This window comes from Malus domestica, chromosome 02, assembly GCF_042453785.1.
Source record: "Malus domestica chromosome 02, GDT2T_hap1".
In the NCBI taxonomy this organism is placed as follows: Eukaryota; Viridiplantae; Streptophyta; class Magnoliopsida; order Rosales; family Rosaceae; genus Malus; species Malus domestica.
In genome coordinates this window covers 511,528-633,849 of record NC_091662.1, presented here as the reverse complement: position 1 = coordinate 633,849, position 122,322 = coordinate 511,528, and the positions used below count along the sequence as shown (strand labels likewise).

The following is a 122,322-nucleotide window of genomic DNA, read 5'->3' as shown; positions in this document are numbered from 1 at the left end:
TACTACAATATTATATTTTTTAATTCATATCTAATAATATTATATTAATTAATTCTACCTTTTTTATTCTAATTATACTTTCCCTCTCTCTGGAAGCCTCCATCTTTTTCTCCCTCCTTATCCCCCTTGTTCTCTCTGTCCCACGCTTTCCTTCCATCCCCTATTTTTTCCGATTAAATGCCAAATTTTTTTCTGCAAAACGAAGAATCAAGCTTGGTTTTTTAGGTTTTTATTCGGTGCAAGATTCGAACTGGAGAGAGCTTTCCGAGTCTGTGGATTCAATCAGAGCCGCAAGTCTGTGGAGCGGCGGAATCGGCCTGCAGCGATGTCTGGCGAGCTGACCGGCGACGAGTTGGGGTTTGTGGAGTCAGGGAAGTGAGAGACGACGGTGGCTTGGATTTCTTGGATCCGTTTCTGTCAAACCCAATATTGCAGACTTGGAGATCCTCTGAGATGGAGAAGAGGGAGGAGGAGAGAAGCGAAGCAAGCAACATGAAGTGAAGCCTGAGGCGAAGAACAGAAACGGAGGTGAAGCGAAGAACAGAAACACGAGGTGAAGCAATAACATAAACGGGATTACGAATCCCCTCGTTTTTGGTGGCTCTCGCTAAGCCCACCTAGCGAAGGATTTAGTCGACACAAGTCCGGCTTAATCCCATTAAACAAAATCCCAATTTACGCCAAACACATGACTACTAATTCTAGCTAAGTTGTCCAGTCCAGTGAAACTTAATCCTGCCAAACAAATGCGGCCTAAATAGCTAGGGTTGGTTTCATGTATGTATAAGAGCAATTCCACCCCTAAAAAAATACGTCAGCACCCATCCCATTTAATCCACTCAGTGAACAATGATATACCACAATGAACAGTAATAGACCAAATGCATCTTCACCCATAAAACTAAATAACCTAGTCAATTTTATTAAAATATTATTAATTTTTATTATAAAATAATAATTTGATTTTTAATTTCTGACATGATCCTTTCTTTTTCTTCTTCCCCTTTTCTCAAAAGGGTCTCTCTGGATTGCCAAAATCCCATGTGATTGTCTTTAAAGTGTGTTCTTCCTTACCACGATACAAAAGGCTCACCAAATTTTCCAATCAAATCATCCCAAAAAATCCAAACTTTCAATTCGATCCCCCACACTCTAACCCTAAATTTCACTTTTCCAGATCAAATGGAAAATCCCCAATCCAATTAGCTTCGAAATTCAGTAAAATTGAAAAATATGTTGAGCTCAAACCAGTATCAAGCCTTTCCCTCCGACAACATCGTTCGGAGCTGGAGACTCATACGTCGGCTGGTTCTTGCAACGCGCGAGCAGCCGCCGGATGATGTTACGAGAGTCGTCGGAGTGCAAGCGGCAGTGGAAGAGGCGCGGTATCGCATGGTGTCATGTAGGCCGGGCAAGGGCTCAACACATTCTGAGCCAGCCTAGAGACCAATTTGGGCTAGGTGCCAGTCTATCTGCTCAGCTGGAATGGATTGGTTGAGTGCCGGCCTAAAGGTTCCCCGATGTAACTGCTCTAAGTGTATTCAAAGGTCAAATGTATGTCTAGAACCTACCCATTTATTGAGAGACACGTGTTCCCATAATTGCCACTTGATTCTTACGTTGCCAGTTCGTGTGTTATTTGGTTAGTGAAAACTTAGAAAACAACCTCATGCATGCATGATTCTGACAATTTTTTACACGATGCACCTAGGAAACGATACTAAAATAACAAATTTCGAGTTAATACATTAACTAATCGGGTTATTATCGGGTAACTCGTTAAGGACCCGTTAACGTTTTGAGTCATTATTGGGTCACCTGTTAAGAATCCGATAAGATATCGTTTGCAAGATCTAGACAGTAGGCATGATAATTTATTGCATGATGCGTTAACCCAACACGAAACGACACAATCCGTTATCAAATTGAGTCTTTATTGGGTCACCTGTAAAAAACTCATTAAGATAACGGGTTTGATACGACACGTTAAGATAACGGGTATGACACGAAAACGACACGGGTACAACAAAACAGGACCCGTTTGCCTAGTTTCGACTCTATATGATGGACTGTGCCCCGACATACACCTAACCTTTCATTTCATAATCAGCTTGTGGTAAACTTCATGAGCAAATACTGACATGTTTACTTAGGTGTTCATATTACTTCGGTTTTCCTTGTTTTATTATTAATTTTTTAAACAAAAAATTGTATAAAGTTAACATCTATTGGATTCCACATGAGATCATATTATGGATATTACAAAATGAGAAAATAATATATTTACGTTTTTTTTTTATAATTTTGTGGGCCAAATGCGTTTGATAAGGCTTCTCCGAATAATGTGGGTGATGATATGGGATGTGTAACTATCGTATGAGATAAGAGCTGTAATTTCATTTTTATCAAAGTATGATTTTGGTCCTCGTATTGTTTGGAAAGTTTCATTCTGTTAATTTTATTGCCTAAGATGGTAATAAAGAAAGTTAAAAGAACGAGTGGTGATTGCGTATATCCCTCTTTTATTCCTTAAATAGCTAGGGTTGGTTTCATGTATGTATATAAGTGTATTCAAAGGTCAAATGCATTTCTAGAAACTACCCATTTATTGAGAGACACGTGTTCCCATAATTGGAGGTGGACCCCACTCGATTCTTTCGTTGCTGGTTGGTGTGTTATTTGGTAAGCGAAAACTCAGAAAACAACCTATTGCAGGCATGATTCTGACAATCTTTTTCACGATGCACTAACTCGGTACAAAATGACACTAAAATAGAGAATTTTGAGTTAACATGTTAACTAGTCGGGTTATTTTTGGGTAACTTGTGAATGATTCGTTAACGTTTCAAGTCGTTATCGAATCACCTGTTAAGTATTCGATGATATTGTTTGTAAAATCTAGATATTATGCATGACAATTTCTTACATGATACATTAACCCAGCACGAAACGACACAATCCATTAACAAATCGAGTTTTTATTGGGTTACTTGTCAAAAACTCATTAAGATAACGAGTTTGATACGACACATTAAAATAACGGGTATAACATAAAAACGACATGAACAAAACAAAACAGAACCCGTTTGCCTGGCCTAGTTTCGACTCTATATGATGGACGACATACGCCTAACCTTTCATTTCATAATCAGCTTGTGGTAAACTTCATGAGCAAATACTGACATGTTTCCTTAGGTGTTCATATTACTTCGGTTTGCGATGTTTTATTATTAATTTCAAAAACAACAAATTGTATAAAGTTAACATCTATTGGATTCCACATGAGATTATATTATGGATATTATTGATGCGGATTTATAATGGATTGTTGGACTGATTCTAAAACTTTAGCATGCTACTCGAGCATAATAAAATGAAAATTCAACTTGAAAAACTTAAATCAAATCCTGACACGATCATGTTAGAGTGATTTTCTAAAGCGGTGCAACAAGAGAAAATGAAACTGTAAAAATCACTAGTATTAAGTGAATACGTGCCATAAATTATTTTCTGTATTTGGAATTTGAAGTTTGCTTAGGGTCGATTAATTCTATCTCTAACTTGAGCCGGCCTTCATAATATATCAGCATGGATTATCAGAGCCACAAAATTGAGAGAGGTGGTTGTATTGGTGGTGGTGACTTGTAGCCGCAGTTTGAATCCATAAAAAACATGAGTGGACCGAGGACTGGAGAAAGCTTACTCTTGAAGTTTAACCACTCGATATTTATGGATTGGAATGCTAAAAACCAAGATAGCTTATGCGTGTAATAGTGGATCCATCTGCTATTGTTTCTTTGTCAATATTTTCTAACAAATATCTTCGATTAATGTAGTAATATTTAACTTGAAGACCCACCGATATATAGTACGCCACTATTATCTCCACTCATAAACTTTTTTCCAACTCTAATTGAGTAGTAATACACTTTTTGTTGTTTCAAAAAGGATGATGATGTGATATTATTTTACTATATGTGTGTTATAATTTAAATTTTTTATTTTTTTATTATATAGATATATCTTTTAAATTTTTTATTTAATTTAATAATTTTTTAGTTATTTATGAATTAAACAAATTAACGGTTTCATCGTACTTGCTTCAAATAAAATAAGTAGAAGTATTTATTACCTTCCAAGCACAAGCACTGCTATTATTGTTAGAGAATAAAATTTCACATCAATCACATAATAAAATAAACAAATTAATATATGAGAGTTTACACTTCTGCAATTACTGAGACATCTTTATAATAAAACACCGAATAATTAATAAATGATTTACTCATAATAATATCGATAATGTTAATAGCAGACGTCGGATAAAGTATCAATGCGGACATGAAATTCATATGCAGCTTGTGTGCAAAGAGTGTCAGTCAATTAAGTTTCTGTTTGTGTTGAGTCTTGTGTGGCGTGCAAATAGCAGACCGCAGGGTTAGCTAAAGAGAAATTGCCAGGAACCGCAAATTTTTGGGTGGCTGCATGCATGCATGCTCTGGTTTGAACAAAAATTAAGTGAGGAAGGGCGGGAGTACATAGCTGTGACAGAGAAACATATGATCAGTTGTGCCCATCTTCTTGCTTATGGCGGCCATGCTATTTTGACACACACTCTACCCGCCCACCAACAGTTATGATTATTCTCTCTCTCTGTTTTTTTTTCTTTTTAATTATTAATTTTTTTGGCACCCACAGTTTGAAAAGTTCTCTCTTAAAAATTATAGTAATTGTTTTAATTTTATTTTTTGAACAAATGATATTATCTACACTGTGCCATAGTAATATTCCTCTTTACTTATAAGTGAAAGATCTTAAGTTCGATTTTCGTCAAAGATGAACTTGAACTACATTATTGCTAGTTTATTGTGAAACTATACCCATTCCCTTTAGTGTAGATAATATTATTTGTTAAAAAAAAATATCAATTATTCTTAAATTGTCATACGCACACTCACTAATCATGGCCTTGATTAATTCGGTCTCGTGATTAATGTTAATAATACAGTTTACGTATGGAATGGAGCAAACATAAACATTAAAAAAAGAAAATGGAGGATGTGGGGGCCTTTTTTTTCCTGGTTCAGGTCACTCAACTCAAAAACATACATGCTTTGTGCAGCTGTGCTTGTTTTTCTGTACCCTACTGTTTATCAATTTGAGCCCACATCATGCCAGTTTTCTTAGTTCTTGGAAGAGACGCATAAACCCTAAATATTGTTAGAAATATACATATATATATTGATGTGAAAGTTTTGGTATTTATGGTTGTTATGCCTAAAATTTTTTAAATTTTTAAAAGGTCCCCAACAATAGGGGTAGGTTTGAAAAACTAAAAACGGAAAAAAAATGAAGCGAAACCGAAAAAATGGAACAAATTTTGACAAAGCGAATCGAACCGAAAACTATTTGTTCGGTTTTCAATTTTGGTGATTCAGCAATGCTATTTATTGGGTTATCTATTGCAAATTTACAATTATCATAGTTTCAGCCACTACAGTTATACACACTATGCATGAACACCACCGTTGCTTAGAAGTCTGGGATTTCCATTTCATCGTGTCGCAGTTCAGTCGTGGTCCTCTCTACTTGGTCGGTCAAAATAACATAATGACATCGCCACAACATTATTTCTCATTGTATGAGCTTGACTTAATCTGCATACGTCATGGATCTCGGAAATTAAATCCAATGAATAGTATATTCTGCGCTGGTAAGCAAAATTTTCTCTTTCAGAATTTGAGTGTGTATACATAGCTAGGAAATGCTCATATGCAGGTCTATTGAAACAGATTCTAGAGACAATTTCACATGATATTGGTGCACTCATTATTGACAAGATTCCTTTCGTTGTGTTTGTTTGCAGGTGCATGTAATAATATATATATATATATATATATATATATATATATATATATATTATATGTGTAGATATATAAATTGATTGATCTGATCTCATGAACACTGAATAGCTATAGCGCATCTACATCCGCATGCAGATGTAGGTGTTTCAGGCCGATTCTTGGCACAATTTAGTGAATATAGAGGTATACATGCTAATGTCGAATTCACCTTTAATAAAAAAATTTAAAATCTCCCACTTACGAAGAGAGAAATACTATTGACAAAATATCACATATATTAAATAATTGAATCATTGGTACTGAAATACTTTCTATATATATACACACATAAGATAAGATACAACTGCAAAGCTAATAAAGAAAAGATAATATTGTTATTTGCAAGATCATGATGTATAATTCTTCTTCTTACTTCAACCAGATTTTTATTATAAGGTTTAAAAGAGTAATTTACGTACGAAAAAATAGATTTCTGATTTTTATTTTAATTTATCGGAGGACTGTAACCATTCATATGTTTGTTTTTTTGTTTTTGTTTTTTTAAGAAGAGTACGATATTCATTGAAGATTGAAATACATACAAATTGAGGATAGGGTGCTTACAATGGGCCTTGATAAAAACCTTGCCGGGGTTTTCAACCAATCGAAGGGAAAAAGAGCGTCCCACACCAAATTAACTACTAGTACTATCCTCTAATAATAAATGAGAAATTACATCAGGAGGTTCTTCAAACCAAGAAACTAGGTGATCAACAGTAAGACTAAACCTTGCAAGGCGATGAGCCACCTTATTCGTCTCTCTTCGACCAAAGATGATTTTCCGTTGTTTGAAGTCCTGCAGAGGTCGTCTTGTATCGTCGAACATATGACCATAATGACCACTAAATGCAGCACCTGCATTTTGAATGGCATAAATCACCAACAATGCATCCTATGTTTTAAACTATTTAATCTATGAGTGAGCCATCATAATCATCATCTATATTATTAGGCTGGCTGAAAACGATGGACCACTTAAAGGGGACAAACAAACAAACAAAATTTACTGAGCCACAAATTTGCGATCCAAAAGATGAAAGAGGTTATAAAAACCAAACCGCAGATACAGATCACAACAACCACCTCTTTTTTCCATCAAAATAACATAAAATACAAAATGTCACCTTCTTTTGCCATTTTTTCAGTGGACAGACAAATATAATACTAATTAGCTATAGTCTGGGAACTTCCTCTTTTTTTTTTTTTGTCGAAGTAAATAATTAGTTTGGAATATATAGCTTCGATAGGATCGATAGGAAATTTGGAATTTGCTTCTTAACTTTTTACTCTTAATTTCAAAACGAAATGTTTTATGTTCAGATTGCATTCTCTCTTGTGTTGATATCTCGAGTTCAAATTCTCTACTTAATATTATTTGTATTAAAGAAATCGATCCTTTGCTTCACGGAAAACTCATGTCAAAGTATGACCAAGTATTTGCAAAGTCATGCATCCGATCATATTTTAATGTGCTAGATTGGATCACTGCAACTTATTAATTAATTAAGACTACAATTTGTTGTCCATGCTTAGCTTTGTCAACAAATAAACCGCTTTGATTATTTTTAAGTGAAATGCTAGGGAAACAAATTTGTAGACAATTTTGTAAACTAAATAACATGAAAGTTAATGAGAAGTGAAGATCGACATGTTGTACGTCACCTAATAACTATTTTCCACATTTTTTACTTAAGTGTCACCATTTGTGAGTGAGTAGTGTTGTTTTATATTTAATAGTTGAAAAAATTATATGTGCTCCTATAAGAAGTTAGACCACTCTCCTACCTTTAAAATTTTTAAAATTCACGTCATTGCTTAGTGAAATTAATATTGAGAAAATGATTATCAATAACGCGTAGAGTTTATAAATTATTATTATATTAATTAAAGTCATGTGATAAATTGGGATTTGATGCATGACCCTACTTAAAATTAAAGAGCAAATTAAGGATCATAAAATGTGCTAGTCGACAAATTAGTCAGCAGCCAGCTACATACTTTGCTGCAACTCTGCGTCCAAGTTGCAATATGTTATCAGATCTTTTGAATCTTTAAGCTGTATATGTATGCCAATTACCCAGAAATACAATGCCTTTTGTATGATTAATTAATTGCTGCTTGTCTTATTTGATCCATGGTTCGATCTGGAATCTTTGATCATGAGCCAAATTTATTTAATTAATTGCTTCTTGCTTTCTTCCAAATTGTAAGGCTGAAGGACATCCCTTTTTTATTCTTTTATTTGAAATATAAGAAGGAAGATTCGAACCCAGATGAAAGAGTGTTCATTTATTCGGAACTCATAAAATAACGAGCAAAAATATGTATGTGTATATAAAACCCTAATACGTTTATATCTATAATATACACACATGGCCGTCTCTGAGATTTCGGGGGCCTGTGCGAAATTCATAAAAGGGGTCATTCTTATAAGACATCTTAAAAAAAATTGAACAACAATATCGAAATAAACTTTAAAACTAACTAACCATCTATTTCTAAATATTATTAAATGTAAAGAAAGATACAAAGTAACCATAGTACTAATAACTAACAATAGCTCATTTTTGAGATTGAGTCAATTGTTCTACTTTTATTTTTCTTTGACGCTTCAAGTAGTCAGATGTATATTTTCTAATAGGTGCCATCTTTTATATCTCAAACAATATCACAACAAAATTATAGTAAAAGTATGAACAATGAAACCTGATAGTCCGTAATACGTGTGCATCTAGTAATTTTTTTGTGACTGCTTTTCTCTTTATTTTGCCCTGAAAAGTACAAAAGAAAAAAAAATCATTATAGATGAGAAATACCCAAATCTTCAAATTTCAAGTCAATATACTTAAATTAGTAAATATCTTACTTTGATCGAAGTCTACAACACTCTAATCAGTTGAATTGCCTTCATGATTCGGGAATTTCTCTTCAATTTCATAAATTTATAAATTAGGGTTTAATAATTTGTGGGAAATATAACAATGGGACGAAGAGAGAAGGGAAGTAAACTGGGACACTGGTGACAGGCATATTGGATTATGACTTCTGGTGCTCTGGTAATCTGATGTGAAAGAAGAAAAGTGGGAAGTAGCGATGGGACTTTGGCATGAGAGAAGAAATTTGAGTTTTTGAATTGATTGCCTCAGTCACTGGGGTTCTCCACTTTTGATTGATTAGCTTTTCCCTTTATTAATTATTATTTTATATAATTTCGTACATTTTAGGTAGTAGTCTGATGGGTTTTGGGCCCATCAGATTTATATATATATTGATTTGATTAGTATTTCTATATATTATTATTATTATATTTAATAAAAAATATTTTTGGGGCTCCCAAAATTTTGGGGCCATATACAATAAAACCGGTCGCACTCTCCAAAAGCCGGCTCTGTATACACACACACCCATTATAAACACAAATTATATGATTTGATGAAGTTAGCATTACAATATTGCCTTCATCTTATTATTGTTGGACAATCGAAGTCACAAGATGTGACACTCCTAGCACGAGAGAAAGATATATGCGATATTTCAAAAATTATTGCTACTATTATTTTTAATTTCATATTGACCCCAGATTTGCAGGATTGATGCAACTGGCTACATGACTGAAGCTCTCACTGTTTCGTTGCAGTTTTATTCCACGCATTCTTTCTGTACGCACTACACATGTAATATTGAAGATCTGATCTGAAGATAAACTACAATAATCACATCAATTGTTATATGTTATCTTTACACCAAGCATCACCAGAAGATTAGCTACATTAATTCAGTTTTCAAGTCATTTTTTTTCCCAAGCTCTCTTAAAAATAAGTACATCTCGAACACACTAGCTACTTAAATTGATTTAAACTACGGAAGAGGAAGATTCAAATTTGAATACAAAAAAAGCACCACACACACTACTTTAGCCAACTTAATTAAGTCAAGAACTCCAAGTTTATTGACTTTAGCTAGCAATGCTCGATATGCTAACATGCAAAGAAATAAATAAATCTAAGTCCAAGTGAAATAGCCAATGGCTTTGGTGATCCATTTGATGTATTTTATCGATCGGCCGGCCAGTTGTTTTAACTGTCACATGCAACAAAATTATAAATTAAACTGATATTCCTGGAAATTTCTTTAGTTTTCTACTGTATAGAGCCTGATTAATTAGAATTAGAAGTATAATTAAGTAGCTTCTTCTGATCTGTTTATTTTTCCTGGCAATTTTTAAACAGAAGTTGCATCACGTACGAACTAACACTTATGGATTTGAATGTCTTACTGGAATATAAATAACTAGTAACAGCATCGGTATATCAAGTGTCATAATATAATTGGTTAATTTTTTTTTACATCATTTGGTATACCGCAAGCGGTTCCCGACATACTGACTCATGTGAGAAGAAAGATATGTCACCAACCACTTTGTTTGAAAAGGAATAAGAGAATAATTAATTACCCTGCATTATCATGATGATTAAGGATAATGAACGAAGTCATATAGATTTACTTCCTATTCATCGATGATAACCATGAGTTTTTATCACACTACAATTTGACATTTTTCTTTAATCTAATTGGCAAACAATTAAAGGTGTAAGTAAGTTGGCATGACAAGGGCAAAACGCTAGGTGCTAGTCAAGTTGGCGGGTTAAGGCTTAGCGCTTAGGCGGACTAGATGAATTTAAGTAAATTTATTATATATTTTATAAATAAGTGTCTATTTATACTTTTAAAAAATACATAATTGTATTGGATGCATAAATTGCAAAATAAATAGATTATCAAAGTATTAGGACATATTGAAAACATGGGAAACAAGCATATAATGAGTGTTCATCCAAGTATTCAACAAATCTCTTACATTTTATTGACAAAAATAAAAGGCAAAATAAAAGTTATTGATTTTCTGTTTAGGTGTGAGAGTCGCGACTTAGGTGGTGCATAGGCAAGTTTAGGCGGGCTAAGTATGCGTCTAGGCGGGTTAGGCAGATGCCTAAGCAGATCTTGGTGCACTTTCATAATTTTGAAATGCCTAGGGACTAGTCAGAGTGGTGGCCAACCGGCTAACGCCTGGACAGAGGCCTAGACGGCGCTAGGTGGGATTTTTAGAACAATGGGCTTGATTAACGTGCTCCTTCCTCTGCACCTAAATTTGAATCTCATTCCTCGCAATTTAAAATATATTTAATACAATAAAACACCGTAAACTTTGGTCCACTTGGTAAATACAGTGACATTACAGTGTGAACAAATTTTTAAAATTATGTAATTGATCAATTAGGGTGCGTAATATCATTTACAAAGCAAAGAAGTGGTTTGCGATCTTAGGGTGTTATCATTAATCTACATAATTAGTCTTAATCGATCGACCTATCAAAACTTATAATAAATTAAACCATTGTTTAACACAAAGGTTGGCCCTCATGGGGAAATAAGAGAGAATGATCCACAATTCGATCAATATATATAAAACGTCACACTCTTTTGTTGGTTAAGAATCAACAATCAATCCCAAAACTATATATATATATATATATATATATATATATATATATATATATATATATTGTACAGGAATAATATATATACAAGATTATATGCTAATAAATAAATAAATTGTGTATAATGACAGAATTCGAATAAACAAATGTCCTATAAGCATAAATTTACCACTACTTTGTGCTTGTAGTTCTGTAAGCGTATGTGTCAACATGATTCAATAATGCAAACTAAGATTTCAGCACTAAAAAACTTAGTTGTTGATGAAATTATTTGCGATTCTCTCAGTATGATTGGTATTGGTAAGAATTGTAGGCAGAATGATTTTCTGTGATCTTGAATGAGATGCATATACATGTATTTATACTATGCATATACCTGTTCTCTACAGGTATGAAGTTGGGAATCGACTGTTCAAACAAAGGGGTGTGTGTCTTCATCGTTTCCTCAGACTTCATGCGATCATTTCAGTTGTGAATAAAACTATACGACAACGAATTTTCCGTTGCTTCAGGAAATTTTTTTTCTTGAAGACTTCCATGCATGTTATATAATTCGGAGGTCAAGATTGAAAAAACACTGTTCGTCACTCATCAGAGAGCATGCATGAAGCAATTAGGGTTTGGTGGTCCAAATAATTATTATTTTTCCTAAAACAAATTAGGGTTTTACATGTTATATCAATTAGGGAAAACACAACTACAAATCATCCATCGATGTGTACTATTTTTATTGTAAACGTAATTAAATCACTTAGTCATGAAAGTTCTGAATCACAATGAAAGAGAAAGTTTGTCTGTCATATGCATGCATGGTGTTATATCCTCCTCATTGTTCACTCTTTTGAAGATTGTTCACTCTTTTGAAGATAAGCTATCAAAAGAAATTGGCTACTCAATTTTCCAACTAGGGTTTTCTCAACCAAGAGAAAAAAAGGACCAATAATTCAACTCAGGCTCTCATACATTGTATTAAATTTTGATGATAAAACAATCCACTTATTACCACCTCAATCAACTGATCCAAAAGTTGAAACAATCCACTTAGTAAATATTGAGAGATTTTTTGGTGTGCCAGAAAGAATGCACGATACATCAAGTGTCATAATACAAGTGGTCGAATCAACGTATTTGGGTATCTACTTTCAAATACAAAATCGTTGCCACCATTTTGTGAGTTGGTCGAATAGTTCATCTAAACCGACTATCAAACACAGGAATTTTCCTTACATCTTAATGCAGGGATGATGATGTTTCAAATCTATCATGCACGATATGGCTACGGTCACCTTGCTCAAAATTGTAGATCCATTCCAACGGAAGGTGGGCTCAAACTCGTAGTTAACTCAACTCTTTCTACTGAGTTGAGCCTCTCTTATGTCATGTTTGGTGGGCTGACTTGAATTATAGCTTGGACTAGGGTTTTGGTAGTGGCATGGCCCGGTTGGAGTTGCTTGAAAACCCATGTCTAAAGTTGGATATTTGCATCTCCCTTGTTTTTTTTATATGAATGCGAGATTCATATTTGATTTGTAATACACTTAACTTCACCAAACAACGAACAAAATTTATATTCAATTTAATTGGACTTATCCTATTCAATTACGCCCGCCGAAACAAGAGCTTACAACATAACACAAATTAACGTAAGGTTTGACGTTGGATAAGACTTTAGAACTTCCCAGAGTTGTAAAATGATTATCGACAACTAAAGGTAAATCTAGCTCAATCCTAGCTAGTAACTTTACAAGGGCATTTTTAGTAATTTACATTATTTAAGTACATTATGATGAATTTAGAAAGCTTTTCATTTTGGTCCTTGTAATTATTAATAATAAGTGACAGTCGCATATGTAATATTGAGGCATACAGATTTAAAACTTCTCATTTTATATTGTGTTGATGCACAAAACCGGATGGTCTTGGAACAACGTAAATCCGACCGTGAATCTGCACAAACGCTCAAGAACACGAAGAACACAAAGAACACAAGGATTTTATCGTGGTTCACCCCAAGGTTTGGGCTACGTCCACACTGATTGTATTATATTTCTCTGAGAAGTGAGGGGGAGAGAGAGCTCTGGAAGTGAGAGCGTTGAAAGGGCTGAGAAGGCTCCAGAAATGGCCTTTGAGAGTGAGAGTGAGGCCTCCTCCAATTGTGAGGGTGAGGGGTCCTTTTATAGAATAAGGACTCCTCACTTATTACATATTTGCCCCTTCCTTTATCCCATAATTACATTTAAGTCCCCTGAGTATTTGTACGAGATCTAAATACGAGGCCCTAAATATGGTATAAACAGTAGTCCCCCAAGTCTTCAGTCAAGAGAGTCTTTTGGCTGGAGACTTGAAATTCAGTCCATGTGTGGGCCGAAGTAACTAGATGTCGTCTAGAACTAATGCTTGATATGAGGCGGTGCCCAATCTGAAATGATGCTCAACTAGAAGTAGCACATGTTGCGAGGCCGCTCTGCTTGTAGCTTGTGTTGCCTTGGTTGGCTCGGCTTGTGGCGTTTGAAGGTGAGGGAGTCCCTTTTATAGAATAAGGGCTCTCTCCTCAATACATAAGTGATGAGTTAGAGTTGATGCTCGCAGTGAGACAGTTGCTCAGTAGGCGGCGATGCTCTCTAATGGTGGTGAGGGAGTCCCTTTTATAGAATAAGGGTTCGCTCCTCAATACATAAATCATGGGTGATCTTTCAATAAAAGTGAGGGAGTCCCTTTTATAGAATAAGGGTTCGCTCCTTAATACATAAATCATGGGCTAGAGTCCCCCAAGTATTTTTCATGAGGCCCAGTTGAGGCCCAATATATGGTACATAATGTAGTCCCCCAAGTCTTCGGTCAATAGAGTCTGTTGGCTGGAGACTTCAAATTGAATCCATGTATGGGCCGAAGTGGCGGTTGTTCTAAGGCGGTATTTGTATACCTTGCACTGAAGCTTTGTAGGTGAAGCTTTGCAAATGAAGCTTTCGAAGCTGGAGCTCTGTAAATGAAGCTTTTGAAGCTAGAGCTCTGTAAATGAAGCTTTCGAAGCTGGAGCTTTTGTAAATGAAGCTTTTGAAGCTGATTGACATGAGTGATGCTCATGAATGTTTATGTTGATTGACATGAGTGATGCTCATGGATGTTGTCATGAGTAATGCTCATGAATGTTAACATGAGTGATGCTCATGAATGTTGACATGAATGATGGTCATGAATGTTTATGTATGATTGTCATGAGTGATGCTCATGAATGTTTATGTATGAATGACATGAGTAGTGCTCATGTATAATTTGGAGTACTGGGCGTACTTTTGATGACCTGGTTGGTGCTATTTCAGGCCTATGGGCCTTTGCCCTCCATAACATGTCAGCCCATTTGTTTTGGGCTTTTCCTTTTCTTTTTTTTTTTTTTTTTTTTTTTTTTTTTTTTTTTTTTTTTTGACCCTCTGATGGGGTTTATGTATATATTACCCTCTGATGGGGTTTATACAGATGTCTCCGAAAGATAATAAAAATAAATTACATCATTCGGGTGGGGTATTTATTCCTTGTTTTGGCAGTGTCTCCATGTGCATCCTTTTTGCCTTCCTCTTTTCTGCTTTCTGAAATATTCTCCCAACAACATGATCTTTTTTCTTTTCTGTTCCCTCTTTGATCTCTCCACTTCCAGACACACTGACTTGCTTTTGCTTTTACTTTCCCTTTTCTTTCTCTTTTCCTTTTGCTTTGTCCGCCACTGCCTTTGAACACTAGCTAGTGTACTCCAGTTGTAAAATCTGTGAGATCTGGAGAAAGATGTCTGGAGAAATGCATGCACAAATGTTGATGGACCATTTTTCGGGATTTCGAGGGACCACCATGTTTCGAGGTTCAGTTGGTGGAGATGAGGGGCTGGTGGTTGAACTCGATGAGGAGGGGGGTCGACCCAGGTGGCGAGGTCGGAGGGATTGTAGAGGACGACGTCGGAGGCGAGGAGAGGTCGCAGTAGGAGTTGAGACCGCCGAGGTTTTTCGACGTAGCCGGAGTTGCTGGACGGGTTCAGGGCCAGGAAGTGCTCTAGTCTTTCTCTTAAAATCCTCTTGGAAAGGCACTGGGCCGAGACGGACGGATAGATCGACTGCAAGAAGGTGAGGGATTGTTCAAAGACTTCATTGTGAGCTCCTGCTTCAACTGTATCACCATGTCTCGCTTTGAACACAATCCAGATAGGCTTGGTCTAGATGACAGCGTGGCGAAGAGTACCAGGCCTGGGGTTAACAGGATCATTTGCTGCTGCTGCTAGCAAAGGTGGTCTCGGAATAGTTGCTGCCCAAGACACTGCTTTGTCAAACTTGGCGGACTGTTCAACTCCAAATCGCTGTCATGAAGATGGTGATGGTGGATCGATCCGTCAATCTATCCACCTCTGGGCCTCATCTCCAGATTACCAAATGAACGGTTGTTATTCCGTTCTTTGCTTGCTTTAACGACGCCGTTCAGTTCCTCTTTGCAATCCTTGTTCTTCACAGCGCCTTGAGAAGGCCTTTGCCCCCAACGAACATTGAGCTTGCACGGGAAGAAATAATATCCTGAGTCCTGAGAAGCCGTGTCTGCTGCGCGGTGCCACAAATAGACAGCAACGACAGCAAGCTAGCCCTTTTGATCCGAACCGGCTGACCCTTCCGGAGTCCATCCAGCGCGAAATTGACCTCGTCCACGGGCTCCATCATTTCCCCAAACCCCTGCGCCTCCATCAAGGTCGACGTCGCAAGAATAGACGGCGTCGGCGGCGGCCTGTAGGCCCCCTCCCTTGCTACGGCCGTACATTCTCACGATCATCCTGGGTAAACGACGGCGTTTTGGGTGTGGCTGGGTTCCTTCCTCAACGTTATCGGTTTGGGACAGGCATGTCTGAACTGAAGGGCGAAATTGGAAAATTGTAGGTCTGGAAGACTGGTACTTCAGGTGAAGAAGAAGGAGAATGAGGTCTTGTGTCCAATTTGAGGAGAGAAATTCGGTCGAGGAGGACAGAGAGAGAGATGGGGGTTTTTGGTTCGGGTTTCGATTTGATTTTGGTTTTGCAGATCCACAGCGGAGGTGAGAAATTGAGAGAGAACCGACATAACTTTTTGTGTCGATTCCCACAGACGGCGCCAAATGTTGATGCACAAAACCGGATGGTCTTGGAATAACGTAAATCCGACCGTGAATCTGCACAAACGCTCAAGAACACGAAGAACACAAAGAACACAAGGATTTTATCGTGGTTCACCCCAAGGTTTGGGCTACGTCCACACTGATTGTATTATATTTCTCTGAGAAGTGAGGGGGAGAGAGAGCTCTGGAAGTGAGAGCGTTGAAAGGGCTGAGAAGGCTCCAGAAATGGCCTTTGAGAGTGAGAGTGAGGCCTCCTCCAATTGTGAGGGTGAGGGGTCCTTTTATAGAATAAGGACTCCTCACTTATTACATATTTGCCCCTTCCTTTATCCCATAATTACATTTAAGTCCCCTGAGTATTTGTACGAGATCTAAATACGAGGCCCTAAATATGGTATAAACATATTGAATTATGATTAATCTGAAATACCGTGACAATCGCAATCCACATATCATAAGTTTAAAGTAGGAAATGCCAAAATGGCTTATGATCGAGGTGTGGAACCCAAAAGAGAATAAAGTCTTGTCGTCAAACCCTGATTAGTAATTTCATCAAGCAATTTCCAATTAGGTATTTTCCTTGTTTTGTATGTGTCCTCGTCCAATGAAAGGGATCATCTCCGAATCCGTTTAACTAAATTCACCAAATCAATCAATTTGGACATTTGAAAGTTGATTCAACAACTAAAAACAGAGGTTCATTTTAAAAGTTATAATAATATTAATCGTTGAATAAATTTCAAAAATCCAAATTAGTTGATTAGGTTAATTTGATGGAAGATATCCGAATAGAATCCCTTCCCTCATCCAATTGTCCAACTTAAACATGATCACGGCACGAGGACATAATCACCTACATCACCCCCACGGTTGTTCGGTGTAGGCGGCGGCCACCTGGTGCCAAAAATCTGGGGGGGTTCTGTGTAGGGTTTAATACTGCCTCCATCGCCTCCATTGTCTCTTCTCTTTCGCAGAAGCCTTCAGAAAGCTCTCTGCTTCTCCCAAATCGCCAAAAAACAATTCCGCCACTAAAACCTTGAGTCCCAATTCTAGCGAGAGAGAAATTCAAAGCGCATTGAAGACAAGTCTCAACTTTCTCTGCAAAATCTCAACTTTTTGGGCTCCGGAAATGGCGGAGCTCCAAAGACAATCGGATGGGTTTGCGGATCTAATGGCCGAATCGGAAACTGGGTCAAATCCGCTTCAGAGGCGTATTGAGTTCCACCGAGCGAGGAAGCCCTTCAATGGGTTTAACACTGGCGGCGGTGACTTCCGGCTCGAGACCTTGAATCACGGAAGCAGCGGCGGAAGCAGCTCTAGTCAGGGTCAGTCGGGTTTGAGTGCCAAAAAAAGGGATGGGTCCGAGTTTTTGGAGAACGGGTTCGATCCGGAGCTCAGCTTTGGCATCACCTTCCGGAGAATTGTGAGTCAAAGTGTTGCCTTTGATCGCTTTCTTCTCTAACTCCCCATCCAATATTGTTGAATTGAATCTTTTCGCATTTGCATTGAACCATTTTGGATTTTTTTGATTTGGGCTTGTTATATGTTCTGTGTAGCTGAATTCAAAGTTTGTTGCTTGGCTTCTTGTGTCGAATCAATTTTCAGTTGATATAGTTTATCCAATTTCAATTATTTCATAGTCGATACTCTGTTATGTGATGTTTTGGTGGTAATGCTATTGCTGCATTTGATTGTTCTCCGATTATTGTTTCGGTTCCTAGTTGCTTGACAGTGAAAATGGTGTGTGTAATTTTCAGGGTGCCGGTTTGAGGAATATGGGAAACACTTGTTATCTCAATTCAGTGTTGCAGTGTCTGACATATACTGAGCCTTTAGCTGCATACTTGCAAAGTGGAAAGCATCGAAATTCATGTATGGACTCCTCCGACAATCCTCCACTTCCCCTTTCTTAGGATGTGCTTGCAACAAGTTAATATAGACAAATAAATATGACATTTTTTTGTCTGTGTGTTTGCATCGAAGGAATTAACATGAACAAAAAAAACTTTCATAGTGTACCATTTGTAAAGTGGGGTAAGCATGCACTCATATATGCTTACATGTGCATGTATGAAATTTTGAATTTATGTGCATAGCTAATTTGATTGATTTTGTTCTTTTTACAGGCCATATTGCTGGGTTTTGTGCTTTATGTGCTATCCAGAAGCATGTTAGTCTTGCTCTACAATCCACTGGGAGAATTTTGGTGCCAAAGGATCTAGTCATTAACTTACAATGTATCCTTGAAATGTTTCTGGTGATATACTTCTGCCATACATAGATGGGCGTAATCATTGGACTCCACGTTTGTCCATAGAACCTTTTCTTTGTTGATCAAGTTCTTATTTATTCGACAAGCTAGACTACCAAGTGTGTCAAAAGAGAAGTAAAATAAAAATAAAAATCAATTTAAAAAAAAAAAATCTTCTATGAATATTTTTTATAGTTTACAGTCAAAATTGTTGTTTTATAAGCAAGAAAACAAATTTCTTTGGGATAACTATACTCAAATGATCTGATTGGAGCAATTCCCTTACTAAAGATTCATAACTAGTGTCTTTGCTATTATTCATTTTTAACTTCCTATTTCTTTTCTTCTGTTAATTTTTGTGTAGTAACTAGTAACTAGTAACAAGTTTAAGGAGTGTTTATCAAGAAGTTTCTTGTGTTCACCATTCCAATTTTACATTTTCGTAAGGTTAAGAATAGTGGTCAGTTTTTAAGTGTGGTATCGGGTCTATTTTATTGCTTCTATGCTTTGGAAGTTGGAATCCTTGACACATGATAAGGCATATCTCGAACTTTCACTAAGTCTAGACAGGAGGATGCACATGAATACATGGTAAACTTGCTGGAGTCCATGCATAAATGCTGTTTACCGTCTGGTGTGCCAAGCGAATCCCCAAGTGCCTATGAGAAGAGCTTGGTACACAAGATCTTTGGCGGTCGCCTTCGAAGCCAGGTAAGACTTTATGGTTTTTGCGATACTGTAGTGTGTGGGAGTTTATCTTTTTTGTAAACAGGTAAAGATTTTAAATATTTGCTGATGTTTCATGATCCTTTTTATTATTATTCAGGTCAAGTGTATGCAGTGCTCCTATTGCTCCAACAAGTTTGACCCATTCTTAGATTTAAGTCTTGAAATATTCAACGCAGATTCCTTGCAAAAAGCACTTGGAAACTTTACTGCAGCAGAACAGTTAGATGGAGGGGAAAGGCAATATCAGTGCCAACGATGCAACCAGAAAGTTCGGGCTCTCAAACAAATGACTGTTCAAAAGCCTCCTTATGTACTTACCATCCATTTGAAACGATTTCGTGCACATGATCCTGGGCGAAAAATTGACAGACATGTAAAATTTGGCCCCACATTGGATTTAAAGCCCTTTGTTAGTGGTTCCTATGTAAGTGTTCAAGCTTTTTAGCCATGCAAGCTTTACTTCTAAATTTCTTTATTTTACAAATGAAGCAATCTAAAAGAAGCACAGATTGTGGTATTAGATTGTTCAAGTCACTCATTCTGTTTACTTATTATTTTATTTCATATTTCATAATCTTGCCCAATGCTTGTTGAAAACTGTATCTTAATTTTGGTTTTTTTTTTTTTTGCTGAAAAAAGGTTAAATTAGGAATTAGAATCTGGACCATTAGGTTTATGATCAGGACAACGCATTAGAGGAAGCCAAGAGTCATATGTTGGTGATTTGATTATGTTTCGTGCTTTTCACATCATGGTTTTGTATTTTAACTTAATTTTACGTTCTACTTGACAGGAAGGAGATTTGAAATATACACTTTATGGGGTTCTTGTTCATTGTGGGGCTACCACCTATTCTGGCCATTATTATTGCTATGTTCGCACATCAAGTGGCATGTGGTACTCCCTTGACGACAACCAGGTGCGTTGATAACTTGAGATTTCACTAGCCAGTAGCTGGCCTTGATGTATAGTGCTTCCAGATTTGCATTGGTTGCCTCATAATGCTTCACAATTTGGATTTTCTACAGTTGGTGTAACCAAACTTTATGGATCTTAAATGTGCCATGTTTAGCAAACAGATTATGATCATTTTCTGCTAAAAGTTTCCCTTTGGATGAGATATTTAGAAGGAACAAAGAAAAAAAATGGTGGAATTTGAAAAGATGAGATTGAGCCCTGAAATTTACTTGTTTGGTTAATCTATCCAGTGTGGTGGGATTCATTTAAGGAACCTATACAACATGTTTAGCCTGTGCCCTCGGCCAGGGTCTTGGGTCCTGAACCTTGGTCCAGTGTTCTGACTACTTGGTCTGGGTCTTGGATCTGTGGTCCTGGTTTTCAGGTTTGTTCCCAGGTCTTAGGTCTCAGGTCACGAGTCTCACATTTCGGTCACCAGGTTTGGAATCCCGGGTCTTGAGTGTCCAGGGTCTTGGATCCTGAATTATGGGTCCATGGTTCAGTGTTGGACTAAGTTCTCGTCTAATGGATTTTTGAAGCCACTTATATTTTTGTCTACCTTGAAGTGGGGTTCCGGGCTTTAAAATCTCTTTCAAGTCCCACCCAAAATTGACAAATTCCTTTTCTATGGTTTCCGACCACTTTTGACTCTTCAAAATGGGAATGCAAATCCCTCGTATAAGTCCCTCATCCAAAGATATGCTGTGTTTTTATCTTTGAATAACCCCACTTGGATGGGTATACTTGCTATATGATAAAGAAAAGCTACTACCATTGATAGGATGCCACTTGGCATCACCAGATTGTGACACTTGTTTGTGATGAGTGGTACTAGTTTGTAACTAATTGTGGTTTAGTATATATTTGAGGGATAGAGCAGCGGTAAATCCACAAAATTTAAATTGCATATGAAATGAAAAAAAAAAGAAGCAATCAAGGTTTCTTACATGTTTGCACAACTATGATGGAACAGGTATACCAAGTTAGTGAGAGGACTGTTTTAGAACAGAGGGCTTACATGTTGTTTTATGTCCGCGATAGAAGAAATATAATACCGAGGAAGCCTGTTGAAGTTGCTCGGAAGGAGAATTTCAATGCAAATGGTGCTGGATTAAAAACTCCTTCCACTAACAACCAAGGTTCCAAAGTACCCGTTCAGAATGTTTCTGTTGAGGGCAGATCAAGTGGTCCATCCTCATCTATTGTTGTGACACAAAAGTCAACTATAGTTCCACCTATGGTGCCCCTTTTGAAGGAAGCATCAGTTAATTGCCAGACAATGACAGAAAATATGGTGCCTATGAAGGAACCTGCTTCAGAGTTGTCTCCATCATTATCTCCCTTTCCAAGCAGCAATGGTGGTGCTTCTGAGTCTAAAAATGCGGCAGAAAATACAGTGCCTATGAAGGAACCTGTTTCAGAATCTTCATCATCAGTACCAAAGGATTCCTTGAAAGGGATTTCCATTCCAATTCCTAAATTGGGAAAAGATATGCTACCATCATCTCCAACCAGCAATGGTGGCACTTCGGGTCCTGAAAATGCCACAGCTGCAAAAGCTGATGCCAATAAAACTGAACTTAATGAGAGAGGAAGGTCAATTGAAAATGGTGTTTCCAGTGTCATATCACCCAATGTGAAGGACCCTGAAAGCCTTGAGGCTAAACCCATACAAGATGAGACCCCTTATAATGTAAGTCGGCAACATCTTCTATGCACTTTGATGTCTCTAGTTTTACCTACTTGATATATAATTTTACTTTTGTTTTGTGCTTGAGTTTTTAACTTGTTAATGCATCCAGAATAATGTAGTTTCCTCGAAGGGAGACTTGAGTATGTCATCCGGAGTTCCTAGCAGTACGAAAAAGGAGGGAATTCACACTGTCAGATCATCAGATGAACCAAGCTCTAAAATTAGTCAGGTATTTTTTTTTTCCTATTTTTGTTGTTTGTATCATTTGTGAATTTTATGATAGGTTGTGTTGTCATGATTTAACTTCTTTTTTTTTTTAGGTTGGAAGTTTTACCAGTGGAAGTGCTGCTTGTAATGTTTTGGGTGAGAAGATTAGTGATTCTGGCCAAAAAGTGGTAATTGACGAGTCAGCAAATTTGCCAGGCTCATCAATTGTGGCAAATGGATCGTTGCTTGTAAAATCTCCTGATTGCAAACGCCATAGAAAATTGAAAAAGAAGCAGCTGAAGTCTAAGGCTGCATGCATGCAGTTACGACCTAGCTTACTTTCCCGGGTGGTCTTAAGTGTACAGAAGAAAAAGAAACACAAAAGGAGTAAGCACCCCTCTTCAGATACCAAGAGCCTTCTTAAGGAACATTTTATGGACAATTCTTGCTTATATGGCATGGGGCCGTCTACATCTGAGCAAACCCGGTCAATTCCCTTGGTAAACCCTTCTAAGCGAAATTCTAAGAGAAAGGGGACCAAATCTGGCTTAAAAAACGATGCAGACAGAACTGATAAAAAGTGGGAAGTGAAATCTCATCGTGATTCTTTAATGGCTGTTCAAAAGGGAGTGTTTAGAGAAACTCTCGGTCAGAATGGTACAGTTCTTGCAACTGATAAAAGACTACAAAATGGTAATGTCTCTAGCTTGTGCTCAAAAGAAAACCTGCGGGAGATGGGGGAAAATGATACCCCACTCAACCATAAAAGAGACAGAACACAAAATGGAGGGATTGGTGTGCTAACCCGTGGCCTTGATGAGACAGTCGGTGAGTACATTATCTAGAACTCTGCCCTCCTGGCCATATATCCATGGTTGCTGGTAGTTTTTAGTATTCGCATATATGTTGTCCCGTTATCTAGTCATGCATGTGTTGCCTTCACAATTGCAATGCCTTTTGCATTTGTATTTCTTCTGATTGGCAAGTTGAGCTTCACTTCTACCAATTTATCTGTTAGTTGTGAATGCTGGATAAACCTTGTAGTTTCCCATATCTGGATTACTTTTTTGTTTTGTTCTTTCTTATGTCTTAGAAAGTATGGACAAGAAGCCCATTGAATCTGGCGTTACCTAATGTTATTGTGGTCATAATTTCTTATTGCGTCTCTCAAAAAAAAGATGTTGATTGCAGTTGCTCGGTGGGACGGAATAGAACTGCCTCGTTCTCATATTGTAGAATCAAGCCGTGCAGAGAGCGTCAGCATCGGTTATATACCCGATGAATGGTGAGTTTGGAATCCCTTTTATCTCACATTACTTTAGATCAGCATGATTTTTCACCAGTTAAAGCATTGCCTATAAAAACTTCTCATGAGTTGTGGAATGTCAATTGATGCAGGGATGAAGAATATGATCGCGGAAAGAGAAAGAAGATAAGGCAACCCAAAGAAACGTTTGGCGGACCAAATCCATTCCAAAGGATTGCAACCCAGAGATCAAAGGTGAAAAAGGAAAAGCTAGACAGGTACGGTTCTGGAAATCACCCGCTCAGGATATGACGGAAGAAGGCGAATTTCGACGAACAGATTGTTGGTCTGCTGTTTTGTTTTCTTTAAGCTTTTGAGAGAGATTGTAACAAGGGGTGATTATTTATGTGTTGCATTTGGAGTGTGGAGAGGAAGAGAGCTCTGAGCAGGCGAACTGTATCTTACTGCTTTGGGAGATTTCTCATGGACGGATAATTGTATTAGCTCGGTCCTTTGGAGATGCATTAAGATTTTTGTATTACTATATATCTATTTTTGGTCGCCTACAATCAATCACTAGAACTTTTGATGGTTGTGTTCTATTGTGGTGTGATATTTTAGGTGCTGCTTTACGTTTTGAGCCCCGTGTCTCACCACCCGTTGGGTCGTCGGGAATGAGAAATTTTTCATTGTGACCGAAATATAGGTAGTATATCACGTATTTTTATATAAGTGGTGGAAAATATTTTTTTTTTAAGTTATTAACTTTTTAACACACATATTCCATCATTTGTATAGTGACACGTGGTGCATCATTCATTGTACTGATCGGTCACACTGAAAAATCTCTTATCTAGCAAGGCCTAGGAAAATGGTAGAGGGACCTATTCATTGGAGTATTTGTGATTTCTGGGCTTGGACACCCTCTCTACGTCTCCCAATTAGGGATGGGCAATGGTTATAGTGGACGGGTAACCACGGTTATTTATCCATAACCGTTTATTCTCATACCCGTATAACCGTTTACCAGTTGGGTAATTGCTTAAACTGTTATACATATACCCATAACAGTTTATAAATGATTAACTATACCCATAACCGTGTACCCATTTAACTGTAACCGTTTAGTATCTGTTTACCCATTTATCATTTTTAACCCGTTTATCCTTTCTTTTTTACCATTTACTCATTTTTCATCCGTCTACGTGTTTTTTTAACAACTTGAAAATTAAAAAAGAAAAATTTGTCATAATTTTCTTTTTCTAACAATTAAGCACCGTTATAGATACATTCATCATACATTTTCGTATTTTAATTTTTTAAGTCTTTATATCATTTCAATAATTGAAATCATAGTTTACAGACGATATTTTTAACTGTTAACAATGAAGGTAATATAAAATTTGCTAAGCATTTTTGGGTTACGAAAACTGTTAAAAGACAATATTTTTAGGTTATTTAACTCGGAATGTAAAGTATTAACATAATATATATAATGGACCATGAAATTTAAAGTGGTTAAGGAAAACTATATTATATTAGCTACATAAATCATGCACTATAGTCAATAGCATTGATCAAAGTTTTGTCTGATAGGGAACATAATTTGTGTTAATTTTACATATATAAAATAAATAGGTAAACGGTTACCCGTTTATAACCGCAGTTAATACCCATAACCGCCCATTTAAATTTCACGGGTAAACAATTATACCCATAATCGTTTATTTATCTAAACGGTTACCCATAACCGTAACTGTGAAATTTAAATGGCCAGGTAACCGCAGTTACACATAACCGATGGGTATTTGCCCTTCCCTACTCCCAATCGATCCCAGACGCTTTTCATTTGCTCGCCCATGACCTCTATTAAGGAGTCGAGGCGGTCAGATTTTAATTTTTCCATTTTTCAGTGACGATCATAAGATTTTAACGACGCATCCATCCTTTGCATGGGTGCAACTTTTAGGAGAGTTTCTTAGCGTGTAACCAGGGTATATCCTCCTCCCGTGATGAGAAAGCTGGCGAAAGTTGGAGAGAGGGTAAATACCTCCTGTTACACCCGAAAATTTGCCTACTCTTTAAACGTCATGCGCGAGGCTTCGCTGGGAAACAACCAGAAAAGTGGCTGGGGTTATGTGTTCACTAATATAGATTTGGATTTTTTTATTTTTTATTTTTTTTTGAGAAACAGGGATCAGTCGGTGGTTTTGTCAATGTAGTCAAATCTTTTAGAAGCCGAAAAAACTCATACAGACATTTCAATCTTCCCTGCCCACTATCGTATGATTCGCTAGTGCTAAAAAGGAAATTCATAATTGTCTCAGGAATAATAAGTTTGCAGCTGGCAAATTGGCAACGTCATGAAACCAAATGTTATCATTAGTCCTTGTGTGGGTCGGTGGATCTTTTTATTACTCCTCTCCTTAATCCCTCAATTGGTGCAAATTATCACCACTTGATGCAATCTTCCTCCATTTTCTTTCTTGTCGGGTCTTGGCGTGCTCCCTTTCTGCTCAATTCCCTCTTTCTATACAATGATAAAAAGCAATCTAGGCGGATTGGAAATGCATCCACACAAATACAACCTAAAAACATTCTTTGTTACATATGATCTCAAACCTTTTTATGATTATTCCCATCAAATACAATCATAAGCAATTCTAGTTATTTGAAAGCGCTTTTAACCATCCTAAAAACAGTTTCGGATATCGCCTAAGGTTTTGACAAAGAGGACCCTTTACCATGTACAAATAATTTGGGGTTTTCTTAATCCACTAGGACAAGGGTCGTCGTATAAACTTGTCAAGGCCCTCATGTGCCTTGAGTTTAATTAAGGGGAAGGTGTCTTAATCAGCATGAAAACATTAATTATGTGCTATTAACTTTCATTATGCAGTCACACCCCAAACCAAATCCTCAAAAGAAAGCAGAGTACATGGAATGGAAGATATGGAGAAATATAATATTATATATATGTTTTTTTTTTAATTCTAATCATGTGACTAACCCGCTATGAGAGAGACTTATGTCGGTATTCCGCCGTTATAATATTTCAGATCAATAACATGTTGTATGATGTTGCGTTATTATTTTGGGATATTACTAAAGTGAAATAGCTAATGTAAGTAAGTTTTTCTTCAACAAACAGTCGAGATGATTGATTGTAGGCGAGAGTAATCATAATCCCTTAAATCTTACTATGAAGACTAGACCCACCATTAAGTATACTTAAATGGTGATCATGGGTTAGGAGGGGGTATATCACTTGTTTAAGCAAATGGGTGGGACTCATAATCCATTGGGAGAACCTTTTTGAAATGTACAAGTCAACAAAAGGGTACCTCACACCAAACATTTCTAGCTAATCCATTGAAATATATGCCCCATCACATTACTTTACTTCCTAATTTAGCAAATATAATGTTGCAAACTTTATAATTTACCAAAATGAGAACCATGAACTTGTTTTGATTGCAGGGCTGGCCCTGAAACAGTGTGGGCATGATGATTGTCCCAGGCCCAAAAAAAATCAGGCGCCAAAAATATTAAGGTACTTTATATGAACTTATGTTATATTTGTATAAATAGTAAACAATTTGATTCATTATCAAAGTGTTTAGTGGTATTTGTTGCATTTAGTATGTATGAGTTTGCTTTTTCTTTTCTTTTTTTTTTTTAATTTTTTATAGGGATACCCACAGAGGTGATCCCCTCCAAAAATAGACGTATGTCACTTAAAGCGATGAACACCCGATATTCTTTAGTAAAAGACAAAAGAATAGTTCGCTATGTGCTCAACGCATGGCTCCATAAGTATGAGTTTGCTTTTCAATCCATTATAATATTTATTAATCAATCTACAAAGAACACCATTTGAAATTTTATCCCGGATATTTGAAAACTCATAACCGGTCTTGCTTGATTGTAATACTTCCCTTCATGTGATCAACTTATAACATTGTTAAGGGCATATCATGAGTTCATATTTAAGTATTTAAAGTGAAAATTGGTACATTTAAATAGCAAAAGAAATGAATGTAGGAATTGATTGGCCATCATGCTTTACGAAAAGTTGAGGAGAAGGTCATAATTTCTCTTTTGCTAAAACAAAACTAGAAATTTTGTTTTCTAAAGGTTGATACTTTTGAAAATAAAAAATAACGTCAATATGATAGATATTTTGATATGGCTTTCCGATTAGGCTAATTCTTATATTAGGTAAAATTAGCATAAAAATGAATGAGACAATATATACGTGTTCATATATTTATAAGAAGTGTTTTACAAATAATGTGGTCAGACATCCCTACTCAAATTTTTAGACGTAAAACCAATTGTTATTACATAATACATAGGAACACACTATTAATTGGCAGTATTCTAATCAAAACACCATTGAAAGATGGTGATTAGCATTTTGAATGGCAAAATTGGCAATTTCCAATTGGACTTGAATCAGATAAAGAAATCAACCTACTTCCAATTAGAGAAGAAGAATCTAGTGGTCAGAAAACAACACTCCATGAAGAACATCACTAAATTCCCACCAACCCAAATGGAAGACACTTACTTCCCTCCATTAAGCCTTTCTCATTTATGAAGCTCAACTTCTGTCTACCCGTTCTTCTTCCGGACAAGGATTGTCTGCCTCCCTCCTTTCGTGCCCTTCTGTTTATGTGGTCACGGTTAAGCCACTCAACATTTTATATTACTATTTATTTTTGTCTTATTATCTCTATAAAAAACAATATAAAATGTTGACGTGGTTTAACTGTGACCACACAAAACAGGAGGGCACGAGAGAACATAAAAAATGGGAGGGCAGACAATCCTTGTCCTCTACTTCTTTCCCAATATACCCTCCCTCCCTCTCTCTCTCCCCCCTCAGTCCTCACAGTCTCCTTGTTTTCATTTCATTTAAAAACACATGACAGTCTTGTTTTTTTGTTATAAAAAATATATATGCAGCAAAAACTAGAGCCTTCTCCTCCTTCTCCTTCTCCTCACACAGAGAGAAAATTGCTTCCTCTTCTTTTGTTGTTTGTTTCTGCAGGATTTCATGGTCGTGGACCTGCAAAACCACCAAAAGGTGAGCTCACATTCCCCCACTCTCAAAGGTCAAAACCCCAGAAAACCCTTAGCTCTTTGAGAACGCAATAAGTTTGTTATTTGCATGAACTGTTTCAACCATTGGCTTATTTTCCCAGAGCTTTTTTTTGGGTTTTTCTTAGGGAGGATAACAAGGACCACCAACCCAATAAAGTCCTGCATGTAAATTCTTGTTTTTGGGGGGAGTTTTAGCCTAACAGCCTTCTCTTCTCCAAAAACGATAACCCACTTTACACTGTGCGTTGGATTTAATGGGGCTGCAGAGTCCCCAAGCAATTACTTCTGAAATGGGACCAGAACCATTTATGCTACTGCAATGCTGCTTCTGAAGTTCTAGTGAGAGAAAGTGATAGAGAAAGAAAGGTTTAAACTTTCTCACACCCTTTTCTCTGCTGCACTATTTTCCCAATGGGTGTTCATTTCTTTGCTTCTCTACTGGTTTTTTCACTGTTCCTGAATCCATTGGCTTCCCAACAACCCAATACAGATGGGTTCTTTGTCTCTGAGTTTTTGAAAAAAATGGGTTCGTTTTCTTCATCTTCTTCTTCCAGTCTCTACGACTTCTCTGCACCTGTTTGTTCATGGAAAGGAGTTTCTTGTGAATCCAACGATGTTATCGGCTTTGAGGCTTCCGGGTTGGAGCTCTCCGGTCCGGTTCCCGACACCACCATCGGAAAGCTCACAAAGCTTCAAACTTTGAACCTCAGCCGCAACAAAATCACCGGTCTTCCTTCGGATTTGTGGAGCATAAGTTCTCTCAAGCACCTTATTCTCTCCAACAACCAGATTTCCGGGTCGTTGCCGAACAACATTGGCAACTTCGGTCTGCTCGAAACCCTCGACGTTTCCAGCAATAATTTCTCTGGGGAGATTCCTGCTGGTATAAGCTCACTTGCCAGCCTGCGAGTTCTTAAGCTCAATGGAAATTCGTTTGAGAAGAGCATCCCATCAGGAATTCTGAGCTGTCAATCTTTGGTTTGGATTGACCTTTCGTCGAATCGGTTAAACGGTTCTCTTCCAGCTGGTTTTGGTGCTGCATTGCCTAAGCTGCAAGTATTGAACCTTGCTGGGAATGGGATTCATGGCCGGGGCTCCGATTTTTCGGAGATGAATTCCATTACTACTCTGAACATTTCAGGGAATGTGTTTCAGGGTTCAGTGATGGGAGTGTTTAAGGAGCTGTTGGAGGTGGCTGACCTTAGCAGGAACCGGTTTGAAGGCCACATTTCGAAGGTACAATTCAATGCTAGTTACAATTGGTCTCGTTTGGTTTATTTAGATTTGTCCGAAAATCAGCTTAATGGAGAAATTTTACATCATTGGAATCAATCCCAGAATCTCAAACACCTTAATCTAGCACACAATAGATTTACTAGGCAAGAATTCCCGAGAAGTGTGGAAACTTTTTCTGGTTTGGAGTACCTTAACTTGTCGAAATCTAGTCTTACCAGTCGCATTCCTGCTGAAATTTCTCGGCTGAGTAACTTGAACACACTTGATCTTTCTGAAAACCATCTTATAGGCAAAATCCCATTGCTTAATTTGAGAAATCTCCAAGTTTTCGATGTTTCTCACAACAATTTGAGCGGAGAAATCCCTGTGTCTCTCTTGGAGAAACTCCCTTGGATGGAGAGCTTCAACTTCTCTTACAATAACTTGACACTATGTACTTCTGGAATTTCCAATGCAACCCTTCAAGCATCTTTCTTTGGTTCAACAAACAGCTGCCCCATTGCAGCAAACCCGGGCCCTTTTGGAGCACGAGCTAATAAGGCTAAGGAGCACAAGGTACTAAAGCTTGCCTTGGTTTTGACCTTCTCAATGGTATTCTTGCTAGCTGGTCTGCTGTTTCTAGCAGTTTGTTGCAGAAGGAAAACCAGAAGGTGGGAGGTAAAACAAACCTCGCACAAGGAAGAGCAAAGCGTATCAGGCCCCTTTTCCTTCCACACTGATTCAACAACATGGGTTGCAGATGTTAAGCAAGCAAATTCAGTACCTGTAGTGATTTTCGAGAAGCCATTGCTGAATTTCACATTCGCAGATCTCTTATCTGCAACTTCGAACTTTGATCGAGGAACCCTTTTGGCTGAAGGGAAATTCGGGCCTGTTTATAGAGGATTTCTACCGGGTGGAATTCATGTAGCGGTGAAAGTTTTGGTCCACGGTTCTACACTGACAGACCAGGAAGCTGCAAGAGAGTTTGAGTATCTCGGACGAATCAAACACCCTAATCTTGCTCCATTGACGGGATATTGTTTAGCTGGGGACCAAAGGATTGCTATCTATGACTACATGGAGAATGGGAATATACAGAATTTGCTACATGACTTGCCGCTTGGGGTACTGCAAACAACAGAGGATTGGAGCACAGATACCTGGGAAGAAGACAATAACAATGGCATTCAAAATGTTGGCTCTGAAGGGTTGTTAACATCATGGGGGTTCCGTCACAAGATTGCACTTGGCACTGCCAGAGCACTGGCATTTCTACACCACGGTTGCTCTCCTCCAATTATTCATAGAGATGTTAAAGCTAGTAGTGTTTATCTGGACTATAACTTAGAGCCAAGATTATCTGATTTTGGACTGGCAAAGATATTTGGCAGCGGTATGGATGAGGAGATCTCTCGAGGGTCACCTGGCTACATGCCGCCAGAGTTTTCTCAGTCCGAGTATGATTCTCCAACGCCAAAATCTGATGTGTATTGCTTTGGAGTTGTTCTTTTTGAGCTGATTACTTCCAAGAAGCCATTTGGCGATGACTATCCCGAGGAGAAAGATGCAACCTTGGTGAGCTGGGTTAGAGGACTGATTAGGAAGAACAAAGGGACGAGCGCTATTGATCCAAAAGTTCGTGACACAGGACCAGATGACCAAATGGAGGAGGCCCTGAAGATTGGATATCTGTGCACAGCTGACCTTCCCTCAAAACGACCAAGCATGCATCAGATAGTCGGACTTCTTAAAGATATCGAGCAAACAGGTAACAGATGAAGAACAAATTGAGCTGAAAAAAAAAAGGAAAATGTGGGAGTTTCGGGTTTAGCTTTTGTTTTCCTAATTATTAATTTGTTCTTGTTGCCCCATATGATCGGTTCTGTTTTGCCTCCATGATTGTACAGCAGCCCTGGAAATTCTGTTCGGAATTTTTTATGTCGCTTGCTCGCTCTTTCCTTTTTGTTTCTTATTGTTGGTGGCATGAAATGAAAGTTTGATTTATATATACAAAGGAGTTTGATTTGACCACATATTGCAGTATCTTTCTCAGAATTTCATGAACTTGTTATCAATTTAGTTCTTTGAGAAGCCTTCTTTCTTGTCTAAAGCAAAACTAGTTCGATATGAAATCTTTTGTTCGTAGTTAGGATTCATGTTTTGCTGTTTCGCTTGTCTGCCTCGGGCATTGATGGTAAGTTCATTCCTTTGCCCGTTCTGATATGCTAAATTATCTGTCAGATAGTGTCCTATGCATACGATGCATGTGGAGCGGTAGGGGACCTAGTGGTGGTGAGTCAGACTCACATAAGAGCCTCGAGAACTAGCTAGCTCTGGCATTTGCAGTAATGTCCTGGACCACCTTTTGCACCGTCGGCCATCGATGGTGTTAAATGTCCCCCATCGGTGGTTCAAAGAAATCCAATGGGTTTAAATATAATTACCCTACTCAAACCAATACCGAGGCCTTTTATGGTAAAATCTTACACCTGAAGGATTGGGTAGGTGGTAAAGTTGAGAATAGTAACGGTATCGTTAGAGTGGGGTGGGTCCGGTGATCCAAAAATCCAACATGGTATCAGAGTCAAGGTTCGGGCCCGCCGCCCGTGCAAGCTAAAGCCTTGTTGACCTAAAGGCTTGTCAACAGGAAGGGCTTGGAAATGAGCTTGGACTCTTAACATAGAGTCGGCCTCTAAGTTCCGAAAAAGACACTTCCTGAAAAAGATTGAAAACAAGTTTGAACTCCATTGGAGCCGACCTCTGAGTTTTAATTACCGATGTGTGGATCTCCACGTGTGAACCAATAAATGAGGTTACACGTGAGGCGGAGTGTACTGATGTATGGATCTCCACGTGTGAACCACTAAATGAGGTTACACGTGAGGGGGAGTGTTAAATGTCCCACATCGGTAGGTTCAAAGAAACCCAATGAGTTTAAATAGAATTACCCTACCCTAACTAATACTGAGGTTTTTTTGTGTAAAACCTCACACCTGACAGATTGAGCGGATGATAAAGTTGGGGATAATATCGGTGTTGCTAGAGTGGAGCGAGCCCGACAATCCAAAAATCCAACAGATGGTTCCACCGGAAGCAAAATGTACAAAATGAGTGGCTGTGTATTTATGTATATGTGGCCGGAGACATTAAAAACACACGTGATTCCTAACACGGGATGTACATATACAAAATCGCGTACTTTTCGTTGGTGCCAAACTGCAACTTAATGTGTAGAGTCTGGCATCCTTATTCTATACATGATGCAGCAGAAATATTGTCCTCTGAGAGCTTCCTGCATAATTGAAAATTAACATATAGGCCTAATATTGTTGGTAACTTGGTCACCACGTTGATTTTGCCGTTAAACGAGTTTAAATTTTGAGATCCGTATAGTAAATAGATTAAACTACACTTATTAAAGGGGCAATGTAAAAAATGCACTCATTATTTACAAACAGATGCTTCGGACTAGGAAGAATTGGAAGTGTTTAGAACATGCTTAGCCAAATCCTCTTCATGTAAAACCTACTTTATTTAGATCGGAAACATCATACGGTTTTCTAAAACCATTTGCTATGGCTCGAATCCATAGTCAATTCTATTTTTCGATAGGAACAATTAACAATTTAATTTAATTTTTCCCATTATTTTTGTATCCATAATGGTGCAAGAAGAAGGCCCGACTCCAAGTTGTTCAAGAATAGTGATGTTGAGTTTCTTGACCCTTTGCCTTAGGATCAGTCAGTTCTATTTCTTGATGAAACATGTCTCACATTTGAAATTTCATGAAGTTAAATCCCTCCTATATTAAATTATTATACTATTAATTGTATCGTGATTTTTTATAAAAATGTCGCACCTATTTGGATTACACGAGTGATTACGTCAAAAACTATTGATGTTTGGTTAGCAGTGAATCTGAAACTTTGACACGAAGTAACATGCATGTCAAGTTGCCAACAATCAAAAGTAACAAGAAGATGTGGCAACTTGGGCATGTTTCTGCAAAATATCAATGGTCATCATAAGTAACAAGAAGATGTAGCAACTTGGGCATGCTTCTGCAAAATATCAATAGTTTATGCATGCTTTCGTATCTATCTTTTACCATGCGCAGAACAAAAGTGCTCTGCAGACTGCAGCTTAATTATCAAAGACTAATTAATACAGAAGATAATTAGAGGAGGAATTAGAAAAAGTACTCAATTAATCTTTCCTTGACTGCATTATTAGTGCACAATCTGCAGATAATCAACCTCTCTATTTGCAACATGCACGCATGCGAAAAATTCCTGCACCACTTCGAATTATAAAATGCAAAGCATGCGACCCATTTCAATTATTTAACGAGGTGGTCCAAGATTAACCATCCATTAAGCACTTAATTTTCATATATTATGGCTTGTTTAGAAGTGCTTCTACTAAAAACATTTTTATAATTGCTTTTAAAGAAGTTAAAATACTGATGTGCTTCTACTAAAAAATGCTTTTGGGCAGAAGTGTTTTTTTAAAAAGTATTTCCGAAAACGGGATGAGGGTAAGTATATGGATCTTTTATAGGGTTTGTATGTGTATGGACCATTCTTCTACATGTGTGCCTCTTCCCCTTTCTCAGCAAGGGAAATGGTCCTCACAATCACTCCACATGAAGATGCAGCATCAAATATAACTAAGTGGTCCTCCCCCACAGTAGACAGGACACCAAATAAATACGTGGAGATAAATACTAAGGAGACTCTCAAAATCGAACTCGAACTCTCTGTCACCCACCTCATGCTTTTGACACAATGTTTTATAATGTTAACACAGTAATCAACGTCATACTGTGATGTGTCATAGAGTCCACGAAAAATTTCATCCTTAGAAAGAGTTTCCTTAGCATTTTTCATAGGCGGAATGTTTTTTCTTGCTTTTAGGGACTAACTAGTGATTACCATAACTTGCAAAATAATATTTTGATAAATCACAATAATATTCATGATTGATATAATCTTCGAAATCGAAAGGAAATGTGATGTTATCATTTGAATTCTGTAAGTAATTAATTCAGTTTAGATTTTTTAGCAATCAAGCATGATTGCCTTGGGGCTTTTGGGACATACTTAATTACAGATATAATCCGTATCACTAGAATTAATCAAAAGGTTCAAAGTATAATCTTGCTTCACTATTAATTGATGAAGCTGAAGATTATCTGTAACCCCCACATAATAGCATGATTATCTTCATTCATCATCTTCAACTTTATGTCACTATTTTCTCTTTCTCGATAATAACAACTTACATGACACGTGTATACAATTACTGTGATGTCTCGTTTTATGATAAAATGTCACTGTGACTAACAAGGTACATCACATTGCATGCGAGCCATATGATTATATGTTGACCTTCATTTTACACATTTTTGCACAACTCTTCCATTGGTTTCCCTCCCCTCCAGTCCTCTCATATTTGTACAATTACGATTAAGTCACGTTAATATCTGGTGTTGACTTATTTATAGCAGAGAAAAAGAAAAAGACAAAGTGAAAAAGGAGGGGACTGGAGGGGGAAGATTTGGACGGAAGAGAATCCTAATCTTGATATAGGAATGGAATACAGGATGATGGTGAAATATACTCGTCAAATTTGTGTTTAACTTACAACGGTTCTCCGTTTCTTTAACATGTTCGAATTCATTGTGAAAGTTATGTCGGAATTGATTACTAAACAAGGTTTTTATTTCAATGTCTTTTGAAATCAGATTGAATAACAATTTTTTTTTCAAATTATATTGCAAAAGATATTTAAGTATTTAAAAATTTTTGTTCAGCCAAAGAAAAATAAAATATTTTCGAATAGGATGGGATATTTGTATGCTAAGAAATTGGTTTTGTTGGCGGAATAATGGTTGGGCCCATCAAGAGTTGTAATGAGGATAGGATTCTTTGGTTCGGTCCAAGTCGGAAAGGATCCTCTCCCGATTCCTTTTTACCTAATTCACTTTGTTCAGGATTCGGACCGTTGATGTCACATCCTGGTCCGGGTCTTCACCACATCTCGGACTCGACTCATCATAGCACGATATTGTCCGCTTTGGACCTCGACCACGCCCTCACGGTTTTGTTTCTGAGGGTGGATCACCCATTATAGGATTGCTCTCGTGCAAACTCGCTTAACTTTGGAGTTTCAATGGAACCCGAAGCAGCTTCCAAAAGGCTTCGTGCTAGGTAGAGATGATAATATACATATAATGTTTAAAGGATCTACTCCACTGGGCGATGTGAGATGTTACAGTTGAAATTTGATCAAACGGCTACAAACAGGGTGTCATTTTAAAAATGATAATAACTGTAACTGTTTGATCAAATTTCAACAGCCCGAATCCCGAACTAGTTGGATTAGTTAAAAAATGATCTAGAGATGATCACTTTCCGTCCAAGTCCAACACGGCGTCCTTATTTGTACCTTTTTTTAATTTTCCAAGATTTATCTTTGCTTTGGAACCATGAATTTTGGAATAAGAAAATTTAAAAGTAAGAAAAATAAATAAAATAAGAGTCATATGGTGAATTTGTTTACTGACAGTGATCAAATATTCCACCACTATTGGGTATATTCTGTTATCTTGCAACAATTTTTGTGTGATAAGATCATGGTGGGCGAGTGAAATTATATTTATGTAAATAAAATTTTACTTGTGCTTAGCTATTCTCATGTATAGTTAACTGCACCTTCAGCAAAAAATTTATCGATTCCAAATCGAGACAATATCGAAAATACATACAATTTTTTTTTCAAACAAAAATACACACAATTCATTTTTCGTAAACACGCATGTAAAAAATGTGCAATTAACCGCACTAGAAATTATAAATATTAGGCTGTACATTGATTTAGTTTATTTTATTAGTATTAAAAATATAATTTTTTAGTTTATTAGAAAATTGATAGGAATAAATAAATAAAATAATAAAAATGGGATGGATAATTCCCTTGCTTCTCCTATTCGTATTGGATAAGTTTTTGAAGGCATTGAGTTTAGGGGAGACAAACGCTAACCACAGATCCAACGGTGGAGATTCAATCAGATTAACCAGGGTTGTATTTGACCTAGAAGGGATCGAATATAGTGCCCGTCACACCATCAGAACCAGAAGTCGCCTTCTTTCGGTGTTTTAGCAGGAAAAAAAAAAAAAAAAAAACTCAAGAGGGACAGAGAAGCTCATCAAGTTGGGAGAAGGAGAGATGTCGGACGAGGAGCACCAGTTCGAATCCAAGGCCGACGCCGGAGCATCCAAGACCTACCCCCAGCAGGCTGGTACCATCCGCAAGAATGGCTACATCGTCATCAAGGCCAGGCCTTGCAAGGTTTGTTCTTCCCTAATTTTTCGAATTCAAGATGCAATTTTTAGGGGTTTTAGGTCGAAATCCATCTGGGTTTTGTGAGATCTTTATTGGGTTTTGTTGTTTTGATTGAAATATGTTGATTCACTGTTTTTTTTGTTTGTTTGTTTATGGTGTAAGATTGACTTATTCGTGATTTCCTATGTTTATTGTGGGGGATAATTATTTGTTTGTGATGTTAATGATGTCGATGTTGTTGAAAGATTTGTCATGTGGGTTTGTTTGATGGATTACGTTTTCTTTGTTGAAAATTTAGGGTTTTTAAGGTTGTAGTAGTTCTTGTTACAAAGTACTTATGTTCGGCTTTGCGGATGAAGATTGCCTCTCATGTGTAGCACGCATACAGTCATACACTAATAATACTTGGTATTCGACATTCGTTTGCTACAATTATTAGTGCTAGCAATTAAATGCACGGCATCTTTGTGTATGTCTAGATTTGTCGTGTTAAAGTGTGGGGGTTAGCACGAACGTACACACTCGTACACGAATACAACTGGTTCTTATTGAGATCTAAAGTTTTTGTGCTGTAAATCGAATGGTTTAACTATAAATCCCAATTTTTCATGTCTGTCATACTGATTGAACTGTGACGTTATTGCTCGTCTTCCTTGTAAACCATTGTGATGTGAATGATTTATTTGTTTAATCCATTATCATTTATTATCCTGTTTGCCCTCATTGCAGGTTGTTGAAGTCTCCACTTCCAAAACCGGAAAGCACGGTCACGCTAAGTGTCACTTTGTGGCAATTGATATTTTCAATGGAAAGAAGCTTGAAGATATTGTTCCTTCGTCCCACAATTGTGATGTAATGCTATCGCAAAACTTGACTTTCATGTATTTATGTATATGTGTGTTGTATTTCTTGGTTTCAAGTTGGATCATTCATTCTCCCATTGTTTTGCAGGTTCCCCATGTCAACCGTACTGACTATCAGCTGATTGATATCTCTGAGGATGGCTTTGTAAGTTTTCTTAACAATTTGTTCCGAACATGTCATCAGAAATTTTGTTTGTTATGTGAAGTATGTGCACGTCGATGATAATCATGACACCAAGGGAAACAAACTTGTGCACATTAAGACAATAGAACCATCTATTATTTGACTTTATTGATAATTTTCTTCCCTGTTTGTGTTATGCTCACAGAAGTTGTATATTTCTAGTGACATGCCTTTCATCCATTTTATCTGAACTAACTGGAGTTCAACATGTTGTAGGTGAGTCTCTTGACTGAAAATGGAAACACCAAGGATGATCTGAGGCTGCCCACTGATGACAGTCTGCTTACCCAGGTATCTATCTATCTCATCAAGCAAATAAAACTCATTTACCTCAAGTTGCTTTATTGCATCTATTTTCTTCGTATTCGACTAAATCTTTTCATATCTGTTTTGATAGATCAAGGACGGGTTTAATGATGGAAAGGATCTTGTGGTGACTGTCATGTCTGCCATGGGAGAGGAGCAGATCTGTGCCCTTAAGGACATTGGTCCGAAGAATTAAGTATGATGCTGTAGCAGTAGCTGTAGCTGATGGCAAGACGTTTATCCGTTTTACTTTTTTTGGTGGAACCGTTGCTAACAGGGAGGTTTATGAAACCATACTATCTGTGCAATGAACCTTTATTTTAAATGGTGTTTTATCTTGCCAAGCTTGTAAAAGTGACGACGCGAAGAAGATTTAAAGCTGCCGGATCCCTTGGCAAAGGGAACTTGCTGCATATCTATGAAAACTATTTCCGGTTTTTTTTTTTCGGATAAAAGAAAGATGTTCTTATGTATGATTTTTGTTAAGGTTTATCTTGCGATGTTTCGGATGTTCTTGTGATGTTTGATGATTCTACACTTATTGAATATTTGTTACCCTCCGCTTTTTCCTCGAGTTCTGTATTGCCTAAATGCGTTCATGAAGTATTAAACTCATCATCCCGTGTTTACGATGGACCTCTAGGTTCATGGTGTCGTAAACACGGACCTTTGGGTGTGTGGTGACGGTTATTGGTAAGGGATATGGAGCGATGATGGTATTACCATTCCTCAACCGAACCCGACCTGGAGGTTTCGATGCTATTACAATACATGGAACGATAAAAATTCAATGGTCCGTGGTTTTTATGATGTTAGCTTAAGAAACTCCCTTTAAACTTTAATCTTTTATGAAAGCAGTTTTAATTGGAAACTGTTAATCAATATTTTGGTAAAGTGAAAGTGTGTTTTTACCATAACCAGAAACACTTCAAACAAATAAATATTCTCAACAAGATGATGGAATAAGAGAAGAGATCCTCTCTGGATTTCTTTCACCAAAGTTATCGGATCAAGTGATCTGGGTCTTTTAAATTCCATCCGACGGTTCGTCTGTTTTGATCCCTTAAAAATTGTAATAATTTTGTACTGTCGAATGAAATTTGAAAGATCCGGATCATTTGATTCAGTAATCTTAATGAAAAAGATCCGGAGGAGATCTCCTCTCACGGAATAAAACACTTTGCCATTCACTTTTTACTTTTTTGACTTTTACTTAACCACACCTTTTTATTCACAATATAAAATATTTAAATTATTAAATCTTTTACTACAAGGCCTACACATACAACCCTTTATTTATCTAATAAATATCTTACACTAAAACATAATAAAATTGCTTACGTACTTACTAACAACTATTGTTTTAATAGAAGTGAGAATGAAATCTTTTAAGATTAATGCAAAAATAGAAATACTAAGGACTCTCTTAAGATTAGATATTCAATAGGTTATCTGTCACTTTATTATTTATCATTAATTTTCATATTAATATTATCAACATCGTAGCAAAAATAAGATATGTCATAGAATTTATGAAAAATTTCACTTCGAGAGTTGAGTACGTGTTGGGACTTGGAAGTATGCGTCACATTTGCATGAGAAATGCTAAGAGGACTATGTCCGAGACCAAACGGCAGCCTAAGGAAACCGTCAAGTCAACAAAACCCACGGCAATCCCTGCACCTGATTTAACGGAGATATTAACGGCTTCGGATACACCGTCAAAAAAAGTTAAAAACCACCTGAGTCAACTTTAGTCAAAGACACACACATACATCCCCCACTATTTAAAGCAACCCCTTCTCTCCGCCTTTCTCTCTCTCGCCTAATCTAAACCGGTACACAAAATCCGGAACTTTTCACGGTTCCGGTCTAAATTTCGGCTCGATTTCGGACACCAACAGTTTCGACGAACTTTACTCTCTCAGAGTGACAAATCGGCCATGGCGGAGCACCGCGAGAGCTCCCATGCTCTCCCAGCAGAGAAACTACAGCCAAGGAAACAAGAACAAAAAGAAGGCGGCGACGGAGACGAAAAAGAAAAACAACGACTCGGTAAATTTCAATCCGGCGAGTTAGAGAGTTCTGTATCCGAGTTGAGACAGACGCGATTAGAAACCCCAACGGCGCCTTCGACGCTGGAAGTTTCAGGGAATGATCAGTTTGCAGGTAAAGCTTTGTTTTTTTTCGGAAAACGGTGCTTTTTTTGGGTGGGATTATAGTGAAGGGTGGTGATCATGTGTGGTTGATCCTACAGGTTTGCAGCTTGAGTCCGTGTCACAGTCGATTGATGGAGCTGGATTGCAGGTTAGAAGTTCAATCCTTTGAAATTTTTGAGCTTTTGATCATTGGCTAAGTGAATCGCGAGCATTTTTGTATGTGTGCAGTTACTGATTGTTTTGTAAATTTCTGCGTTAGGATAGAGCAGATTAGGACTAGAAATTTGATTTTTTTTTTCCGGTAGGATATCGAAATTATGAATGCGTTTTATGTGGGGGAAGGGCAAAAATGTTTGTTTAAGTTCTTGTTTGAGGGTTGGAATCATGAATCTGAAATCTTTGTGATTACGACGTCGCAGTTAACGTTGATTTGCAAGTGTTACGCGCTCTTAGGTACCAAGTAGGGAAAGGTTTGTATTCTGCTTGCGTTTTGGAGAGGCGAGTGAAGCGATGTTTGAGTAATTGGAAGAGAATCATCGAAGAGACAATAACAAGCAAAAATTTGCATCACTGAAAGTTATTAGCCTGGTATCAACTATTAATGGCTCAAAAGAACAACAAGTTTCACCTTAATACAACACCCCTGGTACCCCACATCATATCGGGAATGAGGTTTTACGGAAGGATGTATTAAACTCAAATGCAAACATTCAAAAGTAGGAAATTTGGTCACTCGGTGATCTGATAATATCAGAAGTATGACTAAGATAGATCCACTAGAAGGCAAATTCAGTTGACTCAAGATGGAATATTAGTTGCTTCACTGTATTTGTTTTCCTCTTGTTCTCACTTTGATGTTAGAGTATTTTAGATGCATCTTGTATAACATCGTTTGAATTACGTGCAACTTCAGAATATTACACCTCTTGTTATCAAAAGTCAAATACATTGTGGTTGTATAATCATTTTCTTTGTTATTTTCTCAGGAGCAACTTGGGCTGAGCCACCAGGAAAATTTGGCAAGTGTAGCGAACCATAAGACTCCGAAGCAAAGTCAGACTCAGTTGACTGTTTATCCAACTCCGTTTTCAGAACTATCTCCAACTTCTGTCACTCAATCCATTTCATCTGCTCCAAGCCCAATTCCACTAGAACGAAGAGTTCCTCATGGGAAGACATCTGCTTCTGATGGTTACAACTGGCGGAAATATGGTCAGAAGCAAGTAAAGAGCCCTCAAGGTTCTCGAAGCTATTATAGGTGCACATTTTCTGAGTGTTATGCCAAGAAGATAGAACGCTGTGATCACTCAGGCCATGTAACAGAGATTGTTTACAAAAGCCAACATACTCATGATCCCCCTCGGAAAAGTATCTGCATAAAGGAAAGTAAACTTGCACTCTCTGCTGAGTGTGTAAGATATAGAGTTGCTGCTGCAGAACATTCCTGCAGAATAGTTAATGACTCAGAGTTGTCCACATCTTCAAAAGAACCTATTGAAGAAACACCCTCAATTCCTGAAAGAAAACGGCAGAGCTCAAGTGACTCTGATGATAATGGCGATGTTAAAATCAAGGAGGAACATGGTGATGGTGATGAGCCAGAACCCAAACGAAGGCAAGTTTACGTGTAGATTTTGTTTCCTTTCGCCCCCCTCTATTTTGTACTATACTTGCTGAAAGGAGTATGTCACCTGGTTCTAATATACTTTCCTCATTGATAACCAGAATGAAGAAAAGCAATTCAAAATATTCCGCTTCTCTCTCAAAACCTGGCAAGAAACCTAAATTAGTTGTGCATGCGGCTGGGGATGTTGGAATATCAGGCGACGGATACAGATGGCGCAAATATGGACAGAAGATGGTGAAAGGAAATCCTCATCCCAGGTGCATTCCAATTTCCTAGTTTTTTTTCCTTGGTAGTTTGATGTTAGCCTAATTAATCAGCATCTGGGATTTAAATTCATTTTTGTATGTGGGTTAAATGATGTCCAGTAGGCGTTATTTTTACATAAACTTCATCTTTCCTTTGTACAAGATGTTTACTTTATAACTTCACACCGCAGTTAACTTGTGAAAGATACAATTGGAACAACTCAAAAATGCAGTGATCCAATTAGTGATTGACTCTTAAGCAATCTTAGCTGAATTCACTTTCGTTTATTTGCATTTCTAACATGTAAGCTGTATTCATTTTCGTTTATTTTATTTGCATTTCGAAGAGGTAAGCAGATCATAGATGATACTCATCAAAGAAATCTTTTAACGCATTTTGTGGTATCTTTAATCGAAACTTTTGTTATAAAGGAGATCTGCCACTTTTCTAGAGTGTGTATGTACAAGTAAAAATAGTGAACGGTATATATTCAGAGCTGGCATTCGGAGCTTTATGATAAATACGACATGTATTCGTTCCTTTGATTTTGATCAATTGTTGTATTCTTGTTTTTTTCAGGAACTACTACAGATGTACTTCTGCTGGGTGTCCAGTCCGGAAGCAGATTGAAACAGCCGTAGATAACTCAAGTGCTGTAATTATAACATACAAGGGGGTACATGACCATGAAATGCCTGTCCCTAAGAAGCGACATGGCCCTCCAAGCGCTCCTCTTGTTGCTGCTGCCGCTCCTGCTTCCATGAACAATTTGCATATCAAGAAAACCGATACAGACCCAAAGCCAATTTCGCCAACCCAGTGGTCGGTAGACACTGGTGGAGAATTGACAAGGGAGGCCTTGGACCTCGGAGGAGAGAAGGCAATGGAATCGGCTCGAACTCTTCTGAGCATTGGATTTGAAATAAAGCCTTGCTGAAAGCTCCTTTGCCGGCCCAAGGACTAATAAGGAACATCATAATCGTCGGGCCTCTCTCTCCCTCTCATAAAAGCTGCAGTGTATTTATATAGCATTACAAAATTATCAGATTGGCAGGTTTGATTATTTTCCCCCTTTTCCTTGGTGTTTTTCACCTTTCAGATGTAGTTTAATAGTGCTTAGACGTGAGATTTGGTATTGTACACCCTTGCATCTTGTTTTAACTAGGCTGATGGCAGTGAAACAATATAGAAATGGATGTCATTCGTTTAAAAATTCAATTCCGAGCATGCGCGTGGTATCAAACGAGAAAAACTTGAGTAGGGCAGCTTGACCAGCTCGACGGCTAGACTCGTCTCACCCTTTGGTCAAGTCCTTGAGGTAAAAAGATGGGATGTGGGTTGCCCTCGGATGCCATTCTTTCTTTTTCTTTTTATATTATCCACCAGTCATTATCTCAATTTGCTCAATTTGGTGGGATTGCATAAAATAAAAAAGAAAACAGGGGCAGGAGGCAGAATCGTTTCCTAATTAGTCTGCATCCAACAACACGACTCGAAATTTGTAAGGGTTGGTATAGTGAAAAACGAGCAAAGGTTTGAAATCTTCAATTTGGGTCGAAACTTGTACTGATGCATCGAACTTGTACGGATACATTATTTGGAGACACCAATTTTGTTTTGGCATACCGTTTGATTCAGAGATAAAAATAAGATGCTGCCTCATGTGCTGCTGAAGTTGCATAAGGACGAGGATCAGTCTGTCATCAATGTGTGAGTTACTATATTATATTACTATCCTCACATCGTTTTGCATGTTAATCTACCATATGTATATATAAATAAGTAAAACCGAACACGACCCGTCGACACTCCCTACTTGAAATAAAAAGAGTGGGGCCGCACATTTTAGGTGATGTTGGCGAGCCACCAAATTCAACGCAGACTTGTCTATCAATAAGGAGTTCCCCCGTCAGGCTGTCCTATTGGAGACAAGGAGACATCGTGCTACAGATCCTTCATTGTCAATTTGTCACCACCACCAGCTGTCAACCACAACTTTTAGGTCAAACCTCGATTAATTTCTAGTATACTCCAACGTATCTTATATATCTCAAGATTTGCGGTTGGTTATCCAACACTCAAATTTTCAGTGTATAAAATACCTCAGAGCATAGTAAAATTTTTGAAATGATAAATTGTAGAGGGCGACCTTGATGTAACGAAAATGTTTCTTCATTGTGACTGAAGGTCCGGATTCAAGTTGTGGAGTCAACAACCGTCGCAAAGCAGGAAGCCAACAAGCCTTGTTAGCTTGAAGTCACCCTTTAATTCAGATTGTGAAGCATTGTAGTGGTTTTTTTTTTTTCAGTTTCTTTTTCCTTCTTTTTAATTAATTAGTACCCTAATCCGGTTTTAAAGAGATCTAATTACCAATATCTTAACTGTACACAAAATTGCATTGTAGTGTTTTTGAAGGCTCTCTCAAGCAACAGCAAAATCACCAGTTTAATTTTAATCCACTTCAGTAATCCACATTGCCAGAATCCATATTTTGCTTCAGAATTTCATTAATTACAACACAAAACCCTCTTCACTACTACTCAATACAAAGAGTAGCTCCGAATCGGTCAATGCGGCTTAACTGATGATTAAACCCTGCTGAGCTGACCAAAGGCATTGCCTTTCACAAGTCCGACGAGAAACTCAACTCGTCTATGGCAACCGATAACTCCGATTCTATCCCGTTCTCCGTTTTCTTTCCAGCCTCATCCTTGGTGCCGTTCTCTCCCTTCCCTTCCGCGGCGTTTACGCACTCCTGGAATCTGAAGCAACCAATGAGGTGGTCGTTGGTGATTCCGGCGACCTGCATGAAAGAGTAAACGACAGTGGGCCCCACACTCCGGAACCCTCTTCTTACAAGGTCTTTGCTTATGACGTCTGCTTTTGGAGTTTTTGCCGGAACCTGCCGAGGATACCGGAATCGGCTGACGATGGGCTTGTTATTCACAAAGCTCCAGATATACTTGTCAAATGACCCAAATTCCTCTATGACCTGGCATCAGCAAAACCTGCAAAAAGTTAGCTGCAATGATAGAGATTAAAGAAATGTGCAATCTGCAATCATGGCCTTCCGTAAAAAGGGTTTTCGGATATTTTGATTGAACGGCTGGAAAACTATCGAGTTGGATAAGGATAAGTGAATTCAGGACTAGTAATGAAGCGAGCTGGCATGCCGAAGAAAGGGAATAATTAGGTTGGTTGAGCAATTGTTGAGGTATGATGGAAGGTTAGGCTCCTACAAAGGATGATAGAACTATGATTTGTCCTCTATTGTGATACAAATAACAAAGATGTTCAGGACCACAATGCAACTACTTTTTTGACCTAACCTACTTGACCAAATGATCACTAACTACTCATTATATGCCACTTAATTGCTTGCACAAACAACAGAAAACATGTGGGTCCCCGGGTCTATACTGGAGAAAACTCCGCGAATGAGGCTATTTGGCTTGTAAAGAGAGAATTTTTCTGGGTGTGACGCTGACACGGCCTCCTGGTGTTACTAATCCACGTGTTATAGCAATATGGTTGATAGCATTAACAAACAGATCCATATGTTCCAACATGAGTGGATCATTGGTGTTAGCGTCACCCGAAAAAATTACTCATAGATTGATGCATAAATAAAACTAGTAAAAGTATACTAAAACTTGCCAAGTTTGCTTTTATTGGGTATCATTGAAAAGGTAAGTTTGCGATGGAAAAGCATACAAGCATATGATTTCTAGTACTTTCCCTATATGAGTTAGTAGTGGTTTACTAAGCTGGAATGAGTGTGCATCTTCTGCAATTCAATCTCAAACAATTGGAGAGGGAAATGAACGTATACCTTGGTTGTTTGACGTGCATTCTCAATGACAGCACGCAACTTCGGTTCAGACAATAGGGAACTCGCAGCACTTCCTGGTGCTATTAGCTTCTTCTCATTCAATTTTGAAACGGCAATGGGATCAAAATGTGCAAAAACTTCCCTGAAAGCAAAAAAAAAAAAATACCCATTCAACAAGGAAGGGACCATCACTGAAAAGGCCCCAACAGTTTGTACCGAAAATAATTCAGGGTAAGTAGGTTGGTAAATAGAAAAGAAAACTTTCACAGAGACAATACCTAAAGATGTGTTTTTTGCTTAAAATGGCAGGCCATGAAAGCTCAGCCAAAGCACCTGATAGGACCAGAAGCTCAAACAGTTTCCTGCATGTGATCAAGAAGATAAAGAAATGATGGTGAAGTATATTTTTATAAAGTAATAGTCATTACTGTCAACATATATGCAAATAGTGTTGCTATGACTTACTTATCATCGTGTACTGGAAGCCCCCATTCTTCATCATGAAAAGCAGCATAACATGGATCTGCTTCAACATACCAGGCTCTATCAGAATATAAATATCCGGAAGAAGAATTCCAAGCCATGTAGAAAATCCTATTTGTTTCAACTATACAAAGTGAGTGTCTAAGCTAACATTAACGTAATTCTACCTCCACAATGCTTGGCAAGGTTAAGCTTACCCCTCCTCTTTGGTTGGATTCATTTGACAAGCACACAATAAGCAGAAATGCACAACTTTCGCAAATTGTTTACTTCTGCAGTTATATATCTGTTTTCTATCATTCATGCACCAATAACGTGAAATGTGAATTATTCATAAAAAAGGAGACAAAATCAAAATAATAGCCGCTGAGTGACTACAATTGTTTGGCTTGGACATCAGAACAGTGTAATATACTCATTGGATCTCTCATACAAGAGCTGAAGAGAGTAATCCAAATTAAGCCTTGAACATAATTACTTCCATCAACCAAATTTATTTAAAATCGCCTATTCACAAACTTTATGCTCCCTTAACTTGAAGCTCTTCGTTCTAAGGTACAAACTGCTTTTATCTTGTTGGAATACGAACTGCATCCTAGTCATTTTGGTTTTGAACTGATGCTAACTCGTATCTACATCGCCAAGTCTAATCTTAAATCAGAGGGGGCATGGGGCGTGAAGAATAAATTGCCTACGCTTTGCTGAATTATGAACTAAATCATGACAGTCCTACTGCTAGTCTAAACCGTGCCCCAAATTAGCATTTTGGTCAGTAAATTCCCTCAAATTTTCCAAAAGCAAAGCTCAAGATGGTAGAAAACAATAGGGGATGTGATATATACTCTAGAAATTCTAATGGTATGCTTTACCAGATAAGAATATATCCAGAGAAGATTTACATTTCTAACTAGAAAACCATAAACAATTACCAACGCAAACAGTTTGACTAGAATCAAAGAAATGAAAACGAACCAGTATTTGGCGTCACCCAAGCGCATCTCTTCTTAGACTGTGAACCATCATGAGGAGAGTCCAATCCACCATCAGAAACAACACTTCTCGGCTTTGAAACATACTGCTTCCTCCCACTCCCTACACTATTTGATCGAATCAGCCTACCCGTGGATGATCTACTATGAAACGAATCCGTAGAGGCATCCGATGAACAAGATGCATTTAGCGAAAGATTAGAGTGCAATAGCTGCTCGTGCCGACGAAGCACTGAATGAACCTTGGGAGAATGCGGTTGAGGAGAGGTAGTATGCATTGAAGATTGACGGGTTTTCTTCTCTTCAGCTGATTTAACCTCCTTACCCAATTTCTCAGCCTTTCTCAGTGGCTTTGAAGCCGGTTTTCTCGAACTGAACGTCCCTGCCTTGTTCCCAGCAGGTCCAAGCACTGGCCTTGACTCTGAATCAGCCACATTGATAGACCTTACTCTTGGAGCTCCTGACATCGATATCACTCCTTTGGTTGAACACCAAATTCTCTAAAGATCTCAGCTTTATTACCCCAATAAAAAACTACAAAACCAACCCGACTATGAATTTGCCTGAGCCGCCTCAAATCATCGAAACCCCATCTTCGAAATTCACTGAAACCCACTTTCTCTTTCACTTTCAAAAGCTCAAATCACCAGAAAAACTCTGAAAGTATATAAGATTTGACACTTGCAGTAGCTACATTCATTGACTTTGCTCTTCAAGTTCCCAAAACAGATCTCAACTTTTCAGCCACACGATCCCCCAGCCCCAAAGTTACACTCCTACCCCTTTTGGTCCATTCACATTCAAATCATCAAAATTTCACCAATCCAATATCTCAAACCCCTCTCACAGAAACCAACTAAAGCCCCCATTTTTCCAAAACCCCAGATTCCAGATGCCCAAAATCCCTAGAAATTCAAAACCCACTTACAATTTCACAGAAAATAATTGAAAGAACAATAGCTTCACCTTCTGGTGCCAAAGCAAGGGCTTTATATATGAGCTTCCAAATAGCCTCCAAACCCAGATATTCCCACTCTTAACTTCTGTGGAAAATCAACTATCTGAAAGAAATGAGGCAGTAAAGCACAGGTTTTTCAAACGAAAACGATGTGGTTTGGTCCCTGCAACACCTGGAAAGAGTAAAGCTGACACAAAAGACATGGTCTCTTTGCAATTCCCATGCTTTCTTCACTTTCCGGGAAAAAAAAGAAAGTCTCCGGGAAAATGCGGGAAAGTGGGTTTTTGTGAGGACTGAGGAGCAAAATGGCTTCGATCTCCAGAAATTGAAATTTTCCTCTCCCTGAATTTGGACACAGAGAGAGAGAGAGAGAGAGACAGAATGAGAGCAAAAGACAGAGAGATAGAGAGTGAAAGATTGTCCTGTTTTGTTTTCTCGTCGGGTGACCTAAAGAGCCGGTGTGCCCGGTAAAATTGATCGCCTGCCGCGCTGCTCAAATTTCCACTCATTCTACTCACTAAAAGTTAATATACAAAGATATTTCTCCTTTTTAGTTAATTTTTTTTTTCTCCAAAAGTTAATACAAAACGTAAAATTAAATTAGAACTCGTTTGAACGTGTTTTTAAATTGATTGAAAGTGTTTTTAGTGATCTTAAAAAAATACCTCGAAATGCTTTCAGTAAGAAGCACTAGATATGCACTTATTCCAACAAGCATTTGATGTGATTTTGAAATGCAGAATCAATCTTACCAAAAGCACATCCAGTCAATTAAAAGTATTTCCAAACGAGTTATTAGTTCATTGAAAAGTTTGAACTACTTATCATTAGAGTTAAGCTTTTCAACGTAAACTTGTAAATAAGTATGTTATTAAAGTGATTAGATAAAACGAAATAAGACCCGTAGATGATGAGGGGGTCGTAGTCTGTTAACCCTTTTTTTATGTAAAGATAATGTTTCTAATTCCTTTGATGTTCAGGAGGAGAAAATTTTGTTTATCCATTTTGTGTCCTCCGGATGTTACTCAATAAATTATATAAGAATTCATAGCCAACTAAAAAATGGAATTAAACTATTTATTATATAAAAAAGAACTCAAATACCTTATTTAATAACACACTTCTTGGTGTTTTAAGATGGTTTGCTACCCAAATATTTAAATAGCACACTTCACCTTCACAACTTATTACTAAATATATAATTCAAATAGTTTCTAATTTTTTTAGTGGAAACGGTAGAAGCAACCATTGAGTTTTGAGCTCAATGAATATATATATATAATCTACAAAATACCATACAAAAGGTAGAATATTTTGTAAACAAAACGATAATCTACATTAAATTAATTTAAACTTCGAAAAAAGAAATTTAAACTCGAGTAAATAGATTTTATATACTCTCCCCATTCAGTTCGACTAAACCATAAATTACAAACATGCAATATCTTGCCTCATCTGCCCTTTGAAGATGGGCTAAGCTACAGGTGAGAGTGACAGCCATCATATTGGCATGACCTTAATTGGAGTTTGACAATTTGGAAAGACACAAATATTTCAGTCACAAGGGCATTATTAATAACATATAACGGTGTGACAATCACGCCGAAAAACTTTTCATTTGTCAATGCAACACGGTTCACAAATGAGCTTGATGCAGCTGCAATGAAGCTGTAGAAAGACTTTAGGAAACCACACATGATGTAATAAAAAGGGCTATTTCTGAAAGCTACCATTAACTTAAACGTGTTTTTTTTTTTTTCGCGGCAGAGAAAGAAGTCGAAGAGAAGATGTAGCACCATCTTAACCAACGTTCATTAAACTGTCTTTGAGTCCTCTGGCTTGTGAAGAACCGGAAAACAGAACGCTCACAAGATCCGGAAATGGCAGCTGCAAGTACCGACAAAACAACAAATAGTAAGTGAATCAAAATACTACATATTTCTTGCAAAAATAGAAAAACGGACCAGGTTGGTTAAGGATGTGTTGTTTTGTTTAGCAAAGCAAGCTTTAGGTTGGGCACAACGTTCCAAATAGCACCCGCCTACGTAATAATGGTAGGCAATTTGTGACCAAAGGGTTCATAATCTCACCATCCAAACTGAGTTGGCAATATAACAATTTCCTGACCAAAGGTTTTCTACGATATCGTTCTTAGATTGGATGTTAGACTCAGAAGAAAGATTAACAATAATTCAATGTTACTTGATGAACATCGGAAATTTACTGAAAAAGTTGTCAATTATATATTCTTTGGAGAACTTTTATGAACCTCAATAGCACTAACACGAAATGTTAACCAGTGCCCTCCCTAACAAAGAAGTTATGACAAGTAATCAAATCATGAATGCATTTAACAAAAGAAAAATGAAACGAAATGAAACGACACTTACCCGAGTAGACCCCTGCCTTGCCATGTTCTAGGTGTCATGGTTAAGTTGACTTGAGCACCTTGCCTTACAAGTATTACAGGTATCCCACGGCCCTGATTAGCTTGAGCCTCGGAAGCAAGTTTCTGCAACAAATTATCGCCATTTTCTACACTACCAAATTTAACAATCTGATCTCCAAGCTGCAAACCATCCTCTGCTGCTGGTGATTCATCAGCTATCTCATCCACCAACGCAAAGGGTACACTCACAATCACATCCACATCCATGGTATTGGTAGAACCAGTATGAACATTGGTTGAGGATGCAGATACAACCACGTTGACAACTGATGCGCTTTGGCCATCTGACATCCATCATCACAGAAACATTAGACAAAAATGCAGGTGTCACATATCTTGATAGATACACAGTACAATTTATATTTAGCTCCTATCTGGAAAGGCCAATAAATCTCAGAATTCTCACAATGCACAGGCACTCACTACTCACATACACACAATACATATCAAAACACGAAACAGATTAAACCGCAGAAAATATAACTTTCCTACCAAAACGATAATATGCATGCCGGGTTTCAAAAACCTACCTGAATCTTTGAGTGATGATTGTTTCGGAGTAAGCCTTGCCGAATGCAGAACTTCTATATTTCGGTTCAATTTCTCGGTAACCTCTTTGTGATCATTTCGCAATTCTGCAATTACAAGCAAGAACACAAAGAAATAACAAATACCAACATCAGAACCTCCATTAGAAGCAATAAACAAAGCTCCCCAATTTATTGCGATTAATTTAATATGCAATTTGTTCAAATACAACACTAAAATATCCTTTTTTTACCCGCAAGACGACGCCTTTCCGCTCGCACAGCTGGGATGTCAATGTCTTCGCGAGGAAAACCCTACACATTCGAAGAGGACGGAACACCAAAAACCCTAAATCCCCAAATATTGTAAATTAAAAAAAAAAGAAAAAAAAAGATTGACCTCGGAGTCAAGGAGGTTGCCGGAGATTCCAGGGCCGCCGGGCTGAGTAAGACGCTCGATGATGGCGTTGATCTCCGCCTCCAGGGCAGTCCTCTTCTCCATCAGGCCCATCGTCTCCCCCTTCAGATTCGTTCGCACCATTTTACTTCTCTTCCTCTTTTTTCTTTTCTTTTCTGTACTCTGAGTTGAGACTGAGAGAACCAGAGAGAATAAAACCGGTGGCGGTCAGTCAAGGGTAATTTTGGCAAAATCAAATAAAGGTTTCACGTGCTTGACACGTGCATCATTCTTCATTAGAAGATGAAAATTTGGGAGTCACAAGAGTTTTATGATCTTCGATCCTTTGTAAATTGATATGCAACACCATCGAATTTCAAACTGCAAACGCCGAGAAACATTACACACTCTATTACCACCACGCCAGGTACACATTTGTTAAATTTGGCTTACTTTTATTGATTTATATTATCTACAGTATATATAGAATAAAAATTTGAACCTATCTAAGCAATTGCCTTATCCGACTACCTCAAGGTCGGCCTGCCAATCCAAACAAAATGTTGTCACGTCATTGTTTATTTTTTTATTTTAAGTTTCTATATGACAGGCATATAAAAAGCTACATACTTAAATTATCGATAATTTGTACTTATTAGTAACTAATTATGTTTTGGCTTGGTTAGGGCATGATCTAGGTTTGGGTGAAATAACATTTTTTTTTATTCAATCGCTACAAGATCAACAATTTCATGAGCTTGAATTCCGGTTGATATACAAACTTTTACAACGAATGAGACCAATGTAGAGTAAGATAGGTCCCAAAATACATAGAATATTACTTTCTTATGAAAGAAGTTATGTGAATAATGTCATCTGAAATAAATTTTTTTGTGTTAATTAATATATTACAGTCTTCTGATTTCTAATCATATAGGTTTTGGTTAAATATAATATCAGATTTTTATTACCAGGTCCAATATTACTGTGAGAATATAAGTTATGTTACTTAGAATTTGGGTGAGGATGTTTTTATAGCCGCACAAATTAAAATTGTTGCAACAAGGACAGCAGCATTGATTCTTTCTTATTGGATCCAAGCTTATTGAGGCGACTGACAGTTTCAAACCAGTGATGTATGGGTAAAAACTCAAAACTCTATCTATTAAGAAAGTGAAACAAATTTGCATTTGCATTGGAGAATAAAGATGGTTTTTTTTTTTTTACCAATATTAATAGTACGATTATTCTTGTCTTTAGAAAAATGAAAACCTTTTAGGATGGCTTAAACCTCCAAAAGTGGGGGAATTTCGTTCTTGATAGGAAGGACAAGACATTGTTTTACGGAGTTTGATTCTCTCTCCTCCCATTTCATCTTTTCTTCGGTGTCCTCCTCTCTCTCTATAGAGAAGGCTAAACTTGACATGCTATAATCTTGAGCGTTCAAGTAGGAGAGCATTATAAAAGAGGGAAAATGGGAGAATCTGTTGTACAACAAGTGATATATGTATTTTTGGTCATAACGAAAGATTCTAATATAAGAGTGAAATATACAAGAGAAATACTAATACGGCGATAAACTCTTGTCGTAGTAGAGAAATGACTATTTGAACTCTGGGTCACATAACCTAAAGTTTTTAGTTAAAAATGATTTTCCTTGGTTTGTAAAGACGTTTTCATAACATTACTAATATAAATGACACATTAATAATCGATAACATATCAATATGCTTATTTGATGGTCGAACATGTCTCGTGATTAGATAATCGGACCATTTGGAAAATATGATTCTCTTAATTAGAAAAAGAGAAACCGGGCCTGGAGTCGAGCCCAACCATTTGGATGATCTCCATGGACTGCATGCCGGATGTTGGAATTAAACCTAAGCCCAAAACATAAAATAAATAATAAAAATGAAAAAAAAATCCTCAAAATAAAAAGACATTTGAAAATTCAGAACATGGTTTTAATTTTAAGGAAAACTAATGAAAAATGCTTGAAAACTTTGAGTTTAATGATAAGGACAAAATAAAGGGTAAAGTGAATAGTACAAGGATTGATTTTTTAGTGTAAAAATGTGGTTTTTCGTTAAAGTGAACAGTACCGGGTGCTTTTTGTTAAAGTTCCCTTTATTTTATCATCTAAAAGGAAAAGAATTCATATTTTTTGAAAAAAAATGGGATAGTTGTGGGATCACTCTACACTGAACTTCAACGATCCGAAATTGTTTATTTTTAAATCTCCATTCATAGATCAATTTTGCAAAAAAAAAAAAAAAAATCAATATGAAACGATTTGACCATTTAATTATCACAATGAAATTTCATTATTTATTGTAAAAAAAGTGTTCGTCAAATTTTTTAAATTCAACTATATGTCTCAAATATTTTCAATTTGACTAATATTTTGCAAAAAATATTTATGGAGTGCAACTTGAAAAATAAACAGTTCGAATCGTTAAAGTTCGATATAATGTGAACTCAACAACCACCCATTTTTTTCTTTATTTATTTTTAGTACATAAATATTTTTACACTAAATCATCCGTTTAAAAAAGAATGAAAATTCCTTCCTGTAAAGGCCTCGATCGTCTATAGGCTGGCTCATTATAAATACAGAGGACTAGGCAACACTTAGACCATCTCCAACCCTTGGGCTAAAAGCCAAATTTTTTAGCCCAGAAACATCTTTTCTGCTCCAACCATTCTACCCTAAAATTTTAGCCCGGAATTATTAAAGAATGAAATTAGCCTAAATTTTTTTCTTAAATCAATTTTTTTTTTTAAATAAATATGTAGATTATTGTAAATTAATTTTATAAACATTTTAATCTAAAAAAATTTAAATTCCGATAAACATTTCGCATTTAGCCCGGGGGGAAAGCTGGGGGGTATTTGGCCCAGAAATAGCATTTGACATTTAGCCTAAAATTTTAGCATGGGTTGGAGAGTGTTTGGGGGTAATTTGGCTTTTAGCCCAGGGTTGGAGATGGTCTTAAAAATGGTGACTGCCGTAGTAGTGTCCTTGGCGTCTACGCTTATTGCCGTCACTTCACCTTCGTACTCTTCCTCCTTTTTGACGAAATTACGGTCTGCCCACAGTCTCCGACTTTCTTTTGCAGTTACACACCTGTGCTCTCGCAGAGGGAAGCTCATGGCTCACACTCTCGCTCAGGCCAATCTCGGCCTCACTCACCCATCCTGCATCGACGCCCCTAAGGTATATTTCTCTCATCGCTTTCCCAATCCAGTGTATCTATGTTCGTCGATGGAAGGTTGTAATTTCGATCATTTTTTGGGGTTGGTTTGTGAAAAATGATTTTTTGGTAGGTGGGTTTGCGATTGTTTAGAGGTGTTGAGTGTTGTAATTGTTAGTTTTTCATGTAATTTGATGGATTTGGTGGGTTTATATCTGTAAAGATTCGATCTTTGTATGTGGGGTGATTGTATTTTTTTTTTTGTTTATATACAATCAAAACGATATAAACAAAAAATATATGGATCATGTTGACTTTGATTGATTATATTGGATTCAGTTGTGGAAGGACTTGAATATGTTGAACTGACATGTGTGTTAATTCCTGGAAGATCTCTTTTGCTGCGAAAGAGCTCGATGCAGCAGAATGGAAAGGAGACCTACTTGCAGTGGGTGTCACAGAGAAAGATTTGGCGAAAGATGAGAACTCCAAGTTTCAAAATTCAGTATTGAAGAAGCTAGATTCCCATTTGGGTGGTCTATTGGCTGAAGCATCTTCTGAGGAAGACTTCACCGGAAAGTCTGGCCAGTCAACAGTTGTTAGGCTTCCAGGTCTTGGCTCGAAGAGGGTCGGCTTGTTTGGGCTTGGCCAATCTGCTTCGTCTACAGAGGCTTTCCAAGGTCTTGGTGAGGCTGTAGCAGCAGCAGCAAAGGCTGTTCAAGCCGGTGACATTGCTATTGTGCTTGCCTCTTCAGAGGGGATTTCTGCGAAATCTAATACTGCTTCTGCAATAGCTTCTGGTACTTTGGCCCAATATTTTCTTTATTCTAATTTGGTATTTGGTATTCTGATATGGTAATATATTAATAGTTGTGGTAAACATGTTGGAATGACTTGAATTACTGCAGGAACTGTGCTGGGGATATATGAAGATAATAGGTACAAATCAGAGTCAAAGAAATCAGTTCTAAAATCTGTGGACATTCTTGGTCTCGGAACTGGACCTGAAGTAGAGAAAAAGCTCCAGTATGCTGAAGATGTTACTTCTGGAATAATTTTTGGGAAAGAGCTAGTAAATTCACCTGCCAATGTTCTTACACCTGGTTCGTAGGAGCTAATTTCTCGCAGTTGTTATCCTTTAATGTCGATGTTATTTAGCGGCACTTTCTTCATTTAGTTCGTTGACCAGTAATGAAAATCTGGATTCTCCGTAGTGTTTCCATTTAGCTGGCCTATACTGGTAGTTCCCAATTTTTCGTTCGTCAGTCCCTGTTCATTGAGATATTTCCTATTATTGACTGTCTGCAATGTTTATTATGTCTCAGGGAAACTAGCTGAAGAGGCCTCAAAGATTGCTTCCACATACAGTGATGTTCTGTCTGCAAATGTATTAAATGAAGAGCAATGCAAAGAACTGAAAATGGGTTCTTATTTGGCTGTTGCCGCAGCCTCAGCAAATCCTCCACATTTTATTCACTTGATTTACAAACCCCCTGGTGGACCTGCTAAGGTCAAATTAGGGTTGGTTGGTAAAGGACTGACCTTTGACAGGTAATTGCAAATTATTTAGAATGAACTTTTTGCTCCTAGTTCTTTTAGCTCTTGCAAAATAGAACAGTTTGGTTTAGCTGCCTGTAAATTTTGTGATATTACAATGTGTCTGTGGTAAAGGGGTTAGTTACTGAGTTTCATGGTGGCATGAAGTCTATATAGTACTATAGTAGTAAGTGTTGTTCATTTACTCTCATACTGTGTACACCATTTTTTCTCTTTATCAATGAGCTGACTCTGTGTTGTTTGGTTTATCTTTTTATGTTATCAGCGGTGGCTACAACATCAAGACAGGGCCTGGCTGTTCAGTTGAACTCATGAAATTTGATATGGGAGGTTCAGCAGCCATATTAGGTGCAGCAAAAGCCATTGCTCAAATCAAACCGCCTGGTGTAGAAGTAAGTCATCGTGTTTTCCATGTTTCTATCGTTGGGATAGTGTATGATTGATCTGTTGCAGTTTTTAGTGATGTACACGAGTATGGATCAATAATGGGTATTGTGTGTGCAGGTTCATTTCATTGTTGCAGCTTGTGAGAATATGATAAGTGGAACAGGTATGAGGCCTGGAGACATTGTGACAGCATCAAATGGAAAGACAATTGAGGTATGTTTTCTGACTAATTGTTAAAATGTGCTTAACATAACGTGAAGAATTATTTTACGCATTATCTTTGATTTGAGCAGATGTTTTCTAGCTGATGAGAGGTTTAACCGTCTAATTGATTCACTATATGCAAATCCATGTTTTTATGAACTAACGGTCTATTTGCTTCAATTTCTGCTGCAGGTCAATAACACTGATGCTGAGGGTAGACTTACTCTGGCAGACGCATTGGTATATGCTTGTAACCAAGGTGTTGATAAGGTATTCATGTGGTGATGCATCATGGCTATGCATTTTGTATCTGTAATATCGGTGCTAGTTTTGTAACTATTAACTGGTCTTTCTTTCATCAGAATTGAGTTCTAGAACTGTGCAATTGTTGAAAAGTTTATTTGTTTGTACTTTCTTGATGTATGGTACATAACGATTTCTATTAATGCTAACACTATCATATTATGCAGATTGTTGACCTGGCAACCTTAACGGGTGCTTGTGTAGTTGCTCTTGGACCCTCAATAGCAGGTATAAACATATTCTTACAAGCATTTAGTAAATGGTTAGTAATGCAAAGTCTCGTTTCTGCTGGGATAGGATTTCTGAAAGCTGTCATATCTGTTTACGTGATGTTAAAACTTTTCCTTTCAGGCGTCTTCACACCAAGTGATGACCTGGCGAAGGAGGTATTTGCAGCTTCAGAAATCAGTGGGGAGAAATTTTGGAGGTTGCCATTGGAGGAGAGTTATTGGGAGACAATGAAATCCGGAATAGCTGATATGCTCAACACCGGTGGTCGTGCAGGTGGTTCAATCAATGCTGCTCTCTTCTTGAAGCAGGTATATGATTGTATATTTTTATTCTTGGTGTCTTCTGTGCTTCTTGCTTCATCACCGAAATAACTTGACATCCGTTTCACCTTTTCTTTTTCCGGTTAAGTGGAGGGCTAAAGCCCAAGAAACTACACTACGACGAATCTAGGACTACTGTCTTCTCCTTTGTTCCCATTGATGACAAAACCTGCCTTATTGTGTCCTGTTGTCTCACTTACTAATGACAATGTTTACAACTATGCTTTTGCAGTTTGTGGACGAAAAGGTTCAGTGGATGCACATTGACATGGCCGGGCCTGTTTGGAATGACAAGAAACGCACTGCTACAGGGTTCGGTGTTTCCACTCTGGTGGAGTGGGTTCAGAAGAACTCTTCTTAGGTGGCTGAAGCATCCGTCGACATAAGCATCACCAGCCGAGGCAACAGAAGCATCTTGATGTGCCGCGAGTCGACTTTAGTTAATGAATAAAATGTGCAGGAAAAGAAATGGAAAGGGTTAATGGACCTAGCCTCCTAGGCATGGTCTTGTTCAAGTTTTTACCTTTTATCATGTCGTTAGAACGTTAAAAGTTTAAATAAAAAGAGAGAGCTTATGAGTAAAGTAGTCGTTTTCTCGGTGCCCTATCGGAAGAAAATTGAAAAAGTAAAGTCGTATTCAACAAGCCTGTGGTTCTGGGCTCGTTTTGACGTGCTTTTAAAATGACTGAATACGTTTTTAGATAAATTATTTTTGGGTTTCAAAAGCATTTAAAGTGCTTTATGCAAGAATCATCAATTATGTGCTTATTCCAAGAAGCACAATAAGTGTGTTTTTCAGGATTTATTTGCTTCTATACTAATGATTGGTTTTAAAAACTTTTTCACCAAAAACGTTTTCAGTCGTTTAAAAAATACATCCAAACGAGCTCTTAGACGGTAAAGAATGTTTATCCACCTTTAAGCTTTTCGATAATAAGTGTTGATATGAGTGGTTTGGATTTTTGAGCCCGCCAACTCTAGATGCAATAAGGACAAAAATGGGATTGGAATTTCCACTCACAATGAAGGTTGTATTTTGGTATGGTGTTCAAACTCTCGAATGCAGCCTAGATAGCGGGATGTGGAGAGGATCTCAATTCCTCTTAACCAATAAAGAATTTTTTTTATAACTTGTATCAAATTAGGTTCATATTTCTTCAAATATAATTGTAAACACGTGATAGAGAAACTTTGGTAAGATTGTAGGTCTCCGCTAATTTTCAGGTATGATTGTCTTAACCAATAAAGAATTTTTTTTTATAACTTGTATCAAATTAGGTTCATATTTCTTCAAATATAATTGTAAACACGTGATAGAGAAACTTTGGTAAGATTGTAGGTCTCCGCTAATTTTCAGGTATGATTGTCTAATTACAACAACTTTCATACTGAATAAAAACAAAAACACATGAATTTTTTTATGGTTAAAAAAATACAAAAATCAAGATTTTATGATTAAAAAGCTAAACATATCCTATACTCGAAACATTCTAATCACCATAGAATTTGTGTGGAAAATATTTTTGTGAGTACTTTTAAATGAAAACTAATGAAAATGGCTTGAACTTTGAGTTTTAACAATAAAGACAAAATAAAGGGTACACTAAATAGTATTGGGATTGTAACATCCCACGTCGACCAACGTAGAGAGGATGATGTGTCTTATATGTACATGCCCACCTCCATATAGCACTAGGCTTTTTGGGGACTCACTGGTTTCGGATTCCATCGGAACTCCGAAGTTAAGTGAGTTTGGAATAGAGCATTCCCAGAATGAGTTACCCCTGGGAAGTTCTCGTCTGAGTTCTCAGAAACAAAACCATGAGGGCGTGGCCGGGACCCAAAGCAAACAATATCATACTACGGCGGAGTCGTTAGGATGTGATATAATGATATTAGAGTCACTCTGTCGTGTGGTATGAATGTGTCGACGAGAACATTGGGCCCCTAAGGGGGGGTGGATTGTAACATCCTACATTGACCAACAGAGATGGAGTGATATACCTTCTGGGATGTGACAAGGATTAACTTTTTAACGTAAAAATATGATTTTTCGTTAAGGTAAATAGTACTGGGAGCATTTCGTTAAATTTCATTACACTATGTTTAGATAAAGAAATTTAAGATTACTAAGAAATTTTAAAATGACAGAAATTGAAATGAATGGATTTTATTTTCTAGAATTTGTGAATTTTGTTGTTTGGTTAACTTAAAAAATAATGGAATTGAAAACGGAATTTGTTAATTTTAAACTCCCAATCATAGAAATTGGGAAATGACACTTATTTACATGGAATTTAAACTTGGAAATTGGAGGCCCCAAATTCCAAATTTTTTTTCCACACAAAAATTCTAAATTTCTATGTTATAAATCCAAACAAGAAAATTCGTGTACGTAAATTTATAAATTCTAACTTTTAAAACATTTGACAAAATCCTCTCACGCTTCAGACATAATTGACTCTCTCTCCCTCTCTCTCCCCTCTTCTTTTAATATTGGAGCATCGTCATCTCTGAGAATCTGCTCCCCTGAGCTTAAAAGAATGGAGTAAGCAAAGGAAATCTCATCTGCTCCTTTCTTTTTCGTGGAGCATGATGCAGCAACAAATATTGATCATGTAACAAATAAAAGAGCAGGCAGAGATTTGCACCTGAAGAACCAAAAAATGAGTGTTTCTTTGACAGTGATGGCCTTCAATCTTCACGAAGATCAGACGGAAGACAGTCCCAACTCGTGGGATAAGAGAAAGGATTTATGCATAAGCGTCATAACTAGCTATTCTCCTATGATTCTGTGTACCCAGCAAGGTAAATATTTTCTTCTGCTTTCCTTTACTTTGCTGTGATTTTCACATGGATCTTGCACTTTTGGGATATGGGTTTTTGTTACCTTTTGATTTTTGGAGCTGGGTTTTTGTTCTTTTGGGACTTGGATTTGGTTTCACTGTTGAAATCTGTTGGGGGTGAGCTGGGTTTGCGGTGAGTGAGTTATCTGGGGTGAAGCTTGATTGGATAGGGCAATATTATTGGTGTGCTGGGTTTACATTTTTATGTTCAAAATGCTTGATTGTGTACTTAAGTTGAAATGTTAATGGTTGGTGTCTTTCTTGTTTCTGGAATTTGATTCTTTTATGTTCATTTTCTGCTTCAGGAGTTAAATCACAGTTGGATTATCTTCAGCAGTGCTTGCCAGGTAACTTTCTCTCCAAAACGTTAAATTTTTCGATTCTTCGAATTACAGCATCGGTATTTTGTCATATGGTTGAGGAAAGGCGCATCTTTGTGCTCGCTTTCTTGAGTACATGTTTCGATTGTTTGTTTCTTATGAAGAAGGGCTTCGATACTATGTTCTCTTTCTTGACAGTTTGACAAGAGGCATTATTATGCATCATTCGCAAGATGCAATTACGGTGTCTGCCCCTTCCCCGCTTTAATTGATTTTGTTTACCTACGACTTTCCATGTATAAAATGAAAGATACATGTCACTGTTTTTTCTATATTGAGATATTCTTGAAGAACGGTTTGCTGGCAAGCCTCGCATCGATCTTCATTATATAGAATGCAATGGTCTTATGTCAATGCAATCTCCTTTCTCTCCTCTTATTTATTTCCACTTATGATTGGACTGGTATTATCATATTTGTTAGGTTATGATCAATTTGGAATATCAAGAAAAGGGCCTGAAGACACTGCTGATGAACATTGCACCATCTTCTATGACAAGGAGAAGGTGAAGTTCCCTTCTGTTTTTCGTTCCAGATACCTTTTTTTGTCTGAGAACTTGCGAACTTTGACCTTCTTTGTGCCATTTTTTCATAAAATTAGGTGGAGATGCTTGAAGGTGGAACATTTTGGTTGTCAGAGTCACCTTCTGTTCCCGGAAGCATGTCATGGGGTTCTGAAGTTCCATGTATAGCAACATGGGTGATATCCTTATCAGTTTACTTTCTCAAACTTACATAATCTTCAACAACTGCTTTAACATTTCCATGAAAGAGTGCCGTATCATTTGTTATCTTGACATGATGTCCACACATTTCAACTGAAAGGAGCTGAGCCACCTGGATTTTCCTTCCAGATAGTAAATACAAACATGGATGAGTTCAGTGCTCGTGCTCGTCGACGAAGTGCTTTGCTCACATGGCAGCACATAGCGTCCTTACCACCTGGCTTGCCAGTTGTATATTGTGGAGGTTTCAACACACAAAAGGAATCAACTACTGGCCGGTTTCTTTTGGGGAGATCAAGGTTCAGTTAACGTGTGGATATTCAATTGTTTTTACATGTTGCAATTTTTCCATATTTATTACCAGTCTCCATATATGCAATAGCCCATAAGGTTGGGACTTGGGAATTATGGAATAGACAGGAAACTGTGATGCTTTTGTGAGCTGACAGATTTTTGTAAGGAGCATCCTTCATTTGTGCCTCTAGATATGGTACTACTCCATCGGTGCAGAAATCTCGGACACCTCCTTCCTCTTGTCCTCGTTTTGATCCCCTTCCACTTTTGTAAACCCACCAGATCCCTTTTTCCTTTATCCACCGGATATTTGTTTGGTGGATAGGATTTCAATTTAAAATTGGCAGTATCGAAATCATTCTCCGTTAGATATAGTGTGAGACGAATTTACATGCTAGTCTCTCTCTGCTAGGAAGCTCACCAGATAGGTGTTGGATTTTCTCTAACAGCTTGTTCTTTTTAGTAAATCTTCTCCCTTGGCTTCCCTGCAGAGAGCACGGTGCAGTGGGGGATATGAGGGATGCATGGCCTAATGCTCGTGTGAGGAAAAATGCCTCTCTCATTCGCACTTTCCATGGATTTAAAGGTACCTGCTATACCACTACTGCTGTTAATGCTGCTCGTTGAGCATGATTTAATTTCATAGTACATGACGCTTTCAGGTGACAAACAAGGAGCTCTTGAATTCCTCAAGTTGATTTTCAGAGCGCTCTGCCTCTGCTGGGATCGACAAACACAGGATCTACATGTAGATTGGATTCTTTTTAGAGGTAGATCTCTTATCCCTGTCTTGTGTGAAGTGGTGAGTGATAACATTGATGGATATTACCCATCCTCGCACTATCCCATATTTGCCGAGTTTATGCTTCCTCGTACGGTGAGAATGATTGACCCGCCTGCTACGCAGGAGAACTGATATGCATCTGTTTTGAACCGCCACCTCCCCATTTTTCTCCTCCGATCACTGAAGGTCGTGCTCATAGTTTTCGGGATTTAGATGGTCATTTAATGCACAATTTTTTCTTTTGATAGCTATATTGAGTTCTTCAATTTACTCGAAGGTGCATCGAAAGAGGTAGCAACAATTTTATTTCAAGTGTTTGACGTTTTGTACTGTTGCTTTACCCTCAAGTTTTATGGAATGGAATTTGATTGATTATTTACGATTCAAGCAAACTTTTGGTTCAGGTTGGTTCCTTCTTCCGCCTGCATGATCAAATTGCATTGTTAAATTCTAATGTAGAATTTCAGGTTTCATAAAGAGAGTATATATTGTTTGTTTACAAAAGAAGTGAAAACAAATTGTTTAAACAATAGGGTTTGAAATCTACTCCGAATCTCTGTGTCCAGAGCTTGCAGATTGAGAGATCTAGACGACTCAATTTCAATCATACACCCCTGTTAGCCCATCCCACTGGCTCACTTCACAAACTTAAAATCTTGGACATCACATATCCCTTTCTCTCTCTCTTGAACGGTCCGAATCTTTCAGTTCTTGGGCTTTGGACACAAAGATCCGAAGTGGATTTCATTTTGATTTAGGGAAATGATTTTCACGTACCTTTTTTATTCCTAGCCATTAGATTGAGTAAATTAAACATAATAACTAACATGCTTAAACAAGGATGTGTGTGAGGTAAAAAAATGTGTATTTATCATTTCCCTTTCTTTTAATGTATCTACTACACACATCTCGATATTCAAACTCATCTAATACTTATTAATAGATCGGTGAACAAAAATGCATAAAAAATTATAAATGACGGTTTCAAATATAAGCACAAAGTTAGGACCAAACAAATTGATGGAGATTTTAAACTCGAACGTTTCGATCAACATTACAGCTAACACGATCTCTTATTACATCATATTTTTTATTCGATCCGACGATAAAAAATTAAAAATGATGTGTAAAAAGAAAAATAGATGTGTAAACAACACACCCTTATTTTTCTCATTCATTTTTTGGCCAACACTTGCATGGTTTTTATTTTTTATTTCTTCAACTTGTAATCACCGTCGGTCCGTTAGGCCGTCCGTGAAGTCCAAACCAATCCCCACCGCACATCAGGCCCGCGAAAAAATCCAACGGCGATGACAGGGATTTCAAATGTCAGCCTCGTCTTGTAAATCCCAACCATCTGGTTTTAGAGAGAGAGCGCTTCTCGTTCTTCTCGTGTTTTTAAAGCAAACAGGGAACCAACCACTGAGTGATACATTGGTTTGATACAATCATACAAACACTCTCACAGAATATCTGAATTGCAGAGAGAGAGAGAGAGAGAGAGGAAGTGGATCTAGATCTTGTGGGAAGAAGCCATGGCGAGAGGACCTCTCGCTTTTCAGCTATGGATCTCTGTGTGTCTTTTGCTCTTCTTTCATGGTCGCTGCTTCTACCTCCCGGGTGTCGCCCCTCAAGATTTTCAGCAGGTCAGCACCTTTAACTCTCTCTCTCTCTCTCTCTCTATACATGTGTACATATGTATATATGTGTATATGATTAAACCTCTGTGTATAATTGAATGTAATGTATGCCATGGCAGTTTTTTGGTGCGTGTTCTTAGTTACAGACAGATCCGTATACAATTCGGCATTTGGGTGCTTACAATTTCGGGTCTTTTGGCGAAAGATTTCATAAATTTACGATCTTGTGACTCGAGTCATTGAGATCTTAGTTCAAGTTGCTGCATTTCTGTATATTTTTGTAAATCTCTGTTGGTTTCTTATATTGCGTGAGATGTAGATTGCAATGATGCAATATCTACATGCACATTTGTCAAATTTTCTTGTTCTCTTTCGTTCGGTTAGTGTTAGAGCTTGTATTGTCGTTCAAATGTTAAAAAAAATTTAAATTTTCGGGGAAAAGGAAAATGCTAAGATGTGCTGAATAGCTTTGAGATTGTGAAATCTTTTCTCAACTTTGCAATTGAGGAAGAAAAAATACAGTACGGATTTAGTAACATATAGACGGCCTCGAAAGAAATCATTTAAGACATCTACAATAGGTGTAGTAGGTCTCCTTCGTCAATGAACAAGCTTCGTGATTGAGATTGTTTGATGTCAACTAATACATGCGTTTTGCTATCCAATGGTGTTGTATTCACACTGTTTACCTTTGTGCGTGCAGGGAAATATCTTGAATGTGAAGGTGAACAAACTGACCTCTACAAAAACTCAACTTCCTTACTCATACTATTCCCTCCCATACTGTACTCCGGAGCATATAGTAGACAGTGCAGAAAATCTTGGGGAAGTTCTTCGTGGTGATCGCATTGAAAACTCTCGTTACGAGGTAAAGTAGATTTTAAGAGATTACTGTTATGGTTATGTTGTCCTTCGCTTTGGTTATTGAGCAGCTATAATTTTATCTTATTTTTTTTGTTGCAGTTCAAAATGAGAGAACCAAAGATGTGCAGTGTTGTATGTCGTGTAGTTCTTAATGCAAAAACTGCAAAGGAGTTTAAGGAAAAGATAGATGATGAGTATCGGGTGAACATGTGAGTCGTGAATCCTGAATATCATGCATGTGAATCATATGCTCCTATGTGATGTGATGAACAATTGAGTTACATTCTGATAAATTTTGTCAAACTACAGGATTCTGGATAATCTTCCTCTGGTTGTTCCTATACCACGGCTTGATCGGGAAAATGCCTTGGTGTATCAACATGGATTTCATGTTGGTCTTAGAGGACAATATGCTGGGGTAGCTGTTTGAACAATTAGCATTCTTTGCATGATCTTAATTCTTTTGCTGACATGCTTATAGAAGAGTGCTGAATTTCCCTTTTTCCTTTAAACATTTGCAGAACAAGGATGAAAAGCATTTTATCAACAATCACTTAACATTTACAGTCAAGTATCACAAGGATCCAATGACAGAATCTGCCAGGATTGTCGGATTTGAGGTGAAACCATTCAGGTATTTATTTGTTATTCTTTTCTATCATAGGCTAATTAGTTTGTACTATCTCTTCTCTCCAATGAGAGTTCATACCTATATGATAGCGGACAATTTTGGTTAATGCAGTGTTAAGCATGAATATGAAGGTGAGTGGACTAACAAGACACGTTTAACAACATGTGATCCCCATGCGAAGCGAACAGTTAGCAGCTCCGAATCTCCTCAGGAGGTTGAAGATAAAAAGGAAATTATATTCACATATGATGTTGAGTTCCAGGTTGGTGCCCTTGCCATTTCCTAATAAATGACTTCTTTGTTTGCCGTTTTGAGTTGGGTTTCAGATTGGCTTTTGTTTAACCTTGTAGGAGAGTGATGTGAAGTGGGCATCCCGATGGGACACATATCTTCTGATGGCTGATGATCAAATCCACTGGTTCTCAATTGTTAATTCTTTGATGATTGTTCTTTTCCTTTCCGGCATGGTTGCTATGATAATGTTGCGGACACTTTACCGGGATATCTCCAAATACAACCAACTAGAGACCCAAGAAGAAGCCCAAGAAGAGACAGGATGGAAACTGGTTCATGGGGATGTATTCAGACCTCCAGCAAACTCAGATCTACTGTGTGTGTATGTTGGGACGGGTGTGCAGTTCTTTGGGATGATTCTCGTCACCATGCTCTTTGCAGTCCTTGGATTCCTCTCCCCCTCAAACCGAGGTGGGCTGATGACCGCCATGCTCCTCCTCTGGGTCTTTATGGGCCTCTTTGCTGGATACTCTGCAGCCCGTCTATACAAGATGTTTAAGGGAACAGAATGGAAGAAAATCACTCTGAAAACAGCTTTCATGTTTCCTGCAACTCTCTTTGTTATTTTCTTCGTCTTGAATGCTCTTATCTGGGGCGAGAAGTCCTCTGGGGCAGTTCCATTTGGAACCATGTTTGCTCTGGTATTCTTATGGTTTGGCATTTCAGTTCCACTTATCTTCGTTGGTGCATATGTGGGTTTTAGGAAGCCGTCAATTGAGGATCCTGTGAAAACCAACAAGATCCCTAGGCAAGTCCCGGAACAGGCATGGTACATGCATCCAGCCTTCTCTATCCTAATTGGAGGCATACTCCCGTTTGGGGCCGTCTTTATCGAGCTCTTCTTCATCCTTACATCGATATGGTTGCATCAGTTTTATTACATATTTGGATTCCTTTTCATCGTCTTCATTATCCTCATCATCACATGTGCCGAGATCACAATTGTTCTCTGCTACTTCCAGTTGTGCAGTGAAGACTACCTTTGGTGGTGGAGGTCGTATTTGACCTCGGGCTCCTCAGCGCTCTACCTTTTCCTCTACGCTGCCTTCTACTTCTTCACTAAGCTTGACATTAAGAAGCCAGTTTCTGGAGCCTTGTATTTCGGGTATATGCTGATTGCCTCTTATTCCTTCTTCGTGCTGACTGGTACAATCGGTTTCTACGCATGCTTCTGGTTTACTAGGCTCATCTACTCGTCAGTGAAGATTGACTGATTCATAGTCCCAATCTGAAGGAAATGATTCTCTTGTTTTTCCGCGATGATGATGTCCTCGTGGAGCTACCAACTGGGTTCGATTTTGAATCTCAAGGTCGTAGAAATTCTTGTTCCTAGCCTTTCTCTATACAGGTCATTTTTTAAGCTGCTCTTTTTGTTTATTTGTTCTTCTACCATCGTGTTCTTTCCGTTCCATACGATAACACTCGAGAAAATTGTAAGCAATCTCCGTGCCGTCGTCGACGGCGCATCGCTGATTGCAGGAATGAAAAGGGAATTCCTGTATGTAAAATTGCTACTGCTGCTTTTTATTATGTTTTCTTGCCAAACACATCTCTGGAAATAATATAGCTTAACGTCTCTTCTGTGATTAAAAGTAGAACTGCGAACGCGAAAATCGTTCCGTGACGAAAGATAAAAGGCGACGCATAACTAGACTTGTAAACGGGTTGGGTTTATTGGGTTTGAGTCGGATGTCATACGACCCGTTAAGTTAACGGGTCATTCGAATCCAATCCGTTAAGCTCATTGATCACCTGTTTCAAACGTTAACACCCATTAACATATTTTTATTTTTTTAATTTTGCATTCCAATTCAAATTCAAAAATCCATCCATTTCAAAAATCCAACACGCAATGCCAATATGCAAAACCAATGGAATCAATCCATTTTGAAAGTTACCTCCATTATCCATCCTTTTCGCCGTTTGACAGAGGCATGCCATGACCTTCTTCAAGTCCGAGACAGAGAAGCACTTGAAGGAAGGATCCCGATCCGGCAAGCCAAAGGACGAGTTGCCGTTGTTGGAGGAGAGAAGCTTGACTCGCTCTCGAGAAAGCGGTTGAGACGAAGTGTCAGAGCCGCCGGAGTAGGAAGAGTCGTCTGTTGCCATTTTGCGCCGGGAATGTAGTCCTGGAGCATATCTGCAACCTCCTTGAAGTGGCAGAGATAGGCTTTGAGTTTGAGGGCTTCTTATTATAACTATTGAAATTACACAAAAGCCCTCAATAACGGGTGTTAACAAATGCTAACAGGTTTCGCAAGTTGATCCAAAATGACCTGTTATTTAACAAGTGATTAACAGGTTGACCCATTAACAACCCGACCAGTTAAATACTCACCTGAATACTAATTTTAACGGGACGGGTGTAAAATGCCAGGTCTACGCATAACCTACCAACACCATCTCTCAATGGAAAACAATATCAAACATACAATTTTAACATTTCATCAAGTTCCAAACCTGGAATTGTGTATATTACATGGTTTGGAACAACCTTGTACCAGTCATATAATACATCACAAATTAATCAGCGCTAAAATCGGGCTCCGGAGGCTTTTGTAATTTGACTAATTCTCGAGCACTCTTCAAATTCCTGTTCCGGTGAACACCACGAAGTGCGTTTGCAGCAAACCTAGAAGCTAAAAACGTGGCACCAATACTATACGAACCTCCAGCATTGCTGCGGGCACCTCCCAAGGCTTCTGCTTCTGCTTCCTCTTCCTTACGACGAAGATCCAAGATTTTCCTCTTGGAATAGCGGCGCCATGCTGCTTGGATAAAGCAAGCAGCCCAGGTCCGCCACTGTTGTGAGTAGAAACGGAAGGTGTGCTGAACCTGTCTACTGTGAAGGCGCCTAAACTGACTGGCAACAAATTTCAACTCTTCGGCTACAAGGGCAAAAGCCTCAACCTCTGTTAAAGCCTTTACCGTCCGAGTAGATGATGGGAGGTTAGCACCAGATTTGGGATCCAGTGCCCAAGTTAGAAGCTCCTCACCACAGAAATCGCCTTCCTTCAGTAAACTGCGGTTAAAAAACCCACTCCTACCACCATCTGTTGTTATGCTCTCCAGGCGACCACGTATGATGAAAAGCATCTCGTCAACGGGATCTCCTTCCCGAACTATGTAAGTACTCTCTGTGAATAAACTTGGTTTCAGTCTCTCACAAATGGCATCAAGCAACCTCTCGTCCATATCCTCAAACAGTGGAACCTGCGATGACCAGCAAAGTGAAATTTATCGAATGATTCATGGTGGGAGGACCAACCAACAAGTATGAAAGCAATTACCACTAGAAATATACACAAAGAACAAAAGAATTACTAATCGTACCCTCCTCACTAATGCCAAACAGAGGTGCCGCTTGATATCTCTCCTGAGATCCTTTGGAAGACTCTGAACTAAACTCTGCTCGTCCACACCACGTGTTTCCAACCACTTATATTGATCATATCGCCTGACGCGTTCCCTAAGGTCTTGTGGGAGCAAGCGGTGATGCATCCACTGCTCTGAATCGCGTCTTTTGACTCTCATCTCCTCAAGTCGAATAGTAAGAGATTGAAGATAGGTCTGTAACAATACCATAACACCAGAATATTAGCAATAATAATATTCTGCTTTTCATGCTACATTGTAAGCATCAACTGTTACTTCCAAGTTTACCTGCATGTTTCCTATCAAAAGTGCAAAGAGGATCAGTCCAAATATAGCCAGTGCTATGGAAAATATAACCTCTCCAGGATAGGTGCTGGTTGCAAGACCCTGGCCAAGTGTACTGTAAAAAGAAGCCAAACAAAATGCTGTTAAAAGCTAAAACTTTAAAGCCCCCAAGAGGCGCAATGGACGGAGGAACAAGAATGGCAGTGACTATTTTTTGGTTTTCCAACATCAAGTAAAACCACCACATAAAACATATTGAACTTTATGACTAGGATCAGGAACATTGTTATTTCAGATGACATCAGTACCTTAAATTCTGTAGTCCCCACCACAAACAGTAACAGTATTTGACGATGAACTTATTGGATGAAACAACCCCAGATGATAAAGCCGAATTGTAGATTCCAAAATCAAAGAATGTATTCTGGTCATCTGCCGTGCATTTTGATAAGATGGTTTTGGTAACATTGGACCAAGTTGCAGGATCTAAAATGTATTGGTTCCCGCAGTACAAGATCTTTTTATCACATTTTCCAATTTCAGTACAAGCCTTCTGCCAGCATGTGTCATTGCGTTCTAAGGCTAACAAATACCAAAATGCCCCAACTATCTGCAAAGATAATAATTGCCCCCAAAGAAAAGTATGATTTCCATGTTAATGTCTGACAATTAATAACCTTCAGAGGGAAATAATCAAATGTTCATACGCAAAGAAAAAAAAAAGTTGAATAACATAAAGCAAGAAAACAAGGAAAAAAAACAGTCAAGAGTAGGAACAAAATAGGCACTCACATGACTAGCGAGCATATATAATAGCAAATAGTATGCAGCGCCTGCCCAAGCAGTTTCAGCAAGGACGCCAGCTGTTCTTTTCAGCTCTGAAGTCAAAGGATGGACTCGAAGAAGTCTGGGAATATACTGAAATAAAACTATGAAAAGCAAAGCCTGTTTTGTAGCAAGCACATCTGAACTTTTGGACCTCTGAAGAAACCTCCAAACAACAATCTGCACCAATTACGGCCTTTTAGTTTTGCATAGAACAAAATATAGGCTTACAGTTACCAGTTTCGTTTCAGTGTATTTTTCAGATCTTCTACTAAATAAATGAAATATGCCAATAATTAACGATACATAGAAACCAAAAGGCAAAATAAAATAAGAGCAAAAACTACATGAAAGAGGTATAGCCATGTCAAATAATTTAGGGAAACACACTCTTACCTGTGGTAGGGGTAGCACTGAAAGAAAATCAATGATGAAATAACTTCGTAAGTATCGCTTCGCTATTCGTGCTGGATCAATCACCAGTTCACCTCTTCCAAAAACCCGAGATGATGGAGCAATGTAAGCTGTCCTGAACTGGAGAGCCATGTGAATAAGATAGAAAGCATCAACAATCATCCGCAATGTGGTCGCTATGATAGCCAACCTTCGATCTATGCCAAGACATGTTGATGAACTATTGATGACTGGAAGATAGAAAAACAGAGGGTCCACAGATACAGCCAGAATACATGAGAGGACAAAAAATTTATTCCACAGCAGGAGAAATTTGTCCTGAGGATCATATATCTTCTTGTCTGACCCCTTAAGATCTTCAGGGAATACTGCACGAGAGATCCCAAATCCAAGTGATCGGCCAATTGACTTAAGTCCTTCAGACCCCTTTTTCATTCCTCTCTTAAAAGATGTATCCCTCGCAGGAGCAGTCCTTGTTAGTTCAATATTAAACCCACACCTTCTACCTCCTGAATCAGAAGGTGATGATAATCTAGAGTCCAAGTCATCTAACCTAGAAAATCAATAAAAAGTTGCCGATAAGCACAACACTCGATGCCATTTTACCAGATGACCCAAATCTAGTTTCAACACTATTAGAAACATAAACGTTCAGCTTTTCATCATAAAAAAGGAAGCATGAGATACTGACCGGGAACTATAATATTATCTTCATTCATTCATACATAATGAAACATGAATCAAAATTAATATATAGAAATACTTATAAACAAAAACAATCTACCTGAAACAATTTTTCTAAAATATTTTTTATTTAGGCAACTTGCTATCTACTTATTGGATTTGAAAGACAACATACTTCCTAAAATTTTAGCAAATATGATGTCTCAACTAGTCATACCGAAGTGTAACAGATAATTGTCCATAACTAGAATCAGATCTTCATATTTGGCGTCGATGCCCTGAAAAAAACGTTTGCAAACTTCGACAAAGAAAAGTCACATTTTGTACCTCACAAACTTGTCTCTCTGGCCTCCCAAGTACTGTGGCTTGTTGTAACCACAATCCAACATTTTACTCAATCAAACACATCAATTCCACCTGCATGACAAAAATAACATCCAAATTAAATGCAAAGCGATGAGCATCAAAGTCATCATGTTCAGGTCTATGTGGCTGAGCTATCTCACATCTGACAGAGTTGGCATTATCAACACCAACCAGATGGGAAGTACGAATCTATAACAATTCCTAATTTCCAATAACATTTTTCCACCAAGTGCTCAACCAATTTCATTAACCTAATAGTGCTAAAAAGATAACAATCTGGTTTACAGTAAACCGAATGTTTTCTCGCTTTGATGTAACAAAAAAAATGCTAATTATATAACTCAGATCCCTATAATAGTCAACAGTGCATAAACTAAGCAGTCAAAACAGTTTTCACTTCAGATTCTCGATAATCAATTCTGCGATTCGGATACAAAATTTTCATTATTCTCTTATCTGTTTTCCTATGTTTTGTGAGTCTTAAATAGTTTTCAGTTCAGATTCTCCAACAGCCGGATCTCTGAGGAATGCTCAATCATGTAAAGCCAAGTTCTTCCAATTCAGGCAAAATCCAAGACAACCATAGATTTCCAAAAACTACTGTTTCCTGACACTGGCCAAATTAGTTAAGAAATCCATCAAAAACCAATTAATTAAGAAACCCCTCAAAAAAAAAAAAAACCCAAAACAAAAGCAACAAACTTGATTAAGCACAGTGGAAAAAGAACTGAAATTTCCCTAAAGAACTGAAATTTCCCTTAAGACATGCAATTAAATTACAATAATTTCATATTTTGACAGAAATTTCCCTCGATTAACGGAAGAAGAAGAAACCATGTAGTATAATTGATCATCTGTGCAGAAATTATCAAAGCATATAAGATTGGGGGGGGGGAGAGAAAGAGAGAGAAGCAACTCACAGTAAAACCAGGAGTTAAATTCTTATTCCGTTGCTTGCCGCCAGCGACGGGCAGAGAGACTACGGGTATATGTAACAACTGGGTGTCAAGCACAACGGAAGGAGGAGGATATCACGAAGGGGAGAGAGAGAGAGAGAGAAAGAGAGTATTTTACCGGAATTGAAAAGGGGGAAAACGAAGAAAGAAAGTCAATGCTGTTACTGGAGCACTGACAGCGGAGCTCCCCATTATCCTTTTTTTTCTTTTTTATTTAGAATTTAATAAATTTTAATCTCAAAAACATTTTTATTTATAATTTAATAAATTTTAATCTCAAAAACTTTTTAACCAGGTGTAGGAAATTGTTATTAGCACTTTAAAATTTTCATTATACACTCATCACTTGTGTATTTTTCTTTCTAATTATAAAAAATTTAGAATGCTAAATGAAATTTTAAGAGTGTTAATAACAATTCCCTTATGTTAACTCCTTATCTTAACCAGTGACAATCCAACAGGATCGTCTTCAAATCCTTTTAATGAGGATCCTAAGAATTCTTGAATCGTTTTCGTTTATCGTACATAGTGCAATCAGTTTTTATCAAATATTGTTTATGTTTATTTTTAAATAAAAATATTTAAAATGATTTCTAATCGCAACATGTACAGACACAATTCACAAATTCCTAGATCCTCCAAAGAGAATCCGGACCCAATGACAATGACAATCAATAAAAATAGTTACCGTAAATCATTTTGGTCTCTTTAAGTGGAATGATCAGTTTGACAAAAATAATTGTAAAAAAATGATCATGTGAAAGTGAAAGACACAATAATTTTCTTTGCAATTATATTCTTAGCAGCATCCACGACACCTATCCAAATTCAAAGACGTACAATATAAATATAATAATATAATATAACATCGAGCTCAATGGGATCGGCATTCAGAATATCAACGTGGGAGGATATTTCCCTCCAAAAAAAACAAACAGTTGAAGCCTACACTGCTCAAAAACTCCCAAGGCCCGGGGTCCGGCCAACCGCTCGCTTCTTTGTGGCTGTCGGGATGCAGATGTTTACCGTAGGCCGCGGCGCTTGCAAGTTTGTAAGTATGGGACGGACAGCCTCAGGCAAAGAGACGTTCCATGCTCGATCGCTTCAGATTCAGATGCAGTTTTATTGTCCTGTGTCATCAGCTATCCACAACCTAACGATGAAACAGAAACACACAAGTACCAAAAACATGTTAAGTTCAAGGAATTTTCTACTATGTTGCACCGGAGAATAATAGAATGTTCGTTAGTTCAAATCTGTACAAGAGACCAAGCATGTTTTTAATATTTGGACTGAAGCAAAGCCCGAACAGAATCAAGTGCAAGATCATTAAACCATTCTTCCAATGTGAACAAGAACCTAATCGGACTTCAAAACTAGACGAAACCATCCACATGTACGCTAAAATTTCTAGGATGCTGTCTAAACAGGCGACAATCAAATTAAATATACTCTAAGATGGATCTCATAAGCTTTGCCATGAATATTTATTGAAGTAATTAATAAGCAAAGAGGCAATTCCACAAATGATTCATACCTTTCAGACTATATTTCTTCAATCCCACAAAAAGGACCGAGTATCGAACCATAGAAACCAAACAGAACAAATGGCAGTCGATAGATCAGCCTTGACGATCAAGTGCACCAGCGATTACGTTTCTAGTTTCACTACACAGTACTTCTGTATCATGTCCTTCTATAGGTTTATGAATAACGACTTTAACAGCTCCAGTATTCAAGATATCCTCCCTTCCCGGAGGCATGATTTTTCCAGTTCCTATAAGGGTAATGGGCACTACTGGTACCTTGGTTTTCGCTGCAACACTGAAGGCACCTCTCTGCATGTCAACAAGAACAAGAAACTGTATATCAGAAAATCCCAATACATATTTAGAGGAGAAGGGAGAAAGAGCGTCGTAGGAATAAATTATACAGATGGAGCAACGATTACAAGTTCCAATTAAAAAACTTTCTCACAACTAAATAATCATCCAAAAGAACAAAGAATCCCAAAAGATCTCACCTTAAAAGCACCTAATGTTCCATCTTTGCTGCGTGTCCCCTCAGGGAAGAAAAAGACAGAAGCCCCCTTATTAATAAGCTCTATGCAACGCTTAAGGCATTCCTATAGGCAAAAAAGCAAAGAGAACTTTAAAATGATAGTTTAGATAATGACCATATTTATATAGATTACCACAAAGGAAAGGGAGTACCAACTGGCTTTTGCTGTCCATGCGCTTTAAAGGAATTACACCCATCAGAAACATGGCCCACCCAATAACGGGATAGAGAAATATGCTAGTCTTGCTGATAAACTTAAAGGGTCGCCCAATTGTGAAAAGAATATAGATGTCTAAAAAGCTCTGGTGGTTGGAAACATACACGGCAGGAGTATCTGGAGAAGGCAAATTCTCCAGTCCCTCATACTTGATCCTAACAAATGGTGTAACAGTAGCAGTGGCCCAAACCTTGGCAATAAAAATATGAGCTTTTCTTTTGTACCGATCCAACAACAGAACAAGAGGATGGAGTATCAGCATCAGCACAAAGAGATAAATGGCATTGAAAGCAGTAACGGCACAAAAGCCGATTCCCCTTAGTTTTGAGACCATGTTTGGTTCTGCACTTTAGAGAAAAAACAATGAGTAAGCCAGTTAGATTTGTAATGCTGCTAAAGGAGAGGGTTATAACAGAAAAATGCTAGTTAGAGAAACCTGGAAATGGATAGTCAGCACCAGCAGCAGATCGTAGAACTGTATACCTGGTCAGCCTATGCTGTTTATGCAATCTAATATCATAACATGATCTTCCAAACTTCTCTTTTGCATCAAAGTCACACCACGATAATCCACCATTCTGCCCTCGAATGCAAAACACTCTATGACGAGCCGCTGAGTAAGGAAAACAAAAGAGGCATGAGATATTATAGTCCATATAGTTCAATTACGCATAAAGGTACATTGCTTATAAGACAGCACCCAATCACGCATGACATATTATACCGAGATAGCCTAACTTACAATGACTTAAATTTCCAAAAATGGGCCATTTGCCAAGAGAGCACCCAATAGAGAATCCCTTATAATTGAACAGCTGCATTACAAAGAAAAATGTCATAGCAGTTACAACACAAATGACTGGCAATATTACGCTATGGGATTAAATTAAACAAAGTGAAAGGCTTTATTCTACATCTATACACCAAATGGTTTACAACAGTTGTGATGAGGGAAAGCCTAGCCTGCTGAACCGGCCTGTTCAACGCCGATAATTTTAAAATGCACATTATATACACAGCCAAGATTGACGTACATTCAGTGATTCACCGTCATTTGCCTACAACCACCAAAATGTCGAATCCAACGATCAATCACAACAAGCAAGCTAGTTTTGAGATGCTAAATTGCTAAAACTAGATTGTCTTTATACTATCACAAAATTTTCAGCTAGTTCCATAGCTGCACTCTTGAGCACCATTTTCTTCATACGAAATTCGGATCGAAAGGCACTTAATCATCAAACCACTGATTTCCGAACATAATTAAAGAATAAAAATTTATCTTTTCCCATCAAAACAAACAGGATGAAATTGTCAAATCATCAAACTACTAACTTCCCAACATAATCAAAGATTACAAATTTATCTTTTCCAATAAAAAAAGGAATGGGAATCAAAGAAAAACGGCTAGAAAAAAAGGGATAAATTCAGAAATGATAGAATTACCGGCGAAAAAGAAGACGTTGAGGGAAGCCTCGATTGTCTGTGACCTGATACGTGGAAGTAACCATAGATGTTAGCTCAAGTTTTTAACTTTCTTCAGCAAAACAAAAAATATCCAGAGAGAGAAAGAGGGTAATTACAGAGAAGAGCAGGGGAAGGTTGAAAAGCGACTTCCATGGAGGCTCAAAGAACGGATTTTCCGAGAGCAGGGTCTATCGGTGATTGTATGGGGATTAGGGGTTATAGTTTGGGAAGCACGTGAGTCACGTGGACTGAGAAATTCAAGGCATATTCTTTGTCCCGGAGAGATTTTTCAATTTGTTCGAAATAAGGGCAGAACAACACATGTTATTATACAATTAGAGAAAGTTTTTTTTTTTTTTAAATGTCTCTTCAATTGTATAATAACATGTGTGTTCCATCCCGTGTTTCGGCACGTTAAAAAAATCTCTCCTTTTTTATCTAATCCAACTCCCAAAATCCATTTTAGACTAGGGCTGCTGATTACGAAAACTTTGATAAGCTGCATAGGATTGGGCGTGACTAAAATACATGATTCATGTTTTTATAAGAAATTTCATATTGAGAGAATATTTGGATTCGAATGACCAGATCACGTGACTGTCTGGATCTAAATAAAAACACATTTGATCCAATCCCATTCTTGTATTTTGGCCCCACCTGCTCGAGACAGGCCACTCCTTATGTGTCTCAGCCAGAGGGCTATGTGGTTGTCATTCAGACTGAATAATGGTACCAATGTTTCTCAATAAGCAATATTGATGTTGGTTATAGCGTGCTTTGAGCAAATTAATGATCGAAATTTATAACTGTTGAATCCTTAGTCATTAGATCATTGACTAAAAATTTAATAACAATAAATTTTGATATATGCTATGTGTCGGTTCATTCTAAACATTTTTATTTTCTCATGCACATGAATACACAGTTACAAGAAGAACATTGACCTTGAAGGCTTGAAACCTGCAACATCTTATTTGTTCTCAGCTAGTCACATAAAGCATCACAACAAAAACTTTTCCTTTCAAAAAAAGAAAAAGAAAAGCCATCCACAAATAAATGTATATGAGACAGGAGGGAGTCCGTCAGGTAGTCGATAGTCGTTCAACACTCCGTTTTTACATTGAATATCTATGAAATAAATGTATATAATGAAAGAAAATAGGAGTTGACAGTTATGGAACTGAGAACTGGTGATCTATTTGCGGGGGTGAGTGTTGACATGATGGGCGGTTCCGGACACAACTTTGGCAACGTCCAACGCAGTTGCCTCCGGCTTCTTCTTGCTGTACAAGGTGAAGTAACCGATGGTGACAACAACGGCAAAGCCTCCGATCGCCATTTTCATCGGGCAGAAGGGGGCGTTCTTAGACTGATGGAGTATCTCCGATGAATGCTGTGCTGGAGAATGACCCTTCATTTGATGTGCCATGGCTTCGAGTTTCCTCTAGCTTTCGTTTCCCTCGTTTGAACAAAGATTCTTGTCCCGAGATTTCTTTGCCTCTCTTTGTTTTTCTTCAACCGTCTGCGCGCTGAGGTGGTTATGAATGCTTGTAGACAGAAGAATAAAGTGGGGGTCTGAAAGAAATAGAATGCATACATGTGTAACAAGTTAGGATGTTCAACCGTTTTTCAAGCAGCAGTAATAGGATTGTTTTGTGTCTCTGGTTTTAATTACCACTAATCATTTTTTAAGGGTCAACTAATTTACCCGTCCAACGATACGAAAAATGCTAAATGTGTCAAAATTTTCAATCCAAATATCCTCACCTTATGTGTCTCAACCAGACGGCCATGTGGTTGAGTCATTCAGACTGAATAATGGTACCAATTTTTCTCAATAAGCACTATCGATGTTGGTTATAGCGTGCTTTGAGTAAATTAATGATCGAAATTCATAACCGCTGAATCCTCAGTCATTAGATCCTTGACTACAAATTTATTGACCATGAATCTCGATATATGCTATGTGTTGGTTCATTCTAAACATTTTTATTTTCTCACGCACATGAATACATAGTTACAAGAACATTGAACTTGAAGGCTTGAAACCTGCAACATCTTATTTGTTATTAGCTAAACACATAAAGCATCACAACAAAAGAAAGTGCATGGCAGCATTAATGGATAGAGGAACACAGCAGCCATATGAGAAAACCAGAAAATTGTTACATTAGTCAGATTTGTCCTCAAGTAAAAGAAGAAAGGTGACTGAAGATGTATAAAAGCTTTTTGTTCAGACCACCTGTTGAGATATTCTACATACAATTTACATTGTACTGAAAATAAGAGGGGGACAAAGATCAACCCAACTCATCAAACTACCATTTCAGCTTCTTTAATAGTGGAGGGAATCCCGACATCCAACCTCATGGTTGGTCTGTATTCTTCTGGCACAGCAGCACCCGCCTGAATGCACATTTCGACAATCGCAGGGGCTTGCCCATAAAAGTTCCTGAGCTCCCGCTCCAATGGCGGTCCATTCACATCTGGAACATGCCACACATATCTTGGTGGTATCAAGTCATTGAGCACAGCCGCCTGCCAGCCATGCTGCCCATTTCGTTGTTGGTGTTTGAAGGCCCCACAGTTCTGAGCCTTGTGGCCGCTAGGACCAACATGCACCTCCGGGCAATACCCGCAAACCCTCACTAGATACATCTTCATCAATCTCTTGGCTCCTCTCCTCATCTGCTCCCATGCTCGTAGTGTTTCCTCAGCAAGCAAGGTTGTTTCTTCTTCATCGGAAGGGACTATTACCTCCGAATCCAGTATTTCAGCCAAAACGGGTCTCTTGGGTCCTTCATCGTCCAGGTCTGGTAGCTCACTTTCATCTGCATCAACAAATTCACTCTTTGAAATTCGGATGATTGGCTTTCTTCTCCTTTTAGTGGGATATTCTGGGATATCGACCCCAGCCTGGATGCAGAGCTCAACTAATGCTGGAAGTCTAGGAGTTGAGAATCTTTCCTCATGAGGAATGCGTCTTCCAAGCCGATCATAGAGGTGGAAAGCTTCAACTGGCAAGAATATGTCATCAACGGTCACATTTGGTATCCACTCATGAACACCCTTACGAATGTTAGCATTTGCACCTTTACATGATTTGAATGGATGCCCAACAGGCCCCACATGAATTTCATTACAGAACCTGCACAAGTTAAAATTTTTAATGAGATAAACTTCCCTCCATGATGCAAGTTCATTTCCTTCCTAAACAAGTTTGAAAAATCTCCTAAATCTAAAAAAACTCCAGTAAACGCAATTCAAAAAACCTCCTAAAGTTACAAAACACCATTGAAACCACTTCGAAAGAGCTCCTAAAGATACAAAACTCCACTAAACCAAATTCAAAAAAGCTCCTCAAGGTACAAAAATTCATTAAACCCAATTCAAAAAAGCTTCTAAAGCTACAAAACTCCATTAAACCCAATTCGAAAAATATCCTAAAGTTGAAAAACTTCATTAAACAAATTCAAAAGAGCTCTAAATCTAAAAAAAGTTCCATCAAACCCAATTCAAGAAAGCTCCAAGAGCTAACCTGCAAGCCTGCACAGGAACCACCTTCAAAAGCCTCTTCAAATTGTTGATCAATGTAATTCTCGCATCGTACACATCGTATGCAACTGGCACAAGGGTCTTGACAAGCAAGCCGTTTTTGGGAGGTGGAACCGGCGTTCTAGGCTTGCCCCTGTTGCTCTTCAGCCTCTCTCTTGCTGCCCGCCTCAGCTCCACAATGGGCACCGGAAACGGCTTCTTCTCCTTCTTCGAATAGTGCTTCAGAAAGTCGGAGTTCTGGGGATAGCGATGATCACTCCTCACCACCAATGCATACGATTTGGAACTTCTCGACTTCACTGAAACTTGGAGTACATTGCCACCCTGCTGCTAAAATTAAATAAACTGAAATCAAAATGCTAAATTTACAGGACCCCAATTGAAAATGCTAAATTTACAGAAACCCCAATTGATTAATTGTGAAAACAAATGGGATTAGTACCTGAAATCGGAAAGAATCGAGGGAAGTGAGAGCCGGGTGGATGTAGGAATTCAGGAATTCTGATTTTGCAGGGAAGGAGGCGCCAAAGGTCACGAATTTGGGAGAGAGAAAGTCCATTCCTTTGCCGCGAAACGAAGCTACGGCGCCATGGGAGAAGACACGAGAGCTGCTGCAATTCATCTGTGAAAGCAGACTGCTTTCGCGGCAAAGATAACGGCAGAGGAAGAAGAGTGTTTCGACGACCAAGTGTTTTCGCGTTGTGTTTGTGATAAAATGGTTCCTCGAATGCAAGTCTCCGGCTAAACGATGTCGTTTTAGGAATGAATTGTTTGTGTGGAAAAAACCTTTCCGCTAAAATTGTTTTTATTGGCGTGTTTGTAAGTGCTTTTAAATAAGTGATTTTTTTTTTTTGTAAGTACGTCGATATTTTTACATTATAAGGAGGGAGGGAGAGTTCAGGTAAGACACACAATGGGCAGCTTAAATAAGTGATCAAATTTATCATTTATAAGATTCGAACCTAAGACCTTTCACTTTCAAGGAAATATGATATCATCAGACCGCTTTTAGAGAAAAGTAGTGGTTTTCACACACCTATCTTTACTTTTCATACAATCCTCTCAATTTTTTATCGTCGGATTGAATTAATTGAAGATCAATGGACAAAATTTTACAAAGATGTGTGGAAGATAAAAATGGGACAGTGAATAGCATTTTCATAAGAGAATGTTATTAGCTAGGTTTCAAAAACACTTTTAAGTACTTTATGCAAGAAGCACATAATTGGTGCACTTCCAAGTGATTTTCCAATATTTACTTACATTTTTTCTAAAAATTTGTACCAAATATATTTTCATCACATGAGATTTAACCATTTTAAAAGTACTTCTAAACGTGCGTTAGGTTTTCCACAACAGTTTAGGTGAGTCTGATAAGAATTAGAAGAAGCATATCAAATGGTTTTTCAAAATTAAATTACATTTTTACTAAAAGATTGAATTCAATAATATTTCTCTTAAGTTTCCCAAACGAACCCTAAATCTGAACTACCAAAGAAAATTTCATCAATCCATAAGTGAATATAACAAAATATGATATATAAATAAAAATGTTATGTAGAACATACAAACTCATAACTTCAAATTACGAAATACTTTTCGCTAATCAAACTTAACATCTCTAACTTTCACACTCAAATCAAAGCCATCCCCACTGCCACCACAACCGCAATAAATCCAGCACTCAAACCGAAACCAGGGGCAGCAGCATTACTAGACGGCGGTGCAGCCGGAGCAGGCAACGGAGAGTACGAACCATATTTAGGTTTTTCCGTCAGAACCACCACCGTGAGCTTCAAGCCTTTGTCACAGTGCTCCTTAACACCACTGATGAAGTAGAATGGTCCTGACCTGTCCAGCGTAATCTCCTCCACATCTGCTTTGATTGGCTTCGATGTGTCGCAGGTCTCATAGGCTTCCTTTGTCACTTGCACCACGGAGTCCCTCCCTTCCTCCTTTTTCCATTCTGCATGCATGCACCAAAATAAAAATATCGCACTTATGAACATTTGATAACTATTTCGTTTTAAGTTTTTAATATCATTACACAAAAGCGATGGAAAATGGCAGATCATAGTGTACAATCGGAACACAATCCCCTCTCAACGTGATCTAAGAAATAAATAAAAGGGTAAATATATATCTCAAGAACCAAGAATTACTCAAAAAATGATCACTATTCAATCGACAAAGGCTATTCCAAGTCTATCATACGTTATTGAGGAAGAAAGTTTTAAGAGCGTAAAAGTAAGTGATTGACTTAATATAGCGTTATAGTGACATCTTCGTTTTAAGTAGATATGAACGGAAGGTTGATGACGATTTAAAGGTGAGAACTTACTGAGAACATATCCGATTCTGAATCGTCTATTCTCAGCCCACTGAGTCAAGGCCTTGACAGAATCAACGTTCCAAGAAACGTCCTTATCTCCAACCAGAATGACTTTGGCTTCGGAGAAAGCAAATAACACAAAGACAAAGGACAAAACTGCAAAACCAATATTTCTCGAGGAAGCCATTGTTGCTTCTGTGCTATGATTTTTCAAGTTGTAGGGTTTCTGATACAGTGGTTCTTGTATATATATAGGCGTTAAAGTTTGGTGTTGGGGGCTTTTGGTTTGCAATCTTGGGTTGTAAATATGAAATCAATTTATTTAGAGGAAAAATCTCAAACGGCTTTTTACCTTCCGAATGAGTGTGATTACATTCAATTCTGATCATAAAACTGCAGATTATGTATTTATGATAGAGTGGTATAACTTTTCAACTTTGGATTAATATCAAGCAGATGTAGGTTGAGCCGGTTATTCAAAATTTGTACCCATCATTTTCTATTCAAATTTTGAATATCTTTTTCGAAAAAAATAAGAAAATTAAAGGACTAGTCAAGTAAAAAAAAATTAATACCCTTTTAATTATGATTTTGTGTCATTAATTAGAAACAAAAACACAAATTATATCCATATATATACGAAGGGCCTCTCTTATTACTTGTTTTTCAAGGTAAATGAATCTATGATTTTGTATGCCAATAGCCAGGGTCCTTGTCTGCCTAATATTAATTATAATTGGTAAAATTCAATTAACAAGCAAATTAATACACAAATTGATTAATGGGTAATGTAACTTATCTAATAGTCAAACATATTTTGTTTTCTTTCCCAATGACTCCTCAAATGGTTTTTTTTATTTTTTTATTTTTTTCGTTTTGCCTCAAAATGCTTAAATTGATATCTCCTGTTTTATGTTGAAATTACAAACAAGATAACCATTTGAGGAGTAAATTTGTATTGCTTGAGTAGTTTATTGGTGGTGTTCTTGTAGCGTAACATTAATAAGTCTATAGTTTCACGGTACATAGAAACTTGAAAGCCTCTCTTTCGAACATATGATAAGTTTTATATTGCCAAAAAAGTTGAATAATAAAAATTAATGATTTTACGGTTGAAAAATCCGGAGTATTCAATACTACCAAACACCATAGAATTTTAATTTTGCATGAAGAATTTGGGGCATTCTTATGGAGAGGGGGAGAAAAGGAGGAGCAACTTGAACAAGAGCATCTTCTACGGATATGTTAAATTCTAGGTGGGGATGTCACCAACCGAAGTGTCATTTGCTGACTGGATTTGAAGCCCTCACCGTCAAATTTATTTTTTATTAGTTTAATGATGAGTCCCTTATTCCATTAACATATAAGCCAACAAAAAATTTGTTTCAACAATTTTTGTAATAAATATAAGCATTTAAAGATCTACATTAAATAAGAAAATAATATTTGACAATTTGGTCGGAAGAACACAAAATTTAACATAAGACTTTGGATTGCCACAACAATTCAATTGTAGTTTGACAGTTAGAGTTTGACATTCCATTGGAAATGGTCTAAAGTTCCTCGGTACTTTGAAACTTGAAAGTCTCTCACGTCCGAACATAGGATAAGTTTTATACTGCCAGAAACATTGAATAACAAAAATAAAAAATCTAACGGTTGAAAAATCCGTAGCATTCAATACTCCGGAAGACCATAGAATTTTAATTTTGGATGACTAATTTGGGGCATTCTTCTAGAGAGGGGGAGAGAAGAGAGCAACTTGAACAGCATCTAATAAAATCTGATATTAAATTACAGCCGAAAGGACTGATTCACCTCCAAAGTTTTCAACACCACCACAGTGACATTAGGGTCGATCAAACAGAGACAATACAAATTAAAGGTGCAGCAGCAAACAGCAGGACACAGAGTTCATAACATAAACCGGCAGCATGCTTTGAATCATGAAGTTGGGCAGCTCGACGTCTCTCATTTCAGGAGCGTCTTCACGATCGATTTCACATTCAGCTTCTTGAGGTCAGTGTACGACTGGCCACACCCGACAAACATGACCGGAGCTCCAGATATGTAAACCATGGACAGCGCAGCCCCAACCTACACGATAACACGTAAATGCAGTTGATGTATCATTGAAAAAATCGAAACATGCCAAAATTGCAATAATATTCGTAAGTACTTGCAGTTTCGAAAGGTTGGTTTACCTTATCATCAATAGTGTCGAACTTAGTGAGCAATATCCCATCTATCAATCTCGGGTTTTGGGAAGTTGAGAGGTCCGCTAATTTCTGCAGGAACAGGGAAGGTGGAATCAGATACCAGCCAGTGAGCAAATAATGATACAGAAACAAACATAAATTGGACAATACTAGAACAAAAACCGAGAATATGAATATGGAGTTCAAACCTGATTAAACTTCGAAAGCTGATCAACAGCATCATTCCCAACCAGTGCCTCTCCAACGAACAAGACAAGATCTGGGTTGTTAAGATTGACAAGCTTGGACAGTGCCCTCATCAATGGCTCATTATCCTGAAAGGCATACAAGAAAAATATTTATAAATTACTAAAAACAAACAAAAAATCACAAAACACAGCAGCAAAACAAGACACGCTAAAGAACTAGAAACACAGTACCTGCATACGACCAGCCGTATCAACAAGAACCACATCAGAACCATTGTGTGTGGCCTCCTGGATTGCTTCCTTAGCCACGACCGCAGGATCTTTCTCGTATCCCTTCTCAAAAATAGGGATCTGAAATGGAAGGTTGGTTAAAAGTTACTTGTTAGGTCCACACAGCAAATTAATTATTTTTATCCAATGAACGGCAGCCATTCCTAAGTGAATGTGAATCCTATAATATCATACCTGGAGTCTGCGTGCATGAGTACGCAGCTGCTCAACAGCTCCTGATCGAAATGTATCGCAGGCAGCCATCATGACACTGACGTTATGCTGCTGAAGCCAATAAGCAACCTGCAAGGTGCAATTGGTTAATAAAACCACTCAGTAAAGGCATGCCTTAATGTACATACTACAAAGAAAAGAATTCAGCTCAACCTTAGCCAAATTGGTAGATTTCCCAACTCCATTGACACCAACAAAAACGACGACATACGGCTTCCTTTGTTCCTTGGCAGCATGCACATCCCTCAGTATATCAATTGAGCGCCTGGGAGTTAAAATACGAACAAGAGCATCTTCCATTGCAGTCTACAGTAAGTTATACATGCCCAAATATTAGTCTTATAGCCTGATAAAAATAATACTAAGAGGCCAAACTGGTAGACAGGATATTGGAGGAATGAAGAAAATTAAATTGACAAACCTGCACAGTAGAAGATATTCTTGTGAACGAAGCCAGCTTTTTACCCTCAAGACTAGCTGCCACTGATTCACAAAGCTTCTCAGCTATCTCCTCGGCCTAGTAATGCAACAGCACAAAATCATATTAGACGGCTCAATAAGATCAAAAGTACTGTAGCATCAGGTGACAAATATTGAAAAGATTGTATTTGTACCATCAATTAAAAAACTTGGAAGTTACTGATAAAACAAACTTCAGCTTAATATGGGAAAATAAATAGTTCAAGAGCATACCACGTTCTTGGTCATGAGCCTATCCTTGAGAGCTTTCAAAGCTGGTTCCAGGTCAGACCTCTCCAAGTTCGCCTTGCCAGCAATACTGAATACAAACAAGCGAGAGAGGCATAAAAATTATGTAACAACCTAATAGTCTGACGAAACTGGCTTGACAATACAAGGAAACATAAGCCATTTCAGATTTAACGAGAAAAAGAGAAACTCGAAGTGTTGAGCCATTTCAATAGCAGTTATTTTCCCCAACTCAAATAGTCATTTTAACATAACGAACATCATAGGTTTCCAAAAGATTTACCTCTGGAACATGGATGAAAACCACACCTTCTTTTGCTTATCAGGTTTGCTTTCCTTCCCAACATCCTCTTCCTCTTCCTCCTCACTTTCACTACTGAAATCCTCTTCTTTGTCCATCATACTGTCACCGTGATCTGCTGCCACGACCTCAATATTGTTGTCTCCGTTCTCACCTATAGGATCTGTAAAATCCAGTTTCGACTCGGGAGGTTTATCATCCCAAACTCTATTCTTCTTTGTTATCTTCTTTTTTGGCTCAGCCTTGGAGCTCTTGCTATCAACAGTAGCTGTTTTCTCTGTCTTCTTCCCAGCCTTAGATCTAAGTTTCTGAAGCTTATTTACATCAAAAGCCCCAAGATTGGAACTAGTATTTTCTTTTCCGTTAGCAGTACCATTAGATTCTTTGAAATCCACGTGATTACCGTTGGAGATCCCATTCTCCAATTTACGGCCCTTCATATTATCACCATCCCCACCGTCACTTGCCAAACCACCTTCATTCTTTTTCTTGTCTCCTCCAAGTCCCCCCTTCTGCACCTGCCCTTGCTTCTTATTGTTCACAGGCTTACCCACCTGCTTCGACTTCTTCAATTCCTCAGCCCTAGCCTCAGCCTCCTTCTTCAGTTGTCGAAAAGTTTCATCAAAGTCAGCATACACTGTCCTTTTTGGATCATAAATCTCCGAAAACTCATGTTTCACCATCGAAAGCAGTTCATCCACATACAACAGATGGAGGATCTTCTGATAAACAGCGACAAACACAAGACCGAGCTCATTGTGGAACGTCCATTTGAGCGTGTAAGCAGCCCCAGGGGCATTGTAATCGAAAGAAGCTAAACCAGACCGTTCCTCCAAAAGACACGATCGGATCAAGGTGTCGATTGGAGATCCCTTAAGAGCATTTCCAAGCTCTTTGCATGTCCAGAGAATTAATCCTCCTCTAGTAAATATCAGTAACTGTTCTAACATCTTCGATTATCTTCAATGCCTCTCTGCAATCAAACCCAGAAATTTCATAATCTCATTCAATTTACCAACAACCCATCAATCCAAACAACAATTGGTTCAAATTAATCAACAAAAACAATATGATCATTATTTTTTTAGCTCATGAATAATTCCGTTAAAGTTCAAAATTTTTCCAACAACACAAATAAAATAAAATAAATTAAAGGATCAAAATTTATGAATGAAAGAACAAATACAGTTCTATATATATTATATATATAAAGTTAGAGATCGAACTAAAATCCAAATTTTAAATCCCATCAAAGACATTTGCTTTACCAGTACCTATATCCGAAAAACCAACAATTTAAAATATTGAAAAAATAAAAACCCCCCACAAATCGATGGATCAGGAAAAGGGATACTGAATAAAAACCATCGAATCGATAAATCGAAATTTGTTGGGAACTTCTGTAAATAAATACAAAAACTATCGACATACCTGTGTTTTCTTCAAACGTGAGAAAATTCTACGAGAAAAAGAATGAAAATATTGATTTCGGGAGAGGACAGAATAAAATTGGGAATTTTGCGAAGGTCCCGGTTTATATATGAGCGTCCATGAAAGCGAGGGTAACTTCGAAAGTTCGGTTTTTTGCGTTTCCAATTTTGACCAGTTTTCCTTCCTTATTGGACTTTGACCTCTGAAATGGGGGCTTGGACGGTAAAACGAGTGCAACATCACCGGAAAGTAACAGTTTTGGACGTTATGTTGCCGCTCCTTTTCTTTTTTTTTCTGGCACGATTCACATAGATATTTTTATCTTCCTCAATCACTATCATGTAATTCATCAGCGTTAGAAATCAAATTCAAAACATCTTGTATAGAATACGAACATATAATTTGTTCCCAACCAATAGATCACCCTCATAGTTATGTTGCCGCTCAATTATTTTACCTTTGAAATGAATATTTGTATTTAAACTATGTACTTATATTATTTGACAAGTTTAAAAGTACAAAGAGATGGTTCAAATAGAATTCGGATCCTTACTAGATCTTCTTTGGGAGGATTCCGATAATCCGTCAATCATGTTCGTTCATCGTACATCATTGACACATCCCGTCCCGAATGAGGGCATGCTGGCCGTCACGTGAGAGTGACGTAACCAAAAGTGCGATGCGGAAGCAAAAAATATGATAAATACAAAGGAATAAAAACCAACTACTAGCAATAATATTCCATAAACTTTTAGATTCTAGGATCAGGGTGTGTCAATCATGCAGTCAGAAATTATTTAAATATTTTTATTTAAAATTAAACACAAATAATACTTAACAAAAACTAACCGTACGATATACGATGAACAAACACGATAAATAGATCCCTAAAATCCTCACCAAAATGATCCGGAGAGGATCCTGTTGGGTTCAAATATATGAGCCACTTAGCAGTTTATAAAAATGAAAGATAAAAGTAGTTTAAAAATCCAAACTAATTAATAAGCTAGACTATCGAAAACAAATCAGTACAATTTTATATTTTATGGTGCATGGTATAGCCATATTGTGGTTGAAAATGAGTCAAGTGAGAGCACTACATGGGTTTAGCACAGCGTCCATTAAATGTGCGATCCTCCTACGTATCAACATAGGGTGAGAACTGCATCCACACTTGTCATTTGGTGCTCTGTTGCCTTGAAACATGATTGATTGAGATCTTTTTTTTTTTTTTTTTTTTTGTGTTTGAAGCTCGCACATTGAGATATTTGAACCACTAAATTTCAAACTTATAGTTCTTATTAGCCTATTCTATTGGCCTATTTTACATATCCAAAAACTTGAACGATTCAATTCTCTTCTTTTTTTCTTGAACAGTCCGGACCTCTTTATTCGCAGACTCTGAATATAAAAATTCAAATTGGATCTCATTTCTTGAAATATGAGTAGAGCACGAGCACTGAGATAATCTTGAGTCAAGTCATGCCTAACTTTCTAATATTAGCGGATCTGTATTTTTAATGTTTCAATGACATAATTTAGATGAAAAATAAATAACACTTACCTTACATGTGAATGGCATGATGACAAATTCACTACATGTGTAGCCCATGTATGTACATTTGGACTTTGAATGTTAGACCCAAATATGTACAGTGTTTCATATGGACCCATATATGGAGGTTCCTGTTTTTCGGATCCACTAGAAAGCATGCCCACTAGAGGTGTAAGATTTAATATTCTTAATTTCAGTCCTAAATCATTTAATTTCAAATCGAATTATTTATTTATTTATTTTCATGTCAAACCAAACTTGCACCTAGGATATACATTACTACATCCATCTTTTTTTTTTTTTAGTACATCGATATTTTTACACTAAGGAGAGGGAGAGTTTGGTAAAACCATACAATAAACAGCCTAATTTAGTATCAAATTCGCCATCTACGAGATTCGAATATAAGACCTCTCACTTCCAAGTAAAGATGAATACCACCAGACCGTAGTACTGAGTGACCTACATCCACCTTATCAGAGAAAGGAGTTTGGAAGTTTGGTTAGGTGTCCTTCATAATCTTAATTAGGTAACTAAGCTCCTAAAGTCAAAATTTCCCTACACTTCCTGCTCAAAAACTGCAGCATATATATATATATAGCTCCACCTCTCAAAATCCATAAGATTTGCTAGTATGTATATCTTTACATACTATAGATTGGAACATGAGCCAGCACAATTTAAAGGAAACCAAAGATGAGTTGCTTCATAGTTGGCATCCCACTTCACTGTTTATATAGCGAGATAATCGTTACGTGAGATATATTAATTGTTCAAAATTTAGTGTTTAAATGTTTTTTTTCTACTTCGCTTCATGAGCCAGAGTGTAATCCCTCTAAACCCTAATATATATATATATATATATATATATATATATATTAATACACACACACACACATACACAGATCATTGCCAAAACCTAACTGACATGCTACTCAGAAATTCAAATACATATATTCGCCAAATTCCAACACAAACAGATCGTTAGGGCACACAGCTAGATTAGGACTCATTCATTAACATTAGCAAGTAATTGTATTTTTTGAACAGCAACAAATGTATATCAGTTTCTAGTTACATTACTTGAAGAATGCATTTGCATGGTTTCGAGTTGTTTGCATTTTTCTGCATTAAGATGACTGATTAAACATAATAACATATAGTATAATCTTCATCGACCAGCTATATATATAACACTTTCGGGGGATCACTAGAACAAAACCTAACAAATGACATACTGCCAAAGTTTCGATAGGTTTTGAATTTTGATCTGTCACAAATAACAAGCACATTTGAAAGATGGTTTTCGTATCATCTGACTGAACGAGGTCAGTAAGTTGCGGCCTCAGTGATCTCCGTTCGCGCAGGTTGCGGGTTTCCTTCATAGTAACCATCAAATTCTGCTTCTACATTACAAAATTTATCTGAGCTTGTCAATTGTATCAACGAAATGCGGCAATCCATAAGGCTTTGCGCACATATTCGCACCTCGTTTATTTCCAAATGCTCAACCCTCCATGTATGCATGCCAGGGGTTGAGAAAAGTTGGGAGCACTGTGTTCTTTCAACTCAAAAGTTGGCTAACTTGATCCTATCCAATTACTGAATTTGTACATAAAAAGGGAAGGACTAAAAGACTAACCCTTGACCATGCATCATCACCGTTATTTGTTTGACAAGTTCCGGATGAATGGAGCGTTAGATGTAAAGCCAAGAATCCAACAGTCAAAGGATTCAACAACCATAAATATATACACTGTTGCATACTAAAAAAATCCCGAGAGAGGGAGAGAAAGGATACTTGGTCTTTGCCGGTGGTTTACTAGTGTTTCAAACTGCACACAAAATTGTAAAACAATGAGTCATCAGAGTCATAATTATAAATTGAAAGTACCCGGCTTATCTGCCCTTCTAGTTCCTATACACTCACATCCCCTTCTATTTTGTATGGTCACGGTTAAGTCACGTCAATATTTTCTATTAATTTTGTATAAAGATAATAAGACAAAAAGTAATAGTGATATAAAATATTGAAATGGCTTAACCGTGACCGCACAAATAGGAAATGATAATGTGTATGAGAACTGAGAGAGGGCAGAGAAGCCAGGTCCAAATTGAATTCATCGTGCAAAAGAGCGTGCATTGAACAGAATGGAGATGTCAATTCTCAGCGGGTGGAGACCCTGAGGGGGCCGATGGCTTGACTGACTTGTTCAAATCCAAAACCCAGTTTAAAAGTCATTAGTCACTGATCATGTAATGGTAAACCTTTCTTGAACGTTTTCGCCAAATTTCTCTGAACAATTTTCTCAAGTGGGTTTGATTAAAATAGTTTTCACATTGACGAATTAACATAAAATTAAATGACATAAGAGATTCTGTATCTTTGTGTGTCCTACATATGATGCGATCGGATATTCTTATCAATTTTATACATGATTAGGAAGTTATTTCATATTCATATGGCTTGTTTGCCATAAAGAATATACTAATTAAACACTAATTAGAAGAAGCAAACACAAACACTGAGACAATTGACTTGACCTTTTGCCAATCCTAAAGTTAAACTACCATTCTTAATTCCAGTTTTGCCCTGTTTTCACGTTTTCATGGATTCATGCACATTTCAGTCGTTGCCATTAAAATACCCAGCTGCAAATTACTCAAAACACCCTCAGATTATACTATTGAGAGAGAGAGAGAGAGAGAGAGAGAGTCAACGTGTAATGCCATGGCAGATGCCAGCACATGAAAAAGAAAGGAAACCAGTAGTACTCTACCACAATAGTTATGTGCATCCCAGTGGTTACCACCTGCTTTGCTCTCCTTTGTGTTGCAATTAATTAATAGGAGTCGTAAACAAAAATTTGTTAGAGATTTTGGAATGAATCGCAAATTTTGAGTTTAATTCGTATAAATTGAAATCAAATTCGCACTACCAAAACAATATTGTAGAACTCAGATTTATATATTGTAATTTTAAGAATAAAACTCGCATAAAATGCCCTGTTTCATTCAAGAAAAAAACTTACCTAGATCGAGGATTTTATCGTGACAGTAACCTAAATACATTATACCTTTTGACTTAGAACAACGCCACAATACCATCCACGTTGCATGAAGTCTTTCTATTCAAATACATTAGATGAGATTTGAAATTTACCAAGTAGTTCCACCTTCAATGAAATGCGCATCTACTTTTTTGAGGGACAAAATGGTAAATAGGGAGTTAGACTGGTATTGGATCCTTGTTTCAATTTCTGTGGTTCCATCACTGGAGCTATGAAGCATTCCATCATCAAATTGTAGTGGCTACTGGCTAGGGGAGGTAGGCAAGCTGGTGTGGATGGATGGCATCTTTTCCATTTATGAATGACCTTAAAATTACCAATTTACCCTTCCATATGGGAGTTGTGTGCCATTGGATAATCCCCTCCAATAGTATAAAGCCATTGATGAGTTGATTTTTTGGAAATTTAGTTGCTGGCATCAAGCCAAATCAGGGACTTGTTCTTCTTTTGTCTGCAAGTTTCTGTGGGGGTGAAAACAGGAAAAAGGAGGAGAGAGAGAGAGAGAGGTAAGAGAGAGAAGCAAAGCATTCTTGGAATCAAAGAAAAACCAGAGGGGTGTTTTGGTAAATAGGGCAGCAATTGGCACCTAACTTCCAAAGCCTAAAAATAAGGTGCCACTACTACCCCAATACCAACAACTGCAAACAGCCCATCAGAAAGAAGCAGCAACTTCCATCTCTCATTTATCTTTCTTTCTGCCCTTTTTTTAATCTTTCATCATCATCAAGCCCCAATCTTCAATGCCCACCTCTTTCTCTCTCTACAAGCACCAATCTTTCTCTCTTTCTCTCTTTCTCTCTCTAAAGATTCAGTCTTTTCTTCTTTCTCTCTCATCCATCACAGAGAAAAACGCACCTCCAAAGAAGGAACATTGAAGTTACACGCACGCCCCTTCCCCATCAAAAACAAAGAAGAGTCCACACCACGCCCAACTCTTCCCCCCTGTCTTTCTCTCTCTAGAAATTCTCTCTCTCTCTCCAATGGCCCAGCTGGACCAAAATTTATGTAGAAGAAAAACAAAAAAAGGAAAGAAGGGGAAAGAGGGAAAAGAAAGAGGAGATAGATGTCTTCTAATGTCCTCCAACCAAACCCACCTCACCTCACACAAAACTCTCTCTCTAGCCTCTCTCTCATCAACAAACATGTTGCCAGAAATGCCCTTCTGCAACCCCCCAAAAAATCTCCCATCTTCATCACTGTCTTTCAAAACAACATTATTTTTCACCGAGTTATGTGGGCTCTTTTGGGGTTTTTGTTGTCTTGGTCAGAGTTTTCACAGAGAAAACAGGAAAGCAAGAAACTTCTCCTCCCTTCCCACCCGCTCTCTCTTTCTCTCTCCTTTTATTTTCTTCCTTGTCCTTGTTGCTTCTCTCTTTCTCTCCCTACCCACTTTTATTATTTCCTCCCCAACTCTTTCTTCCTTTTTCACACCCATCTCCTCCTGCCCGTCTTTCTCTCTCTCCTCCCTGTAATTTTTGGGTTTTGGGTTCTGTGTTGTTTTACTTTCTCCCTGTGATCTGATGAAGAAGATGAAAGGGGTTGTTTCTGACGCTGTGGAGGACCAGAGGACCAGGTTCAAGCACCAGAGTCTCATGCAAGACTATGAGGAGCTGCAGAAGGTATAAATCTTTTCTGGGTATCATTAGATCTGGTGTATGGTGTTCATTTCTCTTGGGTTTTTGTTTATATTTTATGGGTTTTTTAGCTTTGGACTTTTTAGGGTTGTTTTTTATGTATGCCGGATTGATTAGAGCATGAAATAAGAACAAAAAGATTGAATTTTGGGTCTCAATTTCGTTGGGTTTGAGAGAGAGAGAGAGAGAGAGAGATTACTCAGGATTTTTTTTTTTAAAATTTTTTCCCAGTAGGTTTGTGATCTACTTGTGTTTTAGAGATTGCCATAGAAAATTATGAAAAGCGGGAATTGGAAATTTGTAGGTATATTTATGTTAATTTTTGTTTGGAAATTTGTAGCTTTCATGCTCTTTTGAGTTGTGATTGCCAAAGAAAAGGGAATTGGAAACCTGTAAATGTGTTTTTATGCTAATTCATATTAGAGCTTGACTAAACTAATTGAGGAATCATTTTTATTGCAGGATGCAGATGCTATGAAGAAGAAATTGCAGATGATGAAACAGAAAAAGTCTACGCTCGTAGCCGAAGTAAGGTATGACATCTGGTCCATACCATGTACACTTGTGAGATAGCGTATATGTACAATGAAAGAGGAAAGATGATGACTTGGTAATTGTTTATCTCTCGACTTCGCAGGTTTTTGAGGAGAAGATACAATTACTTATTGGGGAATCAGTCAACACACACTCGACCAAAGCAAGACGTTGTGAAAACACACAATCTAGATACCCAACGCGTGACCTATCTGAAGGGAAAGAGTTCCAGTAAGAAGGAATCAGCATCGCGATGCCCTCTGCCTGCATTAGACTTGAACAAAAAGGAAAAGGTTAAACATGGAATGGAAGACATCGTGCGGAAACCTCCTCCAAAATTTGACTTAAACCTTAATGCAAGGGCTCTTGGCGGAAAGGAAGCTACTTTGCGAACCCCCACTCCAAACTTTGACTTGAATAAGAAGGAAAGGGTTCAGAGCGGGAAGGACACGGCAAAGCGGAAGAGCACTCCGGTTTTTGACTTGAACCAGATTTCGGTAATCAAATAGTAAATGTTCCAAGTATGTGCTTTTGAGTCTCGGTGCTCTACTTCTGTTCTGTGAGGTTTGATGTTCCTTTGTTTCGTTTTGCAACAGAGAGAGGAGGAGGAGGAGGAATTTCAAGCGAATTATGAGTCGATGAGGATGGAGGAGCCCAACAAAACTTTACACAGAGGGGGAAATGACGATCAGCACAATGACATGAAGCTCCTGGCTTGCAGGACCATCGGGAGTGGGTCAAACCGATCCGGGAAGAGGAAGATTACTTGGCAAGATCAGGTGGCTTTACGGGTCTGATTTTACTTTCTTTCTTAAAGAATTTACTGATGAAGATCGTATATCTTGTTGGGGTTGGAAATTACGGTTTAGTTACTGTGCTTCTTTGATTTTCTTCTTTGTAAAGTTGTTATAGTCTTACATATCGAGTGTATACAGTTCAAATGATGGAATCAATGGTTTAGGATTATTCAGATTTCGTTTGTGTTCATGAAATGTTTCGAAAGTTTGCTTAGGATGCATACAGAATTCGATTTTATTGGTTATTTGAAATCATCGATGATCGATGTTTGGTGCAAGCAAGTAAAGTAAAGGTAACCCAAATTTTGTTCCGTTGCTTTCGTCTGGTTCTAAATCTTTAGCGGCCGGCTATGATAAATTTGTAAAGAAGAGGGGAAAACTTTGGGACCATCACGGGAGTTAGGTGTTTGGGAAGGTGATGGTGAAATGTTGATGCTTTTCCTAATGCTTCACCTTAAAGCTTGCCATGGTATCAAGCAATGCTATGGACATGCGTGTTTAACTTTTAAGTTAGCTTTTGTTTAAGTGCTAATGGGACTTGTGGAGTGCGTTGTCAATGGATGCTTTACAAACCCCTTTTTCACCTACTTTTCGAAGACTTAATACTGATTTGGTACTGAGGAGTTTTTATAAAAAGTGAGTATAAAAAAAAGTTGTGCTCAAAAAGATGTTTGGTAAACATTTAAAAACAGCTTATTTTTACTGTTTTTGTTGAAAAAAAAGCTGAAAACGTGAAGCAGTAAAAATGAGCTTATTCTCATAGCAAAGTAGAAGCAGTTTTTTCTTCAAAGCACAACAATACCAAACCAATCCTTACTCACGCTTGGTACGCCATTGAATCCACATCTTTAACTAATAGCGTAAAGCTTAATTAGTGGCAAGGGGTTTGTAGCTCATGCGGTTACGAGTGTTTACTCTTCTAACCAAAATTTTGTGTTTGTGCAATATTAGAAACGATTAACTGGTATGATCCTCCATTGAGTCGAGTGAAGTCGGATTTTGAGTCTGCAAATGTTTGTTTATTTATTTGAGCGATATTCTAATCTAAACAACAATCATTGAGATTTAAATTTAGGTGAGAGAGAGCACTTTTTTGGCCAACGAGACTACGTCCAGATCTGTATATACACAGTAAAAACAAACAGATCGTGAACCCCCCTGGATTTCGTTTTATGTCTTGTTTTGTTTGTTGGAATATATTTCTCCCTTGTGATATACTCTGCCTAAAAAAATGTACCACTTATAGTAAGTAGGTCCAACTCTCATGTCTTCTTTTCCCTCCTTTGGGTTGTACGTGGTGAAGACGATTGTCTTGGTGTTTACACACCTAAAAACTAAAAGTAATTTCCGAACCCCCTTCTACTTCTTCGGTACACTTCTAATGATTTATTCAATTCAAAAGCGAGAGAAAAAAAAAAAAACGTGCATAAAGAGAAAATTGGTGTACAGAAAATAAACAACCCGAAACTTCAAATAAAAAGCAGGACATCAACAGATAAATCGCGCCCCTCTGCTGCAACTTATTCATCATTGGGTATGCAGCTCATTTATCTGTGTCTGCAACAACAATTTCTGCACTGTTATTTGCTTCTTTTGCCACAGCAGTGTTATGAATTCTCATTAGCGCGATCATGATGCCATTGAACTTCTCCTGTGCTTCTTTGGCCGTGTCAGCATCTTCTGCATCCTTACTAGCCTCTGCTGATGGTATGGCAGTGGGTGTTGGAATCTTCTGGTGCGCTTCTTTGGCCACATCAGAATCTTCTGCCTTGATACTAGCCTCTGATGATGAAATGGCAGTGGCTGTCGGAATCTTCTCCTGCACTTCTTTGGCCGCATCAGTATCTTCTGCGTCCTTGCTAGCCTCCGATGATGCCATGAAACTTGCAATCGGAATATTAATCTGTGTAGGTTCCTGACTCCTAGCAATGTGCTTCTTCCCACTTATATGAGACGACCACACCTTTAGATTATAGGCACCAATTTTACAACTTTCACACCAAAACTTAAATGTCTTCTGTTTCTTTACATCTTCTTTTGTCTCCAGTCCTTCCACCATTTTAACCTCGTCCTTGTTCTTGAGAACCTCTCCACATTGGTCTTTCAGCATTGGCGGCTCCTCTTTTTCCTTTTTTGAGGTGCCTTGTTCCTGTATTTTCTGGTTGGAAATGTCACTGGTTTCATTATGGTCAAGCGATTTTCTAACTTGTTTGGCCCTCAATTCTGTGCTTCTGACGCCTTTGATCTTCTTAGGCTCAGAAAAGTTTGCAGCTTTCTTTGACGATTGTGCATTGCTGGAGCTTGGTTTCTGAGCTCTCAGTCTTGCTTCCTTGGCTTGGTGCTTCTTACCGTTAATGTGATGAATCAAGCCTTTCTCACTTGTTGCACTAACATGGCACAGGGCGCAGCTCCATTCCTCCTTGGGTTTCTTTTTCAACCCAAATGCGGGTAGCTCACTTGCACTCACTGTTGGTGGTGTTTTCCGCTTGACTCCGGAGAGATTTGGATCAGGTTTCGCCTGCAACAAAGATGCTTATACGGAGTCCATTAACAAACAGTAGTTTTCTTTCGACCAAAAAAAAAAACAAACAAACAGTAGTTTTCAACCCAAATGAACAACAATAGACAACTTTCGGTCATCTTATGTAGAAACAACCAGTGACAAGAATGCGTTGTCTAAGAAATCTGCAAGATGTCAACCTTCAATTTTGAATGCAGTTGCACAACTCAGCCAATAAATGATTTTAATATCGATGCTTGTCTTACCATTATAACCTTGATTCAAAACAAATATTCAAGATGCTGAAATAATAGCAGAGGAATCTGTCTGTGTCCTTAATACTTCGGTGAGTGTGGCATCTAGATACAATTATGTATAAGGACAATTTACCTAACACAAGGGACTGCTGCATATGCATGGGTAGCCTACTCCAAGTGAACCCGCAAATGAAAAATCAACTTCCAATGATCACCACAGCCATTAATGTTAAATAATTCCGTACCTTGATCAAACTGATGTCACTATAACAAAATGTCATAGTAAACCATCTTATTCACTGATCGAGGAAAAATAATCTACATAATGACAATGATGCCCCGTTGGGACTGACTTTTAAAGTGCTGATCCATAAGCAAAAGGACTACCACATGCATAGGGAGCGAATTGATATAAACCTTGTAACTCAATATTAGCAATGTAACATTGGTTTTCAGCACAACCACTTAGGCAATGCAGACGCTACTAGTAACACAGACTCTGCAATGTAATTGTAAAACATGGACCCCAAAAGCCATGATTTCTCGGGTTGAAGGAGCCGGAAATCAAGACAATCCAAAAAAAGGGTGTGTCTTGGTTTGCAATTGACCACCAACCTCATCTTTTACCTTGGTTCTCGTGGTCTAACCACGGCTCTTAGGCCTCGTTTGGTGTCTATGATTGGATTCGATAACTCGCTATGTATGCTAATGAAAGAAACGGATGTAATGTTTTAAGGTTGACATCAATTGCTTAATTCATCATACATAGAAACGAGTTATCCAATCCAATCCAATGCATCCTTGACACCAAGCGATGCCTTCATTGCCAGAAAATCATCCTAAACCCCGAAAAATCTCCCACTCTAGCACAAAACAGAGCATTCCCACCACAAGTGCTGTAAACCATAAACAGAGCATAATTAAGTTAAAAAGCAATCAAATAATGTAGAAATGCGACTGACCAGTATGATCAACTTGTCCTTGTTGTTGAGGTCTAAAGTAGGAGGAGCCGGAAGCGCGTTGAAGCCATTGGTCAGTGGTTCCGGCTGCCGCCGCCACGTGAAACTATCAAATGCGGCGGGCGCACGAGAAGCGAAGAATCCGAACCGGTCATCATCGAAGGAGTGGTAGACTCTGTGGTCGAACCGCATCGCACCGAACCGGTCCTGATCAAAACCGAGCCCTTCGCCAGCGGGTCTTCGCATGGCGATTTCCCGCTCCAGCATGAGTTCCCTCCTCACCTCCGCTTCGAGAGCCCACCGTCGCGCTATCTCGGCCGCGATAATCTCCTCCCTGATCATCTCCTTCTCCAGCTGACGCTCGATCAACTCGTCACGGACGGACCTCGGGTTCTGGGCCCGGTCCAGGTTCAATCTCATATCCGGATTCCGGAAAATCGACGGCGGCGGCGCAAAATTCGGTTGTGTTGAAATCGCCGCCAGAGTCGAAGTAATAAGAGCAGCTGTTTGGCCTGTTTAGAGAAGATTATAGAGCGACAAAATTAACTGAATTGAATTTCTATGAAGAAAAGAACTGAAATTCGAACTAAATTTACTTTCTTTTGGTTTTCTCGGCAGCCAAACAGAAGAGCGAGGAAAGAGAAAATTGCGAGAAGAGTAAGAAGGTAGAGAGAGACCTCGGAATGCGGCTTGCTCGGAGGAGAAGTAGCTGACGGCGGAAGAAGGCGACGGCGGCGGCGTTCGTGGTGGCGCAAAATTCGGTTGTGTTGAAATCGCCGCCAGAGTCGAAGTAATAAGAGCAGCTGTTTGGCCTGTTTAGAGAAGATTATAGAGCGACAAAATTAACTGAATTGAATTTCTATGAAGAAAAGAACTGAAATTCGAACTAAATTTACTTTCTTTTGGTTTTCTCGGCAGCCAAACAGAAGAGCGAGGAAAGAGAAAATTGCGAGAAGAGTAAGAAGGTAGAGAGAGACCTCGGAATGCGGCTTGCTCGGAGGAGAAGTAGCTGACGGCGGAAGAAGGCGACGGCGGCGGCGGCCTCTCGTCCACCGATCGGAATTTGAACTCCATGGAATCAATAGAACGTTGCGCTTTCAAGTTTGAATTGGGAAAGTACAGAAACGAGAAAGAACAAACGTTTCTGGTAGGCGTTGCAGTTACAACAGCAAGATATACTGTCTCACTGGATTCTCGGGTACCTGAGAGAATGGCGAAATAGTGACGAAATGCTGGACGGGGATGGCGGGGCCCACGGAGGAGGAGGGGAGGAGAAGGACAAGCGAAAAGCAGGTGGAGAGGTGTAGGTGGCGTGGGGCTGTGCACCCGCGGGAGCTTGTGCTCCTCTACAGCCGTTTCGGTTACTGTTCATTGATTGGGTTGGCGCTGTATTTCGGCCCAATACATGGGCAAGCCCAAAACTGTGAAGTTGGGCTTTATCTATTTATATATGGCGGGCTCTGGTGCGAAAAAAGCCCAATACACTGGACGTCACCGTCACGATTCATCAACCATCTTATCTTTGTTTGCTTCTTCATTAAGACCAAACACAATCTCTCTCTAGAAAATATCTGAGAAACAAAAATGCCGAGTCGCTGCGAGATCTTTTGCGAGATTCTGATCGCAATTTTGCTCCCTCCGCTGGGCGTTTGTCTCCGGCACGGCTGCTGCACCGTAAGGCCCCTTTCTTTCTCCTCCGTCGTCTTCTTCTGGAGGCAGATTTGATCTTATTAATGGTGAAAAATTGAATTTTGGAATTGGATTGGCAATTACTTGTGCAGGTGGAGTTCTGCATATGCTTGCTGCTGACGCTGCTGGGGTACATTCCGGGAATCATCTACGCCCTCTACGCCATCGTCTTCATCAATCGCGACGAGTACTTCGATGAGTACCGGCGCCCCCTCTACGCCTCCTCCTCGGATTAACGTGGTTCTTCATTTTTTTTTTGTTGGGTTCAGAACAAAATGGGATCTTGGATCTTTTGTTTGCCTGTTATGTTGATATTTTATGTTTGTAATAAATTGAATGATTTCTCCATGGTCGAGATCTGAATTGTATACTGCATGTGTTAGACTGATTGTTTTTGTTCGCCATCGGGAAATTAAGAGACTTTGCATGTCCGCGTATAAATTGCGGTAGAAATAGAATTTTCTAGTATGCTCCGGAGTACGCTATACTTTCTTGGTCGGGGATTTATTAACCAAGGTCTACCAAATAGAAATTCCGTGGTATACACTACACCGGAGCATATTTGAATTTCGAGAAGGGTTTGATGCTTCAAGTCTGTGTTTGTATTTTCGATACAACCAAATGAACATTTCCCTCCTTGTTTTTCCCAAGCTAGGAGAAAAACTTCGGTACGGGCATATGATCACATGGGCGTTTGCCTCCACACTCACACAAAGGGAGTATTTTGTCCCACAACCACCACCCACCTCCCCTTTGATTTGTTCCCAGAGGTGAGCGGAGCTAGAGCCAACAAGGCCTTCTTTTAGTTTAAGGAGGCATGAGACGAAACTGCATCAACTGTTCCTCCTCTTGGTGGGAGGCGGGGAGCTGGAAAGGAATATTGCATTGCAACATAGACCGAATCATCTTAACAAGCCTTTCATTCCTTCTGTAGCAATTTTGGTTACTTTTCGGCTCGAATAATAACCTTCTTAGGTATTCGGTGGTATATTTCTGTGCTTCTATAAGACACTCAGTACTATGGTTTTGTGATATACTTCTTTACTTATAAGTGATAGCTCTTAAGTTTGAATCTTGTAGATAACGAATTCGATACCAAATTAAGTTATCCATTGTAAGATTTAATCGAACTTCTCTCCCTTTCCTTCCCTCTTAGTGTAAAATATATAGTTTTGCTCAAAAAAATATCACGTAAAGAGATTTCATGCACCTTGCTCGAACATGAGTAAAAATGTGACTGCTTACATGATGAATCATCATGATGCATAACATCATCATGTACTGACAACTATTAACGGTTCAGATTTAGGAGGATTTTAGATCTTTCAATCATATCCGTTCATATGTCATCGTACATCGTGCGGTCATAAATTATTATAAATTTTTTAATTTAAAATTGAATATAAACAGTATCACAAAAACTGATCATACAATTTATGATGAACGGACGTGATTGAAGAATTCTCAGAATTTGAACCAATGAGAATCCTCTCTCAGATAAGGCGCCCATTGGATAGGCAGATGAGTGGTGACACAAAGAACCGACACGTGGCAAGTTTTGGAACAACCTTGCACGTAAAATGACCGATCTACCCACACTTCATAACTTTCCCATAGTAAGCCTCAACCGAAAGAAACCGAACTCTCTCGTTTCGCGCAACCACTGAAAATGGACACAACCGACACCGAAGAAACTGTGACACCTGACTGGGCCGAGTTGACCCAGGAGTGCCTGATCAATATCCTGGGTCGGCTCACCCTGGAGCACCGATGGAGTGGGGCGATGCTGGTCTGCAAGCCGTGGCTGCAGGTGTGCAAGGATCCCTGCCTCAACTCAGCCTTCGACCTCGAGCCGCTGTTCGACCTCGAGCGGCCGTTCGAATCCGAGGGGTGGTGGACTCCGGAGTTCGAGCGGCGGATCGATTCCATGCTCCGATCTGTCGTCCATTGGAGCGCCGGCTCGTTGAAACAGATTCGTACCAGGCACTGCTCCGACCAGTCTCTCTCGCACGTCGCTCAGAGGTATAACTGAATACGATTTGTTTATCTGTTTTGAATTAGGAGAATCGGGTTATGCGTAATTTTGAATGACAAAAAGTGGGTTATCGTTGATTCGATGTTTTTGGCATAAAGTTTTGATCTTGATTGTTGTATGCTGAGTTAAAGGTTTAGATTTGAGTTTTTGGTTCGTCAAAATTTGATCTTTGAGGTTTAGATTGTGATGGCACTAATACTACCTTAAACTGGTTAATAATGTTTTCGGATCTACAATTGGAAGTGTTTTTTTGCCATATATAGCATTTTGAAGCATCATTTTTCCTTCCGTTTGAATGAGGAAGTGAGACATTGTAGTGATTGTAATGTAATGTTTTAGGTGCCCGAACCTCGAGGTTCTTTCGATCAAGAGCTGCCCGAATGTGACTGATTCGTCCATGGCTGATATAGCGATTCGCTGCCCCATGATCCGGGAACTTGATATCAGCTATTGCCATGAAGTATCTCATGAGTCTCTGGTGTTGATTGGGAGGAACTGCCCAAATCTGAAAATCTTGAAGCGGAATATGCTGAACTGGTTAGATCCATCCGAATACACTGGAGTTGTTCCAGATGAGTACTTAAAAACTTGCCCTCAGGATGGAAATTCAGAAGCTGCTGCAATTGGCAAATCTATGCCAAATTTGGAGCACCTTGAACTTCGGTTCTCAAAGGTATCGGCTAAAGGGTTTACTTTGATACCTGTAGGATGTCCAAATCTCGAGTACTTGGATTTATTTGGGTGTGTGAACTTGACTAGCCGGGATATTGAGAACACAACATGCAATCTGAAGAATTTGAAGGAGATTAAAAAGCCAAACTTCTACATTCCACGGTCAGTCTTCCATTCGGAGAGGTATGGCCATTGGAGGTTGTATGACGAGCGATTCCAGACAGATGTTTTCAGAATCTAGTCTGCTAAGCTCGGACATAAGACATGTATGACCGTGTTGTGTTGCTCTGATCAATTGTGGGAAAAGCATATTGTATATGCTGGTGTGTGGAGCTCTTTACAAAAGGTTCTGTATCTCTTTCACTTCTACTTATCGAAAACCTTGTTCGGTAACGCCAATAAGTCAAATTGTATGGAGTTCATGTATAAACCATGTATTAATGCTTTTCTCTTTGTATTTAGTATCATACTTTAATTTGCATGTACAAATCATGTTTCTGCTTTCCTTTAAACATCGCCATGCTCAATGCTCATATACAGATCAGTTAGCAGACAACTAAATAGATATTCTACCTAACGATTACATAAGAAGCAGGTTTGAGGAACGGGCTTAAACGTGGGCGTTTAACAGCGAAAGTTATAGAATATCAGAGTTCTTGAGGAAGAGAGAGAAAGAGTATTTCTTAGAGATTAAGAAAACTGTTATATTTCACATTACTCCAGTAGAATAAACAGTTACATATATATAGCCTTTGGCTATTCACTCCTAACAAACTCACTCACTAATTACATGTGTAACAAACTTATATTAAACTAATAGAATCAATTCTAGTTATAATGTGACATCTTCATCTTTACACCCCCTCAAGCCAAACTTGGAACGAGAAAGAGTACCAAGAGAGAGCTTGGACTGCAGAAATTGAAACCGAGATTTAGATAAGGATTTGGTGTGAATGTCTGCAATTTGGTCTTGACTACACACATACTGCACTCTGACTAAATTGGCAAGAACCAATTCCCGAATGTAATGGTAATCGATCTCCACATGTTTGGTGCGAGCATGGAAGATAGGATTAGAGGCAAGAGATATAGCAGAGATGTTATCACACCAGAGAGTTGGGGTGGCAGATAAGGAGAAGCCAAAATCGTTCAACACCTTGCAGACCCAAGTAAGTTCGGCTGCTGTGTGAGCCAAAGACCTATATTCTGCCTCAGTAGATGAACGAGCCACTGTGGTTTGTTTCTTAGCACACCAGCTAATCAAGTTAGAACCCAAAAATACACAGAAACCACTAGTGGACCGTCGATCAAAGGGGCAGCCTGCCCAATCTGCATCCGAGTAGGCAGAGAGATGTAAAGGACCCTGGTTGAACAAAAGACCGTGAGAAACAGTACCTTTGAGAAATCTAAGAATCCGCTTTGCTGCCTGCATATGAGTGACTGTGGGAGCATGCATAAACTGACACACTTGGTTGACAGCAAAGGAAATATCGGGTCGAGTCCAGGTGAGATATTGTAAGGCACCCACAATAGATCGATATTCAGTAGGATTTGGTAACAAGACACCACTGTGATCTAATTTGGAGGAACGGAGGGGAGTGGAACAGGGTTTAGCTCCAGCCATGTTGGTCTTGTGCAACAGATCAATGAGATACTTGCCTTGATGCAAAAAGAGACTGGTGGTAGTTCGGTGTACTTCCAAACCCAAAAAATAGTGCAGGGGTCCTAAGTCTTTGACTGGAAATAACGTGCTGAGCTGTTGAATAACACGTTGGCAGAGAGAAACATTAGGACCACTGATGAGTATATCATCAACATAAACAAGCACAATAACCAAGGATGGAACTTGAAGAACAAACAGAGATGCATCGGAAGAAGATTGAGTAAATCCAAGAGAGTGAAGAGCCTGAAACAACTTGTCAAACCAGGCCCGGGGTGCCTGCTTGAGCCCATATAAAGATTTCTTGAGCTTACAGACATGATGAGGAAGAGACGGATCTTGAAAACCGGGAGGTTGAACCATAAACACATCTTCTTTCAAATCCCCATGAAGAAAAGCATTGCTAATATCTAACTGATGCAGAAACCAGTTGAATTGAACAGCAAAGGTCAGTAAGATGCGGATGGTAACAGGTTTAGCAACTGGACTGAAGGTTTCGTGATAATCCAAGCCTTCCTGTTGGTGAAAGCCTTTGGCTACAAGCCGGGCTTTGTACCGTTCAATAGAGCCATCAGGATTCGTTTTAAGACGAAAGACCCATTTACAGCCAACAACATTCTGAGAAGAGGTTGGAGGCACAAGAACCCAAGTGCCTGTGGACTGAAGAGCATTAAATTCATTTTGCATTGCCAGTCTCCAATCTGCAGATTTGGAAGCTTGCAAATATGTAGTGGGAATCACTTCAATGGAAGAAGGAAGAGGATGATTAGTGACATTGAAAGCCTTGGGTTTAGAAATACCATTTTTGGACCGTGTGAGCATGGGATGGACATTGGTAACTTGCTGCAGGGTGGATGGTTGCTGCAGGGTGGATGGTTGCTGCAGGGTGGATGGTTGCTGCAGAGGGGATGGTGGGTGCAGAGAGGGAGAAGGTTGTTGGGTCGAGGGGGGTGGGATTGAAATAGAGGAGGACGATGCAGAACAAATGGGAGTGGTGGTGGAATGACAGGTTGGAGTTGGTAAGAATTTAGAAAAGACTAAATCAAAAGGCGGAGAAGAAGAAGAAGGATCGGAGATCACAGAATGTGAATGATCAGAAAAGGGAAATGAAGTTTCAAGAAAGATGACATGTCTGGAAATGTAAACCCGTTGAGTTTGAGGATCCAAACACCGATATCCCTTATGTTGAAGACTGTATCCCAAAAAGACACATTTGGTACTTTTGCCATCAAGTTTCGATGACACATAAGGCTTTAACCAAGGAAAGCATAAGCAACCAAAAACCTTGAGTCTCGAGTAATCGGGAACAGTGTGGAATAATAACTCCCAAGGGGATTGGGAAAGCTTAGAAATGGGTAATCTGTTGATAAGATATAAGGCAGTAGTGAAAGCTTCAACCCAGTATTGATGAGGGACATGGGATTGCACTAGAAGAGTTCTAGCTGTCTCAACTAGATGACGATGTTTGCGTTCAACACAACCATTCTGCTCCGGTGTATGTGGACAACTCAATTGATGAAGAATACCATGAGTATGCAGATAAGATGTAAAGGAAGAACTAACAAACTCACCCCCTGAATCAGAACGAACAGTTTTGATTTTATTGCCAGTCAAGTTTTCTACATAGTTTTTGAAGAGTACAAATGTAGAATACACTTGAGATTTGACTTTCAAAGGAAAAAGCCAACTATACTTGCTAAAGTCATCAACAATAAGGAGATAGTATCTAAAACCACTGACAGAGGTTACCGGAGCAGGACCCCACAAGTCACAATGTAACAATTCTAGGCTATGAGTACTGGAAGAAAGAGAAGAACTAAAAGGTAACTTGTGATTCTTTGCTATGGCACAGTCAGAGCAAAAGAAATCCACAGTTGATGATCCTTTGATGGCCAGTGTATTGGTAGTGACTAATCTGCGAAATATAGCCGAAGAAGGATGACCAAGGCGACTATGCCAGAGCCGAAGAGGAGCTTGAATACTGACAAAAGCATGAGATGAGCTGGAAGGTGATAGACCATTGGAAGAGGAGCTTTGCAAAGAGTAGAATCCATCCTTAACGGGACCCTGCAAAAGCATCTTCCCCGTAGAACGATCCTTTACCATAGACCCATCAGAATCAAGAGTCAATGCACAATGATTATCCTTAACAAACTGATAAGCAGACAACAGATTATGCTTCATAGAAGGAACATGAAGAACATTGCGCAATGTAAAATCAGCATGTGCAGTGTGCAAGGAAGAAGAGCCAGTATGGTGAATGGACAGACCTTTACCATCACCAATATATACTTTGTCCTCTCCAGTGTATGGTGTAGGGGAGTTGATGGTGGCAATATCATTTGTGATGTGAGAAGTAGCGCCAGAATCAATAAGCCAGGAAGGCAATGGTTTGGAGCTGTAATGAGCACACATAGCCGCAAGTTTTGCAGGAGGAATTTTACCAGAAAGTTCAGGATTCATGCGATCAAAGCAGTCAAGAGCTTCATGACTGGAGGAGCCACAAATTTGACAACCAATGGAATGACCAGAAAAAGACGAGCCACGAGAACCTTGATTGTGACCGCGATGTGACGAGTTGCCACGAGAATTGCCCCGAGAACCACGATTGGAATGGAAGCGATTGTTGTTAAATTGAGATCCACGATTGTTGTTACGGCCACGATTCAAGTAGAATCGAGAGGAATTTGGCTGTGATTGATAATTCTGAGCAGCAAAAGCAAGAGTCGGTGGAGTGGGAAGTAGTGGTGCTTGGGACTGCACTGAAAAGGCTTGAAACGGTTCAGTAGTGGAAGAGAGCTTCTTGCGACGAGACATAGAGAGTTCTTTGGTAAGAAGAAGGCCATGTAATTCATCCAAGGAAGTAGACGAAAGACGAAGCATGAGTGAATCAATGAACGATTCGAACTCGTCGGGAAGCCCAGCCAGTGTTGCCGCTATGAGATCTCGATCAGAAATCGGTGCACCAGCAGCCGAGAGAGAATCAGAGATTTCTTTCACTTGTTGCAGATAATCGGACATAGATTGAGATCCTTTCTGTATGGCCTGAAGACGAGATCGGAGCTGGTGGATGTGAGCATCAGAAACACCACCAAAACGGTGTTCAAGCTTGAGCCATAGATCGCGAGAAGAAGAGACACCGACTGTAAAGGGAATCACATCTTCAGATAATGTGGAATTCAACCAGATCAGAAGATTCTGATCTTTCTCATACCAGATCTCAAAGGCAGGATTAACAGATCGATCCGAGAGTAGAGGCGGTGGACACAACTCTGTGCCATCAATGATGCCAAGAAGCTTGTAACGACGCAAGATTGGTGCAAACAATGCACGCCATGGCAGATAATTGGATCGCTTCAACTTGATAGGAACCATGCTTCCAATGTTCTGAATGGTCAGAGAAGCATACGAATTCAACGAATTTGAGAAATTAGGGTTTTGAGAAGAGAAATTTGGGACTGGTTCAGACGGAGATGATGAATCAGAGGGAGAAGCCATGACAACAGAGGTGAAATTCGTGAAGAACAGTCACTGAATCAGAGATGCGAAGCGAAGAATCAGAGATGCGAAGCGAAGACGATGAGGATCTAAGCGGCCGTGAGGCAAACGGCGATGGATACCATATAGAATATCAGAGTTCTTGAGGAAGAGAGAGAAAGAGTATTTCTTAGAGATTAAGAAAACTGTTATATTTCACATTACTCCAGTAGAATAAACAGTTACATATATATAGCCTTTGGCTATTCACTCCTAACAAACTCACTCACTAATTACATGTGTAACAAACTTATATTAAACTAATAGAATCAATTCTAGTTATAATGTGACATCTTCATCTTTAAAAGTTTCATCGCAAAACTTCCACGTTGATCGCGTCTGAAATAACGCTTGCAAAATTACCTCAAGCGATCAATACAGAGCAAAGATGATCAATCCAACAGCAACGTGCCTGAACACTGCGGAGAGGAAGAAAGTGGGGGGTTTAGCTAGTACAGAGCTTGCCGCACCCTTGCTGGGACGGGTGCGGCTAAGGTCGGAGGCACCACCGTTGGCTGGCCTTGCTCTCTGGGAGAGCCTTAAAGGCCGAAATTCATGCATTCTTTGATGGTCTTTTCTGCTTGATTTGTTCATCAAATCATATACATCTGCAGAGCTCATAAAATTGATAAAATTAGTGAAAAGAACGTAGGGATCAGTTATATTTCTCGATCTGTCGAGAGAATTTGTGAGCTCACCCTTAAGCTGAAGGTGATCATGCTGCTCCTTCAGAGGTGTGCAATCTCCGGTGTTAGGGTTGGAAGTGCTTTCACATGCAGAATGAACAACTAGACAGAGAATAAAAAAGGACCATGTTAGTAATTCTCTTCTCATCCTCTCTCAAATTTTTCTAATAACCTAATAGTAACAAATTTTTCGAAGGTGGTTGATTAGGAAGAGTGACACACTTAAATAGACCTTTGTTGCTATCTGTTTAAGTGTAATTAGCACTAATTAAGCGTAAAGATAAAGAGAAATGTGAAGGAAAAAAAAAGATTAGGGTTTTCATGGGTGGTGGATAAAGTAAAGATTCTTGTTAGTTGTAGTAAAGATTCTTGTCAATTGTATGTAAACACAAATTGGGCGGGGGGATTTGCGATTCGATGGTGGCTGTGATCGATCAAGTTGTGTTTTTTGACGTAACTAGCTCTTAGTATGGCGGTACAAATCTCTCTTTAATGTTAGAAGATGTTTAAGTTCGAATCTCCCTCTCTGCTAATCACAAAAGTCTGTGCTTTGAAAGTTATAGTGATGAGAAGTTTGATGAAAAAGAATAAATTAGCTAGAGACCTTTTCTTAAAGGTCAATAAAATTCGATGGTGGCTTTGACCGATCAAGTTGTGTTTTTGACGTAGCTAGCTCTTAGTATAGCGGTACAATTCTCTCTTAATGTTGAAAGATGTTTAGTTCGAATCTACCTCTTTGCTAATCACAAAAGTTTGTGCTTCGAAAGTTGTAGAGGTTTGATGAAAAAGAATAAATTAGCTAGAAAGGTTTATCAAATCACGTTGACAAGGATAGAAGAGAATGTGATGCCTCTATTATGTTTTTCTTGGAGAGCCCTGGAAGACAAAGGAATGAATGGCTTGCTTCTGTTTCTATGTCAATGGGTGCTTATTCACCATGTTTCTAGCCACCACTTAGCAGTAAAAGTCAAGGTGAATCGATTTTTTTCTTTCTTAAAAATGAGGATAACTGGTGGCAAGCTATAGTTATCCACCTCTTTTGGTGGCTGGGAAAACTCACAGAGGCATTTCAACCTTCCTCTGGCCACAAGTGTGGCTTCTACACCAACAACAGGTTGTCAAGGACTCAAGGTGATTCAATGAAAAGTATAAAGCAATTAACAAAAAGAGTTACTTTAATATGCTGGAATGGTAGTATCTTAAGGGGAAAATTAACTAGGTTTGGAATTCATCTTTTGTTCCTTTTCGGCAAATCCATTATGAATCTCAATAAATATACATGCCTCTTTGTGGAATTTTTCAGGTTGACGGGCCGAGGGCCTACTCTAACAACACCGTTATTGTCCCCACTTTACCACCTACTCAATCCTTAGGTGTGAGGTTTTATCACAAAAGTCTCGATGTTAGTTAAAGTGGGGTAATTCTATTTAAATTGCACCCCATTTTATGAGTTACATGTGGAGATCCACATCGGCAATCACGTGGAGCCATGTTCGGACTCACCCATCGAGTGGGGCCAAACAGAGGACCCACCCAATCACGTGGCAGTGCAGGCCCGTCCCCTGGCTTTGATACCATGTGGAAATTTTCAGGTCGACGGGCCAAGAGCCCACTCTAACAACATATATATTGTCCCCACTTTACCATCTGCCCAATATTTAAGTGTGTGGCTTTATCACAAAAAGTCTCGATATTAATTAGAGTAGGGTAATTCTATTTAAATTGCTTTCTCTTTGGCCCTCTAGCCAATGCGGGATAACTGGAGATTCCAACACTCTTGCTTTTCCCATCCAAAATTTGGATCTTTTGAAATAATTTTTCATCCTTTAATTCCGATCCAATATATCCGAAAATCAAATCCTCAACATAAATATACAATAAATTTTCATATGTATGTACTTACTTCGTACATGATCATCAAAATCAAGAACATGAAGTTTCTATTTTGGAGCATGTGTGGCAATTGATTTTATGGTGAAACTTAACTTTATTCATAGTATTATAGCATGTTGTCCCATGTGTGAAGCCGTTGGGCCACACGTACTCTACGTCATCCTATTTGTGTTATCCAAGTACGTGCTAGGCTTAAAAATTAGTTAAACGTGATGAAGCGTGTTGAGAGTATCAATACCACATCGAAAAAAAAAAAGAACCCTTGCATGTACTTGTAAGTAGTTAACCTACTACTCATATTGCTAATTACTTTTACCTTATAACCCCAACTTCCTTCAGAAACAAGATACAAACAAAAGTTCATATAATGTATGTGTGTGTGATGACATCAATAGCATATACATACATCACAATGGAAAGAACGAACAAAAAATGAATATTAACACAGCCGGTAGGATGGCGGCGCAGACATGGTGAGAAATTGAAGTTGCAGCAGCAGCAGCAGCTGCTGACATCTTTGCGTGAGACGAATTAGAAATTCCCGGCACCATTTTTTCCGGATGGATGAAGAACCACCCCCACCACCTCCGATTAACGTACGTCCATGCAACGGAACCACCTCATTTGTTTGCCTTCTATGATGCTACAGCTTGCAAAAAGCTTCAATATAATGTTCATGATCGCGATCCCGATCATGATCCTGGTCAGCCAAAGCTCTATATATGCATATGATCGTCACAAGCGGCAACGAAGATGATCACAAACAAGAAAAATATATGTCGAAACGACGTCATATTTGTTAATGATAATTTGTATACCCTAATTCCGTCCGGAGAAAATTAGGATTTACACACCTCACGAGGTCTAGATAATAATTTGAATTTTAGAGACGACTTGGTATTGAGGCGTAGGTCTTGTGTCGGATTTCTCCCTCGTTGCCGCTAGTTACGTATCATGTGCATGCAAGTGCTGGTGGTGGGAAATAGGAATAGAGACTAACGAAATTAATTACCCAAACAAAATAGGTATTAGGCTCCTGAAATGTTTGAACTTTCTTAATTTGTCAATATATTGTTGCGATTATGCACCGTGAGTATGTATTAAATATTATATTTGGAGAGATAAAATCCTTATTAATTCTGCATGACTCTGGGTCTGGGGTCGGAAATTTAATCACCTTCTCTTCGTCTTTAAGGAATTAAAGGAGGAATTATCGGAAATGAAACATGAAATGGCCAATTGATTCTTTGCAATGCAAAGATTAATGATAATTTTGTAAGTTTGCCCATTTGCCCATTTGCCCATTTGCCCATTTGCCAAGCGAACATATATAAACCCCCCTTTCCTTACAAGTGTATTACGTACAGAGCTAGGTAATGATAAGTTAATAACACAATAATATTTGTAAATTCAATGATCGTTTGATGAGACGTATACTTATACAGACACAGACAGTGGCCAAGCCACGTGAGGGTGAGGAGTGGCGGCCACTCCCCTCGCCGGAAAAACAAGACTGGAGCGCTGGTTCAGCCCCTCCCCTCGCCGGAAAACCCATTTGGTTATGCTGCTGCTGCTCTCCGTCGGTGCCTGTCTGGTTCTGCTCTGCGCACAGCAGAGCTGAGTTCAATTTTTTTTTTTAAAAACATCCAGGCCAAAACGAGGATGAATCTTGATTTCAAACTTGATACGTCACCCACTTACTCGGCGACATCATCGACCCCGTCGTCTTTGGCGTCAATTCCGATGACGGAAGGCTAAATTTTGGGGAAAATTGCAGACAGAGAAAGAGATTGGGCAAAAGAAAGTGAGAGTAGGACAAGGCCTCTTAAATCCATCTAATTCTTTTGATACCTCCCCACCAGATTTGTTTTGTGATTGTTGCTTCATTTTTTTCATCGGGAATGGACAACTTGAAGAGGAAAGAACGAAGAAGATGCATCTGGTGGAAGAAAAAAAGACTTCGTTTTGCGCGAAAGAGTCAAGGAAATTAAGAAAGTGAAAATTAAACCTAGGCCGTGAGATTTAAATCAAAGGCTAGGATGAATTGGTCCGCATGGATCTGTAGTGAATGATCGGGAAAGGATCTGGATCCGGTTATCAGGATAGCAAGAATTTGGATGTGAGTTTTAAAGACAGATGTTGAACCATTATTGTGTCATCTAAGTTAGTAAAAATTGAGTACTGACACCTTACCAAGTATTATCTTGCTACCTTTTGTTTACATTTTTCTCTCTTAAAATACTGTGATGACCCACCACTTCTTTTTCGGTCTTTGTTTTTTTGCCCCACTTGTTTGTTTACCCATCCCCCCCTTTTTTTTCTCTTCTGACCTTTTTTTTTTTTTTTGTGGTTTATTGTCCCATTTCTCTCCTTTTATTTTTTATTTTTTTTATTCCGATATGTATTTTTATTTTCTTTTTAAGACTTCCACCGTATTTATTTTAAACTCTTACATTATTGATAAATATTGTATTACTTTTTAAAAACAATATAAATATTGTTTAATGCTTATTTTATGATAATTTAAATCAATTTAGACTCCTACCTAGATCTTGCCTAGGCATCAAGCTGCTAGGTCCCAGTCCGTTGTTTGACTAGTGCCTAACATTTTTTAGGATCTAATCCTAGCTAATTTAAGCTTCTTACATTGGTTTTGATAATATTACTTACAACCATTTTTGTGGAGAGACTATTTTATGCTATGAATATTGACTCAACACTTTGCACTCTCCAATATGAAAGCAACCTCTTCAATCGAACCTTACATTCTTTTGAATTTCGCCCCTTCCCTTGGCCAATCCTGATTTCGCCACTGGACACAGACAATCCTGATAAATACACACACACATATATATATATATATATATATATTACCCACTACCTAAAACAGTAGAAAGAAGAAAAGGCAAAAGGGATAAACCCAAAACAAGAGAAGGCATCTGAGTTGAAATTGAGGATGATGATGATTTGGTATGTGGCACTTTAGGAGTCGGCCTACGTACTATATATCTTCCATGTGAATCCCAAGCTTCCGACTAGTAAAATCGTAATTATTTGCTGCTGCTTCTGGTTCTTGCTGCTGCATCCGGATTTGCTGGCCGCCAAGAACCCTGGTAGGATTATTCAGGTGGGCAGTTGCACGGGCGGAGCTTGAAAGAGATTGAGAGGATACTACTAGTACTAGAAGGAGAACGACGACGAGCTGTGAGAGAGAGACTGCAGATTTCATCTCACTTATCATCTCTGCAGGCCTGCTAAAGTTAATGCAATCTACAGAGACAATTACATATATATGGGGGACGCGAAAGTTCAACGGACTGCATCGACTGTAGGTCCATTGGTGAGTCATAGAGCAAAAGACGAATAGGTTAACCACACTTTTCATCTGAGTTAACATACTTTGTTACTAAATATGGATAATCATACATAATATATGATTAACTAAAGGAGTAGGAGGACACCAAAGTTGAAGTATTTTGAACTATTGAAGCTTCCTTCTTTTATAAATTGAAGATAATATGATAGATGATCCTAATTTTGTCATATATTATTATAAGGCAGCGGTCGCTCGCGGTGATGGCTTTGAATTTGATAAGACCAAATAAACCATGTATGAATACTTTTCTCTTTGTATTTAGTATCACACTTTCACGGCATATACAAATCATGTTTCTGCTTTTGTTTAGACATCGCCATGCTTATATTGTTTACACCTCGTCGACCATAGTGTTTTGCGTGGCATGACAGTAACCCAACAGCATATGCTTTGGCAAAGAACAGGGGAAGATGGGAAGAAATGTCAAATAATGCAATAAGTAGATATTCTAATTTACAATTACATAAGAATCAGGTTTGAGAAACGGGTTTAAACACGGGTTTAACAGCGAAAGTTTCATCGCAAAACTTCCACATCCATCGCGTCCTAAATAACGTGTGCAAAATTACCTCAAGCGATTAATACAGAGCAAAGATGATCAGTCCAACAGCAACATGCCTGAACACTGCGAAGAGGAAGAAATTGGGGGGTTTAGCTAGTACAGAGCTTGCTACACCCTTGCTGGGACGGGTGCGACTAAGGTCGGAGGCGCCACCGGAGGTTGGCTTTGCCTTCAGTTTCTGGGAAATCCTTAGATGCTGAACTTCATGCATTCTTTGATGGCCTTTTGTGCTTGATTTGTTCATCGTATCATATACATCTGCGGAGCTTATAACATCGATAAAATTAGCGAAAAAGAACGTAGGAAATCAGTAATATTCCTCGATCTGTCGAGAGAATTTGTGAGCTTACCCTTAAGCTTAAGGTAATCATGCTGCTTCTTCAGAGGCGTATAATCTCCGGTTTTAGGGTTGGAAGTGGTTTCACATGCAGAATGAACAACCACAGAGAGAATAAAAAAGGACAATATTAGTAATTCTCTTCTCATCTTCTCTCAAATATTAGGTTTTCTAATAACCTAATACTAGTAACTAATTTTTCAAAAGTGGTTGATGAAGAAGAGGGACACGCTTAAATAGACTTATGTTGCTAAGTGTAATTAGCACTAATTAAGCATAAAGCTAACGAGAAAAGTGAAAGCATTAAAAAAGTTGATTAGGGTTTTCATGGCTTTTGGATAAAGTAAAGATTCTTGTTAATTGTAGTAAAACGAACCTGCCGCAGGCACATGCATGTGTATGCGTGTGGTTTTGCATGGCAGTACTTGGTTAATTTTACGTAGGGTAGCGCGATTCACACTTTTCTTTTGATTTTTCACTTTCTTGTTAAATTTTGGTCCACTGATATTTTTAATTTATTTGATTCGATGGCTAGAAATTGAGAGAGGTATGTCAGAGATAAAAATGAGTGTGGATAACACTATTGGGTAGAGGGATTTGCGGTTTGATGGTGGCTGTGATCGATCAAGTTGTGTTTTTGACATAACTACCTCTTAGTTAGCGACAAACCTCAATAATGTTAAAAGATATTTAAGTTCGAATCTTCCTTTGTGCTATGGTTAGATGAAAAAGAATAAATTAGCTAGAGACCTTTGTCGACCAAATCTCTTTGAGAGGAAACAAAGGATAGAAGAGAATGTGATACCTCTATTATCTTTTCCTTGGAGAGCTTATTCATAATGTTTCTGGCTACAACTTAGTAAGTAGGAAGATGTTAGAGAGACCATTTTTTAGACCATATTTATAATCACGCATAGTATGATGACGCAAGATGTGGTGATTGATGGTTGAATTCCTTCTTTAGAAGGATTTGGGCTCCTAGAATATGGCGCCCTTCTGGATTTCTATTGATTGTATCTAAATGCTCAATGAAAAGAGGATTCCTCACTTTTTTCTCTCATTCAAAACTGTGCATGAGAATTTCATCTCACATGGCTCCAAAATGATAAAAGAAAGAAGAACTCATCTTTTTTTTTTATTACCTTTTTCGCGTATGTATAAGACCAAATCTATTCGATTTTTAAAAAAGAATTACTAATCCTATAGTCTATAAAATTTGATCTAAAAATTTGATTTCTCTATCATCACCGGTGATAAAAGTTAAGGTGATTCGATGAAAAGAATAAAGCAGGTGATAAAAGTTAAGGTGATTCGATGAAAAGAATAAAGCAAGTAACAAAATGAGTTACTTTAGTGTAGTATATGGTGGATAGTATCTAAAAGAGGAAAAATAACTAGGTATATATGGAAATTCATCTCTTGTTCCAAGTCTGCAAATCTATTCTGAATCTCAAAAATACACATGCCTTTTGCTTTTCTCACCCAATATTTATAATGTCTTTTGAAATTTTAAAATTTCTGAACATTTTTCATCCATTAATTCCGATCCAATATATCTGAAAACCAAATTAACCCTCAACATAAATATATCAACGATAGAAATGCTTGCGGTACCATACAATAATTTTTCCTGGTATATACATACGTCGTATGATCGTCATCAACATCAGGAACATGAAGTTGTGTGATATCAAGAGCATATACATAATATACATCACAATGGAAAGAATGAACAAAGAATGAAGATTAACACAGCCGGTAGGATGGCGAGGCAGACATTAAGAGAAATTGAGATTGCAGCTGCAGCAGCTGACATAGACGAAATAGAAATTCCCGGCACCGTATTTTCCTGATGGATGAAGCACCACCCCCACCACCACCAATTAACGTAAGGCCATGCAACGAAACCGCCTCATTTGTTTGCCTTCTATGATGCTGCTCGCATACAGCTCGATATAACGCTCGCGATCACAATGCTTGCATACAGCTTCATTTCTTTTCAATCCAAGTGTATACATGTTTTATTGGTGTATAAATGTATTTGCTGTGTTAGGTTTATTATAAGCATTGTGCAGGTTTTAATGTAAGCCATTGGATCATATTCCATATGGTATCTAGATTAGATTGTAACGAGTCATATCTCATGACAAGTGTAAGCATCTTACATGATGGCTTAGAAATGAATGGTTGTGATGTTTTTGTAATGTTGTGAGAGAGTGAAGTTGTTTCTCACTCCTCCAACGGTAAAACATGCTCTTTGAGCTCCTTGCTTAGAGAGCAAGCTGAATACATTGAAATCTTAGAAAACTCTGTTCTCTGTGTGTGTTCTTACTGTTCTATTGAGTCTACCCAGGAAATCAAACGCTGATATGTTTTACATAGCTAGGTAATGACAACACAATAATATTTGTAAATTCTATATATTGGTTTGATGAGAGTAGGCAAATACAGACACAAACAATATATATATATCCACTACCTAAAACAGTAGAAAGAAGAAGAGGCAAAGGGATAAACCCAAAGCAAGAGAAGGCATCTGAGTTGAAATTGGGGATGATGATGATTTGACACGTGGAACTTTGGGAGTCGGCCTACGTATTATCTTCATGTGAATCCCAAGCTTCCGACTAGTCAAATCGTAATTATTTGCAGCTGCTTCTGGTTCCTGCTGCTGCTGCTGCATCCGGATTTGCTGGCCGCCAAGAACCCTGGTAGGATTATTCAGGTGGGCAGTTGCATGGGCGCAGCTTGGAAGAGATTGAGAGGATATTAGCAGAAGGAGAACGACGACAAGCTGTGAGAGAGAGACTGCAGATTTCATCTCACTTATCATCTCTGCAGGCCTGCTAAAACTTAATGCGATACAGACACACACACACACACACATATATATATATATATAGCTGTATGGGGCACGAAATTAAGTTCACCGACTGCATCGTTCGTTTGTCGGTCTCTGGTGAGTCATAGAGCAAAGACGAATTAGTGAACCACACTATTCATCTGAGTCAACAAAGCATCTGCTAACACGACTAATTATAGCTAAATATGGATAATCATACATAATATATGATTAATTAAAGGACACCAAAGTTGAAATATTTTGAAATGTTGAAGCTTTCTTCTTTTATTAATTGAATATAATATATGATAGATGATCCTAATTTCAGGGTATAATTATTATAAGACAGTGGTGTCTTGAGGTGGAGAGATTTTTCAGTATGACCATCACACGAGGTGGTACACTATGTGTCCTTATATAAATGAAGGGTTATGTGTGTTAAAAGGTTAATAACTTAAAAATTAAAAATTTTCACCACTTACATAAAAATATGTGATATATAATCCATGTTCCCGTCACAAATCAAAATTTCTCCTTTCGGTGATGGTTTTGAAATTGATAAGACCAAGGAAAAGAATATAGGCCACAAAGAAACCAGTGATAGATAAGGACTACGCGCAGCATGGACCATTTCCATCCCTAATCCAATGCTAGTTTTATATTGTTAGTTACTTTATACTCGACCGTATTGTCAAAGTCAAAACTCTCACGCGACCACCAACCCATCAAAGCTATCAACTAAAAAGATCACCGCTTACCGCACTTTTCGTGGTACTAGCAATAGGAAGTTGACTCATATAAAAATTATATTATATGGTACTTAAATGCAATCTGTATTTGGTTCTATTTGAGCCTTATTGGTTATTTTCCTATTTGAGAGTTTGGCTAGTGAGACAGCTTTACCGAAGTAAAATGATATTGAACAGAAGAAGAAATTCGGACAATGCTATACCAAAGGTTAGCCATAATCATATATCAAACTTACAATCTTTTAAAATCGAATATACTTACAAATATAAAGAAATACTACCAATTGTGATGCCAGCGACGTATTCTCAACTTTCACAAAATCAAAAAAGATATTATAGCACAACAGTAATTTAAACGTGTCCAAATAGGTCCATGGCAAGAAAGAATCAACATCTCGCTCTTATCTTTTCATTGAATTTCTAGGCTCCAAAAGAAGAAACGGTAATTGTGCTTAGTAGCCTTTTACAAAGCCACCAATTAAAAATAGCCATGCTAATGCATTCTTTATTAGTCTTCTTCGACGAAAATACTCTCCTTGTCGGCCTAATTTTGGTAAATAATTGACTGATTATTAAGCGTATTTTCGTCAAATGAGGCTAGAGGGCAAAGCTAATTTAGTTGGTGTGTCTGTAAACCCAATTTCCCAAAGAAAAAGGATTCTTAAAATATAGGTGTGTGCTATCCACACATTCTTTTTTTTTCTTCTCACACATCATTTGTAATTATTGTCCATTGTTCTTCTTCAATTCATTCGATCCGAATGTTGAAAATTAGAAGGGTATATGAGAAGTAAAAAATGATGTGTAAATATCACACGCTAAAATATAATGTACGTGCAGAAATGAGTTAATTCATTAGGACAGACTATCAAGATGTTGGCGTTTGAGCTTCTGCAGGGACATATTTTGGCGGACGCGTCTTGCCGAATCGCCTGTGACTCGATCCATGTACAACACATACAGCCCGTTTCTGCTTTCCAAAACTTGTAATCCTTTGTGCTTGAAGAACCGACGCCACCCACTCTTCAAACAGCGCTGCAAATAACACACCATCGTTCGATTATTTCTCAGTTCAAGATATCAGCATTTGCTGCATTGTACATGTCGACAAAAACGTTAGGATTTCGAAAGCTTGTGAAATGAGTAGCAATTGCTACGCGTACGGGTGTTGAAACCTTCGTCCTTTGACCATTCTGATTAAGTAATCGGATACCAAAAACTAAGCAAGCTGGATCCTCTCATCCACATTTCAAGAAATCATATCAAAATCTCGCTTCATTGGAAACCAATGAAGAACGTAAAAAGTGACTACTCTAAAACGTAAAATGCCTACTACGGTAGATAAATTTAGGGAAGTGCTTTTAAAATTGTTGAATGCGTTTTTCGTGAAAATGTTTTAAAACTCATCCTTAGTAAAAATGCAAGTAAATCTTCAAAAGTCCTTTAAATTTTTTCTTGCAAGAAACACACAAGTGCGTTTAAAACGCAAAAACATTCTCCAAAAATGTTTCAGTTATTTTAAAGCTCTTCCATATGAGTCATTCAGCTATTCTTGCTTTCAAATTTTTATTTCATGAATTCCCCAATTTCTCCATTATTCATTTATCGTGGTTGTCTTGGTTCTCGTAGGTGAATAATCGTATTCGGGTTAAGTATGGGTTGCCACTGGTTTGAGATCCGTTGTTCCTCTGGGACTGGGAGGAAGGGATGAAGAAGACCGATCCGCCATCCCCAGGACTCGGAGCAGAGGATGAAGAAAACCGATGGCCCATCCCCGGCACTCACAGCAAGGGATGAAGAAAACCGATCGGCGATCCCCGGGACTCGGAGCAGAGGAGCAGTACAAAAATGTAAATTCGATTTTGTGAAAATTTGCACTCAAATTCAAGGAATAAGCTCAAAACCATATCGATTTCTCTTCACATTTGGAGTACAAAGACAAGGCATTTTATGAGCTAGCCAGGTTCGACATTGAACTAAAATTAATCAGTCAAGAAGATAAATAAAATGACAAAAACAACTCATCGAGTACAAAAACAACGGGATCCTTCGAGGGGCCACTCGAGAGCAAACCAAATTAATTCCGATCCAATATATCTGAAAACCAAATTAACCCTCAACATAAATATATCAACGA

At 38.3% G+C, this 122,322-nt stretch overlaps 18 protein-coding genes, 1 long non-coding RNA gene and 1 other non-coding gene across 25 annotated transcripts; 10 read left to right on the top strand and 10 right to left on the bottom strand.

Moving 5' to 3' along the window:
* Positions 1 to 17,370: 17,370 nt before the first annotated feature.
* Positions 17,371 to 24,204, top strand: LOC103447020 (ubiquitin carboxyl-terminal hydrolase 23). Of its 2 annotated transcripts, XM_008386196.4 has the most exons (11): positions 17,371 to 17,942; positions 18,277 to 18,391; positions 18,646 to 18,756; positions 19,309 to 19,481; positions 19,597 to 19,923; positions 20,293 to 20,418; positions 21,430 to 22,149; positions 22,259 to 22,378; positions 22,470 to 23,184; positions 23,548 to 23,641; positions 23,755 to 24,204. In XM_008386196.4, exons 1-11 carry the CDS (start codon positions 17,649 to 17,651, stop codon positions 23,912 to 23,914), a joined length of 2,955 nt encoding a protein of 984 aa, XP_008384418.2. In that variant the 5' UTR covers positions 17,371 to 17,648; the 3' UTR covers positions 23,915 to 24,204. The 2 variants fall into 2 exon arrangements, with proteins under 2 accessions (XP_008384418.2, XP_070661122.1); XM_070805021.1 differs by lacking the exon at positions 19,597 to 19,923 and having other exon boundaries at positions 17,381 to 17,942.
* A 3,092-nt stretch (positions 24,205 to 27,296) lies between these two features.
* LOC114823797 (U5 spliceosomal RNA) lies at positions 27,297 to 27,412 on the bottom strand. The gene has a single exon (XR_003771744.1). It is a non-coding gene; the product is annotated as a U5 spliceosomal RNA (small nuclear RNA).
* Positions 27,413 to 28,543: 1,131 nt separating this feature from the next.
* On the top strand, positions 28,544 to 31,962 carry LOC103406689 (probable LRR receptor-like serine/threonine-protein kinase At2g24230). Its single transcript, XM_008345677.4, has one exon. It carries the CDS (start codon positions 29,123 to 29,125, stop codon positions 31,706 to 31,708), a length of 2,586 nt encoding a protein of 861 aa, XP_008343899.2. The 5' UTR covers positions 28,544 to 29,122; the 3' UTR covers positions 31,709 to 31,962.
* Positions 31,963 to 36,907: 4,945 nt separating this feature from the next.
* On the top strand, positions 36,908 to 39,189 carry LOC103406688 (eukaryotic translation initiation factor 5A-2-like). Its single transcript, XM_008345675.3, has 5 exons — positions 36,908 to 37,282; positions 38,006 to 38,128; positions 38,228 to 38,284; positions 38,540 to 38,614; positions 38,721 to 39,189. The coding sequence occupies exons 1-5, from the start codon at positions 37,160 to 37,162 to the stop codon at positions 38,823 to 38,825; spliced, it is 483 nt and encodes a 160-aa protein (XP_008343897.1). The 5' UTR covers positions 36,908 to 37,159; the 3' UTR covers positions 38,826 to 39,189.
* A 1,200-nt stretch (positions 39,190 to 40,389) lies between these two features.
* Positions 40,390 to 43,879, top strand: LOC103446983 (probable WRKY transcription factor 32). The gene is made up of 5 exons (XM_008386160.4): positions 40,390 to 40,798; positions 40,887 to 40,936; positions 41,775 to 42,403; positions 42,514 to 42,672; positions 43,241 to 43,879. The coding sequence occupies exons 1-5, from the start codon at positions 40,573 to 40,575 to the stop codon at positions 43,596 to 43,598; spliced, it is 1,422 nt and encodes a 473-aa protein (XP_008384382.2). The 5' UTR covers positions 40,390 to 40,572; the 3' UTR covers positions 43,599 to 43,879.
* Positions 43,880 to 45,054: 1,175 nt separating this feature from the next.
* On the bottom strand, positions 45,055 to 49,347 carry LOC103446994 (uncharacterized). The gene is made up of 5 exons (XM_008386168.4): positions 47,949 to 49,347; positions 46,959 to 47,016; positions 46,772 to 46,855; positions 46,494 to 46,635; positions 45,055 to 45,653 (listed from the first exon to the last, which is right to left on the bottom strand). Exons 1-5 carry the CDS (start codon positions 48,430 to 48,432, stop codon positions 45,285 to 45,287), a joined length of 1,137 nt encoding a protein of 378 aa, XP_008384390.3. The 5' UTR covers positions 48,433 to 49,347; the 3' UTR covers positions 45,055 to 45,284.
* A 944-nt stretch (positions 49,348 to 50,291) lies between these two features.
* Positions 50,292 to 52,747, bottom strand: LOC103446999 (uncharacterized). The gene is made up of 5 exons (XM_008386175.4): positions 52,300 to 52,747; positions 52,154 to 52,214; positions 51,903 to 52,007; positions 51,314 to 51,656; positions 50,292 to 50,810 (listed from the first exon to the last, which is right to left on the bottom strand). Exons 1-5 carry the CDS (start codon positions 52,438 to 52,440, stop codon positions 50,789 to 50,791), a joined length of 672 nt encoding a protein of 223 aa, XP_008384397.3. The 5' UTR covers positions 52,441 to 52,747; the 3' UTR covers positions 50,292 to 50,788.
* Positions 52,748 to 55,230: 2,483 nt separating this feature from the next.
* LOC139188042 (leucine aminopeptidase 1-like) lies at positions 55,231 to 59,078 on the top strand. The gene is made up of 10 exons (XM_070805010.1): positions 55,231 to 55,516; positions 55,885 to 56,293; positions 56,402 to 56,596; positions 56,819 to 57,044; positions 57,316 to 57,442; positions 57,555 to 57,650; positions 57,834 to 57,911; positions 58,112 to 58,172; positions 58,296 to 58,483; positions 58,728 to 59,078. Exons 1-10 carry the CDS (start codon positions 55,235 to 55,237, stop codon positions 58,854 to 58,856), a joined length of 1,791 nt encoding a protein of 596 aa, XP_070661111.1. The 5' UTR covers positions 55,231 to 55,234; the 3' UTR covers positions 58,857 to 59,078.
* Positions 59,079 to 60,900: 1,822 nt separating this feature from the next.
* Positions 60,901 to 63,898, top strand: LOC103417949 (uncharacterized). 2 transcript variants are annotated; one of them, XM_070805005.1, is made up of 8 exons: positions 60,921 to 61,303; positions 61,647 to 61,688; positions 62,144 to 62,226; positions 62,322 to 62,424; positions 62,531 to 62,744; positions 63,231 to 63,325; positions 63,402 to 63,509; positions 63,647 to 63,898. In XM_070805005.1, exons 1-8 carry the CDS (start codon positions 61,162 to 61,164, stop codon positions 63,766 to 63,768), a joined length of 909 nt encoding a protein of 302 aa, XP_070661106.1. In that variant the 5' UTR covers positions 60,921 to 61,161; the 3' UTR covers positions 63,769 to 63,898. The 2 variants fall into 2 exon arrangements, with proteins under 2 accessions (XP_008354327.2, XP_070661106.1); XM_008356105.4 differs by having other exon boundaries at positions 60,901 to 61,303; positions 62,322 to 62,423; positions 62,530 to 62,744; positions 63,402 to 63,898.
* A 967-nt stretch (positions 63,899 to 64,865) lies between these two features.
* Positions 64,866 to 68,497, top strand: LOC103417951 (transmembrane 9 superfamily member 10-like). Its single transcript, XM_008356107.4, has 7 exons — positions 64,866 to 65,169; positions 65,867 to 66,031; positions 66,127 to 66,236; positions 66,337 to 66,445; positions 66,549 to 66,661; positions 66,770 to 66,920; positions 67,009 to 68,497. The coding sequence occupies exons 1-7, from the start codon at positions 65,059 to 65,061 to the stop codon at positions 68,164 to 68,166; spliced, it is 1,917 nt and encodes a 638-aa protein (XP_008354329.2). The 5' UTR covers positions 64,866 to 65,058; the 3' UTR covers positions 68,167 to 68,497.
* Positions 68,498 to 69,358: 861 nt separating this feature from the next.
* On the bottom strand, positions 69,359 to 74,069 carry LOC103446968 (probable cyclic nucleotide-gated ion channel 5). Of its 2 annotated transcripts, XM_008386138.4 has the most exons (8): positions 73,822 to 74,069; positions 72,863 to 72,952; positions 71,834 to 72,404; positions 71,405 to 71,617; positions 70,921 to 71,222; positions 70,616 to 70,727; positions 70,286 to 70,522; positions 69,359 to 70,165 (listed from the first exon to the last, which is right to left on the bottom strand). In XM_008386138.4, the coding sequence occupies exons 2-8, from the start codon at positions 72,922 to 72,924 to the stop codon at positions 69,476 to 69,478; spliced, it is 2,187 nt and encodes a 728-aa protein (XP_008384360.2). In that variant the 5' UTR covers positions 72,925 to 72,952; positions 73,822 to 74,069; the 3' UTR covers positions 69,359 to 69,475. The 2 variants fall into 2 exon arrangements, with proteins under 2 accessions (XP_008384360.2, XP_070661099.1); XM_070804998.1 differs by lacking the exon at positions 73,822 to 74,069 and having other exon boundaries at positions 72,753 to 72,871.
* A 546-nt stretch (positions 74,070 to 74,615) lies between these two features.
* LOC103446952 (1-acyl-sn-glycerol-3-phosphate acyltransferase BAT2, chloroplastic-like) lies at positions 74,616 to 77,861 on the bottom strand. 2 transcript variants are annotated; one of them, XM_008386124.4, is made up of 9 exons: positions 77,719 to 77,861; positions 77,582 to 77,625; positions 77,170 to 77,193; positions 76,878 to 76,950; positions 76,572 to 76,748; positions 76,071 to 76,477; positions 75,881 to 75,982; positions 75,395 to 75,695; positions 74,616 to 75,010 (listed from the first exon to the last, which is right to left on the bottom strand). In XM_008386124.4, exons 1-8 carry the CDS (start codon positions 77,753 to 77,755, stop codon positions 75,480 to 75,482), a joined length of 1,080 nt encoding a protein of 359 aa, XP_008384346.2. In that variant the 5' UTR covers positions 77,756 to 77,861; the 3' UTR covers positions 74,616 to 75,010; positions 75,395 to 75,479. The 2 variants fall into 2 exon arrangements, with proteins under 2 accessions (XP_008384346.2, XP_008384351.2); XM_008386129.4 differs by lacking the exon at positions 77,170 to 77,193.
* A 1,887-nt stretch (positions 77,862 to 79,748) lies between these two features.
* Positions 79,749 to 81,928, bottom strand: LOC103426689 (APO protein 2, chloroplastic). Of its 2 annotated transcripts, none has more exons than XM_029108285.2 (3): positions 81,600 to 81,928; positions 81,141 to 81,484; positions 79,749 to 80,750 (listed from the first exon to the last, which is right to left on the bottom strand). In XM_029108285.2, the coding sequence occupies exons 1-3, from the start codon at positions 81,777 to 81,779 to the stop codon at positions 79,916 to 79,918; spliced, it is 1,359 nt and encodes a 452-aa protein (XP_028964118.1). In that variant the 5' UTR covers positions 81,780 to 81,928; the 3' UTR covers positions 79,749 to 79,915. The 2 variants fall into 2 exon arrangements, with proteins under 2 accessions (XP_028964118.1, XP_028964116.1); XM_029108283.2 differs by having other exon boundaries at positions 81,141 to 81,487; positions 81,600 to 81,903.
* An 863-nt stretch (positions 81,929 to 82,791) lies between these two features.
* LOC103426688 (early nodulin-like protein 12) lies at positions 82,792 to 83,676 on the bottom strand. The gene is made up of 2 exons (XM_008364774.3): positions 83,499 to 83,676; positions 82,792 to 83,123 (listed from the first exon to the last, which is right to left on the bottom strand). Exons 1-2 carry the CDS (start codon positions 83,674 to 83,676, stop codon positions 82,792 to 82,794), a joined length of 510 nt encoding a protein of 169 aa, XP_008362996.2.
* A 1,575-nt stretch (positions 83,677 to 85,251) lies between these two features.
* On the bottom strand, positions 85,252 to 89,135 carry LOC103426559 (uncharacterized). Its single transcript, XM_008364648.4, has 10 exons — positions 88,841 to 89,135; positions 87,392 to 88,382; positions 87,094 to 87,178; positions 86,822 to 86,917; positions 86,554 to 86,706; positions 86,362 to 86,469; positions 86,128 to 86,247; positions 85,897 to 86,022; positions 85,694 to 85,777; positions 85,252 to 85,586 (listed from the first exon to the last, which is right to left on the bottom strand). Exons 2-10 carry the CDS (start codon positions 88,357 to 88,359, stop codon positions 85,461 to 85,463), a joined length of 1,866 nt encoding a protein of 621 aa, XP_008362870.2. The 5' UTR covers positions 88,360 to 88,382; positions 88,841 to 89,135; the 3' UTR covers positions 85,252 to 85,460.
* A 4,560-nt stretch (positions 89,136 to 93,695) lies between these two features.
* LOC103446914 (uncharacterized) lies at positions 93,696 to 96,606 on the top strand. Its single transcript, XM_008386068.4, has 4 exons — positions 93,696 to 95,085; positions 95,563 to 95,633; positions 95,738 to 96,131; positions 96,231 to 96,606. Exons 1-4 carry the CDS (start codon positions 94,987 to 94,989, stop codon positions 96,429 to 96,431), a joined length of 765 nt encoding a protein of 254 aa, XP_008384290.2. The 5' UTR covers positions 93,696 to 94,986; the 3' UTR covers positions 96,432 to 96,606.
* Positions 96,607 to 97,794: 1,188 nt separating this feature from the next.
* On the bottom strand, positions 97,795 to 101,685 carry LOC103451664 (uncharacterized). The gene is made up of 5 exons (XM_029097111.2): positions 101,631 to 101,685; positions 101,125 to 101,511; positions 100,825 to 100,959; positions 100,151 to 100,659; positions 97,795 to 98,949 (listed from the first exon to the last, which is right to left on the bottom strand). Exons 1-5 carry the CDS (start codon positions 101,683 to 101,685, stop codon positions 97,975 to 97,977), a joined length of 2,061 nt encoding a protein of 686 aa, XP_028952944.1. The 3' UTR covers positions 97,795 to 97,974.
* Positions 101,673 to 102,224, top strand: LOC103446924 (UPF0057 membrane protein At4g30660-like). Its single transcript, XM_008386078.4, has 2 exons — positions 101,673 to 101,821; positions 101,929 to 102,224. The coding sequence occupies exons 1-2, from the start codon at positions 101,732 to 101,734 to the stop codon at positions 102,070 to 102,072; spliced, it is 234 nt and encodes a 77-aa protein (XP_008384300.1). The 5' UTR covers positions 101,673 to 101,731; the 3' UTR covers positions 102,073 to 102,224.
* Positions 102,225 to 103,443: 1,219 nt separating this feature from the next.
* Positions 103,444 to 105,032, top strand: LOC139188031 (F-box protein SKIP1-like). The gene is made up of 2 exons (XM_070804971.1): positions 103,444 to 103,858; positions 104,211 to 105,032. The coding sequence occupies exons 1-2, from the start codon at positions 103,506 to 103,508 to the stop codon at positions 104,782 to 104,784; spliced, it is 927 nt and encodes a 308-aa protein (XP_070661072.1). The 5' UTR covers positions 103,444 to 103,505; the 3' UTR covers positions 104,785 to 105,032.
* Positions 105,033 to 116,106: 11,074 nt separating this feature from the next.
* On the bottom strand, positions 116,107 to 116,802 carry LOC108170064 (uncharacterized). Its single transcript, XR_003776167.2, has 2 exons — positions 116,608 to 116,802; positions 116,107 to 116,515 (listed from the first exon to the last, which is right to left on the bottom strand). It is a non-coding gene; the product is annotated as an uncharacterized lncRNA (long non-coding RNA).
* Positions 116,803 to 122,322: the final 5,520 nt, after the last annotated feature.

Coding starts and splice junctions, on each gene's coding strand:
- LOC103417949 (XM_008356105.4), top strand. CDS start 61,162: ATGAGTGTTTCTTTGACAGTGATGGCCTTCAATCTTCACGAAGATCAG. Junction 61,304..61,646: donor GATTCTGTGTACCCAGCAAG/GTAAATATTTTC, acceptor TTTCTGCTTCAG/GAGTTAAATCACAGTTGGAT. Junction 63,326..63,401: donor CACTTTCCATGGATTTAAAG/GTACCTGCTATA, acceptor TGACGCTTTCAG/GTGACAAACAAGGAGCTCTT.
- LOC103446983 (XM_008386160.4), top strand. CDS start 40,573: ATGGCGGAGCACCGCGAGAGCTCCCATGCTCTCCCAGCAGAGAAACTA. Junction 40,937..41,774: donor TTGATGGAGCTGGATTGCAG/GTTAGAAGTTCA, acceptor TTATTTTCTCAG/GAGCAACTTGGGCTGAGCCA. Junction 42,404..42,513: donor GAGCCAGAACCCAAACGAAG/GCAAGTTTACGT, acceptor ATTGATAACCAG/AATGAAGAAAAGCAATTCAA.
- LOC103426559 (XM_008364648.4), bottom strand. CDS start 88,359: ATGTTAGAACAGTTACTGATATTTACTAGAGGAGGATTAATTCTCTGG. Junction 86,248..86,361: donor CTCATGCACGCAGACTCCAG/GTATGATATTAT, acceptor CTTCCATTTCAG/ATCCCTATTTTTGAGAAGGG. Junction 85,778..85,896: donor AGCTTTCGAAGTTTAATCAG/GTTTGAACTCCA, acceptor CTGTTCCTGCAG/AAATTAGCGGACCTCTCAAC.
- LOC103451664 (XM_029097111.2), bottom strand. CDS start 101,685: ATGAAGAAGCAAACAAAGATAAGATGGTTGATGAATCGTGACGGTGAC. Junction 100,960..101,124: donor CGAGCAAGCCGCATTCCGAG/GTCTCTCTCTAC, acceptor TTCTCTAAACAG/GCCAAACAGCTGCTCTTATT. Junction 100,660..100,824: donor CGAGCAAGCCGCATTCCGAG/GTCTCTCTCTAC, acceptor TTCTCTAAACAG/GCCAAACAGCTGCTCTTATT.
- LOC139188042 (XM_070805010.1), top strand. CDS start 55,235: ATGGGTTGGAGAGTGTTTGGGGGTAATTTGGCTTTTAGCCCAGGGTTG. Junction 56,294..56,401: donor TGCTTCTGCAATAGCTTCTG/GTACTTTGGCCC, acceptor GAATTACTGCAG/GAACTGTGCTGGGGATATAT. Junction 58,173..58,295: donor TCTTGGACCCTCAATAGCAG/GTATAAACATAT, acceptor TTTTCCTTTCAG/GCGTCTTCACACCAAGTGAT.
- LOC103426688 (XM_008364774.3), bottom strand. CDS start 83,676: ATGGCTTCCTCGAGAAATATTGGTTTTGCAGTTTTGTCCTTTGTCTTT. Junction 83,124..83,498: donor CAGAATCGGATATGTTCTCA/GTAAGTTCTCAC, acceptor GCATGCATGCAG/AATGGAAAAAGGAGGAAGGG.
- LOC139188031 (XM_070804971.1), top strand. CDS start 103,506: ATGGACACAACCGACACCGAAGAAACTGTGACACCTGACTGGGCCGAG. Junction 103,859..104,210: donor CTCTCGCACGTCGCTCAGAG/GTATAACTGAAT, acceptor GTAATGTTTTAG/GTGCCCGAACCTCGAGGTTC.
- LOC103446924 (XM_008386078.4), top strand. CDS start 101,732: ATGCCGAGTCGCTGCGAGATCTTTTGCGAGATTCTGATCGCAATTTTG. Junction 101,822..101,928: donor TCCGGCACGGCTGCTGCACC/GTAAGGCCCCTT, acceptor TTACTTGTGCAG/GTGGAGTTCTGCATATGCTT.
- LOC103446999 (XM_008386175.4), bottom strand. CDS start 52,440: ATGGTGCGAACGAATCTGAAGGGGGAGACGATGGGCCTGATGGAGAAG. Junction 52,215..52,299: donor GCAACCTCCTTGACTCCGAG/GTCAATCTTTTT, acceptor TCGAATGTGTAG/GGTTTTCCTCGCGAAGACAT. Junction 52,008..52,153: donor GGAAAGGCGTCGTCTTGCGG/GTAAAAAAAGGA, acceptor TTGTAATTGCAG/AATTGCGAAATGATCACAAA.
- LOC103447020 (XM_008386196.4), top strand. CDS start 17,649: ATGGCGGAGCTCCAAAGACAATCGGATGGGTTTGCGGATCTAATGGCC. Junction 20,419..21,429: donor ACTCCCTTGACGACAACCAG/GTGCGTTGATAA, acceptor ATGATGGAACAG/GTATACCAAGTTAGTGAGAG. Junction 22,150..22,258: donor AAGATGAGACCCCTTATAAT/GTAAGTCGGCAA, acceptor TAATGCATCCAG/AATAATGTAGTTTCCTCGAA.
- LOC103446952 (XM_008386124.4), bottom strand. CDS start 77,755: ATGGAAGTCGCTTTTCAACCTTCCCCTGCTCTTCTCT. Junction 76,951..77,169: donor ATGACGGTGAATCACTGAAT/GTACGTCAATCT, acceptor TTTGTAATGCAG/CTGTTCAATTATAAGGGATT. Junction 75,983..76,070: donor TGGACAGCAAAAGCCAGTTG/GTACTCCCTTTC, acceptor TTTTGCCTATAG/GAATGCCTTAAGCGTTGCAT.
- LOC103406688 (XM_008345675.3), top strand. CDS start 37,160: ATGTCGGACGAGGAGCACCAGTTCGAATCCAAGGCCGACGCCGGAGCA. Junction 38,129..38,227: donor CTTCGTCCCACAATTGTGAT/GTAATGCTATCG, acceptor ATTGTTTTGCAG/GTTCCCCATGTCAACCGTAC. Junction 38,615..38,720: donor ATGACAGTCTGCTTACCCAG/GTATCTATCTAT, acceptor CTGTTTTGATAG/ATCAAGGACGGGTTTAATGA.
- LOC103426689 (XM_029108283.2), bottom strand. CDS start 81,779: ATGAATTGCAGCAGCTCTCGTGTCTTCTCCCATGGCGCCGTAGCTTCG. Junction 81,488..81,599: donor TCGATTCTTTCCGATTTCAG/GTACTAATCCCA, acceptor ATTTAATTTTAG/CAGCAGGGTGGCAATGTACT. Junction 80,751..81,140: donor GTTCCTGTGCAGGCTTGCAG/GTTAGCTCTTGG, acceptor TAACTTGTGCAG/GTTCTGTAATGAAATTCATG.
- LOC103446994 (XM_008386168.4), bottom strand. CDS start 48,432: ATGTCAGGAGCTCCAAGAGTAAGGTCTATCAATGTGGCTGATTCAGAG. Junction 46,856..46,958: donor CTTCCAGTACACGATGATAA/GTAAGTCATAGC, acceptor GATCACATGCAG/GAAACTGTTTGAGCTTCTGG. Junction 45,654..46,493: donor ATGCACGTCAAACAACCAAG/GTATACGTTCAT, acceptor TGCTGATGCCAG/GTCATAGAGGAATTTGGGTC.
- LOC103446914 (XM_008386068.4), top strand. CDS start 94,987: ATGAAGAAGATGAAAGGGGTTGTTTCTGACGCTGTGGAGGACCAGAGG. Junction 95,086..95,562: donor ACTATGAGGAGCTGCAGAAG/GTATAAATCTTT, acceptor TTTTTATTGCAG/GATGCAGATGCTATGAAGAA. Junction 95,634..95,737: donor ACGCTCGTAGCCGAAGTAAG/GTATGACATCTG, acceptor TCGACTTCGCAG/GTTTTTGAGGAGAAGATACA.
- LOC103406689 (XM_008345677.4), top strand. CDS start 29,123: ATGGGTGTTCATTTCTTTGCTTCTCTACTGGTTTTTTCACTGTTCCTG.
- LOC103417951 (XM_008356107.4), top strand. CDS start 65,059: ATGGCGAGAGGACCTCTCGCTTTTCAGCTATGGATCTCTGTGTGTCTT. Junction 65,170..65,866: donor CCCCTCAAGATTTTCAGCAG/GTCAGCACCTTT, acceptor TTGTGCGTGCAG/GGAAATATCTTGAATGTGAA. Junction 66,662..66,769: donor TTTGAGGTGAAACCATTCAG/GTATTTATTTGT, acceptor TGGTTAATGCAG/TGTTAAGCATGAATATGAAG.
- LOC103446968 (XM_008386138.4), bottom strand. CDS start 72,924: ATGTTGGATTGTGGTTACAACAAGCCACAGTACTTGGGAGGCCAGAGA. Junction 71,223..71,404: donor TATATATGCTCGCTAGTCAT/GTGAGTGCCTAT, acceptor TTATCTTTGCAG/ATAGTTGGGGCATTTTGGTA. Junction 70,523..70,615: donor TTTTGATAGGAAACATGCAG/GTAAACTTGGAA, acceptor GTATTGTTACAG/ACCTATCTTCAATCTCTTAC.